Source organism: Cavia porcellus, unplaced genomic scaffold (assembly GCF_034190915.1).
Source record: "Cavia porcellus strain 051 isolate PalLab524CR breed Dunkin Hartley unplaced genomic scaffold, mCavPor4.1 scaffold_27, whole genome shotgun sequence".
Lineage (NCBI taxonomy): Eukaryota > Metazoa > Chordata > Mammalia > Rodentia > Caviidae > Cavia > Cavia porcellus.
Window position 1 is genome coordinate 4,787,707 of NW_026947510.1, and position 138,833 is coordinate 4,926,539.

Consider the following 138,833-nt stretch of genomic DNA (forward strand, 5'->3'; position numbering starts at 1 on the left):
TGTACCACTGCACTGATGTATTGTTTGTCTGGTGGACACATGCTTGGTATGAAGCCTTCATATTTAAGATAAGGGAGCAAGGGGACCAGGCCTTGCCACCACACCAGGTGAATAGAAGCTGAATTTGAGAGCTGGTTGATTGACCATGCATCTGAGGTAGGAAATGCTACATGGTACTGCCCAAATCTGGCCCTCCAAAAACCAGCCCTGCTGAAATATAAATTCAGCATCCACCTGGCTTCCATAGGCCGGCCTGGAAGTTGCTTAGAGCTGCTGTTGCTTCTTCTTCTTCTTTCTCCTCCTCCTCCTCCCCCTCCCCCTCCCCTCCCCCCTCCCCCTCCTCCTCCTCCTTCTTTTTAGTACTGAGAATGCAACCCAAGCAGTGCTGGACAGCTTTTTTCAAAATTTCATTTTGAGACAAGGAAGTTCTTGCTAAATTGCCTGCCTCAAGCTTGAGATCCTTTTGCCTCAGCCTCCTGAGCAGCTGGGATTGCAGTGTACAGCACTGCACCAGCTGTGGGTACCCCCGATTCTGCTCACTTCCTTCTGTGGGAGCTGACAGCTTGGCCCCAGTCTGGTAGGGTGGAACGGGCCTGGGCTGTATAAGTGCAGCGCCTGTAGTGCTTTACAGCTAAGGCTGCTCCTGCTTCGCCTTCATTTCCTGACATTACTTTTCATTGTTTCTGAGGGTTAGGGTTGGAACTCAGAACTTCATGCATGCTAAGCATATGCTCGGCCACTGAGCTACGGATCCCCTTGTTGTTCTCCTTACACAGTCCACACACTGACCAGCTTAACTCCCTATTATGTCATCTACACAGCATTCCCAGGCCATCACTTATGAGTCTAGGAACACTGAGCACATTGCTTTCTGTACTCTGTGTCTGCATCTGGAAAACAGCCATATCTTAAGCTTCTTAGCAAGCTGGCAGGAAGATCAGAGGGTGTGTGTATGTGTGTGTGTGTGTGTGTGTGTGTGTGTATGTGTGTGTGGTGTGGTGTGGTGCAGGGGATGGAACCCAGAGCCTTTGCATGGACCTACATCTCCAATCACTTTTATTTTTTTATTTTGACACAGGGTCTTCTAAATCACGAGGTTGCTCAGTCTGGGCTCAAACTTGTGATCCTCCTGCCTCAGCCTCCCAGAGTGCTGGAGTCACAGCGGTGGCCACCAAGTCCAGACAGAGGTAATTTTTTAAATGATAATGCTGCTGAGCTTGGTAGTTGCTATAGTTTATATCCAGATGTCCCCCAAGAGCCTCATGAAAGCAGAGGCACACTTGTGGAAGGTGATAGATTTGGGAGCTTAGCACTGATTTGCTGTTGAAAAACCAAAGAGCTGGCACTGAGGTGCAGCCTGGCACCCCAGTCGTTCTCTCTCCTCAGCTCCTCCCTTTTCATTCTGCTTCCTGCCTGCCAGGCCTTGAACTCTTTCTCCTCTGCAGTGCTCTTCTTCCATGCTGTTCTGGTTTGGATCCAGTTGACCGTGGACCAGAAACTCTACAAACTGTGAACCAAGGTCCTCTCCTTCTCAAGTTGTGGGTATTAGGTATTGTATCTCAGCAGCAAAGAAGGGACTAAGACAGTGCCAGCTATATAGAAGGCAGAGGCAGGAGAATCACGAGTTTGAGGCCGCCCTGAGCAACTTAGCGAAAAAACTGTCTCCAAAAAAGTGGGTGAAGTAGAGATATTATAACTTAGTGCAAAGGCCCTGAGTTCAAGCTCTGGTACCCCTGGAGAGGGAGAAGATGAGGGAGAGACAGAGACAGCATGAAGGCAGAGAGGCAAAGAGAGACAGAGAAACAGAGAAAGACAGAAAGACAGAGGGAGACAGAGAAACAGACATTGGATGTGCTGGACATGTGCCCCCTCGTTAAAGCAAGCATCCTGGGCTGTAATGTGGCTGAGAACACAGATGGCTGCCCTGCCTTGGTCAGAGAACCCCTTCAAGCTGCATCTGCACCAAACCCCAGGTTTGGCTCCCTACTTTCTGCCCTGACATCAAACACTACTTATTGGGTGGCAGCACTGGCACAGTAGGGGCTGTGGAGGCCTGGAGGCTGGGCTTGGTGGTGTGTATGCTGTCACTGAACCCAGGTACCTGTAAGTCCAGACCTAAAGTTCTAAGAGGCCCTGGAACATTGGCCTCAGCTGTCCTGTCCTGTCCTGGGAAGGCCCAGGGTGTAGTCTGCTTAGCCCCCAGTGTGTGGCCAGCCTTTCTGTGCACTTTGGTTTACTTCCTGCCCAGAGGGAAGGATGAGAACAGATCAAGGGAGTTAGCAATCAGGGCTGTGAATGCTCAAGCAGCAACACTCTGTGGGCAGTGGCCTGGCTACTCAGGAGGCTGAGGCAGGAGGATTGCTTGAACTCAGAAGTTGGAGGCCAGCCTGGCAAGATAGTGAGACACTCCCTCCCCACACCACAGGAAAAAAGCAGTAAACCAAACAGGCACCCTAAGGAATTAAGAATTAAGAGTTGACCTCAAGAGTAATTCCCTGTAGCTATATGACTTATTTACCTGTAGCTATATGCATCACTTAGTAACACACATGCTGTTAAAAAACATAGCTCATTCTGAGCCAGTTCCAATTCTACACCGTGAAGAAACAACGAGGCATCATCCTTTCTTTTGATTCCTGAACTTAATCAAAGGCAGGTGGCAGGGCTGGGGATTTAGCTCAGTGGAGTAAGTGCCTGTCTGGCAAGCAGGAGGTCATGAGTTCAATTTCCAGTACCAAAAAAAAAAGCGCCAGGTGACATTTGATATGAAAAGTTTCCAGTGTCAGTTTAGGGATGGGAGTGTGTCAGTGGTAAGCACCTTCTCCCTCATAAGCCCAGCACCAACATCCCAAGCAAACAGCAGTCAACCTGATCCGGCTTCAGTCTAAGCCAGCTCCACACAAAACAGTCTGTAAGCGCTGCACTCCCGCTCGGCCATCACACCCAGCTGCAGAGAAAGTGGTGTTTGGGGTGGGATTCTTCAGCACCTGTGCTGTACTCCTCCTCACTAAAGGACTACAGGTGTGCTATCCTTAGAGTGTGTGTGTTTGTGTGCGGGTGGACGTGTGTGTACTGCTGGGGGAATAGGGAGGGCCTCACCCTGCAAGGCCAACGCTCACCTCTGTGCCACTCCAGCCCCACATTCTCATTTCCATGGAATAAATCAGAAGCCCCCAATCTCCACACAATCTGCTGCCTACTAGGAAGAGGAAGTGGTGGCTATAATACAGACCAGTTTGCATCATTCAACACGACGCTCAGAAGACGCAGTACCTGAGAAACGTGCCCTGGGTTGGCCTGAGAAGGAAGGAGCATTTCTCCTGGTGTCCATTGCTGAAGGGGCTGGAGATACTGACTGGAGCATCAGCCAGCTCTGCTGAGCCCAGCGCTTCTTGGCAGAGAGGGCAACGCCTTGGCACCTCAAAGCTGTAGATGGATCGCTTACAGTGGTTGAATTTAATCAAAGATTTCACGGCCTCGGCGCTGTGCATAATGTTTGTCCCCAGGCCACCAGGAAAGGGTTGCAGAGACTTCCTTTCCCTCCTTACGCAACTGGCCTGTGCCAGCTGCACTGCACTGCTGAGTAACCTGATGAGAGCAACCAAGCCTACTGGGAAGTAGGGTTAACCTGTAACCAGGCCGCCTGAGACTCACTTCTTAAAGAGCTAGTTCTCATTTGTGCTCCATGACCAAGTTTCTTCTTCCCAGGCCCTATACAGCCAGCTCCTATTCACCTCTCAAAATCCTGTTTTACTGTACGGCTTTCTCAGTTCTTCCAGTCTTTTTTTGTTCTGCCTTCTGGATTTCTGTTTTGACCAGAACCACATTATTTTATTTTTAATAACCACATTATTAATGAATCTTTTAGTTTTATCTTTCCTATTAGTCTGAGCAGTACTTGGATTTGGGCACTGACATATACATATGCATGTATGTATGTATGTATTTCTTTTTCAGGCTGGCTGTAAGTACTTGCCTAGCATGTGTGAGGAGGTCCTGGGCTCTGTCACTAGTGGCACATTACATGCTGCATTCAAATGTTATGTTCCCTGATCTTTACTTCTGTGTTCCTAAAGCATGTTATTTTGTACTGTTGTTGCATGCAGGAATGAAGTCCTTCTTTCTAGGTTACCATGTTTAGATTTTTCTTACTGCAGCAGCAAACCTGCTTACAGATACTGAGCTGTGTGGGGAGAGACCTAGGTCACGGCCACCTGGGGGAAGGGACCCTACTGTGCAGAGGGCAGAGGTGCTTTCTGGGCCTGTGGCTCTTCTCAGACTCTTTAACCCAATTTCAATTCTATTAGAGAATTTAGTCTATGATAGTTCATTATGCTGCATGTTGTTTTCACCTTTTAAAACACCTTAAAGCAACTGTACAAAAATATACAAGGAAAAAAATAGCATCCCTCCTTTTTCCCATGACTTTTCCTACCAACTACTTTCTACTCCTTGGGCAAAGCCATGGCAAGTTTGAGGCTATTTCTACACAATTGTCTTATTGTCACGCACTACTGTTTTAGAATCTTTATTTATTTATTTTGGTGCCTGGAGTCGAACTCAGGACCTCACACTTGCTGGGCAAGTGCTGTGCCACTGAACTGCATTCCCAGCCTTTAGTATCTTTAGAATCTGGGTTTTCTCACATCTAGGGATCTTTTTGCCAGTATCCCGGCCTAGTGCCCACTTCCATAAGAGCCTGCAAGACCCCCAGCATGCCTTGCACCATACCCTCAGCCCTGTTCATGCCATAGATGAGAAACCTAAAGGACCAGGACCGTGGATGATAGCAGAGCCTAGAGGGGTAAGTGCTATACCCGTCTTTAAATACATTGCAGGATATTGAAACATCGCCAGTCATGTCACACAAGAACTACTATCAGGTTCATGGAACTGGGAAGAGCTCGAAAACCCTTAGGCAGCCATCTCCTTTTACAGTGAGGGCAGATGACTGCATCGAGACACCCAGCACCAGTGACAGGGACAAAGGCCACTCATTATTCATATGGGCCACACAGCTCTTACTCGCGGATCGTTAAGAGTGACCCAAGCTTTTTGCCCGGGGCTGGACTGGAATGTAAGGCCTTGTGCATGCTACGCAAGTGCTCACCACTGAAGTGTACCTCCTTTCATCTTCCCCACACCCACACCCACACCCACACCAAGAAAAATTATTTTCAGCTTTTGTCGTCCTTTTTGGTTGTTTTGTTTTGTTTGAGACCGGGTCACACTATATAACCCAGGCCGACCTTGAATTCAGTTGTCCCGCTTCAGCCTCCTGAGGAACAAGGCCTCATGTGCAGGCCACAGCTATGGCAGGAGACTTCCTCTTGGGGAGGAGTACTGCCTGGTGGGGGAGCAGGTACTAGCAAGGACAAGGCCTAGGCTCTCTCCCCAGCCTTGTAAAACATAGAAATAAATTGTTAATCTCGTTGAAAGGGACAGAGGTGCCATGTCTTCATAAACATTTTTAATATACCATGACTTTCATTTTTTTTGTGGTGGTGCATCTGGTGGTGTTAGCAGCAACAGAGATTCCTTTATGTAGGAATACTACATCCATCATCAGGCTTTCGTGTATGAGCTAGAATAATTCTGTAAGACACCCGTGAAACTGCTCTGTGACCTGCTCTGTGACCCCTGAGGTTCTGCTCTGTGACCCCGAGTTCTGCCCTGCAGGACTTTCCCAGGTAAGGATGGCACCTCTGTCGTGTGCTGGAGGTATCCAGGTGGCTTCATACATGCGCTTTTACTCTTACTAAAGCTCAAATTGTTCTTTTCCCATAATTTCTTTGCTATCTAGTGTCAGAAAGTCCCCCTTTCTCTGCACACAATGTCTTCCCCAGATCTGACAGCCATTTCTCCAAGAAGCCCTAATTTAAGTGAGAAATGGAATTTCCAGGGTGCAGTCGACCTGTTAGAGGAGCTCTTTGCTACTGGGTTCTCATCAATTCTCTGCCTTTTCAGTGGCCTAAGCACTCCTAAGAGACACCTCATCTCTTCAGTCAGTTCCATCCCATTCTGCCCTTGCGTTAGCCCTGGGTAAGCATGAGTCATTCTTTCTCCGTGGATTTCAGAGAAAGGGGATCATGCAGTAGCTGGTCTCTTACTTGGCTTCTCTCACTCAGCACATTTCCAGAGCTCATCCAAGCAGTTGCATGTCTTGGTTACTCATTGCTACTATAGAGAAACAATATTCCAGCATAGGAGGATAACACATTTTGTATATGTGTTCTTCAGTTGATTGAACACTTGGCTTATTTTCATCTTGGGTTAATGTGAATAACAGGTAAGTATCATACCCTTGCACAGTGTTTATGCAGCCACCTCTCTCGGCTGTATAGGTGGAAGCAGGTTTCTGTGTCATGTGGTACCTATGTGTGACACTTGGAGGGCATGCTAAAACTTCTCCCGATGTGCCAGCACCCTCATCTGCTCCCTCTGGTAGCTTTTGACCTCTCCGTCTCTCCATATGACACTGCTCTCTAGTTCTTGTGTTAGACCCTCAGCAGGAGTGGTTTTGACTTGCGTTTCCCAACAACCGATGGTACCGGACATGTTCTTCTACGTTTCTTGGCCATTTGCATCTCTTCTTTGGAGAAATGTCTATTGAGTGCTTTGCCCAATTTCTCACTGAGATTGTTGTGTTTTCATTGTTGAGTGCTAAGTGTTCTGTGTATATGCTCGACATGCAATCTGGTATATCTCTTTCTAAATTGTAACAATTGTCTTTTTTCCTCTTTTCCAATTTCGTTCAAAACACAAAATTTTAAAAGTGTTACGAAGTTAAATTTATATTTTCTCTTATTACTTATACTTTTGGTGTCCTACCCAAGAATGCATTGCCTAATCCCAGGTCATGAAGATATATATCTGCATTTTCTTTTAAGCATTCTATAGCATTAGTTCTTACATTGAGGTTCTTGATTCAATTAAATTAATTTTGGAATAACTTGTGAGGTAGGGGTTCAGCTTCATTCTTTGTCATGTTTAGGCAATTGTTTTAACATCTTTTAGTGAAAAGATTTTCTGTTGATCTTTGGTACCCTTTTCAAAACTCAGTTGACCACAGATGTGTTTATTTTTACACTGTCAATTCAATTTCATTTATCTCTAGGCTTACCCTTGTCCTGACAGGTAAGGCTGTCTTCTGTGGGCTGTACTGTCCGCCATTCAGAGTGGGTACCAAATCTCCACCTTCCACTCACCTGTCTCTTATTTCCATCCGTGTGAAGTTTGGCTGCATGTATTTTGGGGATCTGTTTTGAGTGCATATATATGTTTGCTTGTTTGTTTGTTTATTGGGTTTTCGAGACAGGCTCTCACTATGTAGTTCAGGCTGGCCTTGAATTTGCTTTGATCCTCCTGTTTAAGCCTCTTAAATGCTGGGATTACAGGCATGTCAAACCTGCTATCATTTAATTGCCTTGTTCTAGCAAGTATGGTGGTGCACGCCTGTAATCCCAGCACTCAGGATATTGAGGCAGGAGGATCATGGCAATTTTTTTTTTTTGTCTTTTTCCTTTTCATCGGTACCGGGGATCGAACTCACGACTGCCTGCTAGCAAGGCAGACACTTATGCCGCTGAGCTAAATCTCCAGCCCCGATCATGGCAAATTTGAGATCAGCCTGGGCTACACTGTCTTAAAAAAACTCAAAAGTTTTTTCCTTGTTACTTTTACTGCATATTTAGAAGTTTACTATCAGTGCTTACCCTGGGGGTTCCAGTGAATATATTACTTCATAACAATAAAGGTAAAATTAATATCAATTTAATTTCAATAACATAAAAACTTCCCTTTTCTCCTCAATCCTTTTTTTTGGTCATACAAATAACATCTTTGTACCTTATGTGTCCACCAACACTGACTTGCAGTTGTTTCCAAGAAATTGTTTTTTAAATCAGATGAGATTTTTATGTTGATTATAGCATTTATTTTTAAAATTTTTTTCACTAGATTGTTTTTTAAAACAATGTTTCAGCCCCTTTTCCACTGAAAATATGTGGTGCTTTTTAATTTTAGAGAGAATAAAACCAAGCAAAACAAAACAGAATAAAGCCAATCAAAACAAGACAGTGTGGCTGGGGATTTAGTTCAGTGGCTAAGGGCCTGTCTGGCAAGTGTGAGGTCGGTATCTTTTTATCTTGTTTACCTAGTCAGCTTTCTGGCTCTCTGTATTTCTTCATATGCATTCTGATCATGATCTTCCACTCTGCAATTCCAGCCCAAAGGACTCCCTTTAGTATTTCTTGCAGGGGAAGTTTTCTAGTAATGACTTATTGCCCACTAGGATGTTTGTTTTTTTTTTTTTAACCTGGCATAGGGGCTGGGGATTTAGCTCAGCAGCATAAGCGCCTGCCTTGAAAGCAGGCAGTCATGAGTTTGATCCCTTGCACCGGTAAAAACGAAAAAGCCAAAAAAAAAAAAAAAAAAAAAAAACCCTGGCATCACCAAAAAAAGGAACTCTCATTTGTTGCTGATAGGAAAGCAAAACGGCATAGAAACTTTGTTTTTGGTTTTTTGCAGTGCTTGAGATTGAACCTAGGCCATGCACATGCCACACAGCTGCACTCCCAGCCCCAGTGTGGCCACTTTGGAGAACAGGCAGTTTCTTATAAAACTTTCTATGTTACCCAGCAATTGTATACCTGGTGTTTATCCCAAGGAATGAAAATAAATATTCACACAAAAACCTGCAATGTTCTATTCTTTTCCTTTTCTTTTCTTTTCTTTTCTCTTTTTTTTTTACTTTTTGAGACAGGGTCTCCCTGTGCAGTTCATGATGGCCTTGGGCTCACTTTGCAGCCCAGATTGGTCTCAAATTTGCAATGATCTTTCTGCCTCAGCCTCTTGAGTGCTGGGATTATAGGAGTGCACTACCACACCCGGCTATAGTGGCTCTATTCTTTTTTTTTTTTAATTTTATTTAAAAGGAAAAAGAGAAAAAACAAAACAAAAAGCAGTGTAAGGGTACAAGTAATACAGAACTACAAAAAAAAAAAAAAACCAGTAAGAAATCACCAGTTAATAGATTACACATTATCATCTTAGAGATAGTTGCTCAAGTCACAGTATCAAAGCATACAAAGTGGACATGCAAACCGTGAGACTGTAAACAGTTGTGTTCAATGATCCAACCAAAACCATTAATATGGTCATATATTTAGCACCCTTAAACACACTTGCAGTTGCATCCTTTAGAGCACTTTTTTTCCCTCTCTTTTTTACAACAAAATTTACACATTTTGGGTTTTATTACTCCTTAGTTCTTATTACTTTTTTTTTTGGAAGAGAATAAAGTCAAATATGGCAAAACAAAGCTGTCAGTCAAAACCAAGGATAGACATAGCACATGATGCAAAAACAGAGTACAAGGTTATCAACAATGGTTACCATGATGCCTCTTACTTCCTTAAAAAGAATTGTCTATCTCATTAAGTATTATAAAGTTGAACAAAACAGTAGAGAACAAGACCAATAATGGCTCTATTCTTAATTTCCCAAATTTGGAAGTCACCCAGATGTCCTTCAGCAGAATGGATAATTATGGTGCGTTCCCAGGTACAGTAACAGAATATTGTTTGGTGTTAAAAGAAATGTACCATCAAGTCATGAAAACACACAGAGGGACCTCAAACGTGTATTACTAAGTGAAAGAAGCCAGTAGGAAAGGGCTACCTGCAGTATGTCCAACTATATGACATAGGAGAGAAAAGGTGAAACTATGTATTATTACACGTGTGTCAAAATCCCTAAAATACTTAACACCAAGACGGAATTGTAACATAAATTAGGGATTTTAGGTGATAATGGTATCTCAGTATGGATTCCTAGCTGGTGGTAATGCAATTATGTAGCCTGGAATGTTGACAGTTGAGTAGGCTGTGTGGGGCAGGCAGTGCTGTGAGAGCTCTCAGAACTTTCTGTTCTGTTTTCTGTGAGCCTGAAACTGCACCACCATATTCAGCTAATCTCTTGTGTTTTCTTTAGGTGGAGTGTTTAATCCACTTGCATTAAATGTAATATGGTTAATTTAAATATACCATCTTGTAATTTATTTTCCATTCATATCACTTATTTCTTTTATTGTAATACTTTATATTCTTTACTGTATGTATGTATATCTTTTTGAAACAGAGTTTCACTATGCAGTTCAGGCTATCCTTGAACTCACTTTGTAGCCCAGGTTGGTTTTGAACTCCAAGAGATCCTCCTGCCTCAGAGCGCTGGGATTACAGGCATGTATTACCACGCTCAGCAACACTTTTAATTATACATTTAAAAATTAACCTATGATTACCCTGAAGATTACAATAGGCATCCATAATTTATTAGAATCTACATTAATTAGCACGATTACTTTCTGAACAATGGAAACAGCCTAAAAAGATGAATTGATTCTCCTCCCACCTTTTGTTTTATCATTGCATATATTATTTTTCTGCACTTGTTTTATTGTGGTACGGGAGTCAAACCCAGGGGTGCTCTACTACTGAACTACACCCAAGTCCTCTTTAAATTTTTTGAGACAGTAGGATTAAAAAAGAAGAAACATCGTATACATGTACCAGTTCAACGCAATAAATGTTAGTATGTGGTGCATAACGATTACATGCCCAGCCCCAAGAAACCAGATCTGTCTTAAAGGGAAGGGGATCCAGAGAGGGAGAAAGAGAGGGGAAGGAAGGGAGAAGAAAAAAGAATTGAGTTCTGTGTATACGCCAACTCTCCACAACAAATGTAATCATTATGTACTGCAAACATGAACTAATAAAAAGTAAAAACTTGGAAGAGGGGAAATATTCCTCTGTAACAACAGGAACTCGCCGTTGCCCCGGAGGAAGCCCAGGCAGGAACCTTGGCAAGTCCTAATGCTGGTAGCACCTTATGCGGAACCGATTGTGACAGTGCCCGGTTTCCGGCCGGCGCTACCTAAGTGCGGCGTGCGTGCAGGCTGACGCGACTGCGTGTGGGTGGGCGCGGCGGTGGTTGAGGCGGCCGCTGAAGCGGCGAGCGGCCAGCGGTGTTCACATCCCGGCCACCATGAGCACCAAGCAGGTCACTTGCAGGTCAGCGCGTGGCGCTTCGAGTTCCGCCCCTGGGGACACTGAGGCGGGGGCGGGACTGGGGAGAAGTTGTCTAGGGGTCCACCGCGGGAAACTGGGCGCTGGGTAGGGAGCTGGGGCGCTAGGGACAGTCCCGCCCAGTCCAGTCCCGAGCCAGGCAGTCGCTCTGATGCCGGCTCTGTGGGCGTCGTCGCCGTCCTCACTGTGACCGCAGGGCCGCGCTCGCTTTTCTCTGGCAGGGAACCGAGCCCGGCGGAGCTCCCATGATGCCCTGAATCTTGCTGGGTCTCCTTGGAAACCTGAGGGTGGTTGTGTTACTGGAGGCCGTGGTTACTCGCCTGCGATTCGGGCCTGTGGGCCATAAGTGGGGAGTACAGGTTGGGCATCCTGTCTGGAAATCCGAACCGCGAAGTGCTTTCAAAACCCTTTTACAACGCCCTGAACGCCCGCAGGACGCCACAAGTGGAAAATTCCACATCACAAAAGTTTGTTTCATGGGCAAAAATGCGGCGTAAGATTATCTTCAGGCTAGGCGTGTAAAGTGTGTTTGCGATATGATGAATTTTGTTGTAAACTTTGGTCCCATCCCCCAGCTTAAGTGAGTGAATATTCTAAAATCGAAAAATCCAAAAGTCAAAACACTTACTGTCTCAAGCATCTTGGAAAAGGAATACAAAACCTCCAAATTTTAATTGGGTTCAGTAAAACGTGCTTGGGCAATATTTTTAAATGTTATCTCTCTTCATTGATGTAAATGACTGAGAAATGATGGAGTTTGGTTAAAATTAGATATTAACCGTTAAGCCAATTTTAACCAAAGGCCCAGGCATATGTTAAGCAGTTGTTAGAAATTTGCCCTTAGAGCTGGGTGAGGTGGTGTGGTGCATACCAGTAATACCAGCAGTCTTGAGGCTGGGGCAGGAGGATCACATATTCAGACCCAACCTGGACAATTTAATGATTTATGGAGGTTGTATCTCAAAATTAAGCCAGGCGTGGTGGCACATGCCTGTAATGCCAGCATTCAGGAGGCTGAGGCTGGAGAATCTCTGTGAATTAGAGACTAGCCTGGGCTCCATAGTGAGTTCAAGGCCAACCTGGACCACATAGCAAGACCCTGTCTGAAACAAAAAATCAAAGTAAAATCTCAAGATTTTCTGAAGTAAATAAAAAGTCGGGAGGCTCAGTGCACAGGCCCTGGGTTCAGTCCCCAGTACCAAAATATATATTACAGTTAGTATCTGTAAAAATACCTTTACTAGATTGTGTTTAAAGGTCTTCTGTAAAGACCTGAGAGCTTTAATTCTGTTTCCCAAACAAGAGAATCTTGTGGGACAGTGATGGCAGATCTTTTAGAGATAGAATTCCAAACTGCAACCCCAAACCCACTTATTTATTGCAGAGTGCTAACCCTGCAAGTAAACCTGAATACTGAAGTTTTAGTGTAGAAAAAATAACTACAGTAGTATCTCTTTGTCTTCAAAGAAAAACACAGTAACACATATATCAAAGAGTGATCACCAGCACTTCTGTAGAGTGTTACTACATATAAACTAAGAGTGAGTTGGAATTTAGGAACTTCTGTTCAAGCATTAATTCACATTTGTTGAGGGGCTTACAGTGTCCTGAGGCTTCTTAGGAGTGCCGTATCAGGCATACAGTATGTAATCCTTCAATCTGTTAGGTATATCCCACTGATAATATCACTGAGCCTCAGCATTCAAAGTCTTGCCCAAGTTTTTACAGCTTCCAGACGGTAGACGTGGTGTGACATCAGGGTTCATGCTTTCATATACTTAAAGCCTCCATATAAGTTTGGGAATATTAGTAAGTTGTTTACTGCAGGACTTCAAGGGCAACACAAAAACATATAGAAAGGAAAAGAAATGTAAAAGGATGCAAAAGGTCAGGCCTTGCCAAATAAAAAACAGAAAAGGAATTTGAATGGAAAAGATTGCAGTAGTACCAAGTGTACCAAGTTTACATAAAAACACAGTTCATGGTGGAGAAGCTTTTCTCCTTTAATTGTCTTATTCATAGAAGCCTTACCCAGATAGCAATAACTTGCAGAAAATATTCAAGGTCTGATTTATCTGTGGGTCTAGGTGTAAGCAAGCATGCTTAGCTGTTTTGGTTTTTCTCAGGTTATGAAGTGCTTTGTTTTCCTGACTCTGGGATATGATTACTTTCTTTTTTTTTTCTCTCTCTCTTTTGTTTTTGGTACTGGGGATAGAACTCACAACCTCAAGCTTGCCAGGCAGATGCTTATGCCACTGAGCTAAATCCCCAGCCTGATTACTTTCTTACGCTGCGATGCTGCGTGGCAGCAGAACAGTTTTCCATCCTGATACGCATTATGTCTTCTCAAGGGTTGCCTGTCAAATGCTAGCATGTTGAGACCTGATAATGATAGAGGTAATCTAGTAGTGTGTTTCCTGGAATCTCTGGTCTAGTTCATCATGTGGCTGTGCAGTCATTTCTGTAATTCCTGGACAAACGTCCCACTCTATCAAAACCTTCAGGAGGGGGATCTCTTTGCTGATTTTTGCCTCCTAAGCATCTCTTGGGTTTTCCCCACTGTTTCAAAGCCCTGGTGCAGGCCCTTACTATGGCTTGGCAAGCACTTTCCTTTCGAGATTCCTTCATCTGATAGTTGCTTTTGAAGACCTAGACTTTTAGTTTCCTGTGATGGTGTGGCTTAAAGTCACACAACATGAAAGATCTTGTCTGTTTGTTAATAGCAGGAAGACTTGTACTCCAGAGTTGAGCAGTGCCAAGTTAGCAACCAAAGTTAGCGGTGCTGCCACCCATGCCACAGTTTCCTCATCTGTGAAATGAGACTAGCTGTACCTCACCCCTATGGTTGGTTAAAAAACTGATGGCAACAAACCATCATAGAGTGTTTTCTTTTTCTTACAGAATTGAGACTGGAACCAATGGCCCTGGGCATGCAGGGGCATGTACTACCTGAGTGAGCCACACTCTCAGCCCTTACTGTGCTGGGGTAAGCACTTAAGCATGGTCTCAGTGAACAGACCAGGAGGCCATCAGCAGCCCTTGAAGAAAGTACAGGCATTGCAGTTATGGTGCAGATGGGGAGGCAGGCTTGGAAGGTTAAAGCATTTGCTCTAGGTCACATAACAGTCTGCATCCAGCATCTCCATACCACATTATACAATACTGTCTTTCTTCCCACCTCTGAATAATATGTATGTTTCAAGCCCACCATCATCTGCCCCTCCCTTTAGTGGATCTGTCATCATAGTACAGCCATAAAGTCTGACCTGTGAAAATATAAAGAAAAGTGACTCTTGATAGTGCAGATTACCCAGTTATTTGGAAATGATTTGTAAAAGTGTTTTGCTAAAGAGATGGACTGCATCAAAGGGCCTACAAGAAACCAAACTGATTCTGTTTGGCTCAACTCTCAGCTGCAGCTGTTGGCAGTATGTGGCAGTAATGAACCTGATGTCCTTTGTGATGTATAATCCCCAGACTGTCTGAATCCCCTTTCTGGCCACTGAGAGTGACAGAGACCTTTGGAGCATTTCCCAGTCTGCAGCTATGTGCTTCCTCTCCAGTCCTTCCCCATCTCCAGTCTGTCTCATTCATCTCTCTGGGATAATGAGGAAGGAAGCCTGAGCAGTTAGAAATTTATTACAAAATACAACATAAAAGAGGCCTTGATTAGGCTTATAACATGGGTGAAGAGGAATGACTGGGTAAATGAGAAAAGTACCCCAAGGGACAGGTAGGGTATGCTCAAGATTTTACTTGTCTCAGGAGTGAAACTGGTGATATGTACTACAAAAGTAGGACTTGCTGGGGGACAGTACTGAGGATTGAATCCAGAGCTTTGCACTGAGTTACAACCCCAGCCTTTAAAAAATTTTTGCAATTAGTTGCCCATGTGGAGCTTTTGAACTTGCAGTCCTCCTGCCTCAACCTCCCAGAGGTTTACCACCACCACACCCAGTTTAGTACATTTTATATAACATTTTGTGAAGGCAGTGGTGGTCTAAAAATTATTTTTGAACGTGTTTAAATCTCTACTTGGTCACTTAACAGACATGTAGTAAGTGATTTGCACAGAGTCACCAACATAAAAGTGGCAAAAATGACCAGAAGTTAACTGCCAACCCGTTAACCATCTGGGATTTAATTGGAAAAGATAATTAAAACAGTGTGGAGGGCCAGCTTGCTGAACAAGAGTTACTGAAGTTAATGGTGGAGTTTTAAAAGGAAACCTTGTAGGATACTGAAGTATACCTAGAACAGTCTTCCTGTTGCCTGCCTGGTAACTGTGGTGGAGGACCTCTGGTATCTTATACTTTCCAGGAAATCTTCTGGTCTACTTTTTCTGTAGGCAGCTGTAGAGTATTTGGTACATTTTTTTGTGGAACATTATGTACCATTTTGCACCTGTTAGAGAACCTCTTCCATGTTGCTGAGTTCACCAATTTTGATCTACTTTGTCAGGCAGACTTGACTACTGACACTGTTGTTTTTGTTTTGTTTTATTTTGTTAATAATTATATCTTCAAGGAGCAAAGATTATTACTGCATTTGAAGATAACTGAAATAATGTTGCTGTCTTGCATAGCATTTCTCAAAAAGAATGTCGAAGCCCTGCCTGGTGGAGAACACCTGTCATTCCCGCCATTCAGGAGACTAAGCAGAGTCTCTTGAGGCTGGGAGATGGACACTAGCCTGGGCAGTATAATGAGACTCAGTATAATGTACTAAGGGATTCCCATGCTCTCCCTACCTCTAGAAATTAGCTGGAAAGACTTTGGACTCAGACAGGTGTTTCCAAGGCTACAGTGATTACAGTGGTATAGCAGGAGGTACTGCAGGCATGGGGTACAGACTGTGTGCTGCAACTCCTCCCCAAGAAGGTGTCTAGCACACTCCCCCAACAGTAACAGTGCCACCTGTATGCCTGGGGACCCCATCAGCAATAGAGCCCAGGCTGTTTAAGAAGGGCTCTTCTGCCTAACTATAGCAGAATTCCAGACTCCAGAGAGGAAAGCAGGGCCATGGCATTAACAGCATTATTTGACACACACTTTGGGCCCCATCAGCTCTGCATCATCAAAGGAAATGTTGATCAAGATAGGGAGCTCCACATCAGCCCAGTCTCCATGTGTCAGGCATGGGCTTGCCTCTGGCCAGCTGTCAGGGATAGCAGTCTGCATACCTAATGGCATTACTGTTTTTGTTTTGGCACTGTTGTGGATTAAACTCAGGACTTTGCCATCTTGCCAGGCAAATGCTTTACACAGAGCTACATCCACACCTCTCCTTTTGTTTTTAAAGTAACCCATCCTGGCCTTATAGCTAGTCACTAAATGGTGTCTGATCTTGTGGTCAAGTGCCAGGGGGCCTATTTCCTAGGGAAAGCGTGGCTGTCCTCCTTGAAAAACTCCTTGGCCCCCCAGGTAGTCCCTAGGTCACAGGTCTATGTCTTTTGTTTGTGGGCTCAGCAGTTGCTTCTGTTAGCAGACATAGAGGTCCTTTTATTATTCCCTGAGGAAAAGATGCTATCTGGTGACCAGGTCAGCATATCTCCCTTTGAGGCCAGTGAGAAATTTGCTTGGTAGACAAGGGCAGTGTTTTGCTTGTGTCCAGCTGAGGAAACCTGGAGCAGATGTGTAGCAGTGGACACAAGTGCAGCTACTTGTGTCCACTAGTCCCTTTGTCTGGATACATTGGCAGGCTGGCCTTCCCTAAGCTTCTGCTGTTCTTGGAGACTGTCTCCTTGCTTCTGTTATGGTACCTTGAACTTTCCAGGTCCAGATAGAGCCATGAAGGGTTAGGCTTTCTGCATACGCTTGCATTTAGTCATGTTCCAGTTCTAGTTCCAGTTTTCTTCTGAACTTAATCCCAGGCCTTCTTAGTTAAAGACCAGATGTTCCCTGCCATGTTCAAGAGCACTTGCTCTCAGGGGTCTGCACCTTAAATTGGACAAACCTGTAGTGCACTAGTACCTAGTGTGTGGGGACTGGCCCACATGAGATTTCTTGGATTAGCCATACTGCTTTGTAAGTGAATTATAATGATTTAGTGGCAGGAAAATTGAGTGCAGTGTGGACAAGGGCCATAATGTGGATGGTAAAATGGATTTTGGTAGGGAAATTTTAGGGCTGTCTGTAAAAACCAGGGCTATTGCTGAGGATAGCGGTAACTTCCTCAATTCTGAGTCTTACCTTCTGTTACCTTCCCATATACCTTACCTCCCATATGCATCACAGGGTTGAATACTGCTCCTTGTGGCAGAGCTGGGGTTAAATGAGATAAAGGAATGAGAGCTAAACAGGATTGACAGTTACTGTTCATCTTCTTGTGTTTTTTTCATTTCATAGATTTTTCCTAATGGGCTTGTTTAGAGGGAAGGAGGACTCTCTGCCTTTTCCCTGAAGTCTCCTTCCAAACAAGATGTGAAGCTCCCTCTTTGCAGATCAGGAGCCAGCTCACCCAGTGCGAGGGGTGGGCAGGAAAACCAGGCATCTCAGGGCTGTGCCTGCCCTTCAGGCTGCTATGTAGATGTGTAAAACTCCTGTAATGTGTTTTTAAAATAAAGTTAAAACATGGGTTCACAAATAAGGATTCTTTACAGAAGAGTTTCAGACCCCAGAGTGGCTCTTTTCTATGGTTTTTCCTGCTTGGGACTGTCACTATAACTCAGGCAGGTGTCCTGGGAAGAGTGCTCTATGTCTCTCCTCAGCTCTACAAAGCTTTCTGATGGACTTGTGCCTCGTGCTTTTTGAGGCATTGGCACCAGGGTGTTTCAGGATTGGCAGGAGACCGTTGCCCACCCTCACCTTGGCGCCTAAAGTCTCTGTTTGCTCTCTAGCACATGCTCTTTCCAGTGCCATCTCCTTCTAATGCCTTCTGCAAGTCTGTGGCCTGACACCCCTCAGCTCTTATTTCTTTTCTTTTTTTCTGTTTTAGTTTTTGGTTTTTGCCTTTTTGATATAGGGTCTCATTGTATAGTCCAGGTTGGTCTTAAACTCACTATTAGCACAGGCTGGCCTTAGACTCAGTAACCATCTTCTGTCAGCTCTGCAAGTGCTGGAATTGTAGGCATGCACCACTATACAGCACTAGTTTCTGTCTCTTCTATTTCCCAGTGCCAGTCTGCATTCATTAAACAGTTTGCCAGTGTCTGTTACTGTTCTTAATAAGAGCTGCACTTGTTTGGATGCTGTGTTAGCTTTTGAAAGTTTGCTTTGACAAAATACCTGAAAGCCAGGCATGGTGGCACACGTCTATAACCCCAGCTACCTACGAGGCTGAGACAATTTATCAAGACCCCATCTCAAAATTTAAAAAACCAATTGGGCTGTAGTTCAGTGGCTGAGCCCTGGCCTAGCATGTGAGTGAGACCTGGATTCACTGTGCGTTACGATGAAGAAACAATCAAAACCCTCAGAGAAACCATTGAAAAGGAGGAAAGTTTTATTTTGGTTGTGGTTTTTTTTCTTGTCTTGTGAGGGTAGATTTTGTTTACCTGGAAATCATAAGCTTATATAAATAAAAAATTATAAGTTTCTCCTCTTTATTGGAAAGAGGGGAAAAATGAGATAGACAGCTACCTTGTCAGAGTAAGGTGGGGAGCTTGGAGCTAGTGCTCAAGGGTCTTTGCCTGTCATTATATGGCAAAAAAAGACGTACACCTTCTTGAGAGTTGTCCTCAACTTGTTGATTGACTGTTTTGGGCTCTGAGACCCTGATTTAGACACTGACCCCTCCATTGCCCATGTGCACATTCTTTGATGAGCTCATGTAGCATTTTCCAAGCTACTTTCTCTAAAATACATGATGGGCCTCATGTACAAGGCCCAGCCAGCAGTTAGCACTATGTTTTAGTGCAGTATTATGGTGAGGGAATATATATATATGTGTGTGCACATACATTTGTAGGTGTGAGTATACTGAGTTTTCTGTAACATAGCCCCTCCCACTTTGTCAACTTTGTACTAAACTAGCGCCCTGGTGCCAAATGGGGCCAAGGTGCTTCTCTTAATTCCTGTCTCTAGCAAAGGTTTTAACTCTTTATAGTCAGGGTTTGCCAGAATCCTCCCTAAGGCCCTTACCTTTCCCTGCCCATCCCCTAACTTTCCCTAATTTCAGAGAGCTGTTTCTTTTCTAGGCCTGTGATAGGTTGAGCAGCATGGCCTCCAGAGAAGGATGGGGCAGAGGAGGAGGAGATACATTATAGATCCAAATTCTTAAAAGGTACCACTGTAGGCTGGGTAATGTACTGAGCATTTTATATACCATGTTAAAACCACATCCTTGGATTAGTTGTCTTCATAATTTGTAAAGCTAAAACCACCTTTAGTGTTACCGAGGCAGTGTACGTTCATGGTGGAACTGTTAGAATGTACAGATCCTCAAAACTAAAACCATGTACCAGGAATGGGGAATGCGCCTCAGTGGTAGAGCACTTGCCTAGCATGCACAAAGCCTTGGCTTCCATCCCTAGCACTGCAAAAACACAAACAAAAATACTGTATACTGGCCCTCAGGGATCACCCCTTTTTTAACACACTGTTATGTATGAGAGTTTTTATATAATTTACAATGTTTTTTTTTAATCAAAATGGGCCATTCTATATATGCTGGCTTAAAAGCTTGTAGCAAACTACATAGAGTAGCATAAATTTTACTACCTTAGCCCTTTTTTTTTTTTTGGTACTGGGGATTGAACTCATGACCTCAGGCTTGCCAGGCAGGCGTTTAGGCCGTTGAGCTAAATATCCGGCCCTCATGTTAGCCATTTTTAGGTTTATAGTTGTGAGTACATTCACATTTTTGTCTAACCAAATCCACATCTTTGCCTTGCAAAAGTGAAATTCTATACCCAGTAACAATAACTCCCCTTTTTCTGTTCTCTCCAACTCTTGGCAACCACCATGCTAGTTTCTGTCTATTTAACTAATCTAAGTACAGTAAGTGCCTGACAGGTGAACATTTGAGTTGCAAACTTTCTCAGATATGGCTTCAGACTCATTTTGTCAGACTTGTAAAGGAATCTGACTTACAAACTTTTTCCTGGAATAGAACTCATTCAGAAATGGAGGATTTACTGTACTTCTGTGGCTTGTAATTTTGTGACTGACTTATTTCACATAGTATAATGTTCTCCAAGAGTCATGCATATGATAGCTTGTGTCAGAATGTCTTTCCTTTTAAGGATGAGTGCTGTTCCATTTCATGCTTATACTAGTTTACCCATTCATCTATCCATAAACACTTGGCTTGCTTCCATCTTTTGGTTGTGATTAATGCTGCTGTATGAATATGGGTATATAAAAAGAGACACAGTACTGTCTTTGGTACTTTTGTATTAATACCTAGAAATGGAATTATTAGACTATAAGATAAATCTATTTTAAACTTTTTTTTCAATAGCAGTTGTAGCTGGGGATTTAGCTCGGCGGCATAAGCGCCTGCCTTACAAGCGTGCAGTTGTGAGTTGGAACCCCAGTACAAAAAAAAAAGGCAGCTGTACTATTTTATTGTATATGCTTTTATAATCTGTTCTTTTCAGTTAAAAGTTATTTATTTTGCTTAATACCTAATGTGTACTCACATTTTCCCAGTTGTCTCTGCTTTGTCCAAACTAGAATAGAATCCAGGACTGAATACTGCATCTGATTATTATGTCCCTTCAGTTGGCTGCTAACCTATCATAAGGCCTTTTTTCTTTTTCTAATTTATGTCTATATTTATACCTTATAAAATCAACAGACTGTTTTACACTACTCTAAAGGTTTACTTGTCTGGATTTACAAGTACATATCAGTGGGTACTATCAGAGGGCAGCAATGTGCTACTTTACAGTAACACATTCAGCTCTCTGTAAAGGAAGGCCTGTGATGTTCACCTCCTGGGTATTTTCCCCCCAAATTTGAAAAGATCATGTGATATATGTGCATGCATGTGTATAGCAGCATTATTTCAGGACTAGCTTGTTCTTCATGCCAAGACATGTCCTTGTGGGGTCTCTGTTTCCCCTGAGGGAATTTTGTAATAGCTAATTTTGGAAACAACCAAAATGCCCATTAACCGCAGAGTGGGAAAAAGAGGTGGTATTTTTATACAATGGAATATCCCTCAGCTATAAAAAGGATGATCTTGAAGCCTTTATAAGTAACTTGAGACCATCCTCATAAGAGAAATAAGACTCACATTTGTAAATATCAAATTTTCTCTCTAGTGTAAAAAATAATAAAAATTGAAAGAGTAATAAGATCCAAAATGTATAGTATATACTGTAAAGGAGAAAGGGAAGCAAAGTGCTCTAAAGGATATAACTATGTATATGTCTGTAAGATAGATGACCATATACTAAGTTTTCCTTGGCTCATTGAACAAAATGGTTTGCACTGTCAATGTTTCAATGTCTCTCCACTTTTTATGCTTTGATTTTGTAACTTGAACAACTATTTCTAAGAAGGCACTATGTAATTTATCAACTAGTGATTTTTTGTTTTTTTTGTTGGTGGTGGTGGTGGTAGCAGGGATCCAACTCACCACCTCACACTTGCTGAGCTGGTGCTTAAGCCACTGAGTTAAGTCCCCGGCCCCAACTAGTGATTTCTTAGTGTTAATTTTTTTTTGAAATTCTATATTATTTCTACCCTTTTATCTGTTTTTCCTTTACATAAAAACAGAAATAGGTAACTAATGCATTTTAAGATATTAAAGTATTAGCAAGTAATTTTATAGTATACATAGACATTTTAGATTGTCATCACTAGAAACATGCCAATTTTGGGAGGTGGGTAAGAAGAATATATTTATTGGGAAGGAAAGCTTCTGAGAGAGAGACAAAAAGACACAGAGACAGAGAAACAGAGAGACAGAGTCAGAGACACTGACAGAGAGAGCTCTTTTTTCTTTTTTTTAACAACTCTATTGAAATATAATTTACATACAAAATTGCCTCTTGGAAGTATAGAATACAAAGATTTTTAGTGCTATCACCACAGTTAAATTTTAGTATGTTTTGTCATCCCAAAAGATCCTTCGATTAGCAGTCACTACACCCTTGGTACTGCCCTAGCCTCTGCAACCACGCAGTCCTACTTTGTAGTGTAGCTCTATGCTTTCTGAACATTGCATATAAATGGAATCAGACAATATGTGGGTTTGTGTCTGGCTCCTTTCAGTGTGTTTGGTCTAAAATGCTGTTTTATTTCAGGACTAGCTTGTCCTTCATGCCAAGACATGTCCTTGTGGGGTCTCTGTTTCCCCTGAGGCTTCAGGCAACGCTGCTCCAACTGGATGGACTTAAAATGCCTCCCAATTACTTTGTACTCTGGTTATTCTGGACCAAGATTTGGTCTCTCAGTGGAATTTTCTCATATACAGCTTTTGTTACCACACTGTCCCATGGTACTTGAGTCTCACTACAACTACCTAGTAAAGGGTAGGTAGTATAATCATATTTTGGATAAAGGTAGCAAAGAGGAGGGAGTTGGTTTTGTGAGCTAGTGGTGACTTGCAGAGGTGGATTCTGAGTCTAGGTCTGACTGCATTAGAGCTATACCGTGTGAGAGCTCTGATGCCAGGCATACACAGCCATAATCCTGGCACTTGGAGGCTGGGGCAGGAGGATCACCATGAGCTTGAGGACAGTCTGGACCATATAATAAATTCAAGGCCAACCTGAATTACACAGCGAGATCCCATCTCCAAAAAAAACAGGGCCAAAGATTTAGCTCAGTGGTATAGGTGCCTGTCTAATGAGCACAAGGTTGTGAGTTTGATCCCCAGTACTAAAACAAACCCAAAAAACCCAAAAACCTTTATTTTTTCAAGTATGAGACTCACATTCTACATATTTATTACACCTGAAATCAAGAAACTGTATTTGATATAAAAGACTTCTGGGGTCATTTTATTTTTCTTCCAGAAAAGCTGTCCTGGAGTCATCGTCTTAGCATCAGGAACTCTCTCTCTCTCTCTCTCTCTCTCTCTCTTGAGAGCCTAGTACAGCCTGAAGCACAGTGTCCACATGGTGAGCCACAGTGTAGTGGGTTGAGAATGTGCTAAGCAGCATGTCTTGCTTGTCTCTGCAGGTACTTCATGCACGGGGTGTGCCGAGAGGGCAGCCAGTGCCTGTTCTCACATGACCTGGTCAACAGCAAACCATCCACTATCTGCAAGTACTACCAAAAAGGCTGCTGTGCCTATGGGACACGGTGCAGGTACGAATGCGGTGCCCCGGCTTCCACATGCATGGAACATGGGTATCCGTGAGGGGAATTCCAACTCAGAGAAATAAGACCTTATAGACAAATGGAAAATACTTGAAAAGCTGTTTCAGTTCCTAAAACTACGTTTGATTTTCAGTGCCACTTTTCAGGCCCTAGTCTTATGAATAAGTAAAATCTTAAATCTCGCTTTTTTGCCCCGGAAATGTGTCCCAAGCTTTTGCCTGTGGTGCTTCTCTGTCTCATGGTAATTCTGTAGTGTTTCATACTGATGTGCTGTCCTTGATGAATGTGTGGGTGCCTTGGCAGCACTCACTCCTCCCAAAGCTGTCTCTGGGGAGTTTTACAGCTTCCAGATGCAGCAGGGTATGAGCTGATGGGGTCTTGAGTGGTGGGGACCTCCGCCCTCACTCATGGTAGCTGCCACAGCCCAGCTCTACTGAACTGAGCTGAAACTACTGAGGTGTCTAGAGCAGTGTCCTGTGGACACTTGTGCAGTGCCCCATACCAGGTGTGCTACTCTCTCTCCAATGGCCAAGTGTAGTACCTGCTATAGATGACTCTTCTCATCCCCACTACTGTTGGAAAGATGAGTAGGGGAGCTGAGGGACTGGAGATGACTAACTTCTGCCACGTTCTGTTCAGGTATGATCACACAAGGCCCTCAGCTGCAGCAGGGGGCGCTGGGGGCCCTCCACCCCCCACTCGGCCCTCCACAGCCTTCCCAAGTCCTCAGCCTTCTTCCGACCTCACAACAGCTACCATGAGAACGCCATCCCGAGAGCCTGGGCGTCGGGAGAAGAGGACACTGGTGCTCAGAGACCGGAGTGAGTGAGCAGGGCTCCACTGCCCTATGAGACACCGTGGGTCTGTGCTTGATGCTTTGTGTTGGCCTTTCCCATTAAGACCCTCTAATCCTCACACTCTAGGTCCATGTGGCTGCAGAGTACTGAGCTCAGGGCCATGCTTGACCTGCAAAACATGAGATATTTTGTCACCATGTCATTGCCATCTTCACAATGTGGAGGCTCACTTTGAAGCTGCTTGTTTGGATAAAGGGTGGGTTTTTAAGCTCATGCAGTGTTGATGCTGCATGTACCACCCTGTTGACGGTGTGGGTCACATCTTTGGGAGCCTATCAGGGTTAAAGTGGGCTGTACCCTGGAGATGGCACAGATAGTACGAGTTGCTTTCACTGGCTGGCTCTTTCTAGTTCCTGAATAGGCAATTTCTATCCTCAGCAGGGGAGTCTGCAGGTCTAGCAGCTCAGGCAGAGGTGCACCAGGCAACCTGACCTCATCCTAAATATCTTTTGGTTTAGGTTTGGGGGTAGGTTTAGTGTTAACTAGTCTATGTGTTCACATTTTTGTCTATGTATTTTTAAATACAGAGTATTAAACAGTAGTATTCTTTTGTATAAATATATCATGTTTTGTTCTTTTCCCTGCCTCACCATGTGTGTATTTGTTATGCCATCCTTTTATTCCTTTTTGCCCTGCTTTTTTTTTTTTGCTCTCTGTTCCCAACAGTGGGTTCCTTGGGCCAATGTCACATTGACCATTGGGTTTGGCTAGTGACCCAGTCTCATATGTGCATGATTCATTCTGTGTTAAGATCTCTCAGGACTGGCTGAAGAGAAGACTTCCCCCAGCATGGCCCCAAGTCACCCAGGCAGCTACAGTGACCCCCAGCTTGACCCTGAGATGAAGCCCCATTCCTACCTGGATGCCATTAGGAGTGGCCTTGACAATGTGGAGGCTGGCACCTCCTACAGCAGTGAGCAGCAACTGTGCCCCTACGCTGCAGCCGGGGAGTGCCGCTTCGGGGATGCCTGTGTCTACCTGCATGGGGATGTATGTGACATCTGCAGGCTCCAAGTCCTGCATCCTTTTGACTCAGAGCAGAGGAAAGCTCACGAGAAGGTAATATTGTAGCCCTTGACATGAACTCACTGAGAAACCTGGACAGTAGCAAGAAACAGGATCCCCATTGATTCTACAGCCATCTGTCTGCCAAGAGAACTTGCGTTGTGTCCCTGGTACATTTACATTCCATTTTCAGGAGTTTTAAATACTGTTGTCATTTTGTATTATTTAGAATAAAGAGAAAAAGAATAGGCATCAGAAATGTAAAACACTGCCAAGCTCAGAGAACAGGAGAACCTCAGGATTTTGGGGGATGTGTGTGTGCATATGTTGCTTTCATGTTCATACCTTGTTGTACCTGGGGTCCAAGCACGATGAGTTTTGGAGGTCATGAGGTGCCCTTAGGCGCCACGTGTTTGGCAGGACCTCTTTATCGTGTGCGCCCCAGCATCTCTTGGAAGCTCTGCCTTATCCTAGGCCCTGTGCTTGGCACAGGGTTTTTGAAGAGGGTAGAAATGTGGGGGCTAGTTTTAGATGCCTTACATCAGGAGAGGAGGACTGAATGCTGCTGAGGGGCTGAGCAGTGTGGCTACTTTACAAGAGAAGGCCACTTTGGTATGAATGGCCAGGCATAGAAGTGCTGCACTGTGTCCCTGGGCAGGAATGGGCTGGCTCACTGTGCTCACTTCATTTCTGAGGCCTTGCCTGAGTCCCAGGTTGTGGTCTCAGGGAGCACTGTGACGCTGCCCGACTAGACTGTTGCTACCAGGCCTCAGCTTCAGGCCTTTTCAGCATTTGCGGGGATGGATTATATCAAGAGGCCAGAAGACAGGATCCCAGTCCTTGCAACCTCCCTACCCCCAAGGCTGTCCTCTTAACCCTTCCAGGTCTCTGTGTGGCCTGCAGCCTGCTTTGCAGTCTGATAAGGACCCAAGACCTAAATCTGGCTGCTGGCCTCGCTTATGGCAGACAGGCTGTGGTGGTGTCCCAGAACCTGAACCCCTCACATCATCTGTCACAGGTCTGCATGGCAACTTTTGAGTTCGAGATGGAGAAAGCCTTTGCCTTCCAGGCAAGCCAGGACAAGGTGTGCAGCATTTGCATGGAGGTGATCCTCGAGAAGGCGTCGGCCTCTGAGCGGAGGTTTGGGATCCTCTCTAGCTGCAACCATACCTACTGCCTGTCCTGCATCCGCCAGTGGCGCTGTGCCAAGCAGTTTGAAAACCAGATCATTAAGTAAGTGCGCCTGGGTTGTTCTTAAAGCCGAGGACCTCTGCCCTCTACTGCCGCCCTATGCCTTGATCTCTTGGTCCTGCTTTGTGGATGGGGCAGCTCACTTGGTCTTCCTGAGCCAAATGCCTTTCTTTTCCTCTAGTGATGGTGACAGTTTCTCTCAGGGCCTGGGAGCTCAGCAGAGGACAGGGGTTTAATGTCACTGCTCAGAGCCATCTCTTAGATCTGCCTGTGCCCTTAGGCCAGTTGCCTATAACCTTGTTGGCTGTTTTTCTTTTCACCTTAAAGGGGAAAAAAAGGATTACATGGAATGATATGCTGAGCTGTTTCCCGTGGCCTGGCATATAGATGTGCCCCATGTAGCTGGCACATGTTCAGGGTGGGGGAAGGACACATGCTTGTGTTTCACACTGTTAGCTTGAGGACCCACCCCTGCTGTCCCCTTCATCTTACAGAAAAGGAAACTGAGGCTTGTTGAGTCAGGTCATTAAGTCACACATTTATGTGCTTACCCAGCAGCTTTAGTGAGTGGCATTTTGTATGCGTCAGACCTATTTTCATCTGATAGTCATTTATTACCTTCCAGCTATTTGCCCCTTTTCTACAACTGCCTGTAACTGGGCATGATGTCCTACTGAATGGCAGATGCCATCCCCTCACCTGTCCTTCCACTGGTGAGCATTGGATTTCCCTGCTCAGCCTTAGGAGTGTTGTGCCCCTGCATACGGTGGACAAGTCCTGTGTGGGCAGGTTTGCATGGTTCTAGGTATGCTCCAGGATGGGATTCCTGGGTCTTAGGCAGCTCTGTGCTGAACAGACTTTTTCCAGAATGGCTGCTGACACTTGGACTTGTCTTTTTCCAATTGGATCCAACCTCAAGGATGCAAAGTGGGCTCTCATCTTGGTCTTCATTTGCATTTCAGCATCTTTTGAAGTGCTGTTTTCAGCAGTAAGTGTCATTCTTAGATGATTTGACCTCAGGGATCTGTGGTGGAGACACTTATAGGAGCAGCCTGGGTTTTGAAGTAGGCTGTGCACAGCATTCATGACAGCATTGCTCCCTTACTAACCTGATTCTTGTTTCAGGTCTTGTCCAGAATGCCGTGTAATATCCGAGTTTGTCATTCCAAGTGTGTACTGGGTAGAAGATCAGAATAAAAAAAATGAGTTGATCGAAGCTTTTAAACAGGGGATGGGGTAAGTGCCTGGAATTCATAGGACCCTAGTGCCATCCTGTCTGCAGTTTGACCTTTGCCTTCTTGAACCTGGGTTGCCTGGTTTATCCATTCTCCTACTAATGGATACCCCAGTTTCTAATTATGGCTGTTCAGAACACTTCAGAATTCCACTTAACATATAGTATTTTATATATCTGTATCTGTGTGTGTATATATGTGTACGTGTGTGTGTATGTGTGTGTGTGGTATTAAGATCAAATCCAGGGCCTCACTAAAGTACTAGACTATAGAGCTGGGGATATAGCTCAGTGGCACAGTGACTGCTTGGCAAGTGCACGGTCCTGATTCCCTGTAGGTGGGGGGCAGACAGACGGACATTTGAGCTAAAGTACTGGACCACTAATCTATATCCTAGTCAGCTTGACCCCTTTATAATTTATAGAGATTTCATAGTTTTTCCTACCAACTTGTATGCCTCATTACTATCTCTTATACTATAGATGTAATACACATACACATACTATAAACTCTAAGGTAAAACATAACTTCTGTGTTAAACTCTTTTTTTTTTTTAAAGAGGAAAACTTTAGCTGGTTGTGGTGCACATTTGTAACCTCACTCAAGCACTCTAGGAGACTGATAAGTTCAGGCTCAGCTTGGGTGATTTAGCTACTTGGTGAAACACCTACCTCAAAAATAAAAAAGGGAGCCAGGTGTGGTGGTGCATGCCTGTAATCCCAACACTTGGGAGGCTGAGGCAGGAGGATCATTGCAAGTTTGACACAACCTGGGCTACAAGGTGAGCTCAAGGCCAGCCTGAACTGCATGGTGAGACCCTGTCTTAAAAAGACACACACACACACACACCACACACATGCACAAAGAAGAGCTAGCCACGTAGCTCAGTGCCCACTTATTTGTGATGTTCTTTCATTTGATGTATATAATCCAATGTCCATACTCATGGGCCATAGATCTCACATTCAACCAACTAGATTATACATACATACATACTCAGGAAAAAAATTGCATTTACACTAACCACAGATCCGTTTTTCTTCCTTTTTCCTAAAGTCTGTTGCAGTAGCTGTGTACATATTACACTATATTAGCAATAATCTGAAGTGGACCAAAAGTGGCAGCATATGCCACATTCAGGCATGACACTACTGGATGCACTTGACGAGCACCCATGGACCATGGTGTCTGGGGAATCCTGGAGTCAGGTCACCAGAAGCTCAAGGGATGACTAAAATTCCTTCACTTGGCATAAAATTTGCCTTGTGCCTCAAGAACTGCCTTTCACACTTTGTTGCTTTGTTGGGTAACAACTTTGATTTCCTTTCTATCAGACCCTCTTCAGGAAGATTCTACTCACTTGTGTGCTCTGACTTCAAGGGCTGGGGCTCCAGGGTTCTCTTCTCCAGCACTTTGTTTTAATATGTGTAATGGTTCTGATGGGAACTTGGGGAGCTCAACTGTCACAATCTGGTTGCTCCCAGTATTTTCTCTTTATCCTGTTTGTCTGCATTTGGGTATTCAGCCCAGGAGTGGTTTTCTTAATACCATACTGCATTTTGACTACTGTTTCATCAAACGTTTTTTCTACCATTTTTGTTCTCCTAGGACTACTTATGTGTGTGATAGGCTTTTTGGTACGGTCTCATAAGTCTCTGGGGGCTCTGTGAACTTGTTTTCATTCAGATCCACTGGTGTTTCCCTGTGCCTTACCACTGCTGGCCAGGAGGATAGGAAGTGTCTGGGGTTGGGGGGTGCCTGTGAGCAGACACAAAGACCCCAGCTTTACTGCTTAATCACCAGAGGCTCTGCTGAGCCTTTAGTCCTTTGGCCACTGCCGTTGTCACCTAGCTGTAATGCAACCTGGGACACAACACGGGCCCTCTCTAGGCCCGTTTCTCCACTTGCAACTCACATTCTCCCACCTAACATTTTTCCTACTTTTCAGGAAAAAAGCCTGCAAGTACTTTGAGCAAGGCAAAGGGACCTGCCCATTTGGAAGCAAATGCCTCTACCGCCATGCTTACCCTGACGGGCGACTGGCAGAGCCTGAGAAGCCCCGGAAACAGCTCAGCTCTGAGGGCACTGTGAGGGTGAGTACAGGGCATGGGGCCATCTGTGGGGGGATAGAGCTGTGAGCTCCTCCACTGACCACCTTGGCAAGAGTGTGGGGTGGCCATCAGGAGGACATGGGCATGGCCTGCAGGTTGGTTTTTGTGGTGACTTGGTGGCTGTCTTTACAGTTCTTCAATTCAGTGCGGCTCTGGGATTTCATCGAGAACCGTGAAACCCGTCAGGTCCCCAGCACTGAAGATGTGGATGTGGCTGAGCTTGGGGATCTCTTTATGCACCTTTCTGGAGTAGAGTCAACAGAATCCTGAAGGCATAGCCACCCTGCACGTTGGCACTGTCAGCCCTCAGTCTGCCAAGTTGCCATGTGTAGCCTGCTGCTTGGAATTGAGCAGACTGTCCTTGCTCTTGATCTCACCTACTCCAGTATGACAGTCAGGGACACACAGAGGATATAAAATAACCTACTAAGCATATGTAATCACTATTTTTATAGTTGATATCTTAGTTGCACCTGCAGCCCCTCAAGGGTGTTAACTGTCTGGACTGTTTTGGTTGCTTCAGGGTAACCTGGCTTCTTGTCCTTTTCAACCTGTTTTCTCCTCAGAAACAGTAAACCTATGGTAGCTAAAACAGCAGATTTTTTTTTTTTTTTTAACCAAAGGGTTTTTGCAAATCTGCAAAAGAATTCCTCTATGGTAAAGCTCTCTCGTGCATTAAACAGCATCCTAATTTGTGTTTAAGAGCACCTGACACAGACTCCACGCTAAGCTGAGTCCCTCCAGTGATCCAGGCTAGAGCAGTGGGCGTATTTTTAGGCTGCATGTGTAGCAATAGTGAAAGTGCCCGTCGTCTGCCTGGGAAATGAAGTCCCTGCCCTTCTGGGTGGCTCATGTCCATAGTGTTCATCTTGCTGAGGGCTCTCAACCCACATTGTTAATACTCAAGCCATCCCCTCTTACCTGAAGGTTCAGGTGATGATCTGTAAAAATTTCAGCACATTGAAAGCATTTTCTGGTCCTGGGACCTGAGGCTGCATTTTCTGCCATTATCTTGATTTTAACTAAAGAGTTCATGTGACCATGCAAGTCAGAACCAATTTTTCCAAACCTGAATTTATTTTTATAAAAAGCTATAGACTACCAAATGTTTTATAAAGTGCATTATTTGATGTGTGGGTAGAAGCTCTCTTACCCGACTTTGGAGTCCTTTTTGCTTTTCACAGGCTATATGAAATCCACTCCCAGCCAAGCTCTGGCCATTTCCTTGACCTCTACTATAGACAAAAGGAAGCAGGCACATGGAACTGCAGCAGAAGCAGGGCCTGCTTCCAAAGGAGTTAACAGCCATCAAACCTAGATTTAATTTATTTTATTAAAATAACATAATTGAGGAACAATCAGATAACTTGTATCTTGTCAGGTGCAATAAAAACAAAATTAAAACCCAGATCATCAAGAAAACCTGGGTCCTGGCTTCCTTGTATACACGACACTGAGGGTGACTAGGGACAGGGCTGGTTGGCTCTCGCCCTGGGGCAGCTCCTGGAAGACAGATTCGGCGAGATGGGGCTGCTCCTGGGGAGGGCAGATGGGACACAGGGACATGTCCCCAGAGTCACGTTCCATAGTACCAAAGCAGGCTCTTAGCGGCCGGGGTCCCGGCAGTCCTGGCTGTTTGGTGCAATATGTGCAAAACTTTTTGGCCCTGCACCATTGTCCAAGAGGTGAACAAGCCAATTTCCAAAACACCATGTGTCCCCATAGTGGGGCTGGGTTGTCCACCACCTTTCTCTCCCAAAGCATTCCCCCTATCACTGCCAGCCAGGGCCCAGCATGGTATTGCGTGAGATCGGTGTGCACCTGGAGAAGGCTGGGCCCACAGGGACGAGGCAGTAGGGTGGCAACCAGCTTCCTCTGGGGCCCAGTGGGTAGAGAAGGCAACATGAAGTAAGGCCTTGTGTGTGGGCTAGAAGGTCCTTAGCAGCTTCTCTGGACACATGCGCTCTGCTCCAAGGACAGCAGACGAGTGGTGGTGTTGACTCCCTCCCACCCTGGGTGAAGAGCCAACTAGAAGACAGGCAGTCTCGGGGATGTGGTCAGTGTACATGCATTAATGTCCTCGGTGTGCGCTGCCCGATGCAAGGACGGCTCAGACGCGCTCCGGTTGATCTTGGGCAGAGAATGCTGCAGCAGCTCGATGGAAGACAGGATCTGAAACACAGTGATGAGGATAGTGAGCCAAGGGTTAGGGCTCTTGTTAGCTGGTACTCTTGGGCTGGGTTCCCTCCTCATTTAAACCTATCTCACACCCCTCTGAGGCTTCACCTGGGGGAAGAGAGGCCGCTCCTCCTTCACTTTCTTCACACAGTCAGCCACCAGCCGCTTCATGGCCTTGGGGCAGTTCTTGTAGAGCTTGCTGAGGTCTGGTGAGGCGTAACCTCGGCCCACCATGAAGATGATCTAAGGGGAGACAATGGTGAGTGGAAGGAGGGGGGAGACCCATAGGTTCACGGGCAGTCAGGGGCTAAGGAGCAGCATGTCACCTGGTCACGGTTGTTGATGTGGGAATAGGGGAGCTCCCCTGTCATCAGCTCGTACAGCACAATGCCATAGGAGTAGACGTCTGACTGAAAGCTGAATGGGTTGTTGTCCTGCATTCGAATCACCTCTGGGGCCTGTAGGGACAGACCCATGCATCACCCTTGAGGTGGCCCCACAGATACCACGGCCAGGTGGTAGCTAAAACCAGTTCAGGGTTTACAGTCTTTGCCCAGCTGTTGCAAGTGCACCTACTCCAAACTGACTTCGCTCCCACTCTCCCAGGAAGCATCATCTACCAGGTATGTGAGACTCACCATCCACAGCACAGAGCCAGTGGGCTGCTCCACCTGCTGAGAACCACTCCAACGTGACTTCACTGTTGCCAAACCAAAATCACCAATTTTCACTGTTAGGCCTTCATGGAGAAATATATCTCAATGCCTATTAAGGACTCTGGCTTCAAAAGAGTCAATCTTAATTTGAAAAACTTCCCAAAGGTGCTTTTCACAATGACCCCTACCTACTAACCCTCACTCAGCCTTCTTTGCTCTGCATCTACTAAGTTTGGGAAGCTTTGAAAAGTGTTTTCAACTTCCCTTCTTCTAAGATGCTCATTCCCATATCAGATGGGGGCTCTCTCATCTCACAGCCTTCCTGTGTGATGCTAACAAAGCATGGCCTAGACACTGCCCGCACTTGGCACTCACGGGCCATCGAAACAGAATTCCTGCCTAAGTGCTAACAGCTGGCATTCAGAAATTTCCTCACTTGATGACTTTAAGGCAACTAATTCCCTCCAAGGTAAAGTAGTCTGGCAGTGTATATCTGACTGACCTGGCCCAGGAATTCAAGCCTGCTTAAACTGGTAGTGTCTGATGGCATGATGTATTTTGCTGCCCCAAAAAACTGCTACTAAAAGATGTTCTGTGCTTGAGACAAGTACATAAAATAGCCACATAGGCCACCTCTCCTGATCCTGCTCCACACACCTCCCTCAGCCCCTGCCCAGAAGCATGCTTCTTGCAGAGGATTGGGTATTACATGCCACACCACTTAGCGTGAAAAACCTTAGCCATTCTTCCTTCTAATGAAACATGTTAAGTCTTGGGAAGGCTTTTGGAAACCCTCATGACCTCCAAGGAAATTACTTCAGACAATGTTCAGTAGTAATTTTGGAAATCTTGCTCGAGTAGCTTACAGTTAATTTCTCACCTGATACATAAACACAGTGTCACAAACTAGAAATAAAAAGACTATAATAAAAACAGGTGTTTCAAGTCCCAACACTTCAAATCACTTGCTGAGAAACACCTAGGAAAGAAAGTCACTTCCTTGGACACTACCCCTCACAGCGGGAGAGGCAGAGACAGCCCAAGTCGGCTTTGAGGTCTGTTACTCTTAAGCACCAACCTTTTGACTTCTTCCTGTTTTTGGCCGCTTTCCCTACAAAGCTAGTCCCTGACACTAATGTTCTTGTGATATCAGTTACCCTTGTTTGCTGAATCTGAGCTGAGACTTCCAATGACATAAACAGTGAAGGATACTGTTGGATTTCATGTCCCGGTGGATGATGTTCTTCGCATGCAAGTAGCTGTGAAGGGAAATAAATCTGCTAAAAACAGTGGGAAAGAGCCAGTTTCAAGCTATAGCTAAGAATGAAGGCACCTGTGGACCTGACTCTGGTAGGAGTGACAGGCTAGCACTGGTCCACATCACCACTCACCCCAAGGAAGGCCACAGACGAAACATGCTAGTGCTTTAAGCATCAGTTTTACTCCAACCTAGTGTCCACTGGCTGATAGGACAGGATGGTACAGCCTGTCCCTACATGACAGCATTAGTCACCAGGAAAAGGAAGCTCAGACACATGTAGCTACCTGGATTCGGACCAAAACTGCAAAGCCAAGTAAGAGAAGGAAGGGACACAGGACTAGGTATTTCCTATCTTCTAGGATTCTATTGCTATGAATGTACAAAACCAGAGACAGGAAGGAGAGGCCCAAGGACTGGGATGGGGAAGGACAGGGTGACAATAAACACAGAGGCGTCTTTGTGGCTGACATGACATGATAAACACTGTGCACACATGGAGGATGGCATGTGAGTTACAACAATAAAGTTTTTAAAGTGGTATTACTCAATTGCTTAAAATTTAGTTCCTTGTGAAGGCACCTGCCATAGGAATTCTGAGAGATCCGGAAAGGCAAGCACCCCACCGGGCCATGGCCATTGGGCAACTGGATTGGAAAGAACCCCAGGCACAGGCCAGAGGGCAATATGGAGTTGAAGCACTGAGGACACCTGCAGATTTCACCTACCCACTTGAGCAGGGGCCCGGCAAGCAGTGTTCAGGGGCCTCTGGATGATTCCCAAGTATGGCCTGGCCGATGAGGACCTGAGACAGGTCCCAATGCCTGCCCCTTGCCAGCCAGCAGGCAGGCCACTTGGCATCACTCAAGGTTGAAAGGCTCTTCCAGTTCTGCCTCCCACTTAGGGCTAGCTCAGCGCTCAGCCATTTGTACTCACTCCATGCCCTGTGCTGTCTGTCGAGCGATATCAATCAGTTGGAACATCTGGAATTTGGTCTCCTGGACGTGCAGGTGTTTGTAGAGGCTGCTGCCCTCACACCACTGTGTCACAATTGCCAGATTGTCCTTCGTCATGTATCCCATAAACAGCAGGATATTCACATGCCGCGTTTTGCTGGGAAAGATATGAGAGGATGCTCAGGAAGTCTCTACTGTCCCATAGCCGTGTGTCCTCGTCACCACTGGCAGAAGCTCAAGCTCTCAGCCACAGTGTCATCATCCTCAGTGCTGGCCTTGTCCACAGAGCCATGATCAGTGACACGGCTCTCCATGAGTTGCAAGACCTGTCCCCTGTGGAATCCTCCACCAATCAGCCCCCTCCTGCAGGGCACAGCAACTCAGGATATGATGCTGAAGTTTTGCAACCCAAGTAAAGTAACTTGTCTATAAACCATTCTTGGAAATAAAGGCAAAAATGGGACCTATTTCTCCCAATCTCAAACCAAAACCCAGAGACAGAGCTGGGTGTGGAGTGCAGTGTGTCTAGACAGGGGTCCACATGACGAGAACATGGGTATCACTCTGCTTGGGGTACAGCACATGGCTGCCTCAAGGTGCAGCACTCACCGCAGCACCGCCACCTCGTTCCTGAAGGCCTGGAACTGCTCTGGGGTTGGGTCCACCACCTTCAGGATCTTTACCGCCACATCTCCTGTAAATGAGACCATAATCAGGAAACACACTTGGTCCATCAGACTGTGAGGTGTTTCCAGGTACCCTGGTGTTGAGGAAGCATTTGCTTCTTCGAGTCTACCCTTCATAAAGATGAACAGACCTGCAAATTTCTAGATCAAAGTGCCAAAAAAAAGTCATCCCAGAGTTTCACTGTCATCCTTACCCACCCCAAGACCTATAGCAGGCTTGGCTTCAATGATCATGTGGTTTATCTGGTAGCACCAGAAGTGAGGACAAGTGTGATCACCTTTGTGACCAGAGAGGTTGTGGCCAGTGCATGGTCTTAAGACAGCCCAGCAAGCCAAGCTCTGCGTGAAACACTGAACCAACTGGCCAGCAGAGGGGCAGAGACACCTTTTTTTTTTTGGTCTTTTTGAGACAGGGTCTCCCTATGCAGTTCAGGCTGGCCTTGAGCTCACTTTGTAGCCAAGGCTGGTCTTGAACTCGAAATGATCCTCCTGCCTCAGCCTCCTGGCTGAATTTACAGGTGTGAACCACCAACGCCTGGCTGAGATGCCTTTTTTTTTGGTGCCGGAAATTGAACTCAGGGGCCTTGTACTTGCCAGGTACTGTATCACTGAGCTATATATATCCCTGGCCCCAGAGATGCCTCTTGTAAAAATAAAAACAAATCAAAAGACACACACTAATGTAAGCCCCCTCCCCCTACACTCTACTGAAAAGCACCGTAAGGATGGACAGCTACTGAGCCTGCCTCTGTGCACTTTCCCCTCCTTTTGGCTATACTGCAGCACAAATGCTTCCAGTCTGATTCTGCCCTTGGGAGACGTTTGCACCCGACCATGTGTCACACCAAGTCCTTGGGGTTTTTTTGTCTTTTTCCTTTTTATCAGTACTGGGAATCGAACTCACGACTGCCTGCTTGCAAGGCAGGCGCTTATGCCGCTGAGCTAAATCCCTAGCCCCATCACACCAAGTCCTATGCCCCCCACCCAGGACCCACACCACACACCTGTGCCTATGACCCAGGTGCTAATGTAACTCAGAACCACCCAGCTTGTTTGGCTCTCTTTCGTGTCCCAGATCTGTTACCAACATGTATACAGTGGTGGTTATCATGAAATGACTCCCCCTCAGGATCCTAGGGACACCTGTGACAAGCAATTTACAAAGCCCAGGCCTTTCCATGATGCTGGTAGCAGTTAGCACAGGGCCAAAGGGCAGAGTGCTGCTTGAGGCACACAGGCACACCCACCATGGATAGATGGCACTGCCAGCCTCTATCTCACATATCACTTGCCCTTCTGGTTTTAAATATGATAAATCTTTTAAAATAACAGAAGCTTTGTGATGGATACCCACAAACTATCCTGTACAAGTCAGTTATATTCCCTGCACAGAGTAGTCCAGGCGGACCACAGATGGGATATATCCAAGATACAATGCATCCCTGCTCTAAAGCAGCCTCCAAAAGACTCACCCAACACCTGTGTGCCTCCATCCACCTTGTGCAGGAGATGCCTACTGTGCTCAGTCATCTCCTACCTAGGAATGTGGTTGTGGCATGTAAGACCTCTCCCTCTCACAGAAGCAAGGCAGGGAGTTCCTGTGGGAGGATGAAAAAGACTTCTAGGAGGAACAGGATACAAGGCAAAGCTGTTTCAGTGGGAGAGAGGATACAGTGAAAAGAGAACAAAAAGCCTCCACAAGGGTATCTGATCTGGGACTGGCATAAGACAGGGGTGGGCAGGTGTCTTACAGCAGCCCAAGATAGGGACAGGACAGGGGCTGACAGTCGGAATGGCAGGAGGACACAGAGGCAGGAACATTGAGGGGAACTGGCCCGCATGGCAGCCAAGCAAGCAGCAGGGCCAGAAACACGGCTGGTGCTTCAGGTCCTGCAAGCACACAGCTGTCACACAGAGCATGGATCGGTGTACACAGCCCTGTCAGCCTACTTCAACTTTACATAGGATGACAGATTGTGGTTTCTTACTAAAACCACAGAGCATGACAGTTCTTGCCTCGCTTATGTGCAAGTGATGCCCACACATGGCCACTAGAGGGGCTCAGTCTTCTGAGATGGATGAACAATCCTTACAGAGGGGTTTCAACTCACACAATGGCTTTCTACAGGTACTGAGGTCCTTGTCCTCCAGACAAAGATAACCACGCCTCTGTGGGGTCTCGAACAACCCAGGCTCCATTTCACCCAAGTGATGTCCAACCTCCCTAAGCCTCACCCCTAGGAGGCTCTGTTCAAGAAGATTCTCGGATCCTAAAATGGCGGCTTGCTAGGGGATCCGGTGGAGAGTCTCTCCAGAGAAATCATATTAGATGCTAGAATATGACAACATGGAGAGGGCCAGACGAATGGATAACAATTCTTATTAACCAAGACAGCACGGCTGGAGGATTTAAAGTAGTGCTGAGACTGTGAAGGCTGATAACGGGAGGCTGCAAATCCCGCGCCTTTAATGCAGCAAACTGACCTGTGGACCCAACAGGAAAAGCTGTGTTGGCTTTTGGTGACTGCTGGAAATTGAGATCCAGGACCCCGAGAAGCAGCCAGGACTGCCCCATTGCACCAGAGGAGATTGTGAAAGGCTCTGGAGCTCCGAAGCCGAACACTGTGTAGCTTTCTGACCATTCCACGCTGTGCCAGGAGCGCAGTGAGGGCGAGCGGCGTGGTATGCAGTACACTCAAGAGGAGAACCTGCACCGAGCCCTGGTGAGTACTGGGGATTGGGTCCCGCGGGTGCTGGGGTTGGCCAGAGAACATCTTGGAACTGGACAGAGCCCGCCACCACGAGGACATCAATAACACAGAGAGTCTGGCGGAAGACATCTTAGAGTTGGGCAGAACCTGCGGCTCAGTGACATCACAGAGTCGCCCCTGTAGAGAGGTCTGGTGGAGGACATCTTGAAATTGGGCAGAGCCTGATGCCGTGTTGGCTTCAGCATCATACAGAGAACTAAGGGAAGACATCTTGGAATTGGGCAGACCCGCTGTGCTGGTGCTCCTGTCACAGAGAGGTCTGGAAGAGAACAGCTGGGATTTGGGCAGAACCCTGTGCCACGGTGACATTAGTCAGCTGCTTCTGGCACAGAGAGAACTAACTGGCAGGATCTGCTGGGGCTGAACTAAGCCTCTGCTTGGAGCCCAATAAGCAGATACAAAATAGTCACAACTCAGTGACATCCAGAAAGTACAGCCTAATTTACGGATTGACTGGCACAGAGGCTGGAGGCTAGCCTGTACCACCCCTGCATCCCAGCCTACCCCAGATAACAGCAAATTGGGGAGGACAGCAAAAACTCAAGTCAGCATGCTTCTGAAAGGCCCTAAGCAATACGGAGAGAGCCAGAGACCCCCAGGACACTCCAGCCTGAAAGAATCCAGAAACATGACAAGAGATAAAAATTTTAAAAATCTCCAGCTGCCCAACATGAGAAAATAAGCCCAGGAGAAGTAAACAACTGAAGAGAACAAGCACAGTAACCATCCAATACTGGACACAGCATCAGCCAAAATTAAAAAATACCTCTATGACCTCATAGATGAATTTAAAGCTTACTCCTGATCCAAGTGAGGCAAGATATAAAGAGATTAATTAAAGAAATGACAAGCCCCGCTCAAGAGAACACAGATGGAAGAACTGAGGAAATCAGAAAACAAAGAGAAACTTCTAAAGAAGAATTTAAACATAACTTAGAATACATGAAACAGATCCAAAGAGATTACCAGAAAACTCAAAACTCCATTGAACACTGGGAAAATATCCTGACAGAAACTAAAAACAGCCTTCTGAAACTTGAAGAGAGATTTATGGCATATGATCGTGAAAGAAAAAGCCTCTTAAAAATAACAAGGAACCAGAAAGAAACAATTCAAAGGCTAGAAGATGACAAAAAGATACATAAGAATACATAAGAATAAAGATACATAAGAATAAAGAATGTGAGTGAGGAAGCAGGAGCAACCAAAAATGAAATACAAAGAATATTCACAGATATATTAAAGCAAAATTTCCCACGCATAGCAAAAAGAAATGATATCTAGATAAAAGAAGCATACAGAACACCAGCAACCAAAACAGATCTACGCCTAGACATATAATAATCAAGATTCCAGAAATCCACCAAAAGAACAGAATATTAAAAGCAGCCAGAGAAAAGAAGCAGATTACCTACAATGGGAAAATTATCATTATCAACACAAACTTTCAAGTCAAGAAGGGAATGGGGAGAAATATTCCAAGTCCTGAAAGAAAACAATACGCAACCAAGGCTCATACACCCGTCAAAACTCTCTCTCAAAATTAATGGAGAAATAAGATGCTTCCAAGACAAGGAGGAAATGTGGGAGTTCGTGGCCACCAATCCAACCCTACAGAGAGTGCTGACGGACATTCCAGAGAAAGAGAGGAATACCAGGATTCCAGCAACATTGGCAGAAAGGCCTCAATGAACGGGGCAGACAGTGGAATGAGGGAATAAGGTGGACAAATTATAGCGGAAAAGTGGAGTAGCAGATATGAGGCAGAGACGGTAAGCTATAGTCTTTAGTATAGACAGCTCTGAAACACTATAAAAAAAGGCAGAGGTCATTGTTAATAGTGTATCAGGATTTAAAAGACACAGTAGTCTTATCGCCATATTTAGTTTGAATTTAATTAGTTCTGGTCTGTTCACTCATGTCAGATTTGAGGACACAGGCATCTGACCCAAAAATAGTAAGTTATACCATGGTAACTATCCTTCTTTCCTATTAAGTTAAACTGAAATCCTGTATTACTTACATTGTCATATTATAACTGATCTTAATTGAATCTGAATCATAAGACCATGGGTTGGCCTTGGCTGATTTTATTTGAATTTGGTATGCTTGTTAGTATCAACCCTAAAAGTAGAGGCAACTACTCTGAAGATGACATGATTTAAAGGATATCCATACTGTTATTAACTATTAACAGCTCTCAAATCCTACAATGCTTTCAAAGTTGTGTTTTTATAAAAATAGATAATACTATGTTTAACTATATTAAGCCGGTGTTGTGGACAAATCTATTGAAAATAACAAGAGAAAACATAGTAACTACGGAAGATCACCTATATTGTGGTCTTATATGTCTTATCCATTGCATGTTTTTCTAGGAATTTGTTTTGCTGTCTTGTTATGACTTGGTTTTCCCTATAATACAAAGAGGACAGATATATATGTAGAAATTCACACATGAGTTTTTTTAAAAAAAAATATTTTCGGGAACAGATTATATAATGCAAGATGTAATGAACAGATACTCTGAAGAAGAGATGCTAAGAAACCCAATGCTAATTTTGTTGCATTATGATATAAATTCTAGCAATACTGTTGTTCGCTGATTAGAATGACATTGGTCTGGTCTCTTGAGTTCAATTTCAGCATATGTAGAGATGGGGATGGCTACCACGAAGAGAATGAAAGATGCAATGGTAGTTATTATTGTCTTCCCTAATGTTGGATCTTGAAGACCTAAAAAGCCTTCATCATCCTGTAATGATTTGGTTAGTTCTATAATATGCAATAAGTATATAAAGTGGGTGAAGATGGGGACAACTATTTGTAAGAAACTAGAGACAGTTAGATAGACAGTGAAGATCTCCAGTGGACTTGCTTTGAAATCTGTATTTCTTTAAATTGTTTTTTTAACTGTTTTGTTCTGTTTTGATATGTTTAATCTTACCCTCTTTGAGATGTAAAACAAGTGTGTAGGACTGATAACCATATTACTGAGTTTTTGTTTGATCATTGAGCAGAACTGTTTGTAGTGTCACTTTTTGAATGTCATTCTAAATACTTTAATTTTGTAACCTGAACAGCTATTTCTAACATGACAATATGTAACTTATCAACCAGCGATTTCTTACCGTTTGTTTTTCTGTAATTTTGTATTATTTCTTTTATTATTTGTATTATTTCTTTTATTATCTCCATGTATTTTTTTTGTTTCCTTTTCTTTAAATAAAAAAAAAAAAAGAAGAAGATTCTCAAGTTGGCATGGGGTCACATACTTATAATTGCAGCACTTTGGAGGCTGAGGCAGGAGGATCATTGAGTTCAAGGCCAACCTGAAGTACTGGGCTCTCCACACAGCCCAGTGAGGGCCATCTTGCACACCCACCCTGGGCTGCAGCCTTGCTCTCACCTCCTCCTCAGCACTTGCACAGCATGCCTGCCTTTCCTCATGCACTGTCCACATGAGAGTGTGAACTCCATAAGCGCAGGGCTTGTTTGTTCACTGCTTCATTTCTAGCCCCATAAGAATGCATAGTGTTTACAATTAAAAATGAATGGGAACAAACCGAGTGCACAATAGGGTACCAAGGCTGGGGAAGGGTGCCCAATGAATGGTTACTCGAAGTCCTAGGAGCAACTGCACATTAGGGTGACTAGAAATGACAATAACATGCATTTCAAAAGCTACATGGTGTCTTGGCCTGTTGGCTAAGATCAAGTTTAAATACCAAAAGAAAGGAATCTGAAATTTTTCATCAAAAAAAGAATGATAAAAATTGGAGGAGACAGAGAACTCCCAAGATCCGACCATGGTGGGACTCAGGCAGCTTATTCACCTGCCCTCTTGTTTAGCGCCTGCAGCAAGGACCAGGAGGAGACCAGCGGTCCCAAAATCTGGCCATGGTGGGACTCAGACAGCCTATTCACCCACTCCCTTGGTAAGCACCTGTGGTGAGGGTCAGGAAGAGAACCAGAATTCCCAAGATCTGGCCATGGTGGGACTCAGCCAGCTTATTCACCTGCCCTCCTGATAAGTGCCTGGAGGAGAACCATTACCTGTGAGCCTACTGCCACACGGGCTGAAAATCAAGCACCCTTCCCCTGCCTGCCTCCCACCATAGCTACTGGAGATAGATGTCTCAGCATCTCTTGGGAGCATGACCATACGCAATATAGCAAACATGGGGGATTTCCTTCTATCTTCTGTTTGAAGGCATAGGTTGTTTTCACTGTTTTGTTTTGTTTCTTTTGCTCTATTCAGTATTATCAATTGGTTTTTTTTTTTTCCTCAATTGGTTTTAATAATGTTCTATTTTTGGTTTGACTTTGCTATACCTAATTGACTGGACAACTATTGTAAAGTTAATGAGATATACCATGTACCTATTACTACTATCCCAGTATCCTACTGTGAAATCCTGTACCAATTTCTCTGCATTGTCTCGACTGGCTTTGTTCTGTCTTGTGCTGTTGTATTTTTACTACTTTCAAAATAAAAGAAAAAGAAAAAGAAAATTGGAGGAGACAGACATGTTTTAATCTAACTTATGCATATCGAAACATTACATGGTATGACATTAATATGGGCAACTATTTTATGAATCAGTTAAAAATAAAATTTAAAAAGTGAATGAATTCTAAGATGAAACCATAGATGGGCGGCAAGTTATGAATGACTATCTGCAGGAACTTCGTGGATAGTTACTCAGGCACAGGCGTTGCAGTCTGAGGCTGAGTGGGCCTCCACCTGCCTGGGCTCCCAGGTCTTTTCCACACTCACCCCAGGGAGCTGAGGTGGTACAGGTACTCATTCACAGCTGCTGACTGCACATTCCTCTGGCCTTCTAAGCTCACTCTCATAGAAAAGACTACATGGTGACACATTTTCCTTCTATAATCATGCCAGCTCCCTGTAGCTGACAGCCTCACTATTGGGAAGACCAGCCCTCATGAACCCCAGAAAGCACCGTATAAGGGGTGAAAATGGTGGTATTTATGGAAGGAGGGAGTTCACAGGGGAGTCTGTAAGGCAGACATTCCCATTTTTTCTTCAGAGCAAAGCCAGAGGCGAATGTGCCTCCAATGGTCTAACTTGGGGTTTTTTTCTACCTTATAGGACATGAAAGCAAGAGATTCCATAGGAACCATGACAGAATTCTCAATCTGGATGCTTCCTTGGGCTCTTGATACCTGTGTACTTCTCTTGTGATTCACAAAAGGAAGCTGCCAGACACCTTCTGCATCCCAGGGCTGAGTGAGGTGGGCAGTGAGTGGAGCACAGTCACTGCCTGGTCTGCCTTCAGTATTTCTAACGTGAGACTGGGTCCTCAGGACTAAAACCCCCCCTAGTGAAGGAACACTGTGCAGACAGGTTAAGATACCTTCCTAGTCATCATTCTTTTAAATCAGATATTTATACTTTATTATAGACCACTGTTAGAAGGAAGAACTGGTCCCACTTGGTACATTTACATTTGTTACTTTTTTTTAAAAATAGTTACCGGGGGTTGAACCCAAGACTGCACATGCTAGACAAGTGCTGACCACTGAGCAGCATCCCCAGGCCTATGTATCTATCTACCTACCTATTTTGAGACACAGCCTCACTAAGCAGCCCAGGATACACCTGAACTTGCAATCTTCTTGCCTCAGCAGTTGTGATGACAGATGTCTTGTTTTGACTTACACACCTTTTCTCTTGCTCTGCCCAGAGGGGTTGCCTGCCCTTATTATAATCATTGGCTTTTTACAACAGAAGGACACTCAATTTCTTTCTCTGATTGACTGCATCACAGTCTGACCTATCATAGTCTGACCCATGCCTCCCTACACTAAGTCCAAGGTTGGCCCCAAAGGGTGGGCATCTCCCCTACCCAGGACCAGAGGCAGGTGGAAGCCACCTTTACTTTCAGCTTCGAACTCTGTGGCCTGTGTGACTTGTGGTGAGCAAAGCTGGCGCTCCCAGGGGGTTGAAGCTGGCTGTAGAGGCCTCCTCCACAGGCACAGAGGGAGCCCCCTCAAGCTGAGCTTCTGTCTCTACTATTCTGGACCTTATTTGCTTGCACAGCTGCTAAACTGAGCTCAAATATTTTTGAACTGAAAATCCTAAACTGCTATTTTTAAGACGCTGCATAGATTACATTATAAACAAAAATTAGACACATACACAGAAAGCACAAAACTCTCAGCCTAGAAATACCTACTTTCTTAGCACACCACATTCTTCCTCGTTCATGCTATTCTTTGCTCCTTGGGCCTACAATAGCTCTACTGCCAAAGACTAAAGTGCATACAGTGGGCAGGAAACAAGCCTAGAGCAGTGCTGGAAATGAAGGCCTTGAAAAACTATAGGATGAAAAAGTCCACCTGCTCCTAATGGAAACACTAGACACAATAACCATACTCCCCACCTCCAGCTACTAGCAACCTGCAACACAGCTACTAGGTCTGCCACGGACCTGTGCCCTTCCTGAGGCCCCTGCACATCTGAAACACTCTGCAACTATGTCACTTCTCTCAGCAGCAGTATCTTAGACATGAGTTTCAAAAAGGAAGCATAAAAAAGATTACCAATGTTCAGTCTTGTGCTATTTAGGGCCAAGATTTCTCAGATGATTGGCGGCAAAGGCCACAAACTGTATCCACTCAGGACACTGCGGTTTCTGTTTTCTGCACCATCAATTTCAATGCTCCTTTCCCATGATGCTCTTAAAATTCCCTCCACTTTGCCTATTTATCTATAAAGACAGTTGTCATGGCATCCAAAGTAGAAACATAGGCACCTATGTACTTTCAGATTTTGCTGGATTGTAATCTGAATTTAGAAGAGATGACTTTTTGGAAGCATGCAACAAGAAAATACTACCTATATTTGCTCATATCCTAAAGCCAGAGGCATTAAAAATTCTGACACGGAAATATGATGCATGCCAAAATACTGAATATTACCAAAACATACAAGCTATACTAAAAGTTAAAATAGCATCTTCCTTACAAGTGACAAAGCATCTTCATTGAAGCAGAACGCTCTGCTCTGAGAAGCAAGTCTGCCTTTCAGATCCACAGCTGACCACAGGGTGCAGCAGCAGCAGCTTCCTCCAAAGGCCCAGGCATCTCATTAGAGGCAGCCAAGCTCACTCTCCAGACCTGTTTTCCTGCATGCCATGCTCTGCAAGGTCATTTCCAGTTTTGAATTCCTAGAATTCATGCCCCCACTGCCCAGCAGATTCTGCCCAGCAGGTCCCATGAGCAGACTGAATTTAGTTTCCAACATTTTACTAGAACTTGTTCACTAGTTGCTAACTGTCCAAAGAACTTTATAATCCTAACTGAAGCATCCTGAGCCCACAAACAATGCTGTGGCAAGTGACACAGATACCATCAAGGTCCATCCTCAGAAGTGGCCTGCTTCCCACAGAAGAGAGCTGCTGCAAAGCCTCTCTGGCCAGCACCTGCCTGCCCCAAGCCTGCAGCCTACAGAGGCCTACACTTACCATGCCACTTGCCCTTATAGACAGTTCCAAAGGAGCCTGACCCAATGCGAGTGGACAGCATCACTTCACTGGCTTCTATTTCCCAGTAATAACTCGAATCTCTCTGTCCACGAGGCCTCTGGAATAAAGAGAAATTGTTGGTAAGCTCCAGGGGAGGCAATGGTCTATTGACAGCTAAGGCATCAAGCCAAAGGTCAATCCAACTCCCACATCTTTAAGACAAACGCAGTAACTCTTATTTTCATCTTCCAGAAAATGCCATTTTACTGTGGAGAACATTGGCAAGCTTAAAGCAACAAGCATGCCAAAAATGGTATTAAGATTAATAATCTCACTCATTAAGCATATTTATTAGTCCCATCCCAGAGTAAGTTAAGAACACTATAGTTTCCAACAAAAGCGCTAAAGACACACTCACGATTTTGTTCTTCTCCTGTGTGCCAGGTCCTGGAGCGCGCTCTCTCTGTGCTGGCATAGGAGTTTTGGGCTGTGACCAGCCTGTTGGGCTCAGGTTGTTGGGGCTACTGGACAGGGCTGAAGGGGAGGCTTAATGGACAAGACAAACAAGAGTCCACACATGGATAAGCCCACAGGAGATACACAGCATAGAGAGAAAAGTCCATTACTGTTTGCTAAATGACTACAGAAAAGTACCTGATTCGCTGTGACTTCGAATTGCATCCTGAAACAGAAAAGGAAAACTGGTCAAGCTGTGGGTTAAAAGGAAAGTAGAGGAGATGTATAGGAGCAAAGTGGACTATAAAACTTCTAGCACATAGAAAGTCTAATCCCATACATTAATCAATTCTGTCAATTAAATTCACAAATGCTGAAGGCAAATTTCTTCAAAATTGGTTTTTAACCATTAGGAGGCCTGATAGTCTTTAACAACACACATAAAAGGCACTCTTCCTAGAAAGGCTGGCACATCACTGTGTGTGAATCCCTTTCCAGGATTGAAGTGTCGGGAGGGGAGGCAGTGATGTTCATGCCAAATTCCCACTTCCTGCACTAAGAGTTAGGGGAACCTGACTTGAAGCTGGAGTCAGCCAGGGCTCACACCATGACTGATGCTTCACCTAAGACTACAATCACGGAAAGTGTAACAGATCACGAGTCCTCTAGAATGAAACTGCTATTTTACATAAAAGAAAACAAGTGAACAGGCCAAGAGCTGTGGCCGGGGTCTCAGAGACAATCAAATAGCATCACACATTGGATGGGCCTCAGCCTGCAGCACTGTGACCACTGCGTGATACCTCACACTGCAGGGCGAGCATAACATTAGGCCTCCATGGAAACTCATTAGGAAATGTTCAGAGAATAGTTTAAACCTAGATCCTGACATCTTCTCTGGAATGGAATTTATAACAAAATAATATAAAATCACATGCTCCCTTACACTCAAAAAGGGCATCTTTCTGGGAAGTCCTCTGTGCTTTGCTTTGTGTAACACTAGTGTACACAAAATGCTTGATCCACACACAGGTGCTAGAATGACCTAGTCCATGCCATCCTCACAAGAAAAACCCACCATGAACCACCTGTCCTCCTCTTCGACTGCCTGGCATCCTCAGTATTTAACAGTAAAACCTGATTCTGCTTCCCAGCCCTGGCCAGCTCAGCACCCACCTTGCCTGCAAGGGACAGCGAGAAGTGTAGGAATTTCTAGGATTTTAGGTGCGGCAGGGTAACTGTCAGCAATAAGCTGGATTTCAATAGAATATTCACCAGTGACAGTTTCATTAGCCATCTAGTCTATTGTTTTTAGTCAAATCACAGAAAAAATTTTTTATTAATCAGAATTATATTTCCAAGTATACAAAGATTTTGTCTCTTCATGTCACAGTAATTTTTTTCTCCATATTCATTGAGTAGCTCATATTATACTACACCATAACTACATTTGGATAGGCTTACCCTAGAAGGAATTTATCTGTGATTCTGGAGTCTAAATATTAGTTTAGGAGAATTATAAATACTTTGAAAAAAGCCAACAATGTCAAGTTAAAAATGCTAAATCATTCTGAGTGTGGTGGCACAGGTCTAATCCCAGCTAATCAGGAGGCAAAGGCAGAAAAACTGCAATTTTAAGGCCTGTCTGGCAACTTAGCCAGATCTTATCTTGAAATATAAAAAATGCTGAGGTGTAGCTTAGTGGTAGAGCACCACTGAGGGCAAACCCCATTACTACCCAGAGCAAAGGGTTGAACCATATGTGATTTTTTAAAAACATAAGCACAACAGTTACTATGTAATAAAAATTGAAGAATTTTCACTTTTAATGCTCCAAGTATTAAGAGTGCTTATGTAGAAACAAATCACATAACAGAAGAAAAACAGCTATTATTACTGGGATAAGAGTGCTTATGTAGAAACAAATCACATAACAGAAGAAAAACAGCTGACTTATTACTGGGATCATAGAGGCAGACAAGTAATCAAGCTCACAGCTTATACATGGGCCCACATGGTGCAGGACGAGTGTAACACTGTGATCAAAGGCTGAGCTAGGTAACCCCTGCCTGAGGTAGTAGAGGTCCCTGAGTGTTTCTAAAAAATAACTCATGGTACACAACAGGCATACTCCAGGGCTTTAGTGCAGGGACAGAATGCTGACATTTGAGTGCCAAATAAGTCATGACAGTCTTAGCAATCCTGTTAATGACAAGGAAACAAAGGCACGAAGAAGAAATACCTACTCTTCCCCTCACACACAATCCTCTGGACCACGCCCTGGGAGAAGTATTCAGTCTGTTATTCTAGTTCAAAGCAATGAAAAATAAAGAATAAAGAACAAAGCAAGTAGTTTAAGTATATTCAGTTATTATTAAAGATGAAGTAGAAAACAAACAGAACATACCAAAAAGTCCAGAAAAGAAAAGTCAGTTTGAAAATTCTAGGTTTAGGCACTTCTAATACCTCTGCTTGCTTAACTCCAAGAACTCGATCCTTTCATTTCTAAATGAGGTCATTTAAAAGTCTTCTGAAGAATTGTACCATCAATGCTTGCCTCCACACACCAGAATAAAATTACTCTGACTCTTATGAAGTACCTCAATGAAATGCTATTCTAACCCGACACAGGAGAATGAATTCAACTTCTTCAGGAAGTTTTAGTTGTCTATCTGAATAACATACTTATTAATTTGATTATTCTGCTAGTCTACAGATAATCTGAACAAAAATAAAAGTATTTTAAATCAAAGCACTTGAGAAAATGCTACAACATTCCTGATCAAATTTGAAACCCAAATCCTGGCCCAACAAACTGACTGACACGATTGCCACACAGGGGCCCCTTACCTCAATCATCCTGCTGTCCACAGGCAGCGTCGTGCTGACCATGTGAACGTTAGGTGTGGATGTTGACCTCTGTCTCTGGGAGAGGGAACCTTCGGAGGAGGGGCTGGAGGAGTTGAAGGTGAAGGCATGGGGTGTGGAGTACCTGTGCTGGGAACTGGGCAATGGAAAGAAAGAAGATGCTTTGATTGGCACTCAAGCAGCCCCACTGGCACAGTCTTTCAGCTGCCTGCCCTTCACTAAAACATGTGGGAACAAACTTGAGCTATAAAATGTCTCATTCTTTCAATCTATCATTCTAAAAAATTCTCTTCTGTATAGATGCTTCTGCATGTAAACTGTTGTCTTTGCAGTGTTAGAGACCAAACTTAGGGCCTTGTGCACAAAAGGCAAGCACTTCATGCAAATTTTTGAAGACAAACACACTTGTGAATGAGCTTGTAATTCACATGAAAATAAGTATGTATTTTCTTCCCAATAAATCAACTCTACACAAATACATGGAATTTTTATAGAATCTCCATGAAAGAACCCATAAACATTTGGCAAATACCACCTGCTAACCTAGCTGACACCTGCTCAGTTTCATTTAGAGACCAAATCAGAGTGTTAAAAAAGATTTGGAGTAAATGGTTAGACCTGCTGAATGTCTACAAAAGTCCAGCATTTACCCACTGTGCATGCTCTCTCATAAACAAAGAGAATTACTATAGACCTGGTCCTAGATCTGAACTACCTAGCTGTGAATAAATCGCCAGCTTCTTTCAGCCAATGTGGACAACTACCAATCTGGGAACACACATAAAGGTAGAACATCTGGCACTGGGACACAGCTCAGTCATTGGTAGTGTTTGCTTGCTAGGGTTCCATTCCCAGCAACACCAAACAAGACACAACAGTGCAGCTAGAGTAAAGCTCAGTGGTAGGCACTTGCCTACATGTAGGAGGCCCTGGCTTTCAGCCTTAGCACCAAAAGACCAAGTATAACAGAACATTTTCATTACCTGCTTTAAACATTCAGGCAACATGTAAGAATTCAAACAGTAAGTAGCTAGTTTTTATAAGTCACCTTTCTAATTAATTCTGTATATATGCCCTCAGAAATCTAGTTTTGTCTACTCTTCAGAGGTAAGCACAGTATTCTGGTCTAATGTGCTTTTCAAATTATCAAAAAATTAAAGTCATACACAAATACATACCACTTCAATAGAAATTCCTTGTTTTCTTTCTTTTTTTTTAGTTTGGAGACAGGCTCTCACTAGGTAGTTCAGGCTAGCCTCAAACTCATAGCAGTTCTAATTCAGCTCCCCAAGTGCTCAGATTACAGGCATGTACCACCACACCTGGTAAATTCTTTATTCTAAAATAATGCTATCTTTAACAATTTCTCCAGTAGTTTTACAATAGCTATTAAATATTACCAGATGACATATACAATAAAGAGGTATTTTTGATAAAGACATAGACATCATTTTAGATTCTAAATATTTGTTTAACATTAAGCAAGATACAAACTCAAACTGATTTGTTAAAGATAAGTTATATGGAAACTCACAGGCATCTTTTAAATGGTATTTATACTGAAGATCTAATTAGATTCTTTTTTAGCAATACAAAACTCTAAGAAGCACTCATTTTAGGCTCTAAATTCATGTGCAACACTGAGCAAAACATGAACTCAAACTGTGATTTGTTAAATGTACTATGGTAACAGAAGGGATTTAAGTCCAAGTCACTTAACAGAATGTAAGAGTTACAGGGCCACAAAGACATACTTCCACATTTGGCTCTGCTGCAAGCAGCAGCACAGAATAGAGGAGGGAAGACCAGCAGCCCTTGCCTTCTGCATTAGGGCTTCCAACCCCAGTCCCCTGCCTAACACAATTTTCCAAAAGAAAGGCTCTGAGTCACAAGTTACCTAACAGGCATCCGGGAAACAGATTCTCGCATCCGACGCATTGTCAAAGAAGGTAGTGCTGGGACACCGCTGTCACCAAGAGTGGAATTTGGAAACAACCTAAAAGAAATCAGGAAAGATTGATTTATAGATGAGCACATACCTCAAAGAGGGCCAGTCACCCTGCCCACTGCCAGCTAGGAACAGCTTTCCCCAGGCACATGTCCTCCCACCACTCTAGCCACCTGGCAGAACAGGACTATCCACAGTGCCAGGGTCTATTGCATAACAGATGTGAGCAACAGCACATGCCAGTGAACACATAGGACCCAACAAGTATATCTCGGACATACTGGTGTGACATCCAGATATAGCAAAAGAGTGTATTTTAGAGCTACAGCAGGGCATTTTACAACCTATGGAACAGAGAGCTTTTCTGGAAACAGACAGGGAAGGCCAAGTATGAAGAAAAACCAGACTTAACAACTACTTAACGCCCTAAATAAAAGGAACAATAAGGTGACAATTATCTGGGCTCTGTCCCTCCAAGCAGGGCTACTGAGAGCTGTTACATGCTGTCTCAGGACACTGCAAAGAAGGCTAATGCCCCAATTTTCAGGTGTCTAAACTAAGGCTCAGACATATCACAGGTAAGTACCCTTGGACATGTTATAGGTAAGGACAAAAGTGGTGTGACCATGTGGCCACTGTACTCCAAGCCTGTGCCTTCTGTGTTACTCAACTTCAACCAACACCAACTACCATGTAAGTAAAAGGACATTCCCATTATGGACTAAGGCAATGCCCCCTTGGCTTCTATGGTACTCAGTAAAAGATAAAGCTCTAACACTCTAATTTCACAGTAAGTTTTCAAAAGGCATTTTAAAACATGTACTTTTACTGCAAATTTGTATTTAATAAAATTAACTAGTGTGTAAAGACACATTTTGGTATGTGTCTGATAAAAGTATGAGTCTTTCAAAATTTTATATTCAAACCTGTTTAAGCCCAACTAATTTTTTCTCTACCTCCGAGATGAACACAGTACCAAATATGCTGTGTGGGTGATGACTACGGTGTGGTCTGTGTATGTGTGTGTGTATGTACTAGGGACTGAAAAATTGAGATCACACTCCCACTGAACTACTACAAAATAATTTTATAATTATTTTGAAATAAGATTTTGCTAAGTCACTCAGTTGTCTAGGCTATGCTCCAACAAGTCACCTTCTTGCCTCAGCCTCCCAGAAAGCTGGGATCACAGACATGTGCCACCATGCCCAGCCAACATATGCCCTCTACTCCTTCTATCATAAAGGTCATTCAGCATATCCAACAAAATGCAAACAGAGTCTACTGTCTACCGAGTAAATGTTGCTAGCAGAAAAAAAGGTGCAAACCTTTTGGCTTCCTGCCTCTTTGCATCTCTCCCTGCATCACAGTATGCCAACATCAACTGGACAGATGATAACTTGCAATGCCACACTAAAATAGCTACTTTCAAAACTATCATGCTCCTAATGTATGTGGTTTCCAGACCACAAAGGCATCTACACGTCCTACCCCTCCATCTGTAGGTGATAGTGTCTTACAAGAGCTGTCTGATGTTACTCCAGTCCACACACATTGTAGGGACTTTGGTGCTACAGTGCTCATGAAATTTGTAGCCACAAGTCTGACATCGAAACCCATTTAACAGGAACTTCTGGCAGATGTCACAGAAGGCAAGCTTCAGGAACGTCTTCCGAGCCTGTAACAAGAATGTAGAGTTAAACTGTATGAAATACAGGAAAGATGACTCAAGAGGGCCCATTTTCTCAGGGGTCTCCAACAGTTCACAGGAATGAAGAGTCACGTTTCCAAAATCTGTATAATTCACAACCAAAAATTATATTTCTGGCTAATGGAATATAACCAACAGCCCAACTAGAGCTTTACTTAAGCCAACAATCTACATCCTTATTACTTCATCTTTTAGAAGATCCTATCATGCAAACTAAGGCACTCAACATAGCATGAAATGAGAAGAGATCTGCAACTTACAAAGTTGTGTGTTGTGAGGGGAACATGATCCAAGAAATCTACTTGAAGTTCTTCTCCAATCAAAGAGGCAGCATCGGTATTCCAATCTAACCGTGCTTTTTTACTAAAAATGATTTTTAAAAACATATCATGAAAAGGAAATATTGAAACAAGTTGACAGTCCAATATGAGTAACACAGCTATCTTTTATTGTGTTATCTAAATACAACTTATATCCTAACAGTATTCACATATGTAATCTATACATCAAACCTATAAAGTAGGTATTTTACCCCATCTCATAAATGAAAATTCTAGGGCTCCAAGATAAGAAAAGGGTCTACAATGAAATCCATGTCTGTTGGACTCCAAAGCTTATCCTCTTAGAATAAAGTTTTTTTAAAAAATAAACAATAACAATCTCATGGTAAGGTGCACACATATTAAAAACTTTATGACATTAAAATTCTACAAAAAAATCCTCAAATCTTGTGAAAGGGATTATAAATATTACTACAATTCCAAAAGAGGCAAGAACCTCAACTATCCTTCGTCATTAATAGTAAACTCAGATCCATAATTGTTTGGAGGTCTATAAAAACAAATACAAATCAAAGGGAGACTTACCTGTCTTAAATTTACTGAGACAAAAAAAAAGAAATTTTTACTAAGACCACTCTTGCTGAACTCAAAGTAAATAACACCGAAAAATGTACACCTTTAAGTACAAATTTAATGCTCAACTCCCTTCTCCTGTCTTGTCTCCTGCCTGCCCATTTCCTGAAGGCTGGATGTGCTTAAGTAAGGAAAGAATGTAGATCTAGCACCTTCAGGTCTCTCCCATCACCTACCAGACAACCTATCCAAGTGGTTTTTCCTGTCATACCCCACCCCTTAACATAATTCCCTGCACAAAGTCTGGGACATTTTATGCCACTCTCAAATTCTGTCCAGTTCTAATGGGGGAAGGGGCACTTTCTGATCAAGCTCTGGGAATTATCTATCCTGGACAGAACCCAGGCCACCTCCAAAACAATGTAGCTTTGGAGAACAGCAAACAAGTCCTCACTGTCTCAGAGCCTCAATGGTTCTTAAGGAGCACTGTAGGCTGGCTTAGAGTTAAGGACATAGTTAAATTTGCCCTCTGAGCAGACTCATGCCCCAGGCTACTCTCTTGCGACCTCCCCAAACCATAAAGACAGAAGCTGAAGAGGAGTAATAGTGGTGCTGCTCTCCACAAGAAGGCGAAGTTGAAAGAACCTTCTGTAAAAGTCTCCCCATATCGGCAGAAGCATCCTGGATAATTATGGACAGTACTGTTGCTATGAGGGATTACTCCTAGCCTTGAGCTGCTAACCTACAACTACCATCAGAAATCAGCCAAGTATTCCCAGAAGCAGATTCTCCTGCATTTAACTTTTAGCTTGATGGCTATCAAATAGAAAGGAGTCATACACATGAAAATAAATAAAAATAAGTGAGAAGAGCTGGAGATGGCACTCAGGGGTAAAACATATGCTTAGCATGCATGAGGCCCTGGGTTCAATCTCCAGTAGCCCCACCAAAAAGCAGAAGCAAACAGCAGGAGCTCATCTCCTGAGGGTAGCGTGCTTTACTTATAAACAGTGATTACCTACTCCATGTAATATCTCACAGCAAACACAAAAAGCAACCTTTGTTGTTGAGAAACCTACATGCAAACATTCCTGTTTTGTCCATGGATGTATCATCAACGCCTACCACATATTTTATTTTTCAAGGGAATTTCCAAGTAATAGGCTAACTTCAAGTTTTTAATACCACATTTTTGTGAACTATCTCTTTACAAACAAAGGTATATGAATATATGCTAGTCTATGGCAGTGGTGGCAAATCTATAGCACACGTTATTTATTGTATTTTTCTTTTAAGACAAAAGATGTTAACGCACAGTTGTTTTTTCCTGAACTAAAACCACAGTATTCGGGTTTAAACACAGTGCTGACACTTTACAATAAAGAAGTAGATTTTCGGTTACAGTCTGGCACTTGATCTCTATAAGGTTCACCACCACTGTTGTATAGGAAGCTAGCAAAATTATTTGAATGGAATCCTCATCCTAAACAATGAGGTCTTACCCTTTGTGTTCATGGAGAAGTCTGAACACTGCACAGCACTCTGGTTGCAGGCCTCTCACCTTGAGCGCTTTCATAAGGCAGTCATGCAAGCTCATCCCATTCCGCACATTGACCTACAAACAAAGGCCACTTTCAGGATCCATACGGGCCACAGTGCCAGTTGGAGGGAGCACAGAAATAAATACAATGGGCTGTGAGGTGTGTAGGAAAGATTTATGAGAGCATTGCATGTAATGGTACATATGCATGCACACAAGCACACAGGAACACCATGTCCAGCAACAGGTACATGCTTGAATGAAATACAAACAGCCATATCCCTCCAGGATAACCTGGAGGGAGGAAAGTCCATGAAATAGTCACTGGGAGAAATATTGCTTAAAATAATATAAAGAGTAAGATTAATTAATGAGGGGTGGAAAGAAGCGCCCCCAGCTGTTAACACCTGAGAGCACTGCCAGAAGAGGACAATGAGAGTTCCTAAATTTACTTCTAATTTGCTTAACTCACCAATGTGTGTGTAAGATGACAACATTACAAAAAGAAAAGGAAACATGTCAGTATGATCTATAACAAATGTGACAGGAATTCTAGAATTTAAAAAGGGCTATTTTCAGTGAGGTGTGGTGGTGCAAGCCTACAATCCCAGAACTTGGTAGGCTAAGATAGGAGGTTTGCTGTGAGTCAAGGCCAGCCTGGGCTACAAAGTGAGTTTAAGGCCTGGCTGAACTATAAAGTGAGACCCCTGTCTTTAAAAAAAAAAAAAAAAAAAAAAAACCTATTTTCAATAGTCTGATATTCTGTTAATGGCAGCTATATGAAAATTTCAACTAAAATCTTTCAAAGTTTATATAAAAGCTCTCTACACTTTGTTTTCAAAGCTAGGAAAGTCAATTTCAAATGGGGCATCTAGAATGAGCAGCACCAGCAAGAGCAGAGCAGCACTGAGCCGACAGCGCAGTTCCTCCTCCTGCTCTAGGCAGCCCTAGCTACCAGAAGCCAAGCCACCCTCTACAGCCCTGCCCTGGCTGGCACAGGACAGAGACAGATGCCTGAAAAACTGCATGGAGGTGCTGGGTATGCCCAGTTACCAGGCTACAGTATGGACAGTATATCAGGAGACAAATCAGCAACAAAAAGATTCTGAGAGAGATAAAGAGGGAAAGTGTGTCAAGTAATTGAAAGCACTGGCAAGGGTCAATGTAAGGTTTTTTGTTTTTGTTTTTAAACTTTTTTTTTTTTTTTTTTCGTTTTTATCGGTACCAGGGATTGAACTCATGACTGCCTGCTTGCAAGGCAGGCGCTTATGCCACTGAGCTAAATCCCCAGCCCTAATGTAAGGTTTCACAGGGCTTTATTTTGCTACTTATCTGCCAGTAATCAGTATCTGAAGGATAGAGGTGGGATCCACAGTAAGAGCACAGTACAGAAAAATTCGACTTTGTAGAACAGAATTTGTATTTGGGGTAGCAGAAGTAGGGAACAACATTCTCCTAAAGGACCAAATCTAGGATGAAAGAGTTTTTTTTTTCCAAAGATCCTCTGGAGCTAAGGACAACTCCTTTGCTCCAGAGGGAATGTTCTCCTCTTTAGCTACATGGGAGAGGAACAGCTGCGAGCAACAGTGCAGAGGGCACCTGACTCTTCAAGCAGCTATGACAGGAGCCCTGTAAAAACTTGGGAGCTTATGAGGGTCAGGGTTACCCAATACTATCACCCATATAAATGCATTACCTGTTTTTTTAAAATGACATTTTTTAAAGTAACATTCTGTAAGTTTCTTGTACTTAGCAAAGCAATTCAGACAAGTGTTTCTGAACTCTATCAAAATAATTACAAAGAAGAGTGTAGAAACACAAATTCAACAAGTGTCACCACTAACTAAGTGTAAACTAGATGATGGGCAGTCACCAATATTCTAATGTATCATTTTATGTATTTTTAAATGAAGGCTTTCTTGAAGCAATGAGAGCCTCAGAAAAATTTCATTAACTTGCAACAAAACAAGTGAGAAATTATGATGTGAAGCAATGAAGGTAAGAGACTCAGACCAAGCAGCATAGCAGAGATACTCTTGGCAACAGTGCTCTGAATGTGTGTGGTCAGTCTCTGCCTCACAAGTCCCAGCCCAGGGTTCTAGTCCAGGAGGGGCACTCCCTTGCAATGGTGGAAGGGTCCATGAGGAGCCTCGCAAAACAGATTCCCAGCCCCCCTTCCCAGCGTATCCAAGGACCTGGACTTAAGTTATTTTAGAATGAAGCCCAGAAATCTGCATTTAACTTGCTGGTCAGGAGATTACAAATGCACTTATGCAATAACAATGAGAAGCAATGGCAGCAGGTCAAAGGAGCAGACATGTTTAAAAACATTATAAAAATGAAGTATAATTTCTAACATTATTCATCAGGCACCCGTCCTCTGCTTCTTCTCTTTACTACACACACACACACACACACACTGCCACACACAATGCCTTCTTCAAATTGTTTTGGAACCACTGAGAATAGGAGAAACCACCTAGGGTAAGAAGATATGCAGAAAGCCAAGGATGCCCGGCAGATAGCTCCTCCACCATCTGAAGCTGGCACTCTCTAAGCTGGTCTGAAAAGGGATAGCCTTCCCTCCCAGAGCCTTGGCACAAGCTGTGGAAAGCCAAGTCTCTATATCACTAGTTCCCAATCTGAAAGACATCAAGGGCTGTATTGCTGACCAAAACAGCTACGAAATAATCACAGCTGCCACTGTACTAAGTCTGAGCTGCATTTCATAAAGTCAGGACAGAAGTGCAAAGTACTGTGTAACTAGTCTAGATAACTCGCCTGAGAAAAGGCAGTGAGGGGTTTCAACATTGTTCAGGTTTTATGGGTCCACACACCTAACCTGGCAGTAGATGGTTATGAGGAAGACAGTAGAGCCAGGGGAAATGCCAGATGGTCTTCAAGACTCCTATAACAGTCACAATTCTGATCTGACCTCTCAATGTAAGACCACAAAGAAAATTAATAGAAAACAGTACGCAAGCCTGGCATAGTGGTACATGCATGTCATTCCAGCATTTGGGAGGTTGAGGCAAGATCACTGTTTGAGGCCAGCATGGGCTACATAGTGAATTCAAAGCCAGTTTGAACTAAGAAATGACATCTTATCTCAAACAAACAAACAAAAAAAAAACCAAAAACAATTAAACTTTAACTACAAGTCTTAGAAATGCCCCATATGAATGTGTTGACAGAAAGAAGCCATTCCAGGCAAGAGTAACAACAGAAGGAAGGTCATCAGGTAGGGAAAAGCAGGGAGTTTGGAAGGAACAATAATACATATAACAGGACACAAAAATCAATTTCAAAAACCCCTAGGTGATAAGATTTGCCTGTAATAGGGTTCACACTATTTTCTACAAGCAGACAAAAGCTGAGTTTCCTAGGAGAAATGCACATACCACTGTTCTCTGCTTATTTGGCAAGAAGACTCGGATGGTGCTGCTTGTCTTCGAGGACTCTGTGAGTTTGCCATCATCTGAGGCCCGGCGCTGATAGCCAAACTGCTGCACAATCGTTGGGGAGATGCAGCTGGAGCCATCAAACACAGAGTCCTTGAGTCCAAAACCGTTGCTGATTGTCTTCCAAGCACCCTGTATGTGCTCCATGGATGCAGCTTAAGCAGTAATGAAACCTGGTAAAAAGACAGGTAACTGTAATTCTAAAATGAAAGCACTTAACCTTGGAATACATATAAAGCGAGGTTATGAAGATAGTGGTGTGTGAGATTTTATAATTTATAAACAAATTAATTAGAAAAGAATTCCCAAAACATATTTCATACAAAAACCAAAAATAAAAGAAATGGGAACCAGAAGTCAAAAGACTTGTTTGTTTTTGAAACAAGGTCTCAATAAGTACTGCAGGCTGGCCTTGAACTCACTATGGCCTTGAACCCACAGGGAACCTCTTGCCTCAGCCTCCTTAGTGCTCTATTTACAGACCTGTGCCACCATACCTAGCTAAAAGACTTATTAAAGAAAGAAAATATTTCTAGAATGTGTGTTAAATACTTTACATATGAATTATCTCATTTAATTTTTATAAGCACACCAAAAAATCTCCTTTGACCTTACTTGGGACTAAATTCCTTACTTGGGACTAAATTCCTTACTTGGGACTAAACCTAGGACCATCACTAGTGAGCTATATCCCAAGTCTCTTCTTGTGAAAATTTTTATATTTTTGAGACTGACTGGTTCTACTTATATCTTTAAGCTCCCCAGTGTGGTTTCAAACTTGATATCCTTCTGCCTCAGCTACCCAGACTGCTAGGATTACAGGTATACATACCATCACATCTGGCTCACATTCTTCTTTAAACTATGCTACTTACTTGACAAAACCCAAGGAACAGGTAACGTAACCAGATTCCATATCTGCTTGAAGTATACTAATTTGCCACTATCAGTTCAGGTGCAGAAGCAAAGCTTATTTACAGTCAGAAGAAAGGAGAGATAGCCACCTAACTCCAAATAATCAAATGTTCTAATGAGGCACTAAGACAACTGCTGTGGGTCCAATGACATGAAGTCGGTCAGATACTATATCTCAGATGTCAGGATCAACAAAGTCCTAATATTGGCTCCAAAGTCAGCAGAACTAAGTGGTTTGTTTCCTCTTTTGGAAACCCATGAGGCTGATAAAGTCTCCTTCTCAAGCCTCCTTTAGAAACTTACTTAGTTTTATTAGCATCTTCTACCTTTGACTAGGAAACACCAGTCTACAGAAGTGGCACACGGCACACATTGTTCCCATATGCAACACAGCCCTCAGGGATCTCCAGGTAAGCACTGCATTCCCAGTGAAGCCAAGGAAATTCGCACACCCAGCTTTTAAATGGTAGAGCTAGGATTCAGAACCAGGGTACTCTACCCAGAGGCTTTGCTTCCCACATTTAGCAATGACACCAGGGTCATTTGGTCAGAGCTGAGGCAACTGAAAACTACAGACTGGAAACCTCATATTCACCCAAAAGATCCTGTATAAATACCCACTATGTGGTAAATTCTCAAATCAGGAAAGGTTGGGTGTTAAAAACATCCCTCCCAACAAAACAACCTGCTTGCCTCCCTGGTAAGCAGCTGTGGCTCAAGTGAGCGTCAGGCAACCTAGGGAGAGAACCAGTCAGCATCTCCTGAGATCCTGCCATGTTGGAACTTAGGGCACTAGGGCAACAAAGCAACCTTACTCACCTCCCTGGTAAGCAGCCATGAGCCTACTGGCACCTGAGAATCAAACATCCTTTCTACCTCCTTCCCCCTGTTCGCAAATGGGAGCCAGAGGTCTGAGCATCTCTTGGGAGGAGATAGTATGCAATATAGCAAATATGGGGGATTTTCTTCTACCATCTCTTTGAAGGCAAATATTGTTATCACTGTTTTGCTTTGTTCTGATTAAATGTATTGTTCTATTCAATATTCTGTTTTGATAGGTTTTATGAAGTATTTGGTTCGATTTTGCTATGCCTGATTGAAAGGACAACTACTGTGAAGATAACAACATATACTATGGTACCTATTACTGTTATCCTGGTAACCTGTGGTGAAGTTCTGTACCAATTTCATTGCTTTGTCTGTAATTGGCTTTGTTCTGTCTTCTTCTGTTGTATTTTACTACCTTCAAAATAATAAGAAAAAAAAAGGAATACCCCTCCCTATATCTATTGGTTCCACACTCATGATTCAACAAATCATGACTCAAGAATATTTTTACATGTGTCCATACTGAATGCACACAACTTTTCTCTTGTTCCTATTTGCACTTTGTATTATGAGTGACCACAAATGAAGGTGTGCACAGGTTCTATGCAAACACAGATGTCACATTCTACAGGAGTCTTGACCAGTTGCACATTTTGGTATGGGAGGATAATGGGGTATCCTGGCACCAGTCCCCAGAATATAATAAGGGACATCTGAAGCCATAACAGAGCAATCACAGGTCCAGAGGCATGATGACAACAAGGAGCTGCTCTTGCAGTCTTGGTACAAGATTTCTGTAGAATGGTAATAACCACTAACATTTTGAAATGTTCCTAAAGACTGATTTTGTAATTCTACTCTAGGAATTTACCTACAGAAACATAAAATAAGGCTGTAAAGATACGACTTATATGGTAAGAGTATCAACTGCAGCATGGTTCATACTGGGGAAAAGAATAAAAGCCCAACAACAGGGGAATAAATAAATCATCATAACATGTACATAAGAAGTAAATTCACATGTACAGAAATGGAAAGATATTCGCAACAAAAATAAAGCAGTTAGAACCTTCCTCCTTTATACTAACCTAAAAAAGGGAGCGCAATCTAACTCATAAAGAAATCAGAAAAGGCTAGAATTCTAAACAAAGTGTTACAATGATTATTTCAGTGGAACTGTGAGGAATTATTTTATTTATGTAGTCTATTTAACATTTCTTTTTTCATAATTTACTATTACTACATTACAACCTTCTACAGTTTATTTCTGTAAGGGAAGAACAAGAAGACAAAACCCCAAGCTGTCTCCTACCTCTGCCACTGAGGCAACCACAGAAATCTCATGGCATTGCTCCCTGTTTAAAATGCAGAATAAAACCTAACTGCCTTAATGAGGCTGGCAAAAGCTTTCAGAAGGTACCAGTCTTCACACCCCAGGATTTCTCAATTTTTTGTTCCCTTCTCCTGAAAAGCTACAACTCCTCGAAACAGGTAAGATAACCTGGGCAAAGTGGCGCAATCTCAGCATTCTTGGTAGGCTGGGGTAGGAGGACCACAAGTTTAAGCTCAGTCTGGGCAACTTAAAAGACAGGAAGACCATCTTAAAATTAAATTAAAATAGACTAGTTCAGTGTGAAGTTTCAATCAAAGGATAGGGACAGGGGAAAGAGGAAGGAAAAGAAAAAAAGAGTTATGGTGGCTTTTTCAAATTGTTCCCATTCAAAAAAACATCTCCTTAGTGAAAATTTTCCTAACCACTCTAGCCAAAACAGTCTGTTCTTCTCCAATCAAATACTACTGTTGTACTTTCAGCATGGTACTTTCTACAATTAGATTACTCTCAAAATTTACAAATTTTGAGCAATCCTCCACCATCCTTCAGCTCCATAAGGATAGGACTTTACCAATCCCTTCACAGCTATGTTCTTAGTATATAATACAATACTTAGAACACAAAGGCACTCAACTGTTAAATGAATTCAGATAGAAACCTGAATACTATTTTTAAAAACAAAGTGACATTTAAGTAGAAAGATATGTCAAAAACAACTATATATGAATTCAATCTCTATATGTAGTGCCTCTTTTAAATATATCAGCAAAAACAAACTATAGTAAATTTCATTTTACATTTAGTTGCAGAAGAACACTGGACTGGAATCTACTGCTAAGCGAAAGAACATGCTAAGAATTTTTGCAATTTGGAAAGAAGCTTTTAAATACTCCAAACAAGACCCTAAAATCTGAGTTGGTAATAATTAGTGCTAGAAAGTATCTCCTTAGCTGGGCATGGTGGCACACTCCTGTAATCCCAGCACTTGGGAGGCAGAGGTAAGCAGATTGTTACAAATTCGAGACCAGCCTGGGCTATAAAGTGAGCTCAAGGCTAGCCTGAACCACATAATGAGCCTATCTCAAAAAGACAAAAGAAAGAAAAGTATCTCCTTCCACTTTCACATGGATGATTCCAACTTTAAAAATTTAAAGGCAGCTAGATGTGATGATCCACTCCTGTAAACCCAGCTACTCAAGAGATGGAGGCAGGAAGATTCCAAATTCAAGGACAGCCTGGACAATTTAGTGAGAGCCTATCTCAAAATTAAAAGGTGCGAGGATGTAGTTCATTCAGTAGAGTGTTGGCTTATTAGCAGGGGTGAGGCCCCAAATTCAACCTTCAATACTGTTCTTTTAAAAAACAGACAGCTTAAAAAGTTAAAACTGAAAACAAGCCAATGATTCAACAACAACAACAACAACAAACCCTATGTAAAGAATCCACTTAGAAGATTTTAAACATCTAAGAACAGTAATATTATGGTAAATTCTAAGTTTTGTAGGTGCTCAAAAAATATGGTGCTGGTATTCAGTAGTGAACATAATATAGTAACTTTTTTTCCCTTTTTTTGGTACTGAGGATCAAACTCACAACCTTGCGCTTGCCAGGCAGGCACTTATGCTACTTAGCTAAATCCCTGCCTAAATACAACTTTTAGTGGGGCTGGGAACTTAGCTCAGTGGCATAAGCACTTGCCTGGCAAGCACAAGGTCATGAGTTCAATCCTGGGTATCGCAAAAAAAAAAAAAAAAAAAACAGGAACTTTTAGTAAAAATGACATGAAAAAAATTCAATTTCAACTATACGCTGGAGTGTCCCTTAATCAATTTACTAAACAAAGTTAGAAACAAGTACCTTCTTAAAAAAAAATCACATAGCAGTAACATATTTCAAACTTTAATTGGAGACTTTTAGAAAACATGCTGTCACTGCTCTGAAATATAAGCAATGCAGGTCTTGCTTCTGACACCATGATCCCACTGCAATCTGTTGACTAAAAGTTCTATTAAAAGGCATGCATACAAACTGGGTGTGGTGGCACACACCTATAATCCCACCACTATAGAGATGAGTTGAAGGGTGCAGTAGTGAGTTGAAGGGCAGCCTAAACTGCACAGCAAGACCCTACCTTAAAAAAAAAAAAAAAGTGGGGCTGGGAATATAGCCTATGGGTACAGCACCTGCCTGGCAAGCATGAGGCCTTGAGTTCAATTTCTAGTACCCAAAAAAAAAAAAAAAAAAAAAAACAGGCCAGGTATGATGGTGCTTGCCTGTAATCCCAGCATTTAGGAGGCTGACGCAAGAGGATCACTACAAATTCAAGACAGCCTGACCTGCAATGTGAGCTGACCGCCAGCCTGAACAGCACAGTGAGACCCTGTCTCAAAAAGACCAAAAACACCCACACAACAACAATAAAACTACATAGGCCAAATCAGTCTCTGTCTGTGAAGTGTTTCATAGTTTCATAGAAAATAGAGAAATACAAATAAAAACCTAAATGCTATTCTATTTTTAATTTCAGATTTGTAAAATTTAAGACTGAAAACATCCGCCTTAAGCTTTTGGGAAAATCTGACTTCTCATATACTGATAAAAGTGTAAATCGTAACAATCTAACAATTTAAAAGAGCCTATAAACAAAAAAATAATTTTAAGTGTCTACAAACTAAAGTTCTAATTTCACATATCATTTTATTATAGACGGCAAAGCTAGGTAGCAGTATTACAGTCAGACAGGGCTAGGTCCTGAGGGGAGTCAATATAGAGGATAAAAACACAACTGTGGCCAGAGGTGCATCTCCTAGAGACCACACTTCAAGACAGACAAAATGACCAGGCCTGTATGCCTCCCTAAGAAATAAACAATAAATTAACATCAGTTAGCCCAGTGGCTGACTGAGACCTCCTGATTCATCTCTTCCTAAAATGGTCCTTGTTCTCTCCATCTACCCTTGTAATCTGTTGACTAAATGCGATGTGACTTGCTTCCCCACTGGATCAATATTACCTAAGCAATTATATTTATAATCTTATTGGTTAATCATAAGATTGTGTCCCACTTTATAATCACCTCATGATTTCATAACCATCTTCATGATTTTGCTCTATAAAATTTCCTTTGTAAAACGGGGTCCATAGCAACCCATTTTTCAGGTCTCCTCCTGTCTCTCATGAGCTATCAATAAACACTTCCTACTTTTAACCTCTATTGTTCCTTAGAATTCATTCTTTGGTTTTGGAGAATACCAACTTGGTGTAGCTGACATTTAGCAAGTTGGGGAATTACATGTATTTCTCCTACATCAATTTGACAACCTACTCAATTTGACAACCTATCCTTATAGAAGACAAAACACCCAGCACTATCCAAACACACAGGAGTACTCCTGCAGCACTGTTTGGCAGTATCATCAACTTACAAACTGGGGCTCAAAGCCATGAAACCCATACTGGGACAACATAAAACAAGACTGGTGTGAAAAAGGAAGGAAAGAAAGAGAGAGAGAGAAAGAGAGAGAGAGAAAGCAAGCAAGCAAGCAAGCAAGCTTGCTCTTCTGGGGAAAAAAAAACTCTTGAAAAGGATGCTTTCTCCAACACCAGGCTCAAGGTCTGATTTGATCTCTACTGTTCAACTTGTACTGTGGGTTTTCCAAATGGATGATTGAGGCTAGTAACACATTCCTAATACCTCTAAAAATACTTCAAAGGATAGTATATGTTATGTAATACCAAAAACAAATCAATAATTTAAAGATATATGTGCAATATTCATGAAGTACTTATTGGCATTTATCCAATTTTTTTCTGAGTAATGTTCCATTGTAATTTATCCAATTTTTTTAACCTTACATAAAAGTCTACTGTTTAAAAGTAAATTAACAGGGGCTGGGGATTTAGCTCAGTGGCATAAGCACCTGCCTTGCAAGCAGGCAGTCATGAGTTCGATCCCCGGTACCGATAAAAAAGAAAAAGACAAAAAAATAAAATAAAATAAAATAAAATAAAATAAAATAAAAATAAAAGTAAATTAACTACTATTTGAAAGTAACTGGTAGAAAATGTTTATTAATTATAAATTTCCATAGCTGTCCAGTGATAAAAAGTAATATTTTTCCAGATAACTCTCTACATATACAAAAGAATAGCTTTTATAACCACAAAGGTTCCCAGACTACAAATACTCATCTGGTGAGACAGCCCAACAATCATATTTTACAGACTAAACGTTTATCTTTTACAGGCCAGAAAAGAGACAGCACATTTACAATTTCACTTATTGCAATGCTATATTCTATAAAGTACTTCAGAAGCCTGTAGTTTACCTAACAGGAATTTCCCTAGACTCTTATAGCACTCAGGTTCAACCAGTTCAAAGCTACTGCTTTCTGCATTCCAGAACTCCTCTTTCCTCTAACAGAAATCAAAAGGCTATATTTCCTCTAACAGAAATCAAAAGTCCTGCCCTATATCTCCCTCTACTCTTGCTTCTACTCCATGTCAGTCCAACCCTACATTCAGCCTTTTACATGATTTAAAAAAAAACACAAAACACAAGGGAGTAACTCTTAACTACTAGACAGCCACCTACTCACCATCTGTCAATCATGAGTTTGTATAAATTCCTCTGAATCTGTTTTGAGACAGCATCTTAATATAGTGCAGGCTGGCCTTAAATTCACTTATGTAGTCTAGGTTGGCCTTGAACTATCAACAGTCCTCTTGCCTCCCCTGTGCCAAAAAAGCTGCGATAAGTTGTGTGCCACCACACCCAGCACCGTATCGTTTGTGAAGCCTGCAGGTCCCACAAGTCCACCAATGCCTGCATTTTATCGGTTTCGTGCTTCACTCTGTCAAGGAGTTTGAGGGTATAGTCTACTTTAAGCATGTAATTCATGGTTTTATGGAATAAATTCTTTTCATTAACTACTTTTTAAAGCCAATGTCCATTTTTGTTTTTATAGTTTACTTGTCATAATCTTGCAATCTCATTTATTTGCTGCATAAATATTCCTTTTTAGAAAGTTAGGTAAGCTGAGCATGGTGGCACAGGTCTGTAATCCCAGCACTCAGGAGGCTGGGGCAGGAAGATTGCTGCAAGTTCCAGGCCAGTCTAGTACACATACATACATGTATTTCCTCTCCAAAGCCACCCTGACTTGCATAGCAAGTTGCTATCTCAAGAAAAGTTAGATGAAACCCTTCTTATATTCAAGTTAAAAGACAGGCTTATCAGTTTTAAATAATACTGAGGTCAAGTGCAAACAAACAACGAGAGCAGAAACAAAAACACATGGGTCTGCAGCATCAGGACGCATGACATGTGGCTATGTCCCCTGCCAACATACGCTCTATTGTCCAAGCCACCTCAGTTGCCTTTTTGGACCCTTTCTGTAGAGTAACTAAGTGATCACCAATGATGGTTTCAACAGCAAGGAGAGGTGCCTTCTTCATAGCCAGCATCTTCAGGGGAAAAATGCCAAAAACTCAAGTCTCTCCTTTCCTAAAATATAACTCAGTGCTACACAGGTTAGTATCTAGAGAATCTTCAAAGATTCTCCTTATAGGCAGGGCTTTTTGAAGCTGGCTGGATCTAGAGTGTGTGATGATGAGATTAAGGTTGTTATGCCAAATTAGCCCACAGACTGGAATTAGCATAGTCCTGCATGTGGCAGAGTGGATTTACTGGAGACTGAAGTCCTTCCGGGTGTGGTGGACACCATCTTGTAGCCTGGGTGGGATAAGAGGGAAGGCAGGCTGCTACTGCTGTTGCTTCACTGTCTCTTGTCTGAGATGCCTCTCTGCCACCATGCCTTTGAGCTAGCTGACTATACACCTCTACAAACTGTGAGCTGTAATAAATCTTTCCTCTTGTTAACTTTGGGTTTTGGATATCCTGTCTCAGCAACAAGAAAGTAACTAAGACGCTCAGCTTTTTTTTTTTTTTTTTTTAACTCAGACGCGTGATCAGCTTTCTTAAAAAATAAGAACAGAACATAATATAAGTGTTACTTTGAAAACCCTTTGATTCAGATTCACAAATACTAAAAATGCATCTCAGCATAGATCACTGCTAAGTGTGCACATTACTGGTGTAATTCTAAAGCCCAAATCTCTAGAAGAGTTTGCGTCAGTTTCTCCAAATGCATTTATCCACACAAATACATCCATCTTGTATTTGAATAACTAGTGTTTTAAAGGATTCATCTAGTCTTATATTATCCTCAATCCTACCACTGAACTCTTTCCATCTGTGTGATAACTGTCTCACACATAGATGTCACCTTTAAAAGAAACCATTTTGCCAGGGATATAGCTCAGTGGCACAAGTGCCTGCCTGGCAAACACAAGTTCCTAGATTTAAAAAAAAAGAAGCCATTTCTACTTCAGGTAATTTTAGTTTTATTTTACTGCTGTATTGACTCAGAAGTTCAACATATTAAATTTGCATTATATTTGCAGTAACCTATTTACTATGTGACCCTATTTATCCTTCAAGTTTCTACTTTAAAGTAGAAGATACCTACTTATCCACCATGATAGTTATAATTCCTGCTGATTGGTTTAATCAAATGATCCATGGACACCAATCAAAACTGCAAAACCAACTGAAGAGTGGTAGATGATAAATCCATAACATATTACATATTTTAATTTATGTAAATGAAGGGAAGCTGGCTACTTTTAGGCTGATATAAAATTATAACCACAAATCAGTGTCAATGAAAAACATAAATCCTCTTAAGCTATTTGAACAATATTTGTTTACTTTCTGTTTATATCTAAAACTCATTAAATAAGCTACATCTACCAAAAGAATAGATTTCTTAATCTACTCTTAAACTTCTGTATCAACTAAGCTTCAGCAATAATGATTTTATCAGCTAACCAGTTTTTTACATACACTATCTCATTGAATACTCCCAAGAACTTCTTAAAGAGAAACTGTCATCCCAATTTTGAGATGAAGAAGATGAGGACCACCAAGTTTAAGTAAAACTGACAAAGTAAAATACAAAGCCAAGCTGTCTGTCAAAATACGTAAGGTCAAAGAACATTCACAAAGCCAGATATAGTGGCACATGTCTGTGATTCCAGTACCCTGAAAGGCTGAGCCAAGAGAATATCAAGTTCCCACCCAACCTGAGCAATTAAGCTAAATCCTGTAAAAATAAATTGAAAAAAAAGTTCTGAAAAGAGTGTAACTCACTCTGTAGGGCCAGAGTACATTCCAAAGCAACACCTCTAACACTATGCAAAAAAAAAGCATTCTCAAGTTTGACAACTTCTTTATCACACCACTTTACTTTTAAGGGTGATAAGATTAGTGCTTTTATGGGTCAGGCGGCTCCTTGAGGTGCCAGATCTCAACCTTGTGACCATTAGCTCTAGTTCTCTGACACCTGACTCTTTATCTCCTACCCTTGTGTATTTACTTGTACTTTATTCACAATAAAACAAGAATTAAACTTAGAGCAAAGGCCAAAAAAAAAGTCACTCATAAACTTACTCATCCTCATACAACACTTTTCATATCACCTTCTAATATTAGAAGCACAATACACAGCTATCAGTTTAAAATCTATCTCCACCTTTAGCTGCTATACGTCCTTTAACTGAATGGATACCTGTCCCACACACCAGTCTTCTCCCTCACTCATGAATGTAGTGAGCACACTGAGTGCCTTTCTCTATACCAGGCATGGGACGAGATTTCTGTCCTTATAAGACATTTATCTTCTAAAGAGGGCAGCATACCTAATAAATTCCCTGTTGAGACAGTAGATGGCAAGTACTGGTGAAAAGGAAGACAGGTTCCCCTCAAAGAAGAGGTATAACAGCTGACTAAAATGTCAATGCCAGTGAGTCCAACTTGCAGACAGTCCAAAAAACATTCTAGGCAGAAGGAACCCTTGGTGTGAACCTCATGTACCAAGAATTGCAAAAGGTCATAGAACTGACTGGAATGCAGTATGCTGGTGGGTATGGGGCACTACAGATAACATAAAGCCTTACAGTTCTTGTGTAGACTTTGCCTTATACTGCGCTCATGAAATGGGAAGCCATGGAACGATTTTGAGTAGAGGGAGAGACAAATGTGTCTTAGACCTTAAAGCTATGCTTCAGCTGCTATACTGATAATACACTTACTACCTAGGCCAGTGGTGGCAAACGTGTGGCTCATGTTACAGTTTTTCTTTCAAAACAAAAGACCTCATATTTAGTTTTAATTTAGTGTTGGTACTTTGCGAGCAACACAAGTAGGTTTTGGGTTGCAGTTCAACACTTGGTCTCTAAACATTTGCCATTACTGACCTAGGCAGCAGATAGCAGATACACCATTATGGAGTTCATAACACACCTGGACTAAAGAATTGACAGTAAAGATCGGAGATTTAGCTCAGTGACATAAGCACCTGCCTGGCAAGTGCGAGGTCGTGAGTTCAATCCCTAGTATTTAAAAAAAAAAAAGAATCGACAGTAAATGGGCATGGTGGCACACACCCGTAATCCCAGCACTTAACCCGAGGGTAAGGCAGGAAAATCACTGCAAGTTTGGGATCACCCTAGGCTACATAGTTTAAGGACATCCTGAACTACATATTATGACCATCTCAAAAAAAAAAAAAAAAATTAACAGTACAATAAGAATAATTACACTTAACTCAGTGAATTGTTATAAAAACTGCCCAATAGTGTATATAAAGCACTTATTACTGTGTCTAACACACAGTAAATGCTACTTCTCTAACTTGAGTTCTGTACAACTACACCAAGCAAAGCAGCAGGTAATGGGTAGAAATTTAGTTTCACTTGGTAGCTACATGTCTGGTATACAAACAGCATATAAGCCTGAAGGACCTGGATCCTCTTAAGTCACATGAAGGCTGGCTCTGCAGCAAGGCTGTCTCCAAAGAGCTAAATCATCCAAATATCCATTTGGCAATGGTGCATTCCTTATCCACATATATGCGCACTTTTACACAACTGCATTCTCCATCCAAACCCTGTTGTATGTAACATGCTCCCTGTAACTTAACTTTAAAAATCACATGTTTATTCAAACATTGAAGTGTCTGAAATCAGAGCACATTTCACAAACAGTGGTGTGCCCTGTTTGATCTCACAGGATTTAAACACTTTCAAGTACATAAGTAATTGACTTTGCACCTCAGGGATGGAGTCACAGATCAAAAGGATAGGCTATGCACAAGGGCTCTTCCTACTCTGGTCACGTTCTTTATACCTGGAGACTGGGCTTGGGGTCATCTGTTATTTTAAGGCAATCCTACTTTTCTAATATAACTAGCTGTCACTAGATACCTATTTTCTGAAACTTTTTTTTCAAGGGGTGGGGTTAACCCAAAAAAGGAGGTTAGTGCTATTTCATATTTCTTAGAAGTGACAAAGGTTTCTACAAGTTTAGAGGATAAGATGCAGATTGATAAAGATAACCAACATCCTTCTCTTTTCTTAATTTTTAGTGCTGGGGACTGAAGCCAAGGCCTCAAGCACCCTACAACCCCCAGCCCTGTGACCATGTAAGGACATCACAAGCCAAGTTGCTTTTATGTTTGCACTCCTTTGAAGACAGAACCCAGCAGCTTAATTTTCTAAGAGAGCTCTCTGAAGCCTTCCTTTAAAAGTACGGAAGATACACCAGTGGGTCCGTAGACTGCATGAGTCCAAGCCCACTTAAGATCATGGACACTGCTCTGAAAACTAAGTCTACTTAATGCTCAACCAGCAGCCTCTTTCCCAACTGACTAAAAGAAAATCCTGCCGGGTTTGTAGCATACACCTATAATCCCAGCACTCAGAGGGCTGAGGTAGGAGGATCATTGTAAATTCAAGACCAGCCTGAACTACATAAAGACCCTGTCTCAAAAAAAAAAAAAAAAAAAAAAGGTCTGAGATCCCCTAGCTTACACAATAAAGCTCAATAAACCCTATGTATACACTCAAAAGATTTCAGTCCATTTTTAATCCTGCCTTAAAAATAAAGATCACCCAGGATAACCATGTCTAACATGGTTGGTAAAGACCCACTCATACGGGAAGATGGGAGGACACACAATTTGGCAATGGGACACATTCCAACCCAATGACTTCAACTATGAGATTAGCAGAACCCATCAAGGCTGGGCACAGCAGGCCCAAGCCTGTAATCCCACCACTTTGGGAGGCTGAGGCAGGAGGATCACTGCAAGTTCAAGGCCAGTCTGGGCTACAAAGTGAGTTCAAATGAACTGCATTGTAAAACCCTATCTCACAAAGACAAAATAGATAAATAAATAAATAAAAACAAAAATAAAAAATTAAGTACACCTTCTAGCTTTATGACAGGGGGAAAAAAAGATAGTTTTATCTGTACTGAATCCTTGACACTGTTAATGATCTGTCCTTAGACCATTCATGATCTAATGAATTACTGGCTCTTTTAGGATGTTTGGGAAAGCTATCATTTAAAAATTATCAGCTAGGCATGGTGAGGCAGGTCTACAATCCCAGCACGTAGGAGGCTAAAGCAAAAGATTGCAAATTTTATTAGCCCAGACCAGGCAAGCTGACAAAACGCTGTTTAAAAGTCAATACAAAACAAAACCAAGAAAATTCTCAGGTCAACTTTGGGGGGGGGGGGGGCGCTTTCTTAGACAAGAAAATATCTCGTATTTCTGAGTAGTTTATAATTCAGTCTTTATTATTCCCAGTATCCTTATAAAGCTCTTTATAACACACAGTAAGGTAACATCACTAAATCTAAATGGCAATCTACTATGTGGGATTGTTGCCTACTTTATCATCTTCTCTGCATCTAGAACTGATAAGTTTTTACAAGAACCCTTTTAGAACCTTGACATTGATGTACAGAAAAATCTGCGATTTTCAACAATGTATCTCTTATACCTCTGTCCTGCAGTCATGTCACACTAGGTTCTCAAAGCATGAGTCACAATCACAAATGATTCACTCATATGTGGTTTTTCAGAGCTCCTGTAAACTTTTATCAGGATATTTCTTAATTTTGGGTAAATATCTAACTTTGAGGCATTCATTTCTGTAAACTGCAAAAGTGCCTTATAATCATGTGTACTTAGCAGTGTGTTAAATCAGTGGCCAGTGCCACCATGTGTACTGTTCATGTATACGTGGTTTGTCCAATAAAATGTTTCTTATAATTAAGCAAGTTAGCAAATAAACACGTAAATGAAAAATGTGGAAACCTGACTAGGGGCACAGAACCACTCTTTAGATGAGACTTTTTCACCCATTATGTCCCATGTGCTCTCTCAGGATTAATTGTCCATTCTTATCTCTTCAGAGCAGCGTGATACATCAGTGAGAAAGATGTGCGCATTGGCCAATGGGAAAAACTTAATTCTCCCTTTTCCCTTCACTTCAGTCCTTGGTGACTGACTGAGCTACCTCATATAGTAAACTGAAAGGATACACATCAGCAATTCCAGTTAACTACAAACAAACAAGTGAAAATAAAAGCCCAGCAGATCCTAGTCCATTAAATTTTACAATAATGAGGAAAGAGAAGACTATACAAACTTTAACGGGAACCAGGAATGGCTTTTAGTTTTCTCCAGGGTGGAAGCTGGAAGACACAGAGGAGGAAACCATTATAACTTCTGAAAGAAAATTCTCTCTACAACAATCAGCAAAACTATCCACAGGCAGAAAGAAGAAAGGACTACAAAAGTTCCCTCCACAGTTGCTTTCTAGAGGGCCTCGTTACATGAACAAATCAGCAGAAAAATCTGAGATAAGGAAACAGACACCCCAACAAGAAAGGAAGCAAAGTCCCAATAAGCCAATACAGGGGGATCCTTGGATGACAAGTATGCATTATGCACAGAATTCCACTTTCATGCAACCCTTCATACACAGAGCTCTCAGCCACACTCACCCACACAACAGGTTCTTCTCACCCAGAGAGAAAGACAAAGAGTAAGAGAATAAGTGGGCAAGTGAGAACGAAAGAGGCAAATACATCCACATTTAGATCATCCATGTAGTTGAACAAGAGAAAACAGTTTAGCCACATAATGTTCCCCAAAGCACAGGACAACTCTTCCCAGTTTATAAGATGATTTTTTTCTCAGATAAGTGGACATGACATGCACTGACCTGAATCAAAGCAGTAGAAAGCTTCCATTTGGTGCTAGTGTATTACATCTTACATTTTTTTTTAACACTTCTCAATCTCTTTAAAAAAATGTATTTCAAAGTCAAATCCATTGAAACCATAATATTTAAGTAAATACTAATACTGGGAATTTGTTTGTTTTATAAATAACAGAACACTATAGCACTATGTGTGATTCTCCTGCAGTTCTCCGGGGTTCATTTAGACCAGGTGTTTCAGAAGTGCTTTTTTTTTCTTTTCTTTTTTTTTTTTTTTTTTTTTTTGCCTTTTTCCTTTTTATCGGTACCGGGGATCGAACTCACGACTGCCTGCTTGCAAGGCAGGCGCTTATGCCGCTGAGCTAAATCTCCAGCCCCAGAAGTGCTTTTAAGAAAAATAAAGAGACTTCCAGGAGAACATGGCAGACAGATAACAGCTACTACGGAGGCTCTCTGAAAGGCTCGGTTCAGAAGTCAGGAAGGGTGCGGAGTAAGGAGACATAAGCAGGTGGAGATATGCTCTGCTGACTCAGGAACGAACTGGGCTGAGAGAAACCAACGTGGAACGCAGTCCTGGTGCTAAAACAGGAACAGAAAAGCCTCAGTGTGGAGGCTGGAGCCCGCGCCATTGGAAGCCGTGATTTGGGTTTCCCACCACGCGGCGACTGCCTCTTCGTCAGCTCGGCAAGGAGAGAGACGCGTGGAAGCTCTGAGAACGGGGGTCTGCGAATGGAGTCGAAAACAGGACGGGCAGGGAGGTGTGCACTTGTGGTGAGGTGAGTGAGAGAAACTGACACTCTACCACAGTTTAACTCCAGCGGAGGACATTCTGGGCCCGGGCAGTCCTGCGGGAGCAGGTCGCGGTGGCGATTCCAGCCACACATCCCCCTCTCAGGCGGGATTGGTGAAAAGTGCCTAGCCTACGTGACGCTGCTGGCGGACCCAGTAGGCTAGCCCAACCCAGATCCCAGAGCCTGACGGTGGCCGGGAGGGGCAGGCCCCGCGTAGGCTGCCTGGTCCGTAACTCCCTGGTGTGCTGCGGTGGGCGGGAACACCTAACCGGCGCAATTCGATCAGGCTGTGGATGACAGGGAGAGAAGCTGGGTCTCCTATATAAGCTTGCATATATATAAGGAACAGAGAATATGGGAAGAGGCAGCAACAAGAAAGGCTCCTCAGACCCCAATTCTGAGAAATAGGCAATAGCGGACACCGCACCAATAGACATAAAGCGCCATATAAAGAGCCTCGTAGATCAGTTCAGGAATGAAGTTATCAATGACCTGAAGCTAGAAGTATGCAGAATAGTTAGAGAAATGCTAAGCATCACCCAAGAAAAAACAGATGGTGGAATGGAAGAACAGAAAAAGAGGGGAGAATTGTTTGATGGAGAAAACAGAGAAAGCATAGAATACGTGAAGCAGGTTCAAAGGGACTACCAAGAAACTAAGAAGTCTATCGAAGACTGGCATAACAACTTGAAAGAAACTAAGGACAGACTATCTGAACTGGAGGGCAGACTTGTAATATGGGTGAATGAAATGAAAAACTTCTTAAAAATAACAAAGAAACAAACAGCAATAATACAAAGACAAGAAGATGATAAGAGGATCCATAACTTAAGGATTAAGAACATAAAAGAAGAAGTAGGGACACAAACAAGTGAACTACAAAAGCTACTCACAGAAATAATCCAGGAGAATTTTCCTAATTTAGCAAAAGGTAAAGATACTCAGATGTATGAGGCATACAGGACCCCAGCTACCTACAACCCAAACAGAGCAACACCCAGGCATATAATAATAAAAATTCCAGAAATTCAATACAAGAACAGAATATTAAAAGCTGTCAGAGACAAGAAACAGACCACTTACAAGGGAACACCCATCAGAATTACAGCAGATTTCTCTGCACAAACCATCAAATCACAAAGAGCGTGGGGGGAAATAATTCAAGCTTTGAAAGATAATAATCTCCAGCCAAGATTGAGATACCCTGCACAACTGTCCCTGGAAATTGATGGAAAAACAAGGTGCTTCCAGGATAAAGAGGAACTGGGGGAATTTGCAACCACCAATTCAACTCTACAGAGAGTATTGCAGGATATTCTAAAAAAAGAAAAATACAAAGAATCCAGAAATAGTGGCGGGGAGGCCACAATGAATGGAGCAGACAACAAAATGAAGAAGACAAACTGACAGCTACTGACAGAAAAAGAGCTCAACAGAAATGAGGCAGAGAAGATTGGATGATAGGAACAGCTATTTTGGAGAAAATGATATCTTAATAGGTAATACTGATTTAGTATCATCTTGTTTTGAAGTCTCATCAAGCTTTTGTTCTTCTGTCTCCAATGGTCTAAATAGATTGTATCTTACTGGATTTTATTATGTACGAAAGTATAAGAAAAAATCTTTTAAAGACAAGGAGATTATATAGAAACCATTGTTCATTTTCTGTTAGTCGATTCTAAATACTCTGTAATGCTGTCATTCTCTTAAATGGTTTTACATTGTTTTGATATATTTAATGCTACAGTATACCAAGTTGTACTCAAGGATTTCAAGGAAAGAGACAATATGGTAACTACTTTTAGGTCAGGATTATCTGGTGGTGAAACACTATTCTGCTTAAATGGTTATGTTTTGATCTGCGCTGTTTCGCTGTTATGCCCTCTTTTATCTCAATCTCCACTCCATTATTTACTTTTTTATTTTTATCCTTTTAATTAAAGGAAAAATAAATAAAAATAGCAGGATATATTATAGTAACCCACTTTGACTTTCCATTATCTCGTTTTAAAGCCCTATATTACTCTCACCATCTTGTTTTTGACTGAGGTTCCCCTATTCTGTTTTGCTGGATAGTATCAGGTTCGAAAGTTTAGGCATCAGCTGTGAAGATAATGAGATTCATTATAACGCCCATTCTCGTTGACTTTTATCTACTTTTGAAGACCTACAATGTCTCCAATGTTTTGGTTTTGTCGGTTTTGTTCTTTACTGTTTTGTTCAATTTTATTATAACTAATGATATAGGCAATTCTATTAGAGATAGCGGGAGGCATTATGGTAACCATTGTTGATCACCTTGTATTATGTTTTTACATTATCTATTATGTCCACCCTTTTGACTTGACCGATGCTGTTCTGTTATATCACATTTGGTTTTACTCTCTTCCAAAAAAGTAGTAAGAACCATGGGAGCAATGAAACCCAAAATGTGTAATAGTCATTGTACAAAAGAGAGGAAAAGAAAGTGCTCTAAACTATATAACTGCATGTATATTTAAGTATATAAGATAGAAAATGATATCACAGAGTTTTATTGGATCATTGAACAGAACTGTTTGCAGTATCATTGTTGGAATGTCCACTTTACAAGCTTTAATTTTGTGACTTGAACAATTTCTAAGATGACAATATGTAATCCATTAACTAGTAATTTCCTACTGTTTATTTTTTTTCTGTAAATCTGTGTAACTTGTACCCTTTCTCTGCCTTTTTTTTTTTCTTTTCTCCTTAAATAAAATTAAAAAAAGAAAAATAAATCAACCTCAGATACTGAGTTACAGCTGAGTGTGTGGGTGTGTATGTGTAGTACCAGCTACTTAGAAGGCTGGGGCAGGAGGATCTGGGCTGGCCTGGGCAACACAACAATCCAGCGGCTCTCAAGAAAGACGAGGGTGGGGTGGGGAGCGCACCGTCATTACAGAACATCAGCACATTTCCAGAAAAGAGGCTGTATGTGCTTTATACATGTAGCTCATAAGGATGCTATTACTCAGTCCTTTTCTCCATAACTCAACAGTCACAATTTTTATCTTCCCTTAGAGGTAAACTTCTTCAAATTCTGCTAATACTTATAGTAGAATTCAGATTATGTTACCATTCTATTCATTTGTTGCAGTACTGGGGACTGAAACTAGGGCATCACACCTGCTACATCCTCATCTCTCTTTTTAAGCTTTGAGACAGGCTTTCAGTATGTTGCCCAGGCTGACCTCAAACTTGCAATCCTCCTGCCTCAAGACTCCCAGGTTGCTAGGATCACAGGCAAGCATCATCATGCTATATTAGGGTTCTTAAAAAGGGTCTGTCCTTATTCTTCCCATGAGTCCTGTTTTTTTTTTATATGATTTTGCAAAAATGTATGGCTTTTCAGGGACATATATCACACTGTAGGAGAAATACCTCTTCTGGGTTTCTGTAGTCATACATCATACAACGTTTCAGTCCACTACAAACCACATCTATGAGTCCCACAAGAGTGTAGCAGAGGTGCACTTGTGTGTAAATGTGTAAATGCTACTCAAAAGGCTGAAACAGGAGAGTTCAAGGCTACATAGGGAAGCCTTGTCTTAAAGAAAAAGGGAAGAGGAAGGAGGAAGAGAAGGGAAAGAAAAAGGAAAGCGAAAGGACAGGACACATTTTGTCCAGCTTGTTCCACAATGTGTTAAATTAAGTGTTTTATTACAAATCAGAAAGTTTTCTTAGATACTAGCAAAAGTATAAACAACAGCAACAACAAATTGGATCTCAGTAAAATTAATAAGTTTCAGCCAGACATGGAGGCAATCCTATGATTCCAGCACTCAGGAGGATTACCACAAGTTCAAGGCCAACCTGGGATGCATACTGAATTCCAGGCCAGCCTGAGCTACATAGCAAGATGCCAGCTTTTAAAAAAATTTTTTTAAAGTTTCATGCTTCAAAGTAAAAAGATAACCCAATGAATGGCAGAATATATCTGCAAATCACCTATCTGACAAAAGACTTGTTACCACAAAATATTTTTTCTACGGAACACAGAACTCATTAACATCCATTACTAAAAAAGACAAGCTAACTTAAAAATAAGCAAAGCATTTGATTTCCTCGCAGAATTTATATAATTAGTTAATAAGAACATGGAAAGACCCTCAACATCAATAATTAGAGAAATGCAAATAATACCCACAAGAAACACCATGTTGCCCCACTAGGAAGAAGGGCAAAGTCCACAAAGATGTGGGGACCCTGGAGCTCCTGCACATTGCTGGTGGGATATAAAGAGTAGCCACTGTGGAAATGAGTCAGCAAGTGCTACAGCAATGTCACTCTTAGGCAGATACCCAAAAGAGCTAAAAAGCAAAGATACGCCCATATTTGCAGCAGCATTACTCATAATAACAAACAGTCAAAGACATACAACTAAGTGTCCATCCACTAACCAAGGGATAAACAAAAGCATTATGCAGATACAGTAAAATACTGTAGTGGTCGGCCTTAAAAAGAGGTCAGCACTACCAACTGGCTGACTCATATAAGACTTTAGGCTCAATGAAATAAGTCAGCCATAAAAGGACAAAAACCAGATGGTTCCATGCATATGGGGTACCTAGAATATTAGATGTTCACAGGTACAGGTGGTAGGATGGTGACTGACAGGAACTAGGACAAGGAAGGTTAGAATTTATTACATCAGTCTGAGATGATGAAAGAGCTCTGTAGATGGATGGTGCGTGGATGGCTGGAGAACAATGTGAATGTAATCGATGCCACTGAACTGTACACTTCATATGGCTAAAAGGATAGTTTTTTTTAGGACGGAAGGTCATACATGGTTAGTTACTGGTGCTAAGTCTGGAGGTCTCAGGAAGACCTATAACACCTCCTGTGCCTCAATGGCATTGTAACTTACAATGGCTCTTTTTGTTGCAGCAGGTTTTTACTGTACAGGTTCTTACTGTGTAGGTCAGGTTGGCTTTAGTGGAAATCCTCCTAATTCAGTCTCCCAAGTGCTGGGATTACAGGAATGCACCACTCTGCCAGGCTAGAATGCACCTTTAGCCATTTTACTTCTTCTCCAAACTTAAGACTGAGAATACAGACCACCACCATAACCCCCTTTTCCCTCTAGGAAGGCAGAAGGAACAAACAGCAAAGAAATTTCCCATTTTGTTTCTTCCCTCTCCTCCTTACTACAAAAAGCCCCTGCACACCTAAACACATGAGATGATGAGTTAAGGCAACAGAGAGGCCCCTCCATCTCCTTTGGAGCTGATATAAAGCCCTTTTGCTTTCTCACCAAAACAAATGGCTTCCTATGTTCTTGGAAAAAGGTAAGCACAGCGAACCTAAAACAACAGGGTAACAGCTTTATTATGAGTAAGAATAGGTAGGGCAGGACGGAGCTGCTATCCTGTAGCTTGGCATCTCAGGAAACTGCAGATTTCAAACATAACAAAAATATTCTGATTACTTTTGATATTCTGCACAAAATACAATAAATGATGCTTTGACCTTTCAAAAACCTGACCAAAGCAATTTTTTAAAAAACTGAAATTGTAGGACTTCAATGTGAAATCATAGGAGTAACCAGACACCTGGACCCAGACAGTACCAAGTTTTGTAATTTGGTGCCTTTCCACTTTAGGACACTATTTAGCATTCACTATGGCCGTAACTGCTTCAGAATGAGTGACATCCGCATGCCCCCCCAAGACATCCAGGCACTCCTGGTTGGGCTTTTAGTAACTGGATTATGAAGGCTTAGAGATGACTTGCATTAAGAGGTAGGTTCTGTTTAGAAGACACAGTCATTGAGGATGGGGCTAGAAGGGTTCATCTCCCTCCCCAGCTCCTCCCTTTACACTCTGCTTCCTGTCCACCAAGCTGTGAGCATCATTAAGTAAAATAAGGGCTAGACATCAGCACTACATTAATAGAGTGACAGTGACCTGATGAAAAAGACAGCTAGTTGGCAACTAGAAAGTGGCACATACACATATATGCTACATAAAGGAGTGGTTTGCAATTTCACTGTGCATTTTCCATGGTATGCAATCTGAATCCTATAAGCTGTTTACTTGTAGAATTTTCCATTTACTATTTAAGACCACCGCTGACTGTAAGTAACTGAAATTGGGAAAGTGAAACTGCAGACAAAGGGTATCTCAGTCCAGGAGCTCCTGCTACATCAACATACCTGTACTGGGTAGTTTATAAAGACGTTTATTTGTGCTCAAATTTTTAGGCCTAGGAAGTATGAAAGCATGGTGCTAGCATCTGCTCAGCTTCTGCTAGAGGCCTTGTGCTGCTCCAACTTACTGCAGCAGAAGGGAAGTAGGCCATGCAAAAAAAAAAAAAACAAAACAGCACAGGAGCTTAAAACAACCCATTCACAGGAGTAATCCAGGTTCAAAAAGAATTCCTTTGAGAAAGGCATTACTCCTCTGAACAACCTAACTACAGCTTGACCTGAACACCCCCACAGCGGTGACTAAATTTCAACATGAACTAGACCAAGAAAAGTCACATCCAAAACACAGCAAGTGGGTGCTAAAGTGCAAGTCAGAACACGGGTGAGTCTTAAAAGACTGCTAAGTTAGAAGTCTACATATTACATGATTCTATTCACATAAAAGTCAATACTAGGCAAGTCAACAGAAACAGACAAAAATACATTTAAGGAGTGGATGTGGTGAGTGGGTACTCATGAGTGTTCAGTCCTTTGACAGGCTGAGGCAGGAATGTGTGCACCTGAAACTCAGAGGTCAGCTTGAACAACACAGCAAGATAAGACACTATCATGGATGAATGAATGAATAAATGAGTAAGAAAAAAGAAAGGTAAAGGAATGACCAATGACTGTCTGGTACTGGGGGAAGCGCAGAGAATGGAGGATTATGGCTATGGGGTTTCTTTTGGGAGTGATGAAAAGTGTTCTAAAATTAATTGTGGTGATGTATGCACAACTCTGATTATACTAGAAGTCATGAATTGTACGCAGCACTTTCAATGGGTGAAGCATACGGCACATGAATTACGCATGAACAGAACTGGAATGGGGGACAGGAGTCAGATATGTGGTAACTGGGTATGGGATACTTGGGTTTCTGTACATTTTAGTTTCCAGTATCACTCCCTCAAAAATCTATAACTCCCTACCCCAAGCACTACAACCCATCAAAAAGGTCCACTAATATTTTTAAGTTAGTCTGAAACAAATTCTGTTCCTTCCACCTACAGTTGTAAGGAAAAACATCATTAAAACTAAAGATATAAAGAGTAGTTGCTCAAATACATGCTACATAAATGAACAGCAACAGCAGTAACATATTACTTACTATATCCCATGAACTATACTAACCATTCATCATCAATTAAAAAACAGAACAATTTAAACTGGGCACAGTGGTACAGGGTATCATTTAGCACTCTAGAAGACTGACGCAGGAGGACCACAAGTTCAAACCCAGTTTGGGCAATTTAGAAAGATCCTGTCTCAGTATAAAAAACAAAAAAGGGCTGGGGATGTGGTTCAGTTGACAGACTGCATTCAATCCCTAGGAACCTAACTACGCTCACCCCCAAGGACAGTTTAGTATACACAGGATAGATACTGAATTTGAAAGTCACCTTCACTATTTATAAGCTGCCTGAATGTGGGCAACTCCAGATTTCTTTGCTATTAAATTTAAGAAAAAAATAGTACAACTTAGTTTTTTGTTTGTTTTTGTTTGAGACAGTACCTTGCTTTGTAGTCTAAACTGGCCTCCACCTTACAACAATCCTTCCACCTCAGCTCCTCTCAAGTACTGAGATTACAGGTGTGCCACCACCACACCAGCCCATGATTTGACTTTACAAATTGATTGAATTTCAGAGGGGAATAAATATTACAATTTACATAAAGCAACTAATTATGAGTATATCATATGAAAAGCATTCAAAGTTAACAAACTATCTATACTGTAAATTTTCCAGGTGGAAAGCTGAATTTACAGGTTTATGTTGCTCAGCATTTGGTGTCATGTTATTTTGTTGGTGGTGGTATTGGGAATTGAATTCAGGGCCTTCACACTAAACTATACCCTAGACTTTTTTTATTTTTGGCTTTTAGCTAGGGTCTTGCTAAGACGTTAAACTGTTGAGGCTGGGCTGAAGTTTGTGATCCTCCTGCCTCAGCTTCCAAGAGTACTGGGATTACAGGATTATGCCACCATATGCAATCTGCTGTTGGGAACTACATTACCATTTAGGTATGGGGGTTAGCTTGAGGCCTTCAACTTCTAAGAGCATCAACAAATTCACAACTCCCAGAAACTAAATATAGAATCCTGTATTTGTGCTCCTATACATCCAGATCTCACCTTCTATCGATACCTGAAAACAATCATGACCTTAAAAGAAGCAAGTATCATCAGCATAAGATCAGTAATTAGAAACCCCTTTCTCTGCTCATTTCTGACTTGCAATTTATATGTCAATTGCATGCTTAAACATTCAAGCAGTTTAAGTGTATTTATCCATTATATCTTTATGGAGACTGAAGAAACAGGGAAAAAATACATCTATATTACATAACAATAATCCAAGTTACACTATGAGGTAGAAACACCATGATAATGAGACAAGTAAGATACACTGTTACATTCTAAAACAAAGAAAATTAAAGCAAGTTGTGGAGGCAGAGACTCACTTATTTAAGAAAAAAAACAAAAAATCAAAAAAGCCAAGGATGGTGGCACATGCCTATAATCCCCTGCATTCCATGACATTAAGGCAGGAGGCTCACAAATTCAAGCCCAGCCCAGGCAACTTAGTGAGGCCTCATCTCAAAATTCAAAAACAGAGCTTAGGATGTAGTCCAATGCAAAGGCTCTGGACTCAATCCCCATAATTGTCTCCTCCAGAGCAAACCACAGACATACACAGTTATTACTAGACTATGTAATACCTATATGGCTTGTCTCATCTAAACTGTAGTTCTTTAAAAGGCAAGACCAATCTTCAGCACTTTCACCTGGCAAGTAATATGGCATACAACTATATACCGAACAGACAAATGAATCTGCAGTTCACCTGATGCTTACTGATAGACTTAATTCACTTGGCATCATGCTCTCTGAATTCACTTTCCTGAGACCAGTTCCTGCATATAAGAAAGGAAGTAGATGTGGTTCCAGGACAAGATGTGTACTACTATTCAAAACTTTTGGAATTGCAAGTAACAGAAAATTCAACTCAAATTAGCTTTAAAAAATAATAATTTGCCAATTCATTTAACCTGAAAAATCAATTTACTTAACCTGAAAAAAAAATGTAGAATGGAAAAAAACAAAATTAACCGCTAATAAATGCTGGAGGGGCTGTGGGGAAAAGGAACTCTTCTCCGTTGTTGGTGGGAGTGTAGACTGATGCAACCACTATGGAAATCAGTGTGGAAATTTCTCAAAAAACTAGGATTAGAGGTCACATTTGACCCAGATATTCCCCTTCTGGGTATCTTCACAGAAGAATTAAAAACATTGCACCACAGTGATGTATGTGCACACATGTTTATAGCAGCACAATTTGTAACAGCTAGATCTTGGAAAAAAATCTTAATGCCCATCACTGGAAGAATGCATAAAAAAGATATAGTAGTTTTATACAACGGAGTACAACTCAGCCATAAAGAAGGATAAACTTGAGACTTTTATAAGTAAATGGATGCAACTTGAGACCATATTCATATGTAAAATAAATGAGACATGCATGTATAAACATTATCTCCCTAGTGTGAAACTCAAATATATATATATATATATATATATATATATATGATAGTAAAGATAGTTACATAACTAATTTCCCTTAGTTCATTTAAAAGAAAGGTTTGTGCTAATGTTTGGACAAATAAATGCAGATATTTTGTACTTTGATTAACTAATTAAAAGATAAAAATATGCAGTATATTAATCATTTTTACCCTCTATCTTGTTTTGAAATTTTGGGTTTTCTCTTTAAAATAAAAATAATTTTTTTAAAAAAAGACCTGATTGAATGGCTTATGATGACACTGAAAATTTGATTTGTTTTTTGCTCTCTGCCTTCCATGGTATTTGCTTCAGTCTGGCAATTCCCCATCCCAAGTAACAGGATGGAAGACAGTAAGTACATCCAGAAGGTTATATGAATCTTCATTTAAACTTACCAGGTACACAACTGCAATTTTAGCATTCTGAAGGCTAAGGCAGGAGGTTCACGCACTCAAAGCCAGCCTAAGCAAGACCCATGTCAAGGAAGAAAGGACAGAATGAAGGGGAGGAAGGGAAGAAGGGAAAAAAGAAGGGAGACAGGGCGTCTAGCAGGTAAACAGCATCTCTCAGGCAGCTCTTTGGATTAAGAAGTCCCAAATACACTCAATTTCACTGGTTTTCAGAAAGTCACTAAGCTGAGCTTTAACTGATTGGTTTAAGACAACTAGGCTCACCCCTGTAGCTAAGAATGTGGTCAGTCTCATTCAATCTGTGTGGCTATATATTAAAAAATGAGAGGTGACAATTCCCCAGAGAAAATATGGGATTGGGTCACTCAGTAGAAACTGAAGCAAGTTAAACAGGGGGTCCACTACAATGTTTTACAGGTGAAAATCACTAAGGTCAGGAATTAAAGGAGGGAGTTCACAGCAATATCCCTAAATTAAACTTCCAATGCACACTAAATGGTTTAGTCAAAATGTACGTCATGCATTTAACTTGAAATGTCTCAGTCATTGCCACTGTTTATATAATGCCCACCTATGCAAAAATCAGAAAACAAGGTCTTCTTTAAGTCCTTAGGGCTCTTTGCAAAACTCAGGGGAGATCCTTGGAAGACTGCACACCCCTAAACAGGAAAGAGACAAGATATCACAAATTTTCTTGTTCAGTGGCTTCTGTGGAACACATTACTTATTAGAAGTAAAAATTCTAGCAAGTAAAATACAGACATAGTTGAAAAGGGAAGATATGACAAAACTCAGCATGTTTTGGGCCTCTACCTTAAGCCTGGTCTTAAAATAAGTGTTTACAGGCTATTTTACTTAATACACTAAACTCTGGGGTAGACGTTCTTACTTTCAGACAAGGACAAGTCAATTCAAAACATTATATAATTTACCTTAACTGAATTTAAATCCAGGCTCTGCCATCAACTACAAATGCGATCGTAAATAAGTCCTTCTTTTTTTGGACCTTAAGTTTACTCTCATGCAAAACATGAAGTCTGATAAGAATAGTATGCAATAATTCTTCTAGTTTTAACTAGAACCATGGAAACCTAATATATAATAAATGTTCCCATCAAAGAATATAATTCCCTAGCTTTCTCAGTAGAACACACTAAGCAATATTTTCCTAGTGATTTACAAATTACTACAAATAACCTTTGATTACTGATAAAATACATCAAATTTTCCTTAAAGTATAGTTTTTACCCAGATTTTATATATATATATATGAAGTAAAATAAAAGAACCAATGTTTTTGGTTTGCTGTTTGTGCAAGGAATTGAATCTTGGGCCTTGTGCATGCTAAACATGTTCTATACCACTGAAACACATCTCCAATCCCAAAAACCTAAGATTTGTACAATAAAACATGCCATCAAAGAACTCTGTTTTAAGAGTATTGAATCTTCCATAATACTGCTAGTAGTTTGGTAGAAAAGTATCTGTGAAATAAGATGGATGTAACACAACAGGTTTTCTCTTCCTTTGTATTCTTTGGATACTTTTTTTGCACTTTGGTTGTCACTGTTATTTAACCATCACTGCTTTTCCCTTGATTGACTCCTCTACTGCTCAGCATTTGCCATTACTGAAAACACACTCTGAGGAGTACAGATAAGCTAATGTGTGGAAGTATGTAGAAGAGTACAATAAGAAACATGAGGGCCCAGCAAAGCAGGCGAGGCTCTTTACATACTTGGACCATAAAACTGCACAAACTATAACAAATTATAAATGCTTTCAACTTTATGACAGCCAAGTGTGGTGGTGCACAACTATAATCCCAGCCCTCAGGAGGCTGAGGCAGGAGAATCACTGTAAATTAGAGGCCAGCCTGGGCTACATAAATAATTTCAAGATCAGCCTGCACAACATAGTGAGACCCTGTCTCAAAAAAAAAAAAAAAAAAAAAAATCATGACAAACTGATGGAGCTTTGTTATTCTCCATACAATTAACTGTAGTACAACAGTGAGCCTCTAGTTGCTGAATGACTACATGAACTGAGCACATACTCTGCTGAAAGAATTAGTTTCATAGTGCCCCTGCTAAAGAAAACTGTTTTTACAAGTCAGGTCTGGTAGCGCTCACCTGTAATCCCAGAACTCAGGAGTTCGAGGCCAGCCTGGGCTAAGTAAGCTACTTCAAAGCCAGCAAGCACTACACAGTGAGACCGTCTCAAAAAACAAACAAACCAAAAAAAACCTTTTTAACACACATGAGATCACAGATCATTCAACAGGATGTATAGAAAGAGTTCAGATATGGAAAAAAAATAGTTCAGCTTCAAGGAAATATAACAATTTCCAAATATTTGAAAAATGTTTTCTTAAGCATAAACATATAATGCTAACTGTAGTAAAATGCCCTTCATAGGACCTGGCGCCTGTTGCATAGTGGGAGAACACCTGCTTAGCACAGGTTAAGAGGCTCTAGGTTCAATCCCAGCACAGGGTAGGGAGGCCCCCACACCCCTCCAAATACATAAGCTGTCAACTATGAGCCAACCATTCAGCAGAATCTAAAGAATTGATGAGGGCTAGGGATTTAGCTCAGCAGCATAAGTGCCTGCCTGGCAAGCATGAGGTTATAAATTGATCCCCAGTACCAAAAAAATAGAAAGAAAGAATTGAGAAAACAAATACAAATTTAAAATTTCAGCATTGATTCCTGTAATCCCAAACTATACAAATGTTAAAATGTGAGAAAACATGGTCACAAAGGACTGTATGATACAGTATAGTAAGTGTCTAGATTTATGAATGAGTTCTGTTCTGAGAAAAATTTGTAAATCAAATGCATTCATAATCCAACAAAATAAGTCAGGGACTTACTATACTCACTACTTTCTCTGGATTTACTATGGGTCAAATACCATATACCATACCATTGTAGCCCTACGAATAATCTCTTACTTTAGTAAAAGAAAGTCAGTCTGTCTGTTGCTCTCTGGAAACAGGGTCTAGCTACGAAGTCCAAGGTAGCCCTGAACTACCTATGTAACCCAGGCTGGTTTCAAACTTGCAGTTCTCCTGCCTCAGCCTCTCAAGTGCTGGGATTACAGATATAAAGCCAATTTTTCAATAAACAAAAATTAAGGGGAATCTAAGGGGGCTACTTATATCCCAGGTGTAGAGATTCGCAGCATGAGCTTGGGCGGGGGGGGGGGGGAGTAGGAGAGGTCTGCTGTTCCATGTCAGTAAGCTGTTGCTTGTTTTCAAGACAAAGGAGATCAAACCCAGTGCCTTGTGCATGCTAAGCACAGGGTCCACTAGTGAGCCACAACCATATCTAAATACAAACAAGTTTTATAGATCACAGCTAATTAGTTGATTTCTAGAATTCAACATAAATTGCTCAATTCCTTGAATAATTAAAAATTTTACAGTACATTAGTATTTTTAAAAATCAGGAATGCATTCTTGAGGATTTCACAAACAAAATGCACCAACAGAGCTGATCTATTTTTTGCTATATGCTAAGCTACAAAAGGAAAATAAGCTATGAAAATGAAAAAAGAAGGGAACAGAAGCAGGGAGCCACTAGTTTTCACTTCTTAAACTTTCAAGAAATAAGGCTGATTATGTATGTGTTAAAAATTAAAAATTGGCGAGGCAAGACCCAAGTTCTACCCAAAGTATTTTACTACTGTCTTCAGGCAACAAAGCCAACAGGGCAGGTGAGACACATACCACTCAGCTCAGTCTCCTTCCTCACACACACTCATATAAAAAGTCACAAACACTGCTGACTACAGCAAAAAGCTGCAGTCTAAGAACAGCCTAAGACATTTACCAAGACCGATCTCAAAAAAGGGGGAATTAGGTGGGGGATCCTGGGAATGTAGCTCAGAGGTAGAGTACTTGCTGAGTATCCAAGCCCCAGACCTAAGCCTAACACCACCAAAAACAGTTGTACTCTATTTCCACAGAGCCTACAAGGTTCTGAGCTTAGTTCCTGCAACCCTTATGACTCAACCTACAGAAAGCACCACATAGCTGAGACACGCAAACACATTAAGATCAAACAAATTAAGAGGGTGGAAAACTAACTAAATGTAGATGAAAGCAAGTTTATTTCCTAGTATAATTCCTACTAAATTGCTGAGATGGGATTTATAAGACATTTGTAATTTATTCTGATATTCATAATCCAAAAAACCACCAGGTTATGATATTTTAAACTCAACACATTCCTTTTAGCCTTCTCACCCTGGGGTCTAGTTCTAAAAATAACTTCAGTGAATTGTTACATTCAGAAGCATTTCTCAAAGTGAACTACAAGGGTTTAGCAGTAATAGAGGATGCACTTAGTATGCACAAGACCCTGATTTGATCTCTGGCAGGCCCACACACATGCATACACATGCGCGCGCACACACACACACATACACACACACACACCACAGAAAATAGTCCCAGATTAACACAATATAAATTGGAATACAAAAAAAAAACAACTTTAAAACCCTGAGAGTTGCTGGGTGGGCATGCCTATAATCCCAGGCTGAGGCAGGAGAATCCTAGCAAATTCGAGATAAGCCTGGGTTACAAAGTGAGTTCAAGCCTGAACCCATAATGAGATCCTGTTTCAAAAAGACAAAAACAAACAAGAAACGACCCTGAGAGTTTTGTTGGTTCTGCTTTTTCAGTTTACCATATGCTATAAAAAAGAAGAAAACTATACTATACTGTTCAAGGTGCAAGATTAACAGCAAGCAGCACACATACAAAGTACTATTCTATTAAGTAACTTCAGAATAATCAAAACTAGTAAGACTACAATTATTTAAATATAACTATCCATACTTAGGGCATCATTTTCAGTGATTTGAGTACTAACATTTTAAAGCTTCTCTCTCACAATAAAGCTTAATGACAGCCTGTAATCCCAGCACTCAGGGAGGCTGAGCCAAGTTCTAGCCCTACCTGGGCAATATAGCAAGCCCTTGTCTCAAAATAAATTTTTTTAAAAAAATTTTAAGGGACAAAGAGCTAACTGAGTGTGAAGGCCCTGAGTGGGATGCGATGGGACGGAGTGGAACAGGATGAGATGAAGAAAGGTGAAGGATAGAAGGGTGAATCAGAGATATAAATGAATGCTTGACTACAAATATTCCTCTATCACTCTCTAGAGATGAAGGCCTGTAGAGGATCACCTGGATGACTCTCCTTGAAAAAATAATACTCATCTCCATTTTGGCTAGCCCTAACTCCATATACATACACACACACACACACACACACACACACACACACACACACACACAAAGCCAGTCCTCCCAAATTTAAAGATCCAATCCAAATATGGGCATCTGGTATGAATATATGTTTCTCAGATGAAGAAATACAAACAACAAATAAACACGTGAAAAAACGTTCAACAGCATTGGTCATTCAAGAGATGCAAATTAGAACACTGAGATTGCACCCACCAGAAAGAAAGGATGTTATCAAAAAATCAAATAATAGCAAATGCTGAAAAAGCTGTGGGGAAAAAGGAACCCTTCTCCATCGTTAGTGGGAATGCAGATTGGTGCAACCACTGTAGAAATCAGTATGAGAATTCCTCAAAAAACTAGGATTTGAGGTCCGATTCAACCCAGCTATTCCCCTTCTGGGTATCTTCCCAAAAGAATTAAAAACCACAGTGATGTCTACAGCCATACCACCCTGAACACACCCCATCTTGTCTAAAAATCACAGTGATATACTTGCACCCATGCAGCACAATCTGTAATAGCTAGGTCTTGGAAACAACTTAAATGCCCATCAACTGAGGAATGAATAAAAACAATGTGGTATTTTTATATAATGCAGTACTACTTAGCCAAAAAGGAGGATAAACTGGAGACTTTTACAGGTAAATGGATGCAACTTGAGATCATACTACTATGTGAAATAAGACATACCTGTAAACATCATATTGTCTCACTAGTGTGAGAAACTGAAACAACGAATGTATGTGTGTGTATATATATATGTATACAAAAAAAGTTAAAGACAGTCACACTACTGATTTCTCTGAGTCACTAAAGAGAAAGAATTATGCTGGTATAGTTCGGGTGAATGCAGATGTCTTGTGCTGTGGATGAATGATTTAGGAATGACAATGTACAATATATGTACCACTGTTGCCCCTGGTTGATGTGTTTTGAAATTTCATTTCAGTGTTTTTTGTTTTTTTTTTTTTTCCTCCTTGAAATAAAATGAATTTGGCAGGGCACGAAGGGGGATTGACTTTGTTTCCCTGGCTTTGCTCAAGCCAGGCAGCCACACATTTCACTACTGAATCCCTTGCTTAGAAGAGAGACACCTACATGCACTACATAATGCAAATACTTTATCCACAACTATTTAAACATTTTCTCCAAAAATGTCTCAGTAAATCAGTAAAAATCTAACTCTGAAAATTAGTAAAAACTCTGAAAAGTCTCACTTGAGTTCTTCTTCAAACTCTATTTTAAATTTTACTTTAAAATATTACAATACTAAAGCAAAAAGATCTCAAGTAGCCAGGACTTTGGTGCCAAGTAAGGTTTTAAGAGTCTTAAGTCTACCTAAAGACCCAATTTTTGAGTATATCAGTGCATTGCATGTGGTTGGGACAAATTCCAGAAAGTTTACATCAGTCAAGAGAACTCAGTCCCTGCCTGGCAAGCACAAGGTTGTGAGTTTGATCCCTAGTACCAAAAAAAGGGGGGGGGGGGGACTCAGAATTTTACAGAACTCTGCAGTTTATTCAGCTGTCCATTATCAAAAAACCACTAGAAGTTGAACTGGCTAATTATTCAGTCTTTTTTTTTTTTTTTTTTTAAGATGGAAAAGTGACATTCAAATTGATTAGTAACAGGCCAGGAATGGTGACACAAGCCTGTAATTTCAGCACTCAGGAGGCTGAGGCAAGAGGACTATAATAAATTAAAGGCCAGCCTGGACTACATATTGAATTCAACACCAGCCCAAACTACATACGGAGACCCTGCCTCAAAAAACAAAATGATTATTTAAGAGCAGCAAAATAAAAAATGAAATCTCAGATTTTAAACTACAGCTTTGTTATACTGATTTAAATCAGCAATTTAAATTTGAAAAATTACTGTTTAAATTCAGATAAAAGTACTCTGTCACTTATAGTTTATAAATTTTATGTGACATATGATAACTTATTTTTTTAATCAGTTGACTAAGTGAAACATTGTAACACTGGGTCTTTCTGATAAACCCAAAAATTACAAAATAGACTGGTAGTACTAGAGAAAAATGTAGCAATGAATATGACATAATATGTATTTAATGACTTTACTAGCCATTTTGATCAGAACACTATTCTAAAGACATGTGTCTATTCAGTTTCATATAATGAACTTTAAGATTCCAAAAGTCAGTACAATCATTTAGGAAATCTTTCTAGGCAAATGTAATGGTACATACTTGTTATTCAAACATTACAGTAGGTTGAGATAGGGAGATCACAAGTTTGAGTCCAGTCTGGGCAACTTAGTGATATTATAGACAGCTAAGTTAGGTAGAAATATTATAGGCAGTCAAATAGAGCTAGACTCTCAAAAAAGAACACAACTGTGGATGGAGGTGCATTCGTTGAAGGCCACACCTCAAGACAAAGATGGAATGACTACACCGACATACTTCCCTGAGGGATGAACAATAACGGTCAATATTCTAAATATACATCAGTCATCTTGGATGGGGGACCAAGACCTTCTGACCCATCCCTTCCAGGAAAGATCCTTATTCTTTCCCCGTACACTTGCTATGTGACTTGCTTCCCCACTGGATCAATAACCCTTGCAAGCAGGCAGTCGTGAGTTCGATCCCTGGTACCGATAAAAAGGAAAAAAGACAAAAAAAAATTAAAAAAAAAAAAAAAAAAGACAACTTTTTAAAAGCTGCGAAGGAGGGGCCCTCACACTGAGGCTCTGGCATACAACAGGCAAGCACTCCACCACTACGCCATAGCCTTGGACCACGTAATTAGGGCTCTGGGGAAAGGAAGGCAGGGAGCACCTGGAGCAACAAATGAGTTCAAGACATGATCTGTGCCTCAGCAATTCTATGGATGAAGCCAAACACAGGGCCTGGTGGGTCAGTCCTGTGAGAAGATAATGGAATATAGTTCATAAACAAAATGCTACAGTATGGGCATTTTCAGAAACCTGCCAGAAGTATAACTCATACAGTAGCTCACATCACAACAACAAGTTAAATTCTAAAATGAAAACAGGACAGAGCCAAAATTACTCTAGAAAATCCTTTAATCTCCTCTTAAATATATGGCCTGTCTTTAGAGTATTCACTTCATCTCTGTTTCTTCCTCTTCAAACTAAGGACAACAAGTTGGGCGCAGTGTTGCCAGCTACGTGGAAGCCTGAGGCAGGTGACGCAGGAGGATAAAGAATTCAAAGCAAGCCAGGCATGGTGGTGCATGCCTGTAATCCCAGGAAGACTGCTTAAATTCAAGGCCAACCTGGACTACTTGATGAGACCCTGACTCAGAAAAAATAAAATTAAAAAGAATCCAAAGCCAATCTGGGCAACACAGTGAGACCTTATCTTCAATAAAATAAAGATAATAATGCACCTACATAATGAGACCATAGGGAAGATTGAATGTATTGAGCCAAACTCTTAAAAGAAACTTGCCAGTATGAGCAGTCAATAAATAAAAATAATTACCACCAGGATCATTTTTTAAAATGTATCTTTACATAAAACATTCACAGTTGTGAAGTCATCAAACTGAAGGTTTGTGAAAATTGAGAACTGGGAATTTCTCCAAACCAGGGATATAGCTCAGTGACATAAGCACCTTCCTGGGAATTTCTCCAACTACAATCAAAGTTTGAGTCCTTCCAGCAGAAACCAACATCTTCTAGTAATTTGTCAAAGACATACAAAAGGAAAGAGGAGAGGCAACCAATGTATATTCTATAGGCTTTTTAGAAAATATGGAGTTGGGCTGAGGAGTTAGCTCAGTAGTGGAAAGTGCCTGCCTGGCAAGCACAAGGTCATGAGTTCAATCCCTGGTACAAAAGAAAAAAGAAACTAGTGAGTTGTTTATCTACACACCTGTGAATCTAAGAATGGAGATGCTGTAGACAAAGGGAATGGGTACTATTCGAAGAATGTCCCACAAATGGTACCGTGGCAGTCTATACTATTAACAGCATGCTGTAAGCACTGCTGTAAACAAAGGCAAGAGTCTTGTCAAGAGAATGTGTACACCAAGCACATTGAGCAAGCACCTCTAAGACCCAAGAAAGCTTCCTGAAACTCAAGGGAGGATGACCAGAAAAAGAAGAAGTCCAAAATTAGGTACCTGGGGTTCAACAAAGCACAAGCCTGCTCTACCCTGACTGCCCTGTCAGGAATGGTGTCTAATATTGTCTGTACTGTCCAAAAAAATTTTTTTATGGAGAAGACAAAAGCAAAACTTTAGCTGAATAACCGTATAGTAATGTGACTTCAATAAATATATTTCTTTAACTCATTCCTTTCTTTATCCCCACCTTGGTCAGCTTGATAAACTGGGTGGGTGAGCAGTTTCAAAGCTACCTCAAACTTAGTTTAAGGATAAGTGCTCTTCTATTTTAATTTGGTTGGCCACATACCACTGCGGGGAAAAATCCCCCACCCCCTATAAAGTTTCTGCTGGCACTCTGGGACGGTGAGTAAGAAGATGACAAGTTGAACCCCTGTCTGGGCAACTTAGCAAAACTATCTCAAAATAAAAAGCAAAAAGGGCTGAAAATGTAAATTCAAAGTGAAGGGTCTAGGTTCAATCCCCAGTACCAAAAAAAGGTTTCTGGTGAACAAACTCATCTCAGCAAGCTAGGAAACAATGTCTAGTTTGCAAAGGCTTATGCTATGGTCATTTCCCAACAGTCCAAAAGGGCATTCTCATGCACTGTGAGGCCGTATGTGTCAATATTCTGAGTTTCTTCACTCCTCTTTCTCAATTTCTGACCACAAACTGGTAACCTCATCAGCTGACTGGCCATCACACATGCCATGCAATGTGCCACTCTAATCTTCTCAACATTAGCTAGAAAAAGCCGCCCATGTTTACAAAACAGGTTACTGTTGCAGAAACATAACTTTAAAATACAAGTTAACAATGAGCTTGTTCAAAACAATTAGGGTGTGAGCTCCAGAACCACAGAAAATGAAATTCCATTTTTTCATTAAAAAAAAACTATGCTAAAACAATCAGTTCCACAGTGAAAGATGTCTGAAGCCAATTTCATTTTAACTCTCATTATTTTAAATCTCTTTTAACTGTTTTTAATTCAAGTTTTCTTTTCATCTCCAAATAAGTCATTATTCTTATTTAGGCAGCAACTGCTAATTTTAAAATGAATAATCAACTTACAAAGTATATTAGTATGTAACAAGATATACAATACATAAACGAAGTACAGTTTAGAGATGGCTAATCTTATGATTATATAATGATGGCTACTTACTGAAGGAGAAGAAGCAAAATCAATCACTAAACCAGTCATCTGGAATCACTGACTTAATCTTGTGTCACTAATACCTACTCTATATCAAAGGCAAGAATTTTCATGCAAATCATGCACATTGAACAACTGATTTAAAGAACTGCCTTTTTAAAAGACTGTTCTTTATTAGTACATATTTGTAATACATAATGTTTATATTCCTTAAAAGGGGAATTGTATACAACATCTCAATTCCTTTTTTCATTCCCTTTAAAAAAAAGAATTATCCTTTAAAAGAAAGACAAATTCTGATAAGTGACTCTGCCACTCTACACTCTGGACCATCACCCATTTGGGCACATACCAGGCTTTGTCCTCAAGATAGGTATTTTCTCATGTTTACACCCATACACAAAAGAAATAAACACCAGATTCAGTCAGCTGACTATGAGAGTCCATGGTGTTCAAGAAAAAAAAATGTCCCAGTCTTTGGTGGTGTACCCAAGTGTAAGTAACATGCTTGCTTTAAGACAATATCATTTATTTTTTTCAGGAATCACTTTTTTTAATTTTAAAGAAAATAAAACCTAACAAAATAAAATGGAATAAAGTCAATCAAAACAAAATAGTGAAAGTGATATGGGACTTCAAAACAGGACAATAGGAGGCCAACAATGGCTATAATAATGCTGCCTGCCATCTTCAAATTGCTGCCCACACCATCACAGTAAAATCAAATAAATCAGAATAAAACCAATCGGGGGCTGGGGATTTAGCTCAATGGCATAAGCACCTGCCTTGCAAGCAGGCAGTCGAGAGTTCGATCCCTGGTACCGATAAAAATGAAAAAGACAAAAAAAAAAAGAATAAAACCAATCAAAACAGAACATTGACTAAAACAAAACATAAAATAAGGGGAAAAAAGACAGTGAAAACAATATCGGATTTTGAAAAGAGAAGGAAATCCCCTATATTCATTATACTGCATACTCTTATCCTCTTAGTAGATGCTCAGACTACCAGCCTTAGGTCCACAAAGTCAATCAAACAATATAAGCAATAAATTGTTTTTGTACCTCAGTTGCTATCAACTCAGCCTATCCCCCAAATCAGCCAGGTGCTTGGGGTGGGATTAGGGGAAGCACTCACTGGCTTACCTCTCTCTTCCTAGGCTCCAACTGGTTTGTGCAGCTCAAAGGAACAGCTAATTGTTTTGTTGTTATACTCCTCCCAAACCCAGCATTTCAGGAATTATGTTTAATCCACTTTCCAGAACTAATTTTCTTAGCTGGGTATAGGATGTATGCCTATAGTACTCCTAGCATCTTTAGAGGCTGAGGCAGAAGGACTGCAAGTTCAAGCCCAGCCTGGACAACTCAGCAATTTAGTGAGACAAAATATTAAAAAAAAAAAAAAAAATTAAAGAATAATTATCTTAAATCAAGGACATTTGTAAAAAGTCTTCCCTGTTAATTAGACCATTAATTCCAAAACTCTCTAATTATACTCAGTTACTGCACCACAGGGTTAAAAAAATAACAAAGAATAACATGAAAAGGTAACCTATGGTTGTAAATTATGCTGTTTGACTTTTTTTGGCTATTTTATCAGTTCAGAAAGTGTTAAAATTTTCTATTATGGTATTGAATTTAACCTTTTTTTTTTTTTTTTTTTTTTTGTCTTTTTCCTTTTTATCGGTACCAGGGATCAAACTCATGACTGCCTGCTTGCAAGGCAGGCGCTTATGCCCCTGAGCTAAATCCCCAGCCCCGGTATTGAATTTAAAAATTCCTACTCAATCCTCACAACATTTGGTTTATATATTTTAAACTGTGTCTCCCTGGTCAGTCAGACCTTTTGTTATTACACAGCAGTGGTGGCAAAACTGTGGTATGCATCCTGTGTTTTTGCTTTAAGACAAAAGATGTCAATGTATGAGCTGTTTTTTCTAAACCAAAACCTCAGAATTCAGGTTTAAGTGTTGCCACTCTGCAATAAAAAAAAGTTTTGTCACTGCTATATAGTAACTCTCTGAAGTTCTTCTATGTCCTTATGTTCCAGTTATGTCTCTATTCAAAGGAATATACTATAACTACAATCTTCAAAAAACAATTTAAACAACTCAACTCTCCTCGCTCCCAAAAGGGTCTTACTACTTTTTCAGCTTTACCCACCTTATGAGGCATACTATAACAAAACCTGTCTGCACTCTTAAAGAATATCATTACTGTGTTTGAATGTGAATACCCTAATGCTTCACATCTCCAGTGTGATAGTATCTGGCAGGACCTTTAAAAGGTGAGGCGTATGTTGGGCATGGTGGTACACACCATAATCCTGGCATTCTAGAAGCTAAAGCAGAAGGATCGCTGTGAATACAATGCCATCCTAGGTTACACTTTTAAGTTCAAGGTCATCCTAGACTACATTATGAGACCCTGTTTTAAAAAAAAGAAAAGGTGAGGCCTAGTGAAAGGTCACTGAGGGTTTTGCCCTCCAATGGTAGTTAAGTAGTTTTTTGGCAGACTCCAGTCAGCTTTCAAGATTGAGTTGTTTCAAAGAGGGGCCCCAGCACCTCCCTCTTACCTCTCTCAAGTGCATTTTCCTGCCACTGTGATGGTATCCACCAGTGTGTGACATAGCCAAAGGGGCCCTACTGAGAACCAGCATTATGCAAAAATGTAACCAAAGGACGAATGTGTTTCAGAAAAGTACTACAGTATTTCCTACATCTTGTCATAATCCATCATCAAGTATAGCACCTTGCATTAAATTAGGTGCTGAAAGCTAGGCATGGAGGTGCACGCCTGTAATCCCAACACTCAGGAGGCTACATCAAGACAGCTACAAGTTTGATGTTGGCATGGGCTACATAGTGAGTTCTAGGCCAGCCTGAACTACATAGTGAGACCCTGTCTCAAAACAAAAAAAAAAGATGTTAAAACCACTACCATTTACCAAAAGCAGGGTATATGCTAGAGATGGTGCTACATTAGAACTTTCAGGGAGGTAAGCAGACCTACAACAAAAAAAGGTAGATTTTGGAAGTAGGAGGTGAGGTTTCTAAGAAAACTATTTTGACTTGGCAGCATGGAAAGGTCACCTCTAGCTTCAGCAGACAAACAGAAAAAGATTGATGGCAAAAACAATGAAAGTAAGTTGATTTAAAACAATTGAAAGTAAGTTGATTTAAAAAACGAGAGAGAAAGAGAGAGAGAGAAAGAAAGTTATTTCATGGTACTACTCAAGCTTGACAGGGTAGCATTACAACCAATTGCAGTGGTAAAAAAAGCCAAAACATCCAGAGAGCAAGAGCAGAGGGAAAGCAAGAGAAACAATGTGTGATGATGAGTACAATCTCTTAAATTTATTATACACACAAAAAATGATTGCACAACTTGTTTCCTTTTAAATTTTCATACTCAATGTCTTCACAAACACACATTTGTAACACGAATTTTCTCCCTTTTAAAACGTTTACCTTGCTTTGTTTTTGTTTCTTCTGTACTTAATATACAACATGGTAGGGGGTTCTTTTGTGGGGTTTTTTTTTTTTTTTTTTTTTGGTTGGTTTTTCTGTGATGCAATTTAACCCAGAAACTTCACACTGGTCTACATCTTCAGCAGCACCTATACACATACATTTCTGTTTTCTTAATTTTGAGACAGGGTCTCATGAAACTGCCCAAGTTGAGCTCCAACTTGTGATCCTCCAGCCTCAGCCTCCCAAAACTGTGAGATTACTGGCCTATGCCACCACGCCCAGCTGTTAACCTCTTTTTTGAACTGTCCTCTCTTTTTTTCTCCCCAACTAACTTATCAGTATTCTTCAGTGTTTTCCTTCATGTTTATAATTCCACATTATAGGTGTCATGTGCACATATATGTATACAAATATTTCCTACAATAATTTATTTCTCAAACTACTAATTTTTTAAAAGATACATTAACTGATTGCAGTGGTACCTTGGCTCACGAACTGAGTTTTCTACGATTCTAGTCACAAAACCAGCTGGATGGAAACTGAATCAAATTTCCACATAAGGTTAACTCTAAACCTAACCACTGAATTTGATTTGGCTCTCACCCAACTCAGTTTGGAGCCAGACTCACAGAAAGAATTAAGTTCATGAACTGAAGTATCACACATGTTCACTTGGGAAGTAAAAAAACTTAAAAATATGTAAAAATTAAAACAGTAGGGTCTAGAATTTAGCTAAGCGGCATAAGCACCTGCTTGGCAAACTCAAGGTCCTGAGTTCGATCTCCGCTACAAAAAAAAAAAAAATTAAAACACTAAAATGACCTACAGAAGGTGCTTGCCAACACCTTTAGCCATATTTATCCCATTTTTTTTTTCCTTTCTTGAGACAGGGTCTCAGTATTAATCCACACTGGCCTCTAACTTGGGGCAATCCTCCTACCTCATCCTCCTGAGTGCTGGGATTACAGGTGGGTGCCACCATTTCTGGTTTACCCAGTCTTTTCTAAGTACAGGCATAGTTGTAATTATTTTTCCTTATAATAATGAGATCTCACTGTATACACTCTATTATCCTCTTTTTTCATTTATTAGCTAAAATCATTCCTCATCAGCTGACTGTATACACTGTAAGGAGTATGGAGGGTATCAAGAAGGCTACTACAGGGGCTGGGGATTTAGCTCAGCGGCATAAGCGCCTGCCTTGCAAGCAGGCAGTCGTGAGTTCAATCCCTGGTACCGATAAAATGGAAAAAGACCAAAAAAAAAAAAAAAAAGAAAAAAGAAAAAAGGAAACAACATCAGATTGAAATATAACCACCTTTTAAGGTACAAGTTTGCCCATTAGCTCTAATTAGCACTAAGGAAAAAAGCCTATAGCCATTTCATGCTTATTAGGAAATGGAATATTGGCGTTTCTGTGCTTTGCTGGGAAAATGTAAAATCGTGCAGCCACTATGCATAACAATTTGCCTCAAAAAACAGTAGTCTGTCTCAAAAAATTAACCAAAGACTTACTATAGATCAGTGACAGTGAGATTTTTTAGAGGTAAGTGCCCAAATAAAACCCAAAACTCACTGATTTATCGCAAAGTACCAACACTGCAAGTAAACCTGAATATTCCGCTGCTAGGGCAATGCCAGGGCAACTTGGCTGACATGCTTAGGGAGGGCTCTAGAAACCCACTGTAGCACAAATGCTGTAGGTTCATCACCATTACACAGACCCAGAAATTCCATTTGTACACATACATCCAAAGAACTGAAAGCTAATATTTCTATACCAATGTTCATAGCACTATTATTCCAAACAGCTAAAAGGCAGAAACAACCCAAGTATCCATTTGTTGCCATTCGCCTGGATGAATGGATAAGCAAAATGTGACATATCCATAGAAAAGGGAATGGATTAGACACATGCTACCAACAGATGTACCTTACAAATATGCTAAGTTAAATTAGTTAGACCCAACAAGACAACTATTGTATGATCCTCCATTTTTTGTTTTTGTCTTTTGGTGGCACTGTGGATCAAACCAATGCCTTGTGCATGTCAGGAAAGCACTCAACACACAGGATTCCTCTCATGGGAGATATCTGAAACATGTACATTCATACAGAAAAGAATTACAAAGGGTTGGGATAGGGATGAAGAGTTTCTTTAAGGTGATGAAAAACCTCTGAAAGTCCTGTACAGTAACGCATCTTATCTATAATCGCAGCACTCTGGTGGCTTAGACAAGAGGATCTCAAATTCAAGTCCGACCAGAACAACACAGCAAGTTCAAGGGCGTACTAGACTACCTAGTGAAACCTTGTCTCAAAAATCTAAAACAAGAAAAAAGAAGAAAGAGAAACCTCTGGCAATGGACAAAGTTGACAGCTGCAAAACATCACAAATGTACTTAATACCACTGACTTGGATACATGAAATGGTTAAAATGGCAAATTGTATATTTATATATCTTTAACACACACTAAGGGCCCATTCTGCAGTCACACAGTGAAAAGGTCCATATTTCTACTCTCACAATCATACTCTCTAATTCCAGGCAACACTAAGGTCAAGAAAAGTAGAAGAATATCATTTATCTCATTCCCTCTGGTTAAGATTTTCTTCCACATCTACTACACGGCAGATGCAGAAAGAGCCAGCAAAGTAAAAGCTGCTTGAGCCAATTAAGCTTCTAAAACAACCAAATACTCTCAAAGAGTTGGCAAGAAGAACTCAAGAACACTCCACAGAGGACAGCCTAAGAGGGAGCTGAACAAGGAAAAAACCCCAAGCATTCCACAGACACAGCCAAAGAAGGAGCTGCACCAAGAGGTAACTCCTATCACAGGTCCCAGACTATGCAATTCTAGTAAGCAAGCAGCAGGAAAAAACTAAACCCACAAGTGATTAACCTTCCAATCTCTACTCATTCAATTAATATTGGCTGTGTAACAATACCAGGGTTTTTTTTTTTTTTTTTCCTTTTTTTTTTTTTTTTTTTTTTAAATCGGTACCTGGGATCGAACTCACAACTGCCTGCTTGCAAGGCAGGCGCTTATGCCGCTGAGCTAAATCCCCAGTCCCCTAATACCAGGGTTTTAAGAACTGGAGCTATGTGAACAAAAGTAAAACCTATCTCCACCTTTCAGAAGCTTAAATCCAAAGACATAAAATATCTATACAAAAATGACACCATAAGCATAATTTAGCATCTTATAGTCAACAAACTGAGCTGCAATGAAGTGCCAAGAATTCAGCTAACCTAAGCATTAACAGAAGAGAAAGGGAAACAAATAATTTAATCAAGTATGTGCCACAGTAAATGTATGGGCTACAGTGCAGAGTACCAAAACAGTATTTGCATGCACCATATGAAGTTAAACAAAAGGTCTGTCCAGACACAGTGGTGCACACACATAACCCCAGCACCAGGGAGACCAAGACAGGAGGATCACATGAGTTTTGAGCCCAGCCTTGGCTATATAGTTCAAGGTCCACTGAAATACATAGCAAGAAGGTCCATATATTAGTAACACTGGCTCACCTAATGTTGGGCCGAGTGTGGTAACACACATCTGCAATCCCAGCACTCAGGAGACTGAGGCAGGAGGATTACTGCAAGTTCGAGGCCAACCTGAGCTAAACATACTGAGTTCAAGACCAACCTGAACTGCTTAGTGAAATTGTCTCAAAAAAGACAAATAAATAAATAAAATCTAATATTAAGTGCTGAATTTAGATTGAGCACTTTCACTGAAGCACAGACCTATTACCTCAGGGTCTCATATGAGATTCTTTTCACAAATGCCAAATGAATAATTAACTATCAAGCAGAAAGCCTTGAGTTTAAAATCTAATAGGATAAGCTTACAAGTGACTACACAACATAGGTCATAAGAAAAACAAATGCAGGGTTCTAAGGAGGGGCTCAAAGATGGAAAATAATAGTAATGAATGGAAAGGAGGGCAAAAGATCAGGAAATGATTTTCAGAAGATAGTTTTGAAATGCTCTTAAAAGAGGAACACATAACTGAGGAAATCTGTCAGCTCTTCTCCATTAGATAAGGTCCTAGAAGGCAGGAACTTGCACCCTAAACCAAGCACAGGAGGCTGCCCCCAGTAATAGGCGCTTTAAAGAAACAGCTTTGAATTCCACTAAATACAGTTACCAGGAAGACTTGAACACTCCTGGAAGGTTTCAGGAAGCAAGCCAGCACAGTAGATGATGCTCCAGTCATCACCAAACAGGGCACATTAGAATCTTCCCCATGAAAGCTGCGTAGCAGAACAAAGGAGAAGGCAGAAGTACTCTGCAGAGCATATTTGTCTGTATCCTTTGAATTCTGTGGCATACCGCCTATATTACCTATTCAAAAAATTAAATGTAACTTGTAATGAACCGCACATTAAGAAAATATATCTGGCAGCCATATGGAGAACGTTGTGGCAAGGGAAGAAATTAAGAAGAGATCTGATCTGGAAGTCCAATGGTTCAGGCACACACAACAATAAAGGCCCCAACTAAATCTGGAGAAGTTAGAAAGTAGCTAAAAGCAGAAATGTCAGAGATGCAGTAATCACCAAAGCAATCTGACTAGTGACTGAATAAATGGGATGATGTAAGGGCCCATACTACAAACAGAATTCATTTAAAGCTATGAAATATGTTTCTCTATTATAAAAGCAATGTATTCAGAGAATTTGTATAGGAGAATACAAAGAGGAAAATTATCTTTATTTCTACTGTTTAACATCCAGTGGTAATATCTGCATGTATTTTTTTCCTATATGTAAAATTCTGGCATAGTGTAATTCATATTACATACAATTCATCCACTTAAAATGCACATTCCAAAGGTTTTTATTATATTCGGAGGGCTGAGTGGTAGAGTTCTTGCCTTGCATGCACAAGGCCCTGGATTCAATCCCCAACACCACACACACACACACACACACACACACAAGAATTACATTTAGAGTTGTGCACCCATCACCACAAGTTTAAGAAACCCATCACACTTACTATCTCCTATTTCCCTCAACTCCCAATCTACTTTCATCTCTTTATATTTTATCTATTTTATACACATGGAATCATATAAAAGATGTCTTTTATAAAAGTCTGGTTTCTTTCACTTAGCATGTTTTCATCCATGTTATGTGATGTGTCAGTAACCCACTTCTTTTTATTAACGAATACATTCCATCATATTTTTTTACTTATTTTTTATTTGGTACCAGGGATTGAATTCACAACCTCATGCATATCAGATCATTGTATTAAGATTTTTAAATGTAACTAATCATTCCAGATATGTTCAGCATTTTTCATATCATAAACGCTTCACACCTGCCACACTAAACAAAAAGTGCCAGCCCATATCAAGTGGCTTAGTCATTTTACTATTGTGAGACATCTGAATTGTTCCCAGTTTTTTCTATTGTAAATAAATTCCCTTACATCCAGGTGGGAGCACCTTTTTGAACAACCTAGCTGGATCCAGGGAAATGCATCCCTCAGATGCAAAGCTTCCTAATTTAGTCTTACCACAGAGGTCAACAGTTGTGTTCTTTTAGGAAAAAAGTAGGATTTCCTCTATCTCAAACCTAGGTAAGGTTAAATGCTACCTCAAATTAAAAAGGATGCCCCCAAAATATCCTGATGAAGAATGAAAACTCGAAATTATAAGGACATATTGATAATTAACCACTGACTCTTCCCTCAAATCTACTGGCATGAAGAAAGAGAAGTTACTTTTTCTAAACATGATGCTTAATTATGTAGCTTCAAAAGAAAACCAGAACTTTTTACTTTCCACAACAACTGGAAGGAAAATAAAGAGAATATCTTGATTAAAACAGTAAAGATGTACTTACTCTTTGCTACTGTACAACAATAAGTTCAACAGGTAGAAAGAAAGAGGAAATGGCACTTTATAGCCCATGGTGGTCCTCAGAATTCGACATAACATAGCAGGTTCCCTTAAAACACTATTTCCAGGCTTAGTGATACATCTCTGGAATCCTGACACTTGGGACCCTGAGGCAAGAAGATCATCATGAATTCAAGGTCAGCCTGAGCCACACTGTGAGACTTTGTCTTAAAAAACACCAAAAAGCAAGAATGAGAAACAAGAAAGAATAACACTGCCATTTACTCACTGTTTCCCATTCACCAACCAAAAATGTAAACAACCTCTAAATCACAGAATTTTTAAATTCTAAAATATTTTTAGGGTTCTGACCTCTATTGATAAAATCCCTTAGAACCTGGCCTAAAACTGTGTTAAGTGTTCCTCAAAAAATACTACATACACTGGAACATGATGCCAATTAACACACTTGGTAATTTGTCAAAGACACTTCAAAAACCTAAGCAAAAACCAGCAACAAAGAAACACCCACTTGACATTTTCCTTGGTTAAACTGAGATATTAGAAAAGACAAACATTTCTTTGTTTTTGGGGGGTGGTTTTGTTTTTGGTTTTTGGTTTTTTTTTTTTTATACTGGGGATTGAACTCACAACCTGGTGCTTGCCAACCAGGCACTTGCGCCACTGAGCTAAATCTACATCCATATGAAGACAAATGTTTCTGAAACTACTAATGTATTAAAAGAATGATTCAAACACTATAAAATTAAAGGTGAAATTTATTCACAGTATTTAAGGCAAAAATAAAATACCCAGTCATTACTGTCATGAGGCTACAGACAACAGTTTAGCCTAGTACATTAAATTATTATACCAGTATCTAGTATCACTTAAAAACCAGTTAGATGAACAATTAGGAATCTTATCCTGTTCTTCTCATACTGAAAACTAATACATCTAAACAAGGTCACACTAAAAGAACCCAATCTTCTCCAGTTAATTTAGTCAAAGAATTTTCCAAATACCATGTTTTGAAAGAAATTTCCACGATTACACAACCTAAATAAAAAAAGTCAAAACTTGATGTTTGTGGGGCGCTGGGGATTTAGCTCAGTGACATAAGCGCCTTCTTTGCAAGTGTGCAGTCCTGAGTTCGATCCCTGATACCGATAAAAACGAAAAAGACCAAAAAAAAAAAAAATTTTGATATTTGTGGCCTTATAAACCCAGCAATTCCTGCCTGTCAAAGGCAGCACCTAAACTCTCCTGCAAGTCAACATGAAGCCACATGGTCTAGCCTGCCAGCTCCTCCCAAAATCAGGATCATCATGGTGGCTTATTATATTCCTCACCTGTAAACAAAAATATTTCCACCTGTAACATTTCTCTGTTGTAGGCAATACATTATTAGTGAAGTTTTACCTGAAATTTAAGTGTAAAAGAACCATATTAATTTACTAATAAGTTTTAAGAGTACTCTGAAATTACTAATTTTCCATTCTAAAAATAAAAGTAATGCTTTTGTAATAAGTCAAGCTTTTAACTTCCAAAAAGTATGAAGCTGCTGTTTAACCTTCAGAGCAAATGACTGGTATGTTTTAAGCTAAAAGCAACTAGTTTTAGAGCAACTTTAATGTTTGATGCTTAACTACTCAATTTTTAGACACTTTTTGTCATAAATGATCAGTTTAATTTGCTTGTTTTTTCCTGCTAAACCAAATTTCTTAAAATATATTCAAAATGTATTTCAGCCATCTAGTTCAAAGGGAAACATGTTTTTTTAACGATTGACAAGACTTTAACAAAACTAACTCAACTAACAGTTTTTATCAGAAACCCACATACCTAAAAGATAAGCTTTAAGAACAGAACAGTAACACGTTTATTTTTTGAAGGACCCAGTGTTCTACTGGGTCAAATGTTTTGGTTGGATTTTAAACAGTTTAGCCCTTGAAGTGATAAGAGTAAGAACAACTGAAAAGAATCTCAATGTTCTTCAGGGATATACGTAATCATCACAACCCAAAGATTTAGGAACTGCCAGCAGAGTAGAAATTACCAGCAAAAGTCTTTTTAACACCATAATAATTACTTTAGTATGAGCATTATAAGTTATTTTAGGAAAAATTATAAGCATATAAGTTATTTAGGTTCATAATAGAATCTGAGACCTTCTAATAGACCAGAAATCTGCAGATCCAAAGTGTTCTATATGAAATACGTTACTTAAAATACATGCTTACATTGTACATTTTTCAGATCTTTGTATTACATGATCTGTCAAATTCTATATGCCTGGAGAAATACTATTTATACTGTCAACAGCCATTTGAAATATAGAATTCATAGAAGTCATATGCTAAAAAAAAAAAGTCCAATATTCTATGAGGTTTACACTTACAAGAATCTTATAGAAAGGAGTTCATTCACCGTTGTTAAATATGAAACATTTGACACAGAACATAAAACACACTCACACATACACACAACTTGTGAGACAGGATCTCACCAAACGTCTAAATTGCCCAGGCTGGGCTTGAATTTGCAATCTTCCTGCCTCGGCCTCTCACAGTGAGGAATACATGCGTGAACTACCACGCCCAGCTCAAAAATGTTTTTAACTGAGTTAATTAAGTACATCTTTTCAATTACATCAAGTTCAAATGGGCGGGGAGGGGCGGTGTAACCGTAAGAGCAAAGAATAACGTTCATTTAGAACAAATCCAAATTAAGTCAGTTCACCGCATCTATAACAGACCCTTCACCATCTGCCAACGATTTTCTTTTAGATTCGCCTGCCTCAGCATTTCCCCTACACATACACTCGCAGCTCCCCAAGCTCACCCTAGTCCTACACGCCTCCGTCCCTCGATACGGCGACTCTCTCGGCTCGAACGCCTTCAGTCCCCTCCGGGGTCACCGACCCGTACTTCCCAACGCCTCGACGCGAGGCTAGCTGTGCTAGGACTCGAGGCCCGGGAGCGGCCGATCGCCCTGCACGGTCTCCCCGCACGGCGCCCCGTCTCTGCGAACCCCTGGCCTGAGATGACAGGGAGCGCAACAGCCGCCCGGCCCAGAGGCCCACGCCGCACAAAGACAGCCTGGGCTTCTTCGGGCACCTGCGGCCGGCCCAACGACCCGCAGGCACCCGGAGGCTGAGGCTCGGCACAGCACCTCGAGCCCCTCCCGGGTCACTCACAGCCCTGCAGCCCTGGGGGCGCACGCCACTCCCATTCCCAGACTACCGTACCCTCCCCGAGTCAACAAGCGAGGCTCTAGAGGCCGCGGCTCCGACCGCAGCGGGAACGGCCGCAGGTGACCACGCATTCGCAGGCCGCCGGCGCCGACCACGGCCACACACGGGGAACGCACGCTGCACGTCCCGCGAGACCGGAGCCCACCGAACCCGCCCCTGGCACGGCTCGCCGGCCGCGACGCTCCCCTCCCGGCCCCGGCCCACCAAGCAGCCCACCTGAGGGTGCCAGGCCGCCCGGTTCTGGCGGCGGCGGCGGCGTCGCGCCCACTGTTCCCGCGGCGCTGAGGGAGCGGGAGGCGGTCACAGGCGGCGCGTCCCTAACCCAGGGGACGGGGCCCCGAGAGGACCCCGCATCGTCACCCTCGCGCTGCGCGCCTCAGGGCACGCGCCCTAAAGCCCAGCCGGCTGGCCCTCTGGGAACCTAGAGAGAGCGGCAGGAAAGACTTGCCGCCTCACGCTCGCTGCGCTCCCACTCCCGCCATCTAAGATGGCCGCCCCAGCGTCCAAGAAGAAGACGCTTTCAGCGGCCGGCGAGCGACCGCCTCACTCGGCGCTCCTCCACCCGGCCTGCGGCGCCCGCTCTCAGTTTCTGTGCAAACTCTCCTGGCAAGCAGTCGGCTCTCGGCAAGGTCGAGGATCTATCGCTCTGGCCTGCACTCGGGCACCGCCCCGGGGCGTGGCCTCGAGGTGGAGGCGTGGCCCCGCGGTGGCAGCTGAGGCCATTTCCAAGCCAGGCTGCGGCGGGCGGAGAGGCGGGGCTGACCGGTGACCACCCGAGTCCTTGTGACCCAGACGCCTGGCAGAGGGCTGGCCTCGCCCCTTCTATGCCTTAATTTCCCTATCTGCACGAGGACGGTGGTAGATCATTGCAAAAATTATGCAGTAAGAGATGATTCCGTTAGCAATTCCATTAGCAATTGTGTCGCATTGCCCCCTCGTTTCCCACTCTCGCCCCGCCCTTTCCGCCGCTTTGCGCTGCGGTTTTTAAATCCTCTTCATTTGTCTTTACCTAACCTGCCCATAGTCAGGATATCCTCCAGGGAGCTGCCGGTAGAGCGTCAGGTGTGTCAGGTGTAACGTACTGTGCCGGAGGAATAGACTGTGGCCTAGAGCCAGTCCCCTAAGGGAACTTGTTGGGGTCAGGCTCCAGGTCTGGTGGCAGCCACAGGATTGTGCCCTGAGGTCCTTTAAGGTCCTCTGCGGAAAAGCCTCACGAAGTGTCCTCCTGGAAGAGGGTGCAAAGTGAAGGGCCGCACAGGCATGGTGACACACACCTATAATCCCAGCACTCAGGAGGCTGCGACAGGAGGATCAAAGTGAGTTAAAGGCCAGCCTGAGCTACGTAGGGAGACCCTGTCTAAATTTTAAAAAAACGAAGTGCCCAGCCTTACTTACCTTTGTAGAAAAGTAAAACAAAGATGATAAAAGAGGTAACTTTAGCTCCGGTTACCAGATTAACAGAAATTAAAGGGCCAAGGATACACTGTAGCTCAGTGGTAGTGCATACTTACACTTAGAGGGGCACAAGGACTTGTGTATCAGCATGTCTGTACAAATTTTTTCTCAGCTTTAAATATGGTTTGCACATTTACAATTCTCTTTGTTTTTTGTTTGTTTTTGGAGTTTGATTTCTGTTCATTTTTTCCTATGGGTCTGAACACACAGGTTTTAGTGATGTTAGTATCCCATAGACATTTGTTCTATCAGGAAAATCAATGTTTTCCTGCAGAAACAATTTCAGAAGCCAGATGCCTCCAAAGTAGTTTGCCTGTAGTATAACAAAATTCATTAACAGCCAGGTATAGTGACACAAATCCATAATGCCAGCAGTTGGGGGACAGAGGCAATAGGATCACCATGCCAGCCTGGGCCACATACTAAGTTCAAGACCATCCAGGACAACATAGTAAGACCCTGTCTTAAAAAAAAACTCATTAGAAAATCATTAACACTCACAGACTACTACACAACAGCCTTACAATCTGATATGTAGCCTCATAACCACCCTTGGAGCAGGGACCCAGTGCCAACTCTACAGATAAGGGAATAACAGCAAGTGAGCTGCAGATTCAAGTCATACTGTTCAAATCCATGTTTACTTATTTTTTAATAACTACTTGTTTCAATGTAATTTCAAACGAGGAGTAACTTCACTATGAACCATATACAACAAACCTGTACTTTTAATCATTTTAATGTATTTGTTCAATATATAGGTATATGCTTCACTTGTAATCCCAGCACTCAGGAGGCTGAGGTAGAAGGATTGCCATAATTAAAGGGCGGCCTGAACTACATAGTGAGACCCTGTCTTCAAAAAAATTTTTTTAAATAACCACTCAACTATAGTAAGCAGCTTATCTTCATTAAGAAAATACCAATATACTCCGCCTGACATCGTGGAACATGCCTGTTCTCCCTGCACTCTGGGTGGCTGACGAAGAAGAAGGACTGCAAGTTCAACTCCAACCTGGGCAATTTAGCAAGACTCTCAAAACTTTAACAATTGATCCAGGCATGGTGGTACATGCCTGTAATCCAACACTCAGGAAGACGGAGGCAGGAGGAAGATTATTGCAAATTCCAGATCAGCCTGGGCTACAAAGTGAGCTCAAGGCCAGCCTGAACTGTATAACAAGACTCTGTCTCAAAAAGACAAAAAAAAAAAAAAAAGTTAGAATTTTTAAAATGCTAGGGGCATGACTTATTGCAAAGCCCCTGTGTTCAACCTAGACCCTCTGGGCTTCCTTCTAACAGTGGGGACTCCCCTGACTCAGAGTTTGGTAAATCTCAGGATCCTGCTGTGATGAGCCCCAGAGCCCCAGCCCATGTTCAGGGTAAGCTGTCCTGGAGCGAGCTTTGTGGCAACCTCAGGGAGAGGACAGCCCAGGTGGCTGTGAAAGGGACCTAGGATCAAAGCCAGCTCTGTTGTTTATAAGTCAGGTGACCTAGACTGGGGCCTGGCCTCACAGTACTTTTTAGCTCCTTATCTGAGCTTGCTGGTTGAGTTAGGAGGGAATTAAATGAGACTAGAGGTGCAAAGAGCCTGGTGTCTAGGACCCCATACACTACTCTTCACTGCCCTGTTCCACAGCTCTTCCTGCTTCAGGTGATTTCTGGAGCTGGAACAAAGGCAGGGACACTGCACAGTGGTGCACGTGTGGCCAGCCTGTTCTCCTTGGGTACCACCATTACTTCAACCACAGTGCAGTCCATGGCTGGCTCCAGTACTCTAGACCAAATGCTTCGTGTTTTCCTTGCTGGTCATTAGAAAAAGGAAAGCGCCTTATTGCCATGGTAAACCAAGCTTGTTAGGATATCCATGGGTGTGAGATTTTCCCACGTGGAATTTCCTGTTTTCTCATTCATCTGTCCCTGACCTTTCCCTGTGGGGCCTGATGTTTCCCTTATCAATCAATATGTGTGAGTTATTTTCCATGATAGCAGAGTTAACTTCTGTGTGACTTATATTTGCAGCAAATATTTATTTCTATTTTTAATAATTTTGTTCTGACAATTATGATGATGGTTTTGGGGTTTTGTTTGTTTGTTTGTTTGTTTGTTTTTTTGAGACAGGATTTCACTATGTATTCCAGGCCTTGAACTCAAACCTCTTTATCAGGTTTCCCTGGCAACCCTAAGCCAGGCACCCCAACTGCTTCTCTGTCCTGGGAGATTTTCATATCTGTGAAAGGTAGCAAAGCCCACCTCACAGAGCTTTGGTGAGGCTGGATCCTTCTTGAGAGCACCTTGTACTGCTAAGGGGCATGAGATCAGGGAGTCACACAAGACACCCATGCACACACTCACACGTGGGGCTCCCTGCCCTATGATCTTGGTCTGGAAACTTTTTTTTTCTTCTGAAATAGTCTTGATGTGTGGCTGAAGTTGGCCTCAAACTCATGGCAGTTCTCCTTCCTCAGCCTCCGAAATGCAGGGATTATAAACCTGCCCAGCAGTGATAGTAGTTTGAGAACTGTGGTGTAATTCTGGTGCTGGGGGTTGAACCTTACACACACTAAGCACATCCTCTGCCACTGAGCGAAAATCCAGCCATAGAGAATTTTAAATGAGTGTGTGCATGCATGCGTGTATGCCTGTGTGTGTGCCTGTGTGTGTGTGTGTGTGTGTGTGTGTGTGTGTCTGTCTGTGTCTGTGTCTATCATACTAGAGATTGAACCCAGAACCTTCACACTAAGATATGTGCCTGGCCCTTTTATTTTTTATTTTGAGACTGGGTCCTGTTAAATTGCCCAACCTGGGCTGGAACTTGATATCTTCCCACTTCAGCCTCCCACCATGCCAGGATTACAGACACACATGACCACACACAATTTTAAACTGTATACATCTTTTATCTGCTTTTCACTTATGATTTACCCTATGGTTTGAACTTTGTCTCATTACTGTATTTTCTTTCTTTCAAGTAGTCCACCTCTGATGTATTCTCTCAGCCCCATGTCTCTTGTTTGAGACCTTAAATTTTTGAAACTCCTCAATACAAACATTAATTAGGGCCAGATCTCCCCATTAAGTGGGAACCAAGCAGAAGTGGACAAATGATGCCATGTTGAATTAAATTCCAGGCATATAGAAGGAGTCCCAAGGATCTATTTTCCTTACAATTAGAAACCCAAATGATTTCAACATAAAAAAATAAAACCAGGCTGGGGATTTAGCTCAGCTGTGTAAGCGCCTGCCAGGCAAGCACGAGGTTATGAGTTTGATACCCCAGTACCAAAATTAATTAAATAAAATAAAACCATTGTCTTGGGGTGCCAACAGCTCAGTGGCAGCCATGTGCTAAGTAAGCAAGCATAAAGCCCAGGAATCTATTACCAGCCTCCCAAAAACTGGGAAAAAAAATCCCAGAGGGAAACATGGGCCAGGTAAAATTTTGTTCCAGTCCAGGAGAAATCCCCTTTTGGAAGCATGATAATAAATGCCAGAGGCATAAAAGAAAACACTGATAAATTCACCTATATAAAATCAGCTCTCTGTATGGTAATAAATAAACTCAAAGATCAAATGGCAGCTTTTCCACAGGGCAGGTAGGATGGCTGAAACAGAGCAGAAGCAGCTGGCATCCTCCAAGATTTTGCAGCGCGTGTGTCCTCTGAGCGAGCACTGAGACAGCTCCACAGCACCTGAGTAAGGCCAGGAGTCACCGCCAGTGGAGAAGGAGGTGGAGAGGTAAGGACAGGACAGGCCTGTCTGCAGGCAGGTGAAGATCAAGCCCTAGATGATTACCAATTCCAGGGCGAGCCCCCCATCACCTCCAAACCGATGACCATGGTCAGCCTGGCATGGGGCCACTCACTCTTCTGGCATCATCCCCTCAAATAGCCAAGAAAGACACACACACACCCAGAAAAATAAAAAGTCAAATGACAAGCCAGGGGGAAAAATGCTTGTGATCAACTTTACAGGTAATGGGCTGGTTTCTGTAATAGAAAAAAGAGCCGCAAAACTGGTAAGAAACCAAAACTCTCCAGAAGCGGTTTAGAGTGAGGCTTGCTGGTAAAGGCCTTGCCCAAGATGGGGAAAGCCCTGGAGTCCAGCAACAGCAAGGTCAAAGGATATGGACACAAAGCCCACAGGATAAATACACAAATGTCATACTTAGAAACTGGCTGTGGTGGCACACTCACCCGTGCATTCAGGAGTCAGGAGAGACACCAGCAATTTGACGCCAGCTGGGCTACATAGTGAATTCAAGACCAGCCTGGACTACGTAGCAACTCCAGGTCTCAAAGTGCCACCCCACCCCCAAAAAACCCTAAATATATATAGAAAAGGGTAGCCATCTTCATAATTAGGAAAACACCATTTCCCCCTTACCGAGAAGGTGTGCTAATTTCTGTCAAGGATTTTTAGTACTAGGAATTGAATGCTGAGCTGCAATGAGTTATGTAGGGAGCTGTGGAAGCTGGAGATTGATCACATGTGTGGGGCTAAAGCAAGGCCAACCCAGAAAAAAACAGACCAAAACAAGCTATGTTAACAAGTTGTTCCAGCACCAAGTTCTGCCAAGCAATGGGTTGCTAGGCAGAGTGGCTGATGTGACGTCATCTTTCCCAGTAGATAGATAAAGGTGCTACAGTGGTTGAGCAGTTCCTTTCCTTCTATCAGGACGATAAGGGCTCCACCTGATCCTAGCTTTGTCTTTTCTTTGTTTTTCTCATCCTATTGGGGCCCTTAACCCTAAGAACCTTAGGAGCCACATTGGGTCACAGCATATGGCACCAGACAGGATAAGAGACTGAAGACAAGAGGACACTTCTCATGTGCATGCAACTAGGGGGAGGATTGCATTGGTATAGGTCAGTAGTCATCACTGGAGTGTATTGATACTGGCTTCATCAGGTGTAAAGAGAAACTCCCTTATTCTCTAGGGCCAGTTATAAATGGGCCTGAGAGAAACTCCTTCCTCTGAAAGAAAAAAAAAAAAAGAGGTATATTGATTATATCAGCTGTCTAACTATGGGACAAACTTATCAAAAAGAATCACATGTATAAGAACCTGTTTGCTGTGTGCTTGATTCCAGTATTTATATTCCTTCTGTGGATCTGGATGAGACAGGGTCTTAATAACCTTAAGCTTCTTGAGACAACCACAATGGAACTGGCTCCAGGCACTGTTTCAGAATCAGGTCCGAGCTAGGAAAAGATGACAGCATGACCCCCACCCTGATAACCTTAACTGAGCCACTCATTCAGCAAAAACTTCAACTATCTGTACAAAGAGTAGAGGATGGTATCATTGGGCCACTCAATGTAAATTCAAAACTTCCAGCAGGGCCTGGGGCAGCCCTGCCAAAAAGTAGGGGTATAGACAGCTCAGATGGCTTCTCCGAGAGATGGCCTGCCCTGCTTGGCCCGGCAGGCTCCTAATTGTTGGGGTAATATGGTCCTGATTTATGGTTTGCTGATTCCTGTTTATAAAATGCTCTTAACAAAAGAATTTCAAGTAACCAATATGACAACAACTAACCTTTAAAACTTCTAAAAATTCAACATTTGGCTTTCACTAGCTGATAACAGACTGGCTCCAGCCTATCATTGTCTCACTATGGCTTTGTAGTGGGTCTTGATATCCGGTAACATAAATTCTCAAATTCCACTGTCTTTTCAAAATTGTTTACTACACAGGTACTTGCTTCAAATTCACAATTAACGTAATTCTACATTTGTTTAGGTCCCTTCTGCTTTCTTAAGTCAATTTTAGTTGTCAATAGACTGACACTACACAACTTGCTAAATTTCTTGAGTTTGTCCCCAGAAGAAATTGTAAATTTACATACCTGAGGGAGGAAACTGAAAAACAGCTTAGAGAAAAACTAGGGAGAAAACAAATCAACAGAAATCAGCTGGCCCTCTACAGATTTTAAAGGGTTATTTAATAAAACTGCTGCTTTCTGCTCCTCTCACTACTTCTCACAGGCCCGCAGGCAAGTGCACCAAAACCTCCCTGAGCCTGGAGTTTGGCCCAGAAGAAGGTAAAGAAACAATGTTGCTTGTTTCAGCTGCAAGGAGAAATCAGGGTTATGGTTCAGTCTACTCAAAACACAGTTCAAATGTTCCTACATTCCTGTATTGCTCAACAGGTTATTCTTCCCTTGACAAAAATTGTAAAATCTATAAATAAAGAAAGGTTACCTAAGGATTTGGATCTTCTGATACTTATTAGAGATGTGGGACAAGGCTCTGGCCTGCTCAAGCCACCCTGGTTTTTCCTATCACGGTGCCAATGCTTTATGAATCAAAAGTTTACACTGCACTGGTGCTCAGATCCCCAACAGTGGGGCCCCAGCCCAGAGCAGGAGCACCACCTATATGTCACAGGAGAGCCCAAGGTACCTAAATATAAAACGCAGTTTCCATTTTCTTTATACCTTACCACAAAAGTTCTTTATAATCTTCAGGTTTAAAAATAAGCTAAATGTGCTCATAATTTAAATTAAAAAAAAAAAAAAAAAAAAAACCAAAAGGGAGAGTTTACCTCATAATAGATTTCACTTGGCAGTATATACCATTTAAAATATTTATATTCTAATAAAGATATAACTACCTCAGCAGATAGATAATGTAATCAAATAAATCAAATATAAAAAGAGTCCATTGGAATGATCTTCATACTGGAAAATAAAAGCAGCCAGTCAAGTGCTAATGTGGGGTCAAGGGTATGCTTGTGTTTTTCCAGGAAAAGCTAAATGACTTATCTAGGTACCAGTGTGTGTTGTCCAGCTATATCATGGGCCCAAATCCAGGAAAGAAGTTGATCCTACCTCTCAAGAAGTCCTATTACAGTGATGCCTTGGAGATCATGCCACAACCCATAGAAAAGGATAAAGCTAGAACCAACCTTAATTGACCCAAGATGGTAACCAAGAATAAAAAAGGTCCGAATAGATAATAGAAGTGCATGCTAAGTCCTATGACAAAAATATGTTAATTATAGATAAGATGTTGTCCTTTTCAAATTCTTTGATAAAAGATCTCTACTAACTGACCTACAACAAATGTGACTATTTAAAATTACAAATTCTATAATTGTAAAAATTTTGTGTAATTCAATTTGGCTAAAATATATTTGAGTACACTCTGATTGTGAAAGATGTTTGTTAATCTGTGCATCTGTTTATCTGTTTGTCCAGTCTGTTAAGCTTTGTTGGAAGTCATTGAGCTAGTGATCACTCACACGTGTGGAGCCAATAGCACAAGTGCCTGGACAGGAGTGTTGAAGTGGCACGGAGTGCCTGAGAAACACCCTGAGCTATGGGGTGCTGGAGGTGACAGGTGTTTCAACCCTGAGAACACAGGGTGTAAGAAGCCAGCTAGTTCAGCAAAGGGGCATGGAGAGTTCTTGTGGACACCAATAACTCTGTGTTTGTTTCTATGCCTGTTTGAATCTGTACAGATCATCTGTCCATGTTTGTCCATTCATCTGTCTGTTTGTGAACAGCTGTTCTTTTTATTTTGAGCTCAGCAATTTTCCTTTTTCCTTTTTCATTTATAGATCATTTAATCAAGGTTTATTTGAGTTATAGAATTACAAAACATGCTTCCACATGGATTCCCAGTTAGTCAAAATGATGCTAAAGTCAGTGGGGAAATGTAATGTACATTGTTGATTATCATAACTTGAGAATCTCTCATTGTTCAAAAATAATGTGTTAAATGTTATGATTGTTAAGAAAAAATTATTATAAAAATGATTAAATAAAAATCCCTTGGGGTTAGGATGGTTGGACAGGATTTTAACTGATGAATAAGACAGTGGCCACCTGGTAATTTTTTTTTTTTTTTTTTTGGTCTTTTTCCTTTTTATCAATACGGGGGATCGAACTCATGATTGCCTGCTTAAGGCAGGCACCTATGGCACTGAGCTAAATCCCCAGTCCCTAACACCTGGTAACATTTTACCAGCTCTTGTTCATTGATTGGAGGCCCCTGTGATCTCCATAGCCTTATGGGGGACATTCCCAACTAAAATTATGTATATTATTGTAATATGTTCACATTGGTTGGTCATCATTAAGAGAAATAATACAAAAGGTTTTTGATTTTAAAAATGCCGATACAAAAGTTTTCATATGGTTATGACAAATGATTGTTGTTAACCTCATGATGTATTCATACATTCATACCTCCAGATGTACAGGTCTTTGAAAATATAAAAAAAGATTGTTTATGGTGACAAACTTTTGTTTCAGATTCAGACCTCTGCCTCTAACAAATGCTTATGAGATGTTCATCCTACTAAAGGTCAACAAGTTAGGTAAAGGCTTTTATGTGTTAGGGATGACTGACCAAAAGGGAGAAATTTGATGTCAAAATGAAAATTCAAGTATGTTACAAAATATCATCATGGTTTTTACACTATAACATTGTATATGCTTTGATTTCTAATTTTCTATGTAGAATAAGTAACTGTTAATATTCTACAGGTATTCAAATGTTAAAACATTTGAATGTTTTAAATGTTCCATAGTTCCAACAACATTCCATAGTTGTTAAAAAATAATGGTTCTATTTTATGTTGTAAGATGAGGTTTGATGGTTAGATAAGATAATAGTGCCTCTAACTACATTGTACTGTTATCAATCTTTTCTTCTGGATGTTTAACAACTGAGGTTTGGAGACCAACAATTAGAGAGAGAGATGGGCTAAGAGGACAGCCAGTAGTTTGGCCCTAGCACTCCAGGTCAGTGAGGACTCGGGACACGAGAACCTCTGCTGCATCATCTTATACTCTACGAGTCCCTGGTCTTCTGATCAAGAAGACTGTGAGACTACTGAGGAAACTGATCATCAGTGTGTGGTGTGCCTAAGGAGAGTCACCAGGAGCAAAAATCTCCCAAGCTTTCACAGAAAGCAACTTGGTCAAGCAATGGCCGTGACTCATCCGAATGGCTGACACTAACAGAAGAACTAAGAGGTGCTATAGCTGGTTCCAAGGTACTCCTGAGGAGATCCAACTGACCTTGATAGATAAAAAAAATTGATTGTGTTTAAAACAGGTCTCACCTTAACTTGGTCTTGAACATCCTGCAGAAAATGTACAACTACTAGAGGTATATAAAACAATGCTAAAGTAATATGTTATAAAAGAAACTCAAATCACTAATACCTTTTGGCAATTGCCAGCTACACTGGTAACTGACTACTGTCACAGATCAATGGACTGCACAGGGTTTCAATTACAGAATGCAGGGACTTAAAATCTTTGGACTGCACTTAAAAGATCTACAGAGCTCTCCAACACAGCTTCTCCAGCTTCAACTGACCACCCCTCCTGTGCAACAACAAAACAAAAAAGAGGGATATGTAGGGAGCTGTTGAAGCTGGAGATTGATCATGTGTGTGAGGCTAAAGCAAGGCCAGCCCAGACAAAACAGAAAGACCAAAACAAGCTATTACCTTCTTACCAAGAAGGTAAGGGGCTCAGACCTGCTAGGCAGAGGGGCTGAAATTGACATCATCTTTCCCAGTAGATAAATAAAGGTGTTACAGTGGTTGAGCAGTTCCTTTTCTCCCATCAGGAGGATAAGGGCTCCTCCAGATCTCAGCTTTGTATTTTCTTTGTTTTTCTCATCCTCTTGTATTTCTTAACCCCAAGAATCTCAGGAGCGGAATTGGGTGATGACACCCCCGGAAAAATAAAAAATCAAATAGCAAACCAGGGGGAAAAATACTTGTGATTGACTTTGCAGGTAACAGGCTGGTTTCTGTAATAGAAAAAGAGCTACAAAACTGGTAAGAAACCAAAACTCTGCAGAAGCGGTTTAGAGTGAGGCTTCCTGGTAAAGGCCTTGCCCAAGATGGGGAAAGTCCTGGAGTCCAGCAACATCAAGGTCAAAGGATATGGACACAAAGCCCACAGAATAAATACACAAATGTCATACTTAAAACTGGCTGTGGTGGCACACTCACCCGTGCATTCAGGAGTCAGGAGAGACACCAGCAATTTGACGCCAGCTGGGCTACATAGTGAATTCAAGACCAGCCTGGACTACGTAACAACTCCATGTCTCAAAGTGTCACCCCCCAAAAAATCTAAATATATAGGAAAGGGTAGCCATCTTCATAATTAGGAAAACACCATTTCCCCCTTACTGAGAAGGTGTGCTAATTTCTCTCAAGGATTTTTAGTACTACGGATTGAATCCTGAGCTCCAATGACTACATCTCTAGCCTTTTTTATTTTTTATTTTGAGACTGGGTCCTGTTAAATTTCCCAAGCTAGGCTTGAACTTGCAATTGTCCTGCATCAACCTCCCAAGTACTGGGATACAGGTGTGACCCACTATACCTGACTTCTGTGTATTCTTGACACGTGAAGCAGAGGTTTAAGGCCACTGACACCAAGTAACCTCTTAAGATTCTTTGCAATGTGGGGACTTTGTGGCCATCCTAATTGTCCTTATCCTTTCTCTTGCTGATTAACATCTGCTGAGTGTCAAGGTTTTAGCTGAGATCAGGGAAAGACAATACTACATTGGTCAAGCATTGTGTAAGGATTTGGCTCCCAGATCTCCTGCTTGCTAATTGTAGGCATTTAACTTCAGAATCTGTTTCCCTATCGGTAAGACAGGAATAATGTAATACCTAGTTTATAAGGTCACTATGAAGAATCATTGAGGGCTGGGGTTATAGCTGGGCTGCGGACACAGCTCAGCAAGCACAAGGTCATGAATTTGATCCCCAGTGCCCCCCGCCCAAAATGAGTTCTAGTGGGTTATGGTGGTTCATGCCTATAATCCCAGCACTCAGGAGGCAAATGCAGTAGGATTGCCTAGTTCAAGGCCAATCATAAATAAATTTTTAAAAGTTGTCTTTTCTAATCTTGCCAACAGCTCTACAAGTTTTGGCTTTATCTAATAAGAAAAAGAGAGATCAGGGCTTGTGATGTAGCTTAGCAGTGCATCACCTGTCTAGCAAATTCCTGATTCCACAAAACAAACAAACAAAACACAGAAAAAAGGGAGAGAGAAAGACAGGGAGAGGGATCAAGAGAGCATGAGTAAGCAAAAAACAAGGGACCAGAGAGGGAGTCACCTGCCTAACCTCACACAGCTGATAAAGGTCAGGGACTGGGCAAGTTCTCCCCACTACGCCAGTCCTGAGTGGGACTTTCTGTGCTCTCAGAGTCTGGAAAAGTCCAGCATAGTACTAGAATGTGAGGCCTGCAGCACCTGACGGGCGGTTTTGCAGAGAAGTCTGGGAACATTTCCCCTGTTGCCAGCTGCCCAACAGGATTCCTAAGGTGGGGGAGAGAGAGGGCAGGAAGGGCAGGAGTGCAGATGCCAGCAGGGCCCCCAGGTCCCTCCCGAATTGTGCAGGGACCTGTTTGCAAGGAGGCGTCATCTGGGCTGCAAAGTTGAATGCCAGCCAAAGGCACAACCTAAAATAGCCGGTCTCCTCCCTGTTATTTTCAGAGCTTAAAAAAATCCTGCAAAGCAAAGCGAGTATTTTTATCCCTGGCCTGGCCTAGAATAGCAGCACCTATTTGCTGGGAGGGCTGGGCCTGCAGGCGGAGGCACCAGGGAGTACAGGAGTCCTCCCCTCCCAGCACGGCTTGGCCTAGGCTCCCTTAAATCCCACATCCTGCCCTGCACCTCACTTACTCAGCACCTTGACTTTCAGACCACCTGCATTTGTTCTTCTTTATTATGATTACTGTTTGTTCTTTTAAGACACGCCTTACTGTACAGCTTAGGCTGCCCTCAACTCATGGCAAACCTGCCTTAGCCTCCCAAGTGCTGGAACTGCAGGGGTGCACCACCACATCCCAGGCCCAGTGCCACTGAAGTTGGTGCTCCACACTGGGCTGCATGCCAGCTCCCAGCTGAATCTCTACAGCACTGTGTGAGCCAGGACAGAGCTGTCCATGTTTCTCCTGTTACCTCTGAGTTTTAGGCCTGGATTGTAAGAACAAGCCACTTTCAGATTTGCTATTCAGAAACAAAGCCCAAGACAGATTCAGGGACTGAAACAAAATTTTGCCTGCTGGAGCCAAAGAGGGAGCTAAAAATTGCAGACATTTCATGAGCAGGGCATGGTGGCACACAACTGCAATCCCAGGAGGCTGAGGCAAAATATCACCATATGGGGCCAGCCTGGGCTATACAGTGAATTCAATACTAGCCTGAAACACATGGTGAGACTTGTCATTTAAAAATGCCAGAGGGAAAAAAACCAGGTAAAATTTTGTTCCAGCCCAGGGGAAACCCCTTTTTGTAAGCATGATAATAAATGCCAGAGGCATGTCTCGTAGAGGGAGGAGTTGGAAAGGGAGAAAACCCTTCCAGGCTACGCCCCAATGATCGGCCTCTTGTGGTCAGACCCCATCTCCAACATCCAGCCATCTTGTGAAAGCTCAGACTATAAGCATGTAAGACTCCTGGCCGATGTCTACACAGAAATCACCACAGCTAGTTTGCTCTGAGAGAGAAAAATAGGAAGAGTCTGGGTTCTGCAGTGTGGACAGTGGTGCAGTAGGGAGCCCGGCTACCTCACCTGTAAATCCCAGCATTCCATCTACCAGGGTGTGACCTTGAGTCTTCTCTGCAGTATCTGTGCCAGTCCTTCCTCCCCTTAGAGCCCAGTGTGAGAATTAATGTGCTGAAGTCTCAGCTCACAGTGGGGATCACATAAAAACCTGGCCTCAGCCAAGGCCCTAAACTGTCATGAGGAAGGACAGGAGATGGCTCAACATGTGCAAGTAGGGGCATGTGGCCTACAACTCCACAGCACAAGCCTCCACTTCAGAGTTTTATTATGTAGTTCAGGCAGGCCTTGAACTCACTTTATAGCCTGGGCTGGTCTTGAACTTGCAGTGATCCTCCTTCCTCAGCCTCCTGAGTGCTGGGATTATAGGTATGCACCACCAATATGCAGCCAAGCCTGCATATTGAACAGAGGCTCAAAGCTAACAAGGTCAGGAGGGACCCAGAGGGTGCTCAGGCGAACCTGCTGGTCTATGGTCCCACTGCTATGTCAGTCACTGTGTGGTTGTAAGTCCCCAGTGGAGCCCTGACAGCTAGCATCTGATGGCAAGAGACAGGTGTGAGTCACAAGACACCTGCCCTTGGGGACAGGTGCCATTAGCCAGGTGGGGAAACTGAGACTCAGAGAGGAATGTGATCTGTCCAAGGTCACACAGCACACTAATTAGGGGCCAGCACTGAATATCATGAAGTTCTGATTCCAAAGCTATGTTTCTCTGAGCTTATTACTTATTTATTGAGACAAGCTCTTACTATGTAGTCTAGGTGTTCCTCCTGCCTCAGCTCCCAAGTGTTGAGATAATAGATACGCACCACCAGACCGAGCTCATGATTGCCCACTTTCCTCTCTTTCCCATTTCTGTCTCTCTTTTTTATGCAGTGCTGCGGATGCAATCCAGGGCCTCATGCATGCTAGGTAAGCACTCAGCCCTGAGCTCTTCCCACCCCCTACCCCACACGGTGCATTCTAAACCACGTGGAACCTCTTGGGTATCACTTCTGAGGTAGGCACCACTTTCTTATTTTATAGCTGCTAAATCAGAAGGAGGTGAAAGAAAAGGAATTCCTCAGGCCATGTGGGTTGCCATGGAGGAGCTGCAGCCAAAGCTCATACTCCAGAAAGTGCCCCAGGAACACAGCTACTCAAAGCTCAATGCCTGGATCTTCATCCATGTGACCATGGGCACATCCTCTGCATTTCTCCTCCAAGCTCCCTCACTTAAGAAGTAAAGAAGGGTTACTCACCTTACTGGGTTTGCCTTGGGACCTGAGGAAGAAAATCCATGTCAGGTCTTCCTCAGCACAGGGTTGGGCACAGAAGAACAGACAAATCCCATATGGCAACAGGTGGCAGCGGGAACAAGATATGTGCCTGGTGAGGAGGAGGCAGAGTTGCAGCCTTCTTAAGAGAACAAGGAGGAATGAACACAGCTTGGCACAGAGCATGTAGGAAACTTGTCCTTGTGTTCCTGCCTTGCCAAAGGGACCAACTGTAGAAAGTCCAAGTGCAGAGAGAAAAAGGCTGGTGCCCCAGTGCCTGGGTGAACTCTGCCTTCAGGCTGTCTCTCCCAGTGTGCCAGCCATGGGAGCTGTGGACGTACCAGCTGAGTCCCCAGTGACTGCTGTTCCCAGTAGCATCATGTGGAGCTGAGCCTGATCCAGCCACAGAATCACAAGTAGTGCTAAGCACAGTAGTACACACGTGTAATTCTGGTTACTCAGGAGGCCGAGGCAGGAGGATGAAATTTAAGGCCAGCCTGCACAACACAGCGAGACTGTCTTAAAAAGAAAAGAGAGAGAGAGGGGGAGAGAGAGAGAGAAAGAGAGAGAGAGAGAGAGAGAGAGAGAGAGAGAGAGAGAGATCTTAGGTGCTATTTTAAGCTATTCCACTTTAGTAATGATTACCATTCAGCAACAGATAATCAAAATGGGAATTGTTTTCTAGACCAGGAGGAGAGGGTGGCCACCAGCCAACACTGAAATCATGTGACATTGGCTCAGAAACAGGGCAGTGGGTAGAGAGAGACCTTTGCCTCAGGAGATGGTTACTGAAACCTTAGTTGAAGGCCAAGTCAAGTGGCCTTGACTTACATTTGGCAGAACAATGTAACTGAACCGTTCCCTGCCATAGTTTGGCTAAGGCAGGAGAGTGAAAAAGTCCACAGGTTTGTTTTCTCTGCACAGCAGGTATGGCTCGATGATCTACAAAGGAAACTATCCAGCATTCAAGTAGAGCCTTAATTACGGAGCCCCAAATACAATAGGAAAACAAAACCGTTTCTCGTTCCCAACCTCTACAGGCAATGAGATTTTCAAAGAAAATGGTAAGAGAGAGGTAACTTGGTGATAAGGACCTAATCCAAGGTGCTGCCAAGCAAAAGGGGCCTTAGGGTGAGGATCGGGTCAGGATGCAGTTGTCAGAACCCTGATCCCCTCAGCCAGACAGAAAACCTTCTAAGAATCTTGAGGGCACTGTCCCTGAGGTGCCACATATGGTCTCAGGCAGCAAAGGGCCCTTCTCGGCAAGCAGTGGCAGTGTGGCTCTTGCTGACAGGAGCTGATTGTGATTTGATACATAGGAGATGCACAAAGATTTTTTTTTTTTGTGGTAATGGATTGCAGGAAACAAAGACATTTTAAAGCAAAAAATCCCAGTTGTTTAAGTGCAAGAAGCAAATAAACATGGACTTTTTTTTTTTTTTTTTTTTTGAGACAAGTTTTCACTTTGTTACCCAGGCTGGCTTCACGCTCATTATGCAGCCCAGGGTGGTCTCAAACTCATGACAATCCTCAGCCTTCTGGATGTTAGTATTACTGGCATGGGCCACAACACCCATATGGATCATTTCTTATGGAAAAAAGGAATGACTGAGAGGATCACGCCAAGAGGCAAAGAGAACCATTCAGAGGAAGCCAAGCTGGGCTCTCACCGACAGACATTTCTCACCCCTGGGGCAAGAAGAACTGTAACCCAGGCATGTGTAGCAGTGCTCTGGCCCTGGGCCTGCTCTGTCTCTCCTTGTCTTTTATTTTTGCAGTGCAGTGCTTGGGATGGAACCAGGGCCTTGAACATGCTGGGTACGTGCTCTGCTGCTGAACCACAGCCCAGCCCTGTGTTCCCTCTGAATGGGAGCACAGACTGTGACCTGCAGCTTGAATTTCATCATAACATGCTGGAATAAATTTGGGGCAGAGAACCTGGTTCTGTAGTTCCCAGATCTCTAGATGAGAAGCAGCCACACCCAGGTGCCCCACAGTGGATGAGAGGGAGATGGTGAGAAACTGGACTTTAAGCCTAGGCCTGAGGTTGAAATGGATGAGACTTTGGAGGTTTGGGAGACGAGAATAAAGCTCACTTTGCTGTGAGAGGGGCTCAGACAATATACTCTGGCGATCAGTCTCTACAGTGCCCCCAATGAGTCATGCCTCCGAGCATTCTTGCCTTGTGTAGCACCCTCCCTGCCAGCTTGTGTGGCATCCAGGCTGGACCTGTGACCTACTTAACCAACAGAAGGTGGCAGAGGTATGCTGTACTGACTTTGGGACAAAGAGCTAAGAGGGTCTCATAGTTTCAGCTTTGGCAATTTAGGAAATCTGAGTGCCACAGAACAAGTTTTGTTGCCTAGTACTAGACAGACCCCATACAAAGGCCTTGTGGAAGCCAGGTGTTGTGGCACACACCTGTAATCCCAGTACACAGGAGGCTGAGGCAGGAGAATTGCTGAAACTTCAAGGCCAGGCTAGGCTACGTAGTGAGTTCAAAGCCAGCCTGAACTATAGAGTGAGGCCCTATCTAAAGACAAATAAGCAAACAAAACAAAACAAAACACAAAGCCCTTGTGGAGAGCAAAAGGAACCCTAAAATACTTGGAGAGACAGAGTTTCAGCCTTGCCAGACTTGCTGAGACAAGATGGACAGCCATCCTCACCAAGCTTTCAGATGTGATATGCCATCAGACACAAAGCAGAGCACCCTAGACACAGAGCAGAGCTGGCACCAGATGACTCTAACACCTGACAGGTCCTGGGAGGTAATAAAGTGGCAATATTTTTTTTTTTTGGTAGCGGGGATCGAACTCGTGACCGTCTGTTTGCAAGGCAGGTGCTTATGCCACCGAGCTAATTCCCCAGCCCCCAAAATGGCAATATTTTAAAACCACTAAGTCACAGGAGAGTTTGTTATGCAGTAATAAGTAACCAAAATACCAGAATCTAATGACCAAGGAAGCCCACTAAGGTGTCCGTATGATCAACTTCTGGATGCAGATAGTGCAATGGAGAAGGCTGTGAGAGGATCTAGAGGGAAAACAGGAAAATGTGCTAATCCCGATGGTTTGGAGGGTGAGTTTGTAATATTCAGATTGGAAGAATTCTGAGCCTTTATTGAAGCAGGAAGTGCTGGATGATGCCAGTTTTGGAGTGGAACCACAATATCCATTTTGGATACGCCAAGGCTGAGAAGACTTTGGATGTCCATGTGGAACTGTCAGGGGACATAGGTGGTCACTCTGCCTTAGGGAAAAGGAGCTGCCTTAGGGAGCAGGGCACTGAGGACTAAGCCTGGAGAAGCCCTACCACCTTATACTCCAGGCCCCCAGGACTCAAAGAAGGGGCAGCAGAGAGATGGGTGTAGCTAGAAGTGGGAGGAGGCCAGGAAAATCTGGTGCCAGAAGCGTGGGTCACGTCTCCCAAGGCAAAGGAGAATGGACAGATTCACCATGCCTGAGCTCGCTTCTGAGCCAGCATAAACAAGTGGGCCCATAAAACAGGACCAAGAAACAGCTGGGCTGTTTCCAAAGGGAGAATCTAAATGGCTAGTATACCAGGAAAAAAGGTGTTCAACCTCATTGTCACCATGGAAATGTACATCAGAGCTGCTGTGGGAGTTGGGAGTAGGGGTTCAGGCACTTTTCAGTACCTGCAAGACCCAGGCTCCACTCCCAGTACCAAGCAAACAAAACCATAATGAAAACTGCCATAGGTTTCATATTACACCTCCCAGACTGGTTATAAAACAACAACAAAGCAACAATCCCAGGATGAGGTAAGGATATGGAACTCCCAGGCACTGTTGGCAGGAATGGACATTGGTACAATTCTTGGGAACAGTTTGACTCTCACTATTGTGGCTGGGGTGCATGTGGGGGCCCTGGGAGGTGAGGAGGAGGCTGGCCTGCAGGAGACCTCTGGAGTGGCTCAGGAGCATGCACAAGGGGTGAGGACACAGGGCTGCACCTGGGGAGGGGTGAGGACACAGGGCTGCACCTGGGGAGAGGTGAGAACAGGGGCTCCAGGCACAAGGAGCATCACACCAGAATAGCCCTTCAGTGTGGTCCTGGATGCAGATGGGTCCACGCCTTTGTGCCCATGCCAGGCAGTCCATGGGGGTACGTTCTCCAAACATAGTTAGCACTGGGCAGGCAGTGCATGAGTGCTTGGGAAATCTAACTACACCATGCTCCCTTTGCAGTCTGGCACCATGCAAAATGCGTTTCACCTGCTCTAATCAAACAGGCTCTCTTCTGAAGACAGCCGCTCTGGGATTCCAGGGATCTGTTTTGCTTTTTTCCTTTGTGTGGTGCTAGAGAAGAGATCCAGGGCCTTGCGTATGCTAGGCAGGTGCTCACCACTGAGCAATACCTCTGGCCCCTATCATCACCTCTTTCCTATCACCTGTCCTAGATTCCCTCATCTTCAGCAAGTACCTTTGTTGATTTTGGTGGCTTATATAGAGAGGTGGCCTACCCAAGGAGGTAACCCTGGTCACACTGGTCTTGGGTCATGGCTTAGGTCTGCCTATTGATCTTCCAATAGGAAGGTTTCCAGGGTAGCCTTCAGGAGGCCAGCTGGAGCCCTTCCCTGGCCTGGGCTGGCCTATGTCCCAATGTTTTGTTTTGTTTTTTGAGACAAGGTCTCACTTTGAACTCTCTATGTAGCCTAGACTGGCCTCAAACTGCAGTGATCCTCCCACCTCAGCCTCCTGAATGCAGAGATTACAGGTGTGTGTCTCTACACTGGGCTCTGCACCCTCCTCCTGATGGGACGGCTAGTCCTGGCCTGCATGAGGAGCCAGAAGTGCCCAGACAGCAGTTCCTGTTTAAAATTTCGTGAGACTTCTGTGTGTCTCCTGCTGGAAGTGCAACCCTGCTGGAAAGGGATTTCTGCACCTACAGGGCCTAGCGCTGCGCGACGGGAAGCCTAGATCTGGCTTTCTACAGCAGCAGGCAGACTGAGTTCTGCCTGATGGTTGATTCCAGGCCACATGCTGGAAGGCCGCATGCTGGAAGGCCGCACTCCAGAAGCCAGTGCTGCATGCCTGCACAATTTCATTTCTCCAAACACGGGAGCTCAAGTGCTGGGGATTTAGCTCATTGGCATAAGCACCTGCCTGGCAAGCATGAAGTCGTGAGTTTGATCCCTGGTACCAAGAAAACAAAAAACAAAAAACCAAGCTGGGAACTTTACCTGGTCCTTTCTTCCTGACATGATTTTTTATTTTGAGGCTTACCAAAATTTTAATATCAGAACTGTTTAATATACAAATTTGGATCACAACATTCTTGCTGCCTGTGAGACAGGGTCTTAGAGAACAAATCAAGGCAGCCAGGGGATTGACTGTACACCTCAAGTGGCCTCTCCGATATGATATTCCCTGGGGAAAGCCACAGCTAGTTGGGTAATAACAGGAAGGTAAATGATATTGAGAGCAAACTTATTGCTCCTCAGCATTTTGCTGATGTGCATTTTAAAAATTGATTATTGATTTTTTGAGACAAAGTCTCATATGTAACCTAGTCTGGCCTCAAATTCATAATGATGCTCCTGCCTCAGCCTCCAAATGTTGAGATTACCAGCGAGCACCACTGTACCTGGCTTGGTATGCATCTCAGTCATAGATTTTCCCAGAAACTGCTGGGTTGAAAAGACCTAAGAATCCTGTGAAAACAGAAATGGCATCTCAGCCTGCCTCTTAGCAGGACTCCTTGCCTGGGACCCTAGAAAACCGCAGAGGACCTGCCCAGATGTTGGAAAGGAAGGGAACATGTGACTGAGCCTTGCTACATGCTGACCATGGCTGCCCTGGGTGTCTGTGGGAAGCAGTGCAGCCCAGTGATCCCCCGGGGAGCACCGTGGGCCAATGGCTTCCAGGCATTTACTGGAATTTACTGCATGTATAGAGACAGAAAGTACACAAATCAGAAAGAATTAGGAACCACAGTATCTGCTTTTGGCAGTTCTGGGGGGTAGAAGAAAGACGATACTTTTAGACTCAGGCTGAGAGGGTCTCAAACTTGTGTTTTCCCTTGGGGCTCAATTTGACTGGCTTGTGTATGACAGCTCTCAAAGCCTTTCAGGCCAACACTGTGGATACCATTGCCACTACTACTCTACCACTGCTATGGTTTGGATCAAAATGTCCCCTGAAAGCTTCATGTGTGTGGAAGGTGATCATATTACAGGGCTTAGAGCTGGCTTGTATAGCAGACAGGGTCTGGTCAGAAGAGGTGAGTCACTAGGGAATGTGGCCTGGAAGGGTTTATCTTCTTCACTGGCTCCTTCCTTATCTCTCTGCTTCCTGGCCCCCGTGCCAAGAGCACCTTTTATTTTGTTTTGTTTTGTTGCTTTTTGGTTTTGTTTTTTTTGAGACAAAGTCCCTCTATGCAGTTCAGGCTGGTCTTGAACTCAAGGTGATCCTCCTGCTTCAGCCTTCCAAGTACGAGGATTACAGGTGTACATCACTATACCCAGCAAGAATACCTGTCTTCTGACAGGCCTTTCCACCATGTCCTTCTGTCTTAGAACCAACTGACTAGGGACGGAATGCTCAGGTGTTCTGTCCCAGCAAAAAGAAAGTAACAGAGACATTGCTGTTACATGATATGATGTGAGGTTACTTGAGACCAAATATCAGTGCATCAAACACTGCATGTCTGAGGCTCTGTAGCCAGGAAAGGTAAATCCACACCCAAAATATGAGTCAGTCCTAGTCAAAATGAATTGCTTCTTCTTCCAGATTGAAAGGTCCGATGTCATTAACTTGCCAGAGCTACAGGGCTCCTGTAAGGCTACTGCCATCCTGAGGCTCCTTGCTGGTCCTCCCTCCCAGAGCCTTGGACATTCAGCAGTAGCAGCAGCTGGTCATCTTAGATGCATTCACCTAAGATGACCCTGCCAGACACCTTCTCTGATGCAGAGAGCTCACTGCTGACTTGCCGAGATGCTAGGCCCCCTGGGCTGGGTGGGAGTTCTTCCAGGATGGATGCTCGCCACTAGACACCAATAAACAACACAGGATGCCAAGGTTTTCACACATTGTGTTCATCTTCATCTGTTTCTGGTTGCTGTAACAGAATATCATAGACTGAGTAGTTTATAAAGAAGAGGAATTTGGGGGCTGGGGATTTAGCTCAGCGGCATAAGTGCCTGCCTTGCAAGCAGGCAGTCGTGAGTTCGATCCCCGGTACCAGTAAAAACGAAGAAAACGGGAAAAAAAAAAAAAGAGGAATTTATCTGGTTCACAGTTTTGAAGTCCAAGGTCATGAAGCTGGCACCTGGCATGCTGCATCACAGTGTGAAGAGGGCAGAAGAATGAAAGTGAGCCAGGAAGATTAGGTGGGTAAAGGGAGGTTTGGCCACTTTCAGAAGCACCCACCCTCAGGATAAAGAATCTATCCCAGACACAACACTAATCCTGTGAGGTCCTGCCTTCATGGCCCAATCAACTCCCACCAAGCTTGCCTTACAACACTGCCCAACTGGCAGCCAGGCCTCCAGCACATTAACTCAGACCAAAGCAGTTCCCATTCCTATGGGCCTATGCAATTCCAGCCAGATCTCCTGGCCCCGACCTTCCTATAGTTATCCTGTCTGTGTTTACCGCTCCCTCTATGTCTGTATTCAACCTCGGGCCATTTCTCTCATCCAACGTGGATGACAGGTGCACCCATGTTTATAGCAGCACAGTTTGTAATAGCTAGATCTTGGAAACAACTTAAGTGTCCATGAACTGAGGAATGGATAAAAAAGATGTGGTATTTTTATACAATGGAGTACTACTCAGCTATAAAGAATTATTACATTTGAGATATTTATAAATAAATGGACACAGCTTGAGACCATACTCACAAGTGAAATAAATCAAACTCACATGTATGAATACCGAATAGTTTCCCTAATGTAAGAAATGGTAAGAATACATAAAAGTATGTAGTAATCATGATTCCCCATTATATGGCTTTGAAGCCTTATAATGTTCTCATTTATTAGTTGGAATGGTTTTATTCTGGGTTGTTTGATTTTACTTTCTGTGATGGTATGAATAGATATTTTGAAGAAAACAAGACATTATAATAGCTAGTGCTGATTTAATATCATCTTGAAGTCCTACCAAGCTTTTGTTCTTCTGTCTATATCAGTTTTATCGTGTTGTATCTTATTGGATTTTATATGTGATAGTATAAACACAATTTTTTATGAACAAGGAGATAATATAGTAACCATTGTTCGTTTTCTGTTAGTTGGTTCTGAATACCCTGTAATACTTTCATTCTCTTGAATGGTTTTATACTGTCTTGTTATGTTTGATACTATGGTGTATGAAGATATACTCAAATATTTTAAGGAAAGAGACACTATAGTAGCTACTGTTATGTCAGGTTGTCTTGTGGTGAAACACTATGTTGCTTACATTGTTCTGTTCTGACCTGTTTTGTTATGTCCTCTTTTATTTTAATCTTTTTTAAAATTAAAAAAAAAGTGGGTGACTGGGGCACTGCCCTCACCTGGAATGAGGCTGTGGAGCCACAGTTCTGTTCTTAGCTTGTACCCCTCCTAGAGAGAGAGCCACCTGTCAGGCAAGATTGCCCCTCTTCCTCTCGCCATTGGTCTAAGAGCATTTTGATCCAGGCACCAGTGTGTGTGCTGAAGGAGCCAGTGTGACACTAACATGTGGTCCAGGCTCTCCAGGTGTCCTGTGTAGTTTCCTTGTGCCTGATCCCAGATGGGCTGTCCCGGAGAGGATGTCTCAGCGCATCCAGACCACTCTAATCTCTACAAACTTTACCCGATGTGAATTCTTGTGAAGTCTCTTCTCTCTTTCTCCTCTCTGGGGCCACATTTTGCCCACTCAATCCTCCAGCCACAGATAGGCTGTGCCAGAGAAGTGTTTTGCAGAATGTCCAGCGGGTTCAGGCCCCTGGCATTATTGTACAAGAGAGGGTAAAAGGATGAACACAGGCTACCTGAGGTGAGACCATAACGTATAATACTATCTGCCCCACATGAGAGGGAACTGCTTCTGGTTGGATACCACAGACCTGAAACCACAATAATCCAGCCTAAGAAAAATACCATACCCAACACAGCAACTGCAATCAGGCTACTCTTTGGCTGACTTTCCAGGGGTCCATCTGGTTCTTGCAGTGAGCTCAGGTTAGGGATTTAAAAGGGGGGATAGATGGTAACCGATACCCCTGGATCATTTTGAGTTTATATAATCTACATAGGAAGGATTCTTAGCTTCATTTTTTGTAAGAGCAAACTGAAACTTAGAGTTACAAAAATATTCATTGTAATTCTTCCTGCTTTATCCAATCTGAGTCATGAGCTCTTTCCCTCAGCCACTTAAGCTACCTACCCAGTAATCATAACAATAGTTAGTTCAGGAAAGTGAAAAACAAGATCTGGCTGAATTACTACACACACACACACACACACACACACACACACATTCACATACACCTACCGTGCTTTTTGGTTTTCGTAACAAGTCTAATTTTAGAATCAAAAGGGTCAATTCTGCCTTTTTAAAAACTCCTGGCAATTAAATCTAGGCTCTGGAACATGCTGAGCATGTGCTATACACTCCAGTCCAACCCAATTTCTTAAAAATGGGGAATCAGCACCCAATACACAGTGGTGTGGTGATGCACACCTATAATCCCAGCACTCAGGAGGCTTAGGCAGGAGGACTGCCACTATTTTGAGGCCAGTCTGGGCCACATAATAAGAGCTTGTCTCAACCGCCCTTCCAAAAAAATTGAGGAATAAAACTCAGTAGAGACAATGTTGTTAGCTTTCATTTCTGCCAGCTTTTGGACAAGCTTTATTTCCTAAGCTCTGTGCCAGGATATTTCTTCATTCAATTTTTTCCAGGCTTGTAATGGAAAAAAATAAAAAGAAGAAAAAGTTGCCACCAAATTAAACATTACCTTCCATGCAGAACAATGCAGCATGAGGCTGTGGAAGCAGCAACACTGGTATAAATGACACATCAGGCCACCAAGCAGGTCAGCCTCCTGTCTTGTGGGGCTAAGCGGCCTTACCTGCACAATGGGGCAATAACAGCATCTGCCCCAGAGGTTGCTACATCTTGCTCATCTGTGAGTCCCAAAATACCTTGAATAAAGTATCATCCAGTGAATCTATGCAGAATGAACCAATGAATGACTTAAAGATTAGATGAGATGACCCAGATGACGCACAGCACACGGCAAACACAGGTTCTGTGGTGCCAATTCAACAACACACATTACGAAGCTTGAAAATGGCTTCTGACCCAACAATTCCATTTCTGGAGCTGGAAACTTAATCCTAGTAATTTTAATAATTGAGAATAAATTGGTAATTATGATAATCTTAGTTTCCCAGATAACTAGAAATTAAGGACACACCAACAATTTCATGACAAGAATGCTCTTGATTAAAAAAAAAAGAAGAAGAATGCTCTTGATAGCCAGGTGTGATGGCTCATGACTGTAATCCCAGCACTGGGGAGGCTGAAGCAGGAGGATCACTATGAGGTCAAAGCCAGCCTGAGCTACACAGTGAGACCCTGTCTCAAAAAAACCAACAAACAAAAAATAGCTCTGAGAAGAACAATTTAAATACCCATTTTTTGAGTGAAGAGTTTTTATTGGTGACATACAAGAAGATTTTACACAGAGGGAGGGACAGAGAGAGAGAGAGAGAACTATAGCAATGCACAAAATGGTATAACACCAGAATGAATGCGTAAATGAGAAATCAAGTATACACAGCATGGAAGAATTCACTTTAACATGCTGTGCACACGTGTGTGGAGGGGCTGGATGCTAGAGATGGAAGCCCATAAGCCACACCCCGGCCCCTTAACACTGTATTCTTCACTTCTTCATTACTATTCCCCACTGGCCTGTGAGTTTACCTCTTTTTTTTTTTTTTTTTTTTTTTTTGTCTTTATTGAGATGGGGTCTCACTATGCAGTTCAGCCTGGCCTTGAGCTCACTGTGTAGCCCAGGCTGGTCTCAAATTTGCAACGATCCTGGGATTACAGGCGTGAGCCACTACACCTGGCTAAACTTACCTCTTTTTTTTTTTTTCTTTTTTTTTTTGTGGTACCGGGGATTGAACTCATGACCTGGCGCTTGCCAAGTAGGTGCTTATGCCGCTGAGCTAAATCCCCGACCGAGTTTATGTGACTCTTATGTAATATAAAACCTCTTGTGTTATTGGCAATCTACAAAATTTCCACTGCACCCTAAATATGTGGGTTTTTTTTTTTTTTTTTTTTGAGACAAGGTCACGATGTATACTCCAGGTTGCCCTGGAACCCATATTGTAATCCAAGATGGCCTTGAATTTGTGGCTATCCTCCTGCCTCAGCCTCTCAAGTGCTAGAATCACGAGCATTTACCAACATGCTCAAACTTGCACCCTGAATCTCAAATTAGAGACTTTTTTTTGAAACAGAGTTTTACTATTTCAGGCTGTGCTTGAACTCACTATGTAGCCTAGACTGGCTTTGAATTTACATTGACCCTCCTGCCTCAGCCTCCTGTGTGCCAGAATGACAGATATTCACCACCACGCCCAGCTCCTGAAATTTTTTCTTTTCTTTTCTTTCTTAATTCCTGAATCTTGAAAGCCTTGCTTTTGTAACCTAACTTCTCACAGTGCTAAAGGCACAACCTCCTCCTCCTGCTCCCCACCTCTCACTCCCTACAAGTCCGGAGGCCTCCTTTAGGGCGTGAGGGTGTCCTCATCCGATTTGGAGAAGGACACAGCTCCAGATGAGAGGAAAGCTCGTGGTCCTCATGGAAGGCTCAGAATGTCGCAGGTGCCAGAAAACAGCTGGCCACCGGGCAAGGTCAGGACCCAGTAGTCCTGGCTCAGGCACCGCCAGCTTCCTCCTCAGTGTTTTCTCGGTTGCTAGGAAACCTCATTTCACCGCCCCCCACCGGCTCATTGGTTAGCACCCCCTCTCGCGTCCATGCCCGGTAATAACACTACTTTGGCGCCTGGTACCTCCTTTCCCTCCGATCTACTTGCTTGCTTTCCTTCTTTTTTTTCTTCCTTCCTTCTTTCGCTCTTCTCTTTTTTCCCTTCCCCCGTCTCTCTTCCTCTCCCTTTTGTCTACTCCCTTCCCCAGTTCTGGGGATTGAACCCAGTCCTCACATCCAGCTGCATTTCCAGCCTATTTTATTTTATTTTATTTTATTTTTTGAGACATGGTCTTGTCAAGTCGCTGAGTTGTCCAGGTGGGGCTTAAATTTGCAGTCTTCCTGCCTCAGTCTCCCAGAGTTCTGGGATTACAGGGGTGACAACACACTCAACTTGATTGCACTCTTTTCTGTACTGTTGTTTCCCTTGTTGCTTTCCTTTATCATCTTGTTACCTGTAGGGATGCAAAGGACGGCTTTGTCTGTCTGTTAGAGAACTTTATGTAAATAAAGCCCTCTGACTTTACTCAGTATCATGTTTGTGAGGTCCATGCATGCAGGCTGTTTTCTATTTTCATTACTATATAGAATTTCAGATTCTGCTTACACTGCAGCTGACCCAGTATTCCATGTTTGGATATCTGGGCTGTTCCCAGGACATGTGAGCTGTTCTTTTGAACAGTGCTACTACGAATGTTCGAAGAATGCAAACGCAGGGCCAAATAATATGTGTGCCTTTTTTCTTTCTTTTTTAGCAATTCAGTTTTTATTGAACTTCAAAAAGTCTGTGTCATCATCAGACTCCTCAGATTCTTCTTTGCTTGCATCCACTTCCTCCTCCCAGAGGGCAGCAGCAGGAGGAGGAAGATTCACCAGCCCGATTGCTGTGAATGAGGCCCCTAATGTAACACTGGCCAAGATCTTTGCACACAAGCCAGGTCACAAAGGTTCAACCTTGATGCCAGATGCTTTCACAAGCCTACTAATCTCACCCTCCATGAGGTCACCTTGCTGTTGTACAGAGTGAAGGTGCATTGGATACAGTGAGCTCAGAGATATGCCAGTGTTTGGACTATGGGCACTGTGCTGTCACCAGATGAAATGAGGGCCTCATCCCAAGCACACTGGCAGCAGCTGAGGAAAAGCAATGTATTTCTGACTTTACTAGAGAATGCCAAACAACTTTCCAGAATGGCTCAACAGCCTAGTGTGGTGGCTCACTCCTGTCATCCTGGCACTTGGGAGGCTGAGGCAGGAGGACTGCTGCTAGTTTGAGGCCAGGCTGGGTTACATAGTGAGATCAAGGTCAGCCTGAAGTACATAGTGAGACTGTCTCAAAACAAAAACAAAAAGTTGCCACCATGATTTCTAGCAAGGGCTGCTCTCCTTCATTTGTGTCTCTTTGCAGAGGCTTCCGGGGTTGCCAGTCATCACTGTGACCGTGATCATACATCCCCAGCTTTGAACAGCTATTCTTACATAGTGAGTCCATCTCAGGGAGAAGGCACTGCCAGCTAGCCCCAGCTTCCTTTCTGGGCTGGGTCCCCAGCTCTATTTTTAGACAGCACAGACAAAGCTTCCCAGGATCTACTGGAGCCTGAAATGCAACCAGAGCCTTTGCTAGAGTGGCCCTAAACCCAAGCAAGATAGTTTCTGGGGAAGGCCAGGGTCAGCAGGGCCAGCTCTGGGACCTCCCAGGCACTAGAGCTCTTCAGTGGATACTCAGGTCATTAGTGGTAGAACCGGGGCTGTTCCATGTCCCTGTGACACAGCCAGGCTGCCTTAGACTGAAAAGTGGGATGGGCAAAATGGGTTCCTGTTCTTCCTGTCCTGGCTAGGCAGCAGGCTGCCCCTGCCCACCAGCCACACACCACGGAACCAGACGGTACACAGAGCAGTGGGCCACATCCAGTGGGCCACATCTGCTCAGTGCTCGAGATTTTAAAAGTCAGGAGCTAGGCATGATAGCCCATGCCTGTGAAACCAGCACTCAGGATACTCTGAGGCAGAAGGATTGCTAAGAGTTCAAGGCCAGCCTGTCTCAAAAACAAAACAAAAGCAGTCACAGCTAGGTACAGCTCAGGAGTGCAGCACTCACCTACCATCTGTGAGGCTCTGGATTCCATCCCCAGCACTAATAAATAAATAAGATCATATAACAATCAGAGTAAAACAGAGTGTAGAATTTCCACTTTTTGGTTTGTACAACTCAGTGGTGTTGAGCACAGCCACACAGTTGCATAGATATCCCCATTGCCTATCTCCAGGCTCCTGCCAACTGTTCTGTTTACTCTCTCCGTGGATTCCACTACTGTAGAAACTCTAGATAAGCTGAATCATCCAGTATTTGTCTTTTTTGGCTGCCTTGTTTCATTGACATAAGGTTCTCAGGGGTCACCCATATGGCAGCTTGTGTCTCAACCACTTTCCTTTTCAGGGCTAATATTTGTGTTATGTGTGTGTGTGTGTGTGTGTGCACATATACTGTGTGCATTATGTTGTACATGTTAGGACAAACTTTCAGTGATCCTCCTGCTTCAGTCAACTGAGTTCTGGGTTCTATATGCAGCACTACACGCAGCTGTTTCTGCCTTTTGGCTCTTGAGAATGACTTTTGCTGTGAACAGGGATATCCAAGTATCTTAAAATTCCTGAAGTACAGGCCTAGAAGTGCAATTTCTAGATCATACAGTAATTCATTTTATGATTTTTTTTGTCTTTTTCATTTTTATCAGTACCGGGGATCGAACTCATGACCACCTGCTTGAAAGGCAGGTGCTTATGCCGCTGAGCTAAATCCCCAGCCCCAGTAATTCATTTTAATATTTGAGTAAACATCATATTTTCCTTTGGAGAATTAGAAAAAACTAATTGGCAACATTTATTTTTGGTACCAGGATTCAAACTCACAACCTCATGTTTGCCAAGCAGGCACTTATGCTGCTGAGCTAAACCCTGGCCCTAATTGGCCACATTTTTTTGTTGTTGTTGTTTTTGTATTTTTACCGATACCAGGGACTGAACTCACGACCACAGGCTTGCAAGACAGATGCTTATGCCGCTGAGCTAAATCCTCAGCCCCAATTGGCCACATTTTTAAACCTCTGGGTTTGAGGTTTCTGTTGACAGAGATGATCTGACGTCATTGATCCTATGTTCACGAAACCAGACTCCTTCGGCTCCTTGGAGACACTGGTCCAGCAGGGGCCAGCTTCTAGGGTCCTCTTGCTTGCTTTCCAAGTCTGATGACCCCAGGGCCATTCTGAGAACAAGGACCAAGGTTGTTTGGCCATGATCACCAAGAGTTCACCTCCAGCCAGATATGATGACCATATCTGGAATCTCAGCACTTTCTGAGGCTGAGGCAGGAGGAATACAAACTTGACTCCACTCTGGGCAGTTTAGTGACTTACATTGTTTTAAAAAAATATAGTTCAGAAAGGGCTAGGGATGTAGTTCAGTATGAAGGTTCTGGGTTCCATCCCCAGTACCCCCCCCCCCAAGTGGCCTGCCCAACAGACTTAGGTAGGTCACCAAACCTCTTGGGCCTCTGTTTCTCCATCTGCAAAGTGAGAGCATTCATCCACCTCAGGGATGTGTGAGAATGAAACCGACTGACCTACGTGCTTGTGTAGAACACCATTAGAACCCGAGAAAGTGCCACACAGAATCTGTGAGCTCAGCAGAAACCCCCACTTTTTCACAGCTTCAAGAGTTCTCATTTCTCCAGCCACTCTTTATATTCCCACTCTGGCCCCTTCCTCTGTGTTCCCTAGTT

The 138,833-nt window shown here is 42.3% G+C and overlaps 3 protein-coding genes across 9 annotated transcripts in view; 1 reads left to right on the top strand and 2 right to left on the bottom strand.

Moving 5' to 3' along the window:
- Window positions 1–3,579, bottom strand: part of Mkrn2os (MKRN2 opposite strand) — a 7,829-nt gene extending 4,250 nt beyond the window's left edge. The window contains exon 1 of the mRNA XM_003463173.3: window positions 3,274–3,579. Within this exon, the coding sequence (XP_003463221.1) occupies window positions 3,274–3,491 (218 nt within the window). The 5' untranslated portion in view covers window positions 3,492–3,579. The remainder of the gene's footprint in view (window positions 1–3,273) is intronic.
- Window positions 3,580–10,944: 7,365 nt separating this feature from the next.
- Mkrn2 (makorin ring finger protein 2) lies at window positions 10,945–31,126 on the top strand. Of its 3 annotated transcripts, XM_005000592.4 has the most exons (9): window positions 10,946–11,072; window positions 13,989–14,073; window positions 23,165–23,293; window positions 23,945–24,126; window positions 24,914–25,221; window positions 26,186–26,400; window positions 27,484–27,594; window positions 29,542–29,686; window positions 29,837–31,126. In XM_005000592.4, the coding sequence occupies exons 3-9, from the start codon at window positions 23,172–23,174 to the stop codon at window positions 29,972–29,974; spliced, it is 1,221 nt and encodes a 406-aa protein (XP_005000649.1). In that variant the 5' UTR covers window positions 10,946–11,072; window positions 13,989–14,073; window positions 23,165–23,171; the 3' UTR covers window positions 29,975–31,126. The 3 variants fall into 3 exon arrangements, with proteins under 3 accessions (XP_003463222.2, XP_005000649.1, XP_063093812.1); XM_003463174.5 differs by lacking the exon at window positions 13,989–14,073 and having other exon boundaries at window positions 10,945–11,072; XM_063237742.1 differs by lacking the exons at window positions 10,946–11,072; window positions 13,989–14,073 and adding an exon at window positions 19,253–19,310.
- Raf1 (Raf-1 proto-oncogene, serine/threonine kinase) lies at window positions 31,020–108,463 on the bottom strand. 5 transcript variants are annotated; one of them, XM_013145027.3, is made up of 19 exons: window positions 108,060–108,463; window positions 85,303–85,390; window positions 58,481–58,713; window positions 55,042–55,154; window positions 52,946–53,048; window positions 52,495–52,652; window positions 50,924–51,022; window positions 49,009–49,162; window positions 48,405–48,464; window positions 46,357–46,384; window positions 46,121–46,248; window positions 45,703–45,820; window positions 35,362–35,446; window positions 34,733–34,909; window positions 33,751–33,797; window positions 32,521–32,639; window positions 32,209–32,340; window positions 31,991–32,125; window positions 31,020–31,876 (listed from the first exon to the last, which is right to left on the bottom strand). In XM_013145027.3, exons 3-19 carry the CDS (start codon window positions 58,685–58,687, stop codon window positions 31,733–31,735), a joined length of 2,007 nt encoding a protein of 668 aa, XP_013000481.1. In that variant the 5' UTR covers window positions 58,688–58,713; window positions 85,303–85,390; window positions 108,060–108,463; the 3' UTR covers window positions 31,020–31,732. The 5 variants fall into 5 exon arrangements, with proteins under 5 accessions (XP_013000481.1, XP_013000480.1, XP_003463235.1 ...); XM_013145026.3 differs by lacking the exon at window positions 85,303–85,390; XM_003463187.5 differs by lacking the exons at window positions 48,405–48,464; window positions 85,303–85,390 and having other exon boundaries at window positions 108,060–108,461.
- Window positions 108,464–138,833: the final 30,370 nt, after the last annotated feature.

Coding starts and splice junctions, on each gene's coding strand:
- Mkrn2 (XM_003463174.5), top strand. CDS start 11,047: ATGAGCACCAAGCAGGTCACTTGCAG. Junction 25,222..26,185: donor AGAGGAAAGCTCACGAGAAG/GTAATATTGTAG, acceptor CATCTGTCACAG/GTCTGCATGGCAACTTTTGA. Junction 26,401..27,483: donor TTTGAAAACCAGATCATTAA/GTAAGTGCGCCT, acceptor TTCTTGTTTCAG/GTCTTGTCCAGAATGCCGTG.
- Raf1 (XM_013145026.3), bottom strand. CDS start 58,687: ATGGAGCACATACAGGGTGCTTGGAAGACAATCAGCAACGGTTTTGGA. Junction 52,653..52,945: donor CCCTCACAACACACAACTTT/GTAAGTTGCAGA, acceptor TTCTTGTTACAG/GCTCGGAAGACGTTCCTGAA. Junction 31,877..31,990: donor AGCGGCCTCTCTTCCCCCAG/GTGAAGCCTCAG, acceptor ACTGTGTTTCAG/ATCCTGTCTTCCATCGAGCT.